The 142,972-nt window shown below is 44.6% G+C and overlaps 7 protein-coding genes and 3 pseudogenes across 7 annotated transcripts; 1 reads left to right on the top strand and 9 right to left on the bottom strand.

Moving 5' to 3' along the window:
- Positions 1 to 7,974: 7,974 nt before the first annotated feature.
- Positions 7,975 to 9,003, bottom strand: LOC138930651 (melanoma-associated antigen B4-like; annotated as a pseudogene).
- Positions 9,004 to 18,630: 9,627 nt separating this feature from the next.
- On the bottom strand, positions 18,631 to 19,529 carry LOC138930650 (melanoma-associated antigen B10-like). Its single transcript, XM_070291152.1, has 3 exons — positions 19,494 to 19,529; positions 19,269 to 19,403; positions 18,631 to 19,134 (listed from the first exon to the last, which is right to left on the bottom strand). The coding sequence occupies exons 1-3, from the start codon at positions 19,527 to 19,529 to the stop codon at positions 18,631 to 18,633; spliced, it is 675 nt and encodes a 224-aa protein (XP_070147253.1).
- A 10,604-nt stretch (positions 19,530 to 30,133) lies between these two features.
- Positions 30,134 to 48,523, bottom strand: LOC138930649 (melanoma-associated antigen B18-like). The gene is made up of 3 exons (XM_070291151.1): positions 47,540 to 48,523; positions 32,064 to 32,132; positions 30,134 to 31,027 (listed from the first exon to the last, which is right to left on the bottom strand). The coding sequence occupies exons 1-3, from the start codon at positions 48,521 to 48,523 to the stop codon at positions 30,134 to 30,136; spliced, it is 1,947 nt and encodes a 648-aa protein (XP_070147252.1).
- Positions 48,524 to 65,909: 17,386 nt separating this feature from the next.
- On the bottom strand, positions 65,910 to 66,629 carry LOC138930648 (melanoma-associated antigen B5-like; annotated as a pseudogene).
- A 4,717-nt stretch (positions 66,630 to 71,346) lies between these two features.
- Positions 71,347 to 72,378, bottom strand: LOC138930647 (melanoma-associated antigen B17-like). The gene has a single exon (XM_070291150.1). The coding sequence runs from the start codon at positions 72,376 to 72,378 to the stop codon at positions 71,347 to 71,349; it is 1,032 nt and encodes a 343-aa protein (XP_070147251.1).
- An 18,832-nt stretch (positions 72,379 to 91,210) lies between these two features.
- Positions 91,211 to 92,242, bottom strand: LOC138930646 (melanoma-associated antigen B4-like). Its single transcript, XM_070291149.1, has one exon. The coding sequence runs from the start codon at positions 92,240 to 92,242 to the stop codon at positions 91,211 to 91,213; it is 1,032 nt and encodes a 343-aa protein (XP_070147250.1).
- An 8,977-nt stretch (positions 92,243 to 101,219) lies between these two features.
- Positions 101,220 to 117,154, bottom strand: LOC138930645 (melanoma-associated antigen B5-like; annotated as a pseudogene).
- Positions 111,601 to 112,572, top strand: LOC138929878 (ribosome production factor 2 homolog). Its single transcript, XM_070289572.1, has one exon. It carries the CDS (start codon positions 111,643 to 111,645, stop codon positions 112,561 to 112,563), a length of 921 nt encoding a protein of 306 aa, XP_070145673.1. The 5' UTR covers positions 111,601 to 111,642; the 3' UTR covers positions 112,564 to 112,572.
- A 930-nt stretch (positions 117,155 to 118,084) lies between the features above and the next one.
- Positions 118,085 to 119,116, bottom strand: LOC138930644 (melanoma-associated antigen B4-like). The gene has a single exon (XM_070291148.1). It carries the CDS (start codon positions 119,114 to 119,116, stop codon positions 118,085 to 118,087), a length of 1,032 nt encoding a protein of 343 aa, XP_070147249.1.
- A 21,677-nt stretch (positions 119,117 to 140,793) lies between these two features.
- On the bottom strand, positions 140,794 to 141,828 carry LOC138930643 (melanoma-associated antigen B4-like). The gene has a single exon (XM_070291147.1). The coding sequence runs from the start codon at positions 141,826 to 141,828 to the stop codon at positions 140,794 to 140,796; it is 1,035 nt and encodes a 344-aa protein (XP_070147248.1).
- Between the last annotated feature and the right edge of the window lie 1,144 nt (positions 141,829 to 142,972).

The following is a 142,972-nucleotide window of genomic DNA, read 5'->3' as shown; positions in this document are numbered from 1 at the left end:
AGGGTGCACCATGCTTGGGGCTGGTGCATGGGGATAACCCAGAGAGATGTTGTGGGGAGGGAGGTGGGAGGGGGGTTCATGTTTGGGAACGCATGTAAGAATTAAAGATTTTAAAATTTAAAAAATAAAAAACTTAAAAAAAAAAAGGATTTAACAAAACCTAAAACTTACCAAAATTTACTTTTTCTTTTCTTTTTCACTTGACCTAAATTATTTTACCACAGATTCTCTTCAAATTTGCACAGAAAATCCCTCTTCCATTGCTGTGTTTTCTTGTTCTAGATCACACAGCAATGAAACGTTCCTAATTTTGCATTATAAAATATAAAAACTTTAATTGGAACCTGATAAACAGTAATACATATATGACCCATATTTTCACCAGTGGAATGCTGATTTCCTGATTTTGTCCCCACAAAGAGAAAGAATTCATTAGAGAAACAGAGCAGTTTTAAGTATCAGTATTATAAGGCAGAGCAAAATTACACTCCTGAGAAGGATGAGAGCAGGCTGTCTGGAAACCAGAAGCAGTCCTGCCATGGGGTAGGGTCATGTGTGTCCTGTGTCATTTGACTGACAAGTTGATGGACAGCTTTAGGTTATATAACTTTTCTCCTAGTGTGCAGGCAGTTACCCATGAGTACCCAAGCAAAATCCATGGAGTGGGAGGGAAGACAGAAACCACAGTGCTATTTTTATAAATATGGCATCATGAACCTTGGGTTAGTCACCTTTTAGGTCTTGTTGCACCAGTGCCACCCTGTGCTGGCACTTTGTCTTGCTTGGTCCTGACATGGCTGGAAACCTACTGGTGGTCATTGGGCAGAACCAGAGAGGCACCAGGGAGCCTTTCTGGGTGTGCTCTGACCACCAGTGTTCAGGTGGGGAAGAGGAAGACAAAAAATCCCTGGCTGCTAACCTGGCTCAAGTAGTACACTCCCAATTACATTCTGAACAGGGAATAGCCATCATTCCCATTGGAAATGGTTGGGAATTTGCCATGTGATAGCTGTCTCCCAGCTGAGTGCTGAATCTGTGTACAGTTGTACTTTCTGCCTGAGAGCATGTTTGAGCAACGATGATATAAATGTCCTTCTGTGTTAACTCAAAAGTCATAGATATCTAAACTTGTCTAGATATTTTGGGGGGTCATCTGAGAATTTTCCTTAATCTTGTTTTATCCAACTGAGAAGCATGGAGAGGGGATCTCGGATTCTAATGGAAGTCTGGTGGGCCCTATGACTTCATTAGTTGGTTAGAGTTTAAGGAGTTCTGGAGCCCCAGGTTAGAGGGCAAAGCATTGGTGATGGGGGCCAGGAGCAGTGGTGTTCAATGCTGAGTATAGTGAAGAAGAGGTCTGTGGTCCAAGAGGCTCCTTCTTTTGCCCAGAAAGAGTTCCTGTGAACAGGGCTCAGGGGCTGGCTCATGGTTAGTATCATCGGGAGAAGGTGGAGGGCTTTTATAAGAAAATTAAGCATTGCCAAGCCAGCAGAGTCTACCTGGCAAGTCTTTCAAAGTTCAGTGTTTTTCCTAAAGGCAAGGAAGATTTGGACATAAGGGACCTAGCTGGAATCCTAAGGGCAAGTCTTCAGCGATGGACAGTCAGTTATCCATCTGAAAAGGAAATGACAAATGCTCATAAGGGGCTTCAGGTGTCACTGAAGTCCCTTATGGCCTTTTCATGGCTGTGACATCCCTCACCTGTGAGCTTGCTGGGCAGAATGTGGCTCAGTTCTCGCCCCAGGGGCCATTGTGGCTTCCCTGAGTATTTTTTTTTTTAAGAAATTATTTATGTATTTAATTTTGGTTGTGCTGGCTCTTCATTGCTGGGTGTGTGTTCTCTAGTTTCGAGGAGCAGGGGCTACCCTTCATTGGGATGCACTGGCTTCTCATTGTGGTGGCTTCTCTTACTCTGGAGCACAGGCTCTAGGACGAATGGGCTTCACTAGTTGCAGCAAGGAGTGGTAAAGTAGAAGAAGTGTTAGGAGATTGCTGTTGTAGTTCAGTCTCTAAGTCATGTCTGAGTCATTGTGGCCCCATGGATTGTAGCCCTCCAGGATCCCCTGTCCATGGGATCCTCTGGGCAGGAATACTGGAGTGGGCTGCCATTCCCTTCTCCAGGGGAACTTCCCAATCCAGGGATTGAACCCGGGTCTCCTGCCATTTCAGGTAGATTCTTTACCATCTGAGGCACCAGGACACCCATATTTTGGAAGGTAGCCAGAAAATTTTTAGCTCAATTTCTTTTTCTTTCTTTATCCATTCTCTCCCTATCCTGTAGACACACTCAGCTTGAATTTTATAAACACAAGGTTGAGGCATTCATCGCATACAGTGTCTGGATTTGTCCACCCAAAGGCAAAGATATTGGGAGTCTAGGTGCAGAGAAATGCAGAAGGAAGTGACTTTCATTCTAGCCCTATGAGCCAGTTTAACAGGCCATAGTTTAAAATTTTCAAAGGGGTGGCATTGAGACCTCCTCTACCTGAAACCTATCACATCAGGTTTTGACTCAAATCCACATGGTCAGGACTCCAAACCCCCAAAAATCCAGTTTGGGACTTGACCACAGTCTTTTAATTAGAATCACTTACCTGGTACCTGGGCGTACTGTGGCTCAGGTTGTTTGTGTCTCAGCACAAAAGGAATTCAGCCAGAGGCAAAGTGTTAGGCAAGAAATAGATTTATTTATATAGGATGCATGTAAGAGATGCAAGCAGGCAGGTGACAGAGCTCAGCCTGGAGGATTAAGTCAAATACATCCTATAGTCAATGGAAAGTGGACGACTAGGAAAGACTGCCTTCTGTGAGTAGAGGTCAGGCTTACATCACTCCCTCCCAATTCATTTGGAGCAGGAGAGTGTCTGACATTATGAGGTCAAGCTTGGATTATTCTAGAAATTCTTCAAATGGATAGAAGGTCTGTGACATTCCTCTTTTACCTAAAGGCCTGGGGAACATCTCATGGATTATTTATGGCTTTATATTTAAACAAATCTGCCTTCCTCCACTACATTCTGATCCCTTTCTTGAACAATGTTAACTTACAATGGTCTACCAATGGTTCCTAGGTTTCTCTATCTCTATTCCCCTCCTAGACTTCTAGATCTACCTCTCTGTCTGTCTGTGCTCAGGCACTCATTCATGTCTACTCTTTGCAACCCCATGAACTGCAGCACTCCAAGCTCTCTGTCCATGGGATTCTCCAGGCAGGAATACTCGAATAGGTAGTGCTGGGAGTCAGCAAGAGAGATCCCACCCATGACAAGGTCATGCGGAGAGACCTGACGGGCACGGAGAGTCAGGTCTCAAGGGGTCCTCTGTCTGAGCATCTACCCCGAAACCAAAGTCTGTCTGTTTACTGTCTGCTATACTATTCTCTTCTGACATTACCACTTTTCTCTGGAAAGAGTTAACTCAGAGCTCCAGTTAACAGTCTCCTGCATATATAAAGAATATCTCAGTTGAAACCCCTTTGATGGTTTTCTAACTTACCTGACCAGTCTGCCTGGACTTTTACAACTTGTGAATTGTTTACAGCCCCCAATCGTAAGAAGCACGAAGCTTAAAACATCTTAAAGATATAGAGCCTTTTAGAGTTAAGAATTAGTTTGTGAAGAGTCTGTTGAGTTAATGATTACTGCCAGGCCTCCATATCCTTTATCTTTTAGGCACCTAGGAGGATATTAATCAATGTAATCGGGATGCAGAAATAGGAACAGTAGTTTTGATGTTAGCAACACTAGACTTTTGAGTTAATTAATTTCCTCTTTGTTATAAATGACTGTACTTCTCTTTCTTTGTTATAAATTGTTGTGTTCTTGCTATGTAAGAATGTAACTTTATATACTTACATTTAGTTTATTTAGTGCTTTCTGAGAGTGGCACCAGACTTTGCAAAGAACAACACTATTACCCTTATTAGAAAGGGCTGTAAAATGCTAATTAGCCTTCTGGCCAGATGATGATGTAGGTCACCTAAAACTTGTGTATACAACTAGGTATGCAGAGAGAAAGCTTGGTCTCAATAAGAGTCAGGGCGGCTGACGCTGCATAATTTGATATTATCCATTGATCTCTATGTAAAAATAAAGGTATAAAAAGCCTTTACGAACAATAAAGGTGGGGCTAGTCACTGGAATGACTGGTTTCCCCCGTGTCAATTCTCTCTCTCTCTTCCTCCCTCTCCCTTCTCTCCTTTTCAGGCTGAATTCCCATCTTGGGCGTGGAGGCTCTCCGAGTCTACTTACATGCCTTGGCTTCTAAGACCCGCACGAGAGGGAGCCTAAGGCGGGGCACCCTCCGCTATTCAAGTGGGTGCCGGTGGCCTCATGTAGATGGTGCAAGTTCCTTGTCTTGAAACTTTATAAGTTTTCCACATAAACCAAGTTACTCAGCCTCTTTTCTCCACTAATTTTCCTATTATACTGTTTCTTCCTAATCTCTTTTTATATTTCTAAATAAGTAAGTTTTTCCTTGCCTACTCCGTCCACCCCAGCAGGGTAGCCACTTCCTCCTCCAGGAGATGTTCCAGAACAGGGTTCAAACCTTCATCTCCTGCACTGCAGGTGGATTATTTTGCACAGAGTCACCTGTGACAGCTACCTGTATCCTATGCTATTCTATCCCTGTCATATGGAGCTGTCGTTTCTCTTGGTGGGAGCCTTCTAGATGAAGGTTTCCACCTTGGACTATTGTCTGGAATTTAGTGAGCAGTTTTCTTCCCAACAAGTGGAAGGGGCAGTCATGCATGTGCAGAAACATCAAAGGTAAACTTTCCTAGCAAGGACTTGAGAGGAGGGACATGCTACTTGGTTTGGGGTGTTCCTTCAATTCCCATTATCATGGAGGATTTGAAGGAAAAAACCCAGGGAAATCAGTCTGCACAGAGTAGCTGACCCACGTATGAAAGAACTATCCTCCCTGCCACATCAAGGGTTACCTGAAGCTCCTCTGGAGAAATGACCAGGTGTCCTCTGGGAACTGCTGGGAGGTCTTGCAGCTCCTATTTCTTTACCTGAGGACATGTGCTCAGAGTAAGGCCCACAACAGTCTGAGACCCAATAAAAGAGAGCAGAGGTTGCCCAGCTTACCACATATACCTGTGGTCTCTCAGGACAGAAAGCTGTGACCGGAAATTGAGGCCTTCTGATGGCTGGCTGCACCTGTCCTCAGTCAGGCTCCTAGGAAGACCTATATTTCCTCCCTCCTTTCACTATTACTGTCCTCTCTCCAGGTCCTCACACTGACTTCCCATCTCCTAATGAGACCTGTCCTCTCATGCTACAGCCTTAAATTCCCTGAGACCACCTTGGAGGATGTGAGGGCTGCCAACCTGTGGTCACTCATGGCTGACCCTAGGGGAGGGATTCTATAAAAGTGGTATAGTGTGAGTGGTTCCTTTAGTCCCCATGGTCCTCTACTTGACTCTTGGCATGACCTGGAGTTCCTCCTGAGGTTGACCCCTGAGCCCCAGCGCCTCACCTCCTGAGATGCTCTAAAAGGAAATGTGTGGGGTGCATCATGCCCATGTTCCCAAATTTGCAAGTGTGAGGTGTAGAGGGGCAGGGCTGTGTTCTAGGTGCAGTCCCTTTATCCTCATCTGGAGTCACTAGTTTCCACTCTGTACTGAAGTGAGGCTTCTCCCAGTAGACCAAGGCTCTCACCTCCCTGAGACCTGTCCAGCTGAAAGAGAAGCACTTCAGCCAGAAAGCTTTCTCCTGGGTGTCATAGGGCTGACATCAGGGGTGGGCCTCCACAGTCTCCCCTGTTCTGGGCTGAGTGGTCCACTTGACCCTCATTCAGGGATCTCATCCTCATTCCTGACCAGACCCAGACTGCAGCCTCTGCTCACCTAAGGCTATGCTCCTCGTCACAAAGGCATTACCTTCTTGGAAGTTCTGGGTTGGAAGACAGGGTGAACCAGAGGTGTGCAAAGCTATTGGGGCCTTCTGAGGAGAAGAACATTCTAGGGCTCCACTCTCTTCTGGAGTCAGTGGTCCCCCAGTCTTAGATCAGGTTTCTTACCTTGACTTTGGGTAGCATATCAGAATCCACCTAATGGCTGAATAAGCTGGCCTGTGGCCTAGATTTCACCTTCTTGAGATAAGAGAAGGGAAGCGGAGAGAGCTACTCCCTGGCTACCCTTGCCTGTTCCTCCGTGCCATCCCCCTTGCTGTGGGGGGGTGGTCCACTCATCAGCACCCAGTGTACTCACTGTAAATCCTATGATGGCCTGTTAGGATCTCCTAACAGAATTGGGCAGAATTGCAGCTGCTGCCGCAAGACGAAGATGCTCAACTCCCTGAGAACCCCTCCACCCTTGTGCTGCAGGAAAGGAAGGCTCACCTCAGACAGACTGCTCTCCCCATGGCCACACAAGGCAAGAAGCAGGATATAGTTTGTGGGACCCCTAGTGTTCTAAAATCTTCCCCTTGATAACTATCAGAGGCTGGGACTCTTCCATCCATTGACCTGAGGACACAGTGCTTAAGCTAAGGCTTTTATGTCCCTGAGAATCAGGAAGGATAAATGAGGGCATGTTGATCTTTTCAGGGTATCTGACATTGCATGTGTTCATGACCACCTTGTCCCTGAGTAGTTTTGTCTTCTTTCATACCATTCATTTATCAGCATTTTTAAAACTTTATTGCAAAACAGTTCTTTGGGACAGGGCCCCAGGTATCCAACAAGACAGATTTTTTGGAGTGTTTAGAGGAAAATTGAATGAAAAGACATGCTTTTTTGCTTAGGCTGGGAGAAGTGGCACATTGTGGGCTCTGCACTAATCCAGATTGGGGGACTAGTCCCAGGAAAGTCACTTCATCAGTTTGTGAACTTGAGAAATTGGCAAGTTATCCATCCCTAAATGCAGTCTGCTAAATCTGATCCTGCATGAATGCTGGAATGCATGTACTACATATAAAGCAGTGGCATACTGATGAAGAAGTATTGGTTTGTAATAAGTAGAAGGTATGATTACTGTGAACCCCTCAAATACCACTTTCCCATCTGAGTTTATTTTTAATCTAGAAGAGACCAGAGAATATGCAGTGAATTAGGAGAAAAGAAACAAATATTCTTAAATGAGCTAAATAAGTCAGAGTATTTTTTATTTTTACTAAAAGAATGTTTAAAAGAAATATGGTAAACCACAAGTTGAAGACGTTTTACTCTATTCTTTTCTCCATTTTGTTTTTGTTTCTCAATAGTTTCTGTGGTCTTCTTTCACAGTAGCATGAAAATCACTCTTGCAATGCTTTTTTACCTACTTGCAGATCAGAAAGACAATATAGATGGCTCTTGAATATCTTTTATGTCTACCAAAACTGTACCTTTAAAACGTTTAAAACAGCAGTGAATATAACAGCAGTGCCATTACCAAATTAATACTCTTAAGAAAAACAACCTCTTAGAAGTAAAAATATTTGAAATAAATGAAACATATAATATGTAGAAGTTACTCGTGTGAAACAGAGAAATATGATCGAAATAAATGTGATCTACCCCCTACTACCACACACTCTTTAGAAGCTGACTGCTCTTGAAGAAACATTATGTTCTAATGTCATGTTATCTTGTTTGCATTATGAACAATATATTCAGTACTTTCAGTGTGTGTTGCAAATACCCAAACTTTTAAAACATTAAAACAGCTACAAACTATGATTTATATAGTTCATACATTTGAATTCTGAAGCACAATAAAACTTATCCAAAGTAAGAACATTTGAAAATACTAAACACCTCTTTCACCTCTTCACCTTTCTACTTTAAATCCTCATTCACTATGTATCTCTCATATGGATAAAAGAAAACAGATATATATTCTGTTAAACTAGACCTAAACTCGCTTACCATTTAAAACCATAAGAAGATATGGGTTTTGTTCCCTCCACCACTACTGCTCTGCACTATTTAGGAGCTTGACTTCTCTCTTCCAACACAAAGGGAACAAAGTGCCCTGCCCCATCCCTAGATGTGGGAGGAGCTGCGGGACTTGGCCCTGGAAGGGGCACTAGCCTCAGCCATGGGTGGAGCCCTGGCAGCATCTCTCAGCCCTGCTCTCTCCGCCTGATCTCTCAGAGTCTCGTCATAGAGGTCTGGGAAAGAACTAGGGACCCTACCTTGGAACTTGGCTAGAACCTCCAGTACCTTCATCTTACTGGTCTCAGCACAAGCTCTCAGGCCCCACAGGAACTCATAGCGGGGAGGATCACTATTGGGCACCTGGCGGTAGTTCAGGTACTCCTTCTGCACCAGATCTTTGGTGATGAGCCTTCTGGGCTCCCCAAAGATCCAGTGCCTCCTCCCAGCATAGATCCCCAACATACTGAGGAATTCCCAGATCTGCTCGGTGGCGCAGTTACCATTCATGAAGATGACCCCGAAGAGCACCATGAGGAGACCGGACTTGGGAAGCTCCCCCTCACCACTCGGACAATCGTTTCCCCCGAGGTTGAGCTTGCTGATGAGGGTGTAGATGTTCCTGCTACGGTCGATTTCCTTCATCTCCAGGCCAAAGACCAGCTCCAGGCGCTCATGGGCTGTACTGAGGATCTCAGGGAAGTGCTGCCTGTACTTCCTGCTGACGATTTTCATCAGGGCCTTCTGCGTGATGGGCTCCTTCTTGGTTTACTTCTCCAGCAGGAACTCCACCAGTATCCTGGCCTTCCTGGCCAGAGGATCTTTGCGAGTGCTCTGAGTGGCAGGGGCTGCCTGGGAGGCACCTGCACTTTCCTCCTCTGGGCCCTGGGCACCTTCATCAGATCCTGCACAGGAAGGCCCTGCATCAGGATAGCTAGGGGCCATGGCTCCCTCAAGCTCCTGGTGATCACCAGCAGCAGGGGAGCTCAGGAGAGAACCCTTCTGGGCAGAAGATGGGGAGGAGGGGCACTCCTCCTTTGGGGCTGCAGCAGCACTGGCCTGGGCCTCCTGAGTGTCCCCCCGACCTGGTGGTTGTTTCCTACAGGCACGGGACTTGTTCTTGTGCCTGCAAGGCATGCTGACAGCAGGTTAGGTACCGGAGGTGGGAGTTCACACAGGAAAGCAGGCAAGGAGGGCACCTGGAGGGACATGCTCAGGGACATGCTCTGAGAACCTTCAGTGAGGAGAGTCCTCCCTGGCTTGAATGGAAGCCACTTCTGAGGGGTCCTCGAGGCCAGGGCTCTAAGACTCACAGGGTTCCTATTCTCCTGGTCAGCCTGTCCCCTGAGACTGCTGAGTAGCAAGGGAGAGTGAGCCCTGGGGTGCATCAGACAGTCCTGCCTGGGCGTTAGAAGGGGCTGGGCATTGGGGGCTGGCAAGGGAGGCAGGTCCTCTCAGCTTACATTCAGAGTCAGGATGAAAATTGTTGCAAGACTCCCCCATATTCAACGCCCCCTCTCTTGCACCCAGCCCGTTCCCTCTCTTGTCTGAAATTGATGCTGCCACCTTCCCTGTCACCAAAGATGAGGAGAGGAGGTCGTACTCAGCCTCCCATGGAGGGTCCCAGGACCTTCCCTTTTGCTGTCTCCTGGTTGCCCCTTCACAACCAGGCTCCAAGCTCCCCTCTCAGACCGCCGCCCACTTTCCCATGTTTGGCCAGGAGAAAGCGATGATCACAGGGGAGGGTAGAGACGCCCGTTTTTCAGGGAGGCTGGTCCTCATCGTGACTCTCCCCGAACCCTGACATCCTTTCTCTACTGACCAGCTGCCAGCCCCTCAGACCCAAGTCCCCTCTTCTGTGAGTGTTCCGTGTCCAAAGTCACAGTGAGGGAGCCCCTCAGCCTTTAGAGCAGCCCGGTGGATGCCCAGATAATCCACAGCCAAATCGTGGTGAGTTTACACATGGCTGCCGTTCTGCTGCATGGAAACCCTCAGTCCCCCTGAGGATCTCTTTTTCACTCTACAGGGCTCATGGCTCTCCCTCTACTGAGCAGAGCTGGGGTCCAGCAGAGCCTGACTGAGGCATTCTTTCCCGACACCCCCTAGGGGTTAGTGTATGGTCTTGGGGCCTAAGAGCTGGGCTGGATCCTCTGGTCTGAGTGCTAGGGGGGCCAGAGGCTGTGTGGCCCCCTCTTTTCAGATAGAAAAGGGATTCAGGGTGCAGAGACGTGTCCCTGCATTCGTAACTCACGTCACGTCCGATCTTGACGCACGGTGGCACTTGGGACTGATCCCTCTGGCCACCGTCAATGGCAGCTCTCAGAGATAGCGGCACTGTCAAGGATGGCATCGCTCCCCCAGCGTGCTTTGGAGGGCGTCACTTCCTGTCATGCGCATCTGGGCTCCAAGAGGACAGGAGGGGCTGAACCTGGACAGGCGGGGTTCCGGGGGAGCTTCTCCTGGGATTGGTACGTGGAATTTGCTTTGACTCTTAAGGGGTCCTGGGACGTCCCTGGCTCACCCCATGCCTCTCACTTGTCTCAGCACCCACAGCAGGAAGAATTGGGGAGCCTACGCCTAACAGCCGTCCTGGAGCCCATGAGACCAACAGCGAGGGCTCTCTGGGCTCCCTCTTCTGGAGTAAGTGATACTCTGTCATTCACCATGCCTTGCCTTAACCCCTGTAGATGCTGGGCTACGTCCCATCGGCTGATCCGAGGACAAGGCCTCATATCGAAAATGTGAACCCCCGAGTCTCCTGGTATGAAGTGCACATACGTCTCATCTCACCATTTCTACCCGAGGCTTCCTGGACATGGCCGCTACAGGTAAGATGAGCTGAGAGGCAAGGATGGGAGACTGTCTTCTGAGGTGTGGAACCCCTCACATCTCACTCAGAAACTTCATTCATATTGACTGCTGACAGGGCCTGGAAATCCTTCCCTTACTGGTATAAGTCCACCCCTGTCCCAAGCCATGCTCATACAATTCCAGAAGAGTAAGTGAAGGGGCTCCTTAGCCTGACAGTTGTCACTGTGGGCTCTCAGTCGACTGCAGGGTCATTGCTCAAAAGTTCTGAGATGAAGTTCTGTCGTTTTGTACAATTCCTGTGATAATAACTCTCCTCTTTTAGTCTCTGGGTGATAGTCTATTAAGGTGATCGTTTCAAAGGGCCAGTTCTCATCCCCTGAGTGACTGAACTGAACTGAACTGAGCATTACCTGGTGGCTCAGACAGTAAAGAATCTGCCTGCAGTGCGGGAGACCTAGGTTCAATCCGGGGGTTGGGAAGACCCCCTGGAGGAGGGCATGGCAACCCACTCTAGTGTACTGCCACATCCAAGTCAAGCTTTGGTGCCCCTTGGTCCTGGCATGGGCCCTCGTAGGTGCTGCCTCAGATTTCTTCAGTGAAGCAGTGGAGATTCATGATCCCAGGGCTCAAGTTTAAAGCCTTTTGCAGCTGATCCTGCTGTCTGCTTCCCTTGCAGGCTGCACATCTGTGCCAGTCTCTTAAGTACTCCCCCACCTGGGCACACATAGGGTCAAGTTCACTGGAGACTTACTGTCCATCAGGGATTATTTAATTTTATGTTTTCACTTTTGTTAATAGTTTTCTTCATTCCTTCCATAAGATTTCCATGGTTACTTCTGGGTACAAAAATCAGCAGACCCTGTTTCATTGTGGTCTCAGCTACTCTGAATGTGGTACTAAATCTGTAAGGAGTTACAGAAAATGGACAGTCTTACAATATCTGTTCGTCGTGAATATACAGAACATACTATTCTATTTGAGCCTTGTTTTTCCTAAGACTCCCAGGAAATTCTTCTTGTTGCCTCCACGAAGACCGTATATATTTCTCTAAAGTTTCTTTGTAGGTAAATTTTTTCTATGGTTGCTTTTGTTCATGGTGTATTTTCTATTACTTGGTGTAAGTAATTGTTGATTCTTCCAGACCAACTGGATGATTTTGCTGTCGTGATCTTTTTCTTCTTTCTAGATTTTTGAATTGTCTTATATGTTTGAATATTTCCTGTCCTGTTTTCTAAGATTTTTAATTTGAGAATCAGAATGTTATTGTGATCTTTTGCTTTTCATTTCTTCCGACTTTTATTTATTTGGCATTGTTGTATATAACTCTCGTGGCTACGTGGAATTCTCCAGATTTTTTTTCTAGTTTTTAAAATCATAGATTTTTTAGCAACTATTTTTAATTAGAAGATAATTAAATGGTGTGTCAGGTTCTTGTATGAAGCAGCTCACAGTATACATATATCCCCTCCTTCATGAAACTCCCTCCCACCCTCAACCTCACCCGTCGAGGTCTTCACAGAGCTGATCCTTGTGTCACCCAGCAACTTCCCCCACATGCCTGTTGTCCACATGGTAGTGCATATTTGTCCAGACACTCTCTCAATTCGTTTCACTGTCTGCTTCCCCCGATGTGTCCACATGCCCATTCTCTAGGTCTGTGTCTTGATTCTTGCCCTGCAAATAGATTTGTAACTACCCTTTTGTGGCCTTTCTTTCTCATTCTCTTAATAGTATATTTTGCAGATAGAAGTTTTTAATATTAACAAGTTTCCACTTATTATTTTCTTTCTTGGACTGTGCTTTTGGTGTTGTGCCTAAAATCTCATTACCAAACTCAAGTTTCATCCCCGAGTTATCTTCCAGATTTTTTTGCCTATTCTATATGGGATGTGGAATCCTAGTCCCTGACCAGCGATCAAACCTCTTCCCTGAGCAGTGGAAGTGTTGAGTCTTAAACAGTGGACTGCCAGGGATGTCACTGCAATTTTTTTCAAATTGTGAGTTTTTCATTTAGGTCTGTGATTCCTTTTGAGTTAATTATTTTGAAAGGTTTAGAGTTTGTATGTGGATTCATTTTTCTTAGTTATGGATGTCTAGTTATCCCAGGACTGTAAGTTTAAAAGACTGTCCTTTTCCATTAAATTGCCTTTGCGCCTTTGTTAAAGGTCAGTTGAGTGTTAGGGGTGTCTGTTTCTAGATTTTCTGTTCTGTGCCACTGATCTGTCTAGTATTCTGTTAATAGCATACAGTCTTGAGTATTGTAGCTTTAAAATAAGTTTTGAAATCCAGTAATATCAATTCTCTGACTTTGATCTTTCATATTGACTTCAGTGGGTATTATGGATCATTTCATTTTTGACATAAAATTTAAATTGTTGGCTGCTATCTATCTACAAGCTAACTTGCTGGAATTTTGAACAGAATTGCATTAAGTATCTAGGCTAAGTTGGAAATAAGTGAATCTCAACAATATAGCATCTGCCTATCGATGAACATGGCATGTCTATTTATTTAGATCTTTAAGTTTTTTCAATGCAGTTCATGAGTTTTTCTCATGTAAATCTTACACATATTTCTTAAAGAATTATTTCTAATATATTTTGGTGGTAATTTAAATGGTGTTTTTAATTGCAAGTTCCATCTGTTTATTGGAAAAGAGTTGACTATTATATATTAGCCTTATTAATAATAATTATATATTGATCCTATATTAACCTTGTTACCCTATACTCCTGGGTTATTAATGCCAGGAGTTTCTTATTGATGACTATAATTCCATTTTTCTCTTCCAAATATCTGTATCTTTTGCTTCCTTCTCTTATCTCATTGCATTGGTTAGGCCTTTCCGTACAGTGTTGAATAGGCATGGTGAGAAGAGATATCCTCACCTTGTTCCTCACCTTAGTATGACAGCATCTGTCTTCTCACTGTGAAGTATGATGTTTTACCTGTATTTCTTTTCAGATGTTGTATGTAAAGCCTAGGAAATGCCTGTCTGTATCCAGTTTGCTGAGAATTTTGATGATGAATGGGTGTTGTATTTTATCAGATGATTTTTTTCCTTTCATTTGTTCATCTGATCTTGTGATTATCTTCCTTAGAATATATGGTTATTATGATTTATGATCACTGAATTCCAAATGTTACACATCTGAAATGCATCCTACTTAGATATATTATGTAATTCCTTCTATGGATTGTTAGGTTTCTTTTCTTATATTTTGTTGGGGATTTTGCTTCTATGTTCATGAGAGGTATTTGTGTGCAATTTTTTTTTCTTTTAATTTCTTCATATGATGTAGATGTTTGAGTATAATACTCACCTCACAGAAAGGAATTAGGTGTTCCTTTTGCTTCTATTTTCTGGGAGAGATTGTAGAGAATTGTTATCATTTCTTCCTTAAATTGTTGATAGAATTCATCAGTGGAAACTTCTGGGTCTGTTACTGTCTTTATTGGAAGCTTATTAGCTATAGATTAAATTTCTTTAATAGATATGACCTATTCAGAGTATGTATTTTTCTTTGTGAAAGTGGTGCTAAGTTATCCCTTCAAGCAGTTTCTCAACTGAACCTTTCATTTTTGTAGGCACAGAGTTGTTTGTAATATTCACTCATTATCCTTTTAATGTCCATGGAATCAGTAGTAATAGCCCTTCCTTCAAATCTGCTATTAGTAATTTAATTTGTGTTTTCTCTCTTTTTCCTTGTTTAGCCTAGGGAGAATTTTATCTTCTTTTTATTTTGTATCTTTAAAGAAACTTCCTTGGGTTTTGTTCTTTTTCTGTATTACCTTCCTTTTTTCAGTGTCATTGGTTTCCGCTTTGATTTATTCTTCCTCTGCTTTTTCTTTTCTTTTACAAGTTTACTAATATAGAAGCTTAAGTTATTAATTGTAGGTTTTCTTTGTTATAGGCACTCAATGCTGTATATATCTCTTTACTGATTTTGCTGTATCACACAACTTCTGTTTTTGTTTTCTAAAATATTTTAAAATTTCTCATTAGAGTTTCTCTTTGGCCCATGTGTTATTTAGATGTTTATTGTTTAGTCTGCAAATAATCTTTAACTTTCCTGCTGTTTTTTGGTTATCAATTTCTAGTTTATTTTCGTCTCATTCTGAGAGCATTCTCTGTATTATTAGTATTATTTTAAATTTGATGATGTACATTTTATGGCTTAGACTGTGATCTGTCTTGATGTATGTTCCATGTGAACTTGAAAATAATGTGTTTCCCTGGTGTCATTCAATATTCTATAAATGTCATTTAGATCTCATTAATTGTTGTTAATACTGCCCATTTTTATTTCTGATTTTCTTGTACTGAATACTGCTTTACCAGAAAGAGTTTCAGTGAGTACAGTTTTTTTTTTTTACCACTCATATTAGCATCGTATAGTTTTCTCTGTCCTTTTACTTTTAATCTATTCATGTCTTTGAATTTAGAAGGGATTTCTTATAGATCCCATGTGCTTAGTCGCTCAGTCATGTCTGACTCTTTGCGAGCTCATGGACCATAGCCTGCCAGAATCCTCAGTCCATGGGGATTCTACAGGCAAGAGTACTGGAGTGGGCTGCCATGCTCTACTCCAGGGAATCTTCCCAACCCAGGTATCCAACCTTGGTCTCTTGCAATGCGTGTGGATTCTGTATGATCTGAGCCTCCAGGGAAGCCCAAAATAAAGATGGACAGCAAGGGCTAGGTATACTTTGTTGTTTCAATTTCTTTTCATAAATCTCTACTTTATATTTGTATATTTATACCATTCACATTAAAAGTGATTATGCAGAGTTTGTTTCAGTTCAGTTCAGTCACTCAGTCATGTCCGACTCTTTGTGACCCCATGAATCACAGCACGCCAGGCCTCCCTATCCATCACCAACTCCCGAAGTTCATTCAGACTCACATCCATCGAGTCAGTGATGCCATCTACCCGTCTCATCCTCTGTCGTCCCCTTCTCCTCCTGCTCCCAATCCCTCCCAGCATCAAAGTCTTTTCCAATGAGTCAACTCTTCGCATGAGGTGGCCAAAGTACTGGAGTTTCAGCTTTAGCATCATTCCTTCCAAAGAAATCACAGGGCTGATCTCCTTCAAAATGGATTGGTTGAATCTCCTTTTTTTTATTCATTGAATTTATTCTTTGTTGTTGTTATTGCTGTGTTAATATTCTGCTGTTTTCCTGCCTTGTCTACTTTTAAATGAAGATTTAACATTATTTCATTTTCTCTCCTCTTGGGAGATCAGTTATATGTTTAAATTTTTTTTGCTGTTTTTTGTAGAGTTTGCATGATACATTTGCAACTCATTCAAATTCTCTTTTAAATAACACCATCCTGCTTCATGGTTGGTGCAAGTATCTTGTTTCCCAGTTCCTCCTCTCCTGGCCTTGCAACCATTTCTGCCTTTTTTCTTTTATCCATAAGGTATAATCACTAGATGCACTGTTGGTTTTCTATTATTTTCAATAAATACTTATCTTTTGATCAATTGAAGGTAATACAAAGGTTTATTTTAACTTCATTTATTCTTTCTGTAACTCTGTTCCTTTCTTTACATAGACCAGAGTTCGGACCTATATAATTTTCCTTTTCCCATAAAAATTTCTTTTACCATTTCTTGCAGAGTAGTTCTGCTAGATTTCCATCAGTTTTTGTTTGTTATATAAAGTCTTTGTTTTTCATTATTTTTGAAGTATTTTCCCCACTTGCTTCTAAATTCTAGGTTGGTAGTAGTGTTGTTTTTTTTTAGTTTTTTTTTTCTTTCAATGAATTGAAACTTCAATTCTGGTCTTTTCTTGATAGCATGGTTCACGAAGAGAAATTTTAAGTAATTGTTAACCAGTCCATTCTGAAGGAGATCAACCCTGGGATTTCTTTGGAAGGAATGATGCTAAAGCTGAAACTCCAGTACTTTGGCCACCTCATGATAAGAGTTGACTCATTGGAAAAAACTCTGATGCCGGGAGAGATTTGGGGCAGGAGGAGAAGGGGACAACCGAGGATGAGATGACTGGATGGCATCACGGACTCGATGGACGTAATCTGAGTGAACACTGGGATATGGTGATGAACACGGAGGCCTGGTGTGCTGCGATTCATGTGGTCGCAAAGAGTTGGACACAACTGAGCGACCGAACTGAACTGTTACTCTTGTTTTTCTATAGCAAGTTCTTTTTTTTTTCTTCTCTTGTGTTCCACAAGAATTATGTTTCCTTTTGGTTTTCTGAAGTTTTGGGTGTGATATGCCAAAGTTTAGATTTTTTTTTTCTTTTGTGTTTATCCTGCTTGGTATTTTCTGAGCTTCCTAGATGCCATCCAACCATTTCATCCTCTGTCATCCCCTTCTCTTCATACGCTCAATCTTTGCCAGCCTCAGGGTCTTTTCAGAAAATTCAGTTCTTTGCATTAGGTATAGCCAAAGTATTGGAGTTTCAGCTTCAGCATCAGTCCTTCCAAGGAAATCCCAGGGCTGATCCTCAGAATGGACTGGTTGGATCTCCTTGCAGTCCAGGGGACTCTCAAGAGTCTTCTCCAACACCACAGTTCAAAAGCATCAATTCTTCGGTGCTCAGCTTTCTTTATACTCCAACTCTCACATCCACACATCACTAGTGGAAAAGGCATAGCCTTGACTAGATGGACCTTTGTTGGCAAAGTAACATCTCTGCTTTTTAATATGCTGTCTAGGTTGGTCATACCTTTTCTTCCAAGGAGTAAGCGTCTTTTAATTTCATGGCTGCAGTCACCATCTGCAGTGATTTTGGAGCCCCCCAAAATAAAGTTTGACACTGTTTCCACTGTTTCCCCATCTATTTGCCATGAAGTGATGGGACAGGATGCCATGATCTTAGTTTTCTGAATGTTGAGTTTTAAGCAAACTTATAACTCCAATGGTGCCTTCACCATTGGAAATTCTGTGTCTACCAGGCCTAAGGACAGTGTCAACTGCCACCCAAGTGTTCTTTGAGTATGCACAGCCTGAGCGTGCTCCTTGCAGCTCTTAATTGAGGGGAGCCATGACACAGTGAGCTGACCCAGATCTTGCCCTGTGGGTCATGGAACAGAAAAAAGCAGAGAGTGACAGCAATCAAGTGTTCATGGGAGAGAGAGAGAGCGAAAGTCAGGGGTCTCCAGCCAGCAGTTTGGGCAAGACCACTGGAGTTCACCATGGCAGCAATCCTAGTCACGGTACCAAATATGTCACTGGTGAAAAGAGATTTCCTCAGTTCTTGCCCTTGCAAAGAAAGGGAAGGACTCTGGACTACTGCACATCAGGGAACTTGTCTTATGAAGGTCACTTTATCAGTCTTGTGAACCTGAGAAAATTGCAAGTTATCCATCTATAAATGGAGTCTGCTAAATCCTATCCTGCATGAATGCTGAAATGCATGTAATACATATAAAGCAGAGTCATACTGATTAAGAAACACTGGTCTTTCATTTAATGGAAGTTATGATTCAATGTGTTTTACATATACCTAACGTGTGGCTTTCAAAACTTTAAAACAGCAAACAATGTGATTTATATGATTAATACACTTGTATTCTGAAGCACAATAAACCTTATGAAAAGTAATTAACACTTGAAAATACTAAATTCCTCCCTCATCTCCTTAATCTAATTTAAATCAACTTTCACTAGATATTTCTCCTATGGATAAAGGACAAAGATATATATTTTGTTAAAATGAGTTGTACCTAAACTCCCTTACTACATAAAACTGTAAAGAACATACAACTTTTGTTCCCTCCAAACTACTGCTCTCTACTATTTAGGAGCTTGACACCTCTGTTCCAACACAAAAGGGTAGAAAGTGTCAGGGCCGCCCTCCCTAGATGAGGAGGGAGCTATAGGACTTGGCCCTGGAAGGGGCACTGGCTTCAGCCATGGTTGGAGCCCTGGCCCTGCCTCTCAGCCCTGCTCTCTCCGCCTGATCTCTCAGAGCCTCGTCCTAGAGGTCTGGGAAGGAAGTCGGGACCATATCGTGGCTCTTGCCCAGCACCTCCAACACCTTCATCTTATTGGTCACAACACAAGCTCTCGGGCCCCACAGGAACTCGTAGTGCGGAGGACCACCATTGGGCACTTGTTGGTATTTCAAGTACTTCTTCTGCACCAGATCTTTGGTGATGAGCCTTCTGGGCTCCCCAAAGATCCAGTGCCTCGTCCCAGTATAGACCCCCAACACACTAAGGAATTCCCAGGCCTCCTCCCCAATGGTGAGTATACCCTTCCTGAAGATAATCCCTAGGAGCACAGTGAGAAAATGGTACTTGGGCAGACCCTTCTCATCACTCAGACCTTCATTGTCCTTGAGGTTAAGCTTCTTGATGAGGGCATAGATGTTCCTGCTACGGTTGACTTCCATCATCTCGAGGCCAAATACCAGCTCCATGTGCTTAGAGGCTCTCCTGAGGATCTCAGGGAAGTGCTGCCTATACTTCCTGCCAGTGACCTTCAGCAGGGCGTGGTGCGAGATGGGCTCCTTCTTGGTTTATATCTCTAGCAGGAACTCCACCAACATGCTGGCTTTCCTGGGCAGAGGATCTTTGTGAGGGCTCTGAGTGGCAGGGGCTGCCTTGGAGGCACCTGCACTTTCCTCCTCTGGGCCCTGGTCACCTTCATCAGATCCTGCACAGGAAAGCTGTGCATCAGGAGAGCTAGGGGTGATGGCTCCCTGAAGCTCCTGGTGATCTCCAGTAGCAGGGGACCTTTGGGAGAAACCTGAGGGACAGACGAGGGGGAGGAGGGGCACTCCTCTTTGGGGGCTGCAGAAGCACTGGTCTGGGCCTCCTGGGGATAGTGGAATCTCACATGGGCATGGTACTTGTTCTTGTGCCTCTGAGGCATGGTGACACAGGTTATGGATCACAAGCGCATGTGGGCAGGGTGGCAGGCAAGGAGGGCCCCTAGAGGAAGGACAAGCAGATGTTGTGAGCAACTGCAATGAGGAGATTCCTCCCTGGCTTGAACTCAGCTGCCTCTGAAGGGTCCTTGAGGCCAGTGCTCTAGGACCCATAAATCTCGTGTTCTCTTGGTGAGCTCTGTCCTTGAGACTGCTGAGTAAGAAGTGAGAGTGATTGCTGGGGCGCAGCCAGACAGCCCTGCCTGGGCGTTAGAAGGAGGCCTGTGGGAGCTGGCAGGGGAGGCAGGTCCTTTCAGTTCACATTTCAGAGTCATGATGAAAACTGGGGCAAGACTCCCTCATATCCCCCCTGCCCCCAAACCCACCCACCCTGTTCCCTCTCTTGCTTTGAAGTTGATGCTGCAACCTTTCCTGTCACCCCAGACAATGACATGAGGGAATGTTCAGGCCCCCAGTGAAGGGAGCAGGGACCTGCCCTTGTGCTGTCTCGATACTGCCCCTTCACAACCAAGCTGCAGCCTCCCCTGACAACCACCGCCCCTGGCCCTGTGTTTGGCTGGGAGGAAGTGCTGGTCACAGGGGAGGGTCCTGAGTTGGCCGTGTGATGCAGAGGATGTTCATTACCCTGACTCCTCCGGAGCCCTGACATCCTCCCTCTGCTGACCGGCTGCCAGACCTTCAGAACGAGGTCCCCACTTCCCCGATTATCCCGTGTTGGTGATCGCAGTCAGGGAGCCCCTCCGAATTTAGAACTGCCCAGATGCTGACCAGTTGCTCTCTGGCCAAGTCACGCTGGTTGAGGGGTTAGGCGTGGCCGCCAATCTGGGGTGTGGAGACACTCAGTCCCCACGCGGGTCCCTCCTGCATTCCACAGAATCCCAGACTTCCTCTACTGAACAGAGCCAGGATTCTCCAACCCCACACCCAGATCCACCACCTCTGGACCCAGGTTATGTCCCGAGAACCTGTGTGCGTAACCAATGGACATTGCACCTAAGAGCCAGGCCGGAGCTTCCAGGCGTAGAGTAGGTGCGGGTTTGCCGGGAAGGAGGGAGGGCCGGGGCGGGGGCGGGGGCGGGGGCAGGCTGTGAAGTTCCTCTTTGTAACTATCCAGTGCACTTGTGATTCATGTCACCTTCGACTTGGAATCCAGATGAGACCTCGGTCTCCTCCCTCTGGGGACAGCTACAGCAGCTCTCAAAGATAGCAGCCCTCTCAAAGATGGCATGGAACCCCAGGGTGGATAGGGGGCCGTCACTTCCTATCATGCGCATTTGGGCTCCAGGAGGACTGCAGGGGCGGGGCCTGGGTGGCCGGGATTCCCGGGGAGTTTCCGGCAAGAGCGGGGATGTGGTCCCTTCTTCGACTCATAGTGGGTTCTCGGATGTCTCTGTTGATCTCAGTCAACTGGCCTCACTCCTTGCCTCTCACTTCTCTCAGTAAACCAAGCAGGAAGAATTTGGGAGCCCAAGCCTGACAGCCTTCCTAAAGCTGCTGAGACAGACAGTGAGGGCACTCTGGGGCTCCTTCTTGTGTGCTGAGTGAGGCTCTCTGTCTACTGTCCCGTCTTCCCCTGACCGTAATGCTGTGTTACATGCCTTCTGCTGACCTGAGAGCCAAGGCCTCACCTGGAAGATGTCAAATCCCCAGACTCCTGGTGAGAAGCGCACTGGCATCTCATCTGATTGCTTCTGCCTAAGGCTTCCTGGAAATGGCTGCTGCAGGTAAGATAAGTGAGAGGGAAGGATGGGAGAATGGCTTCTGTGATGTGGAATCCCTCACATCTCACTCAGGATCTTTATATTGACTGTAGGCGAAGCCTGGAAACCCTTCCCTTTCTGGTATAAAATAACCCCTGTCCCCAACCACGCCCCACACAATCCCAGCAGGGAGAGTGAAGGGGCTCGTTAGCCTGACGGTTTTCACTGTGAGGTCTTAGTCGACTACAGGGGCATTGCTTGAACGTTCTGAGATGAATTCCTGTCCTTTTGTACAATTACTGTGATACAAGCTTTTCTCTTTTAGCCCATGTGTGACAGTCTCTTAAGCTGAGACCATTTACAAGGGCCAGTTGTCATCCACTAACAAAGCTTGTGCTGGTTATTGCATGACCTCTGGGCCATACTGTCATGTCCATCCCAAACTTTGGTGCCCCATGATCCTGGGATGGGGCTCTGAGATGCTGCCTCAGGTTCCTTCAGTGAAGCAGTAGAGGCTCATGGTCCTACAGCCCAGGGGAAGAATCAGCCACTCCAGTTTAAAGCCTTTTCCACCTGATCCTGTTGTCTATTTCCTCTGTGGCCTACACACCTGTGTCAGCCTCAGAGTACTCCTCCACGTGGGCACTCATAGGGTCAAGTTCAGTGGAGACGTATTGTTCCTCAGGGGTTATTTCTTTTGTGTTCTTGCTTTTGCTGCTAGTTGTCCTTATTCCTTGTATCAGTTTTCCATGGTTTGTTCTGGGTACAGGAAATCATCCGCCCACCTTTGATTGTGGTCTCAGCTACTCTGGATGTGGTACTAAATCTGTAAATGATTTAAGGAAAATCGACATTCTTAAAATATGTCCTGATGAATACACATAACATACTATTCTGTTTGAGACTTCTTTTTCCTAAGGGGCTCAGGAAATTCTTCTTGTTGCCTTCGTGTAGACTGCATACATTTTTCTAAGGTTTCTTTGCATTTACATTTTTCATATTGTTGCTTTTGTTTATGGTGTGTTTTATATTACATGGTCTGAATATTGTCGGTACTTCCAGATCAGCCTCTTCATTTTGCTGTGCTGATCTTTTTTATGCCAACTTTCTGAAGTTAGTCAATATTTTCTGTGCCTGTTTCCTAAGAATTTTAATTCGAGGATCAAATTCTTACCGTGAGAGTTTACTATTCATTTTTGCTGACGTTTATTCATTCTCAATTGGTACATGTAACTCTGTGCTGGCTTTGTGTTCTTATGATATTTTTTTCTAGTTTTTAAATTAGTAGACTTTTAAAAAGTTGTTTTAATCGACAGATACTTACTTTGTAATGTTGTGTTGTTTCTGCTATACAACAGGATGAATCAGTGCTATGTATGAATATTCCTCTTGCCTTTGAGACTGCCTCCAAGGCCCTCATCTCACCCCTCTAGGCTGGCACACAGCACCAGGCTGAGCTCCCTGTATTATATAGCAGTTTCCCGCCAGCTATCTTTTGTACACATGGGACTCTATATTTGTCAGTGCCACGCTCTCAGTTCGTCATATCCATGCCTTCCCTTGCTATGTCCACAGGTCCATTCTCTACATCTGTGTCATTATTCCCGCCCTTCAGATAGGTTCATGAGTACCATCCCTACCTTCCATGTATATGCATTAATATACGTTACTTTTCTAACTTACTTCGCTCTGTAAACAGGCCCTAGGTTCATCAACCTCACTACAAGTGACTTAAATTCGTTCCTTTTTATGGCTAATATTCCATTCTATGTGGCTACCACAACTTCACTATCCAGTCATCTGTCAGTTGAAGTCTACTTTGCTTCCATGTCCTCTCAATTTTAAGTAGTGCTGCAATGAACATTGGATACAGGTGTCTTTTCAATTCTTCTTTTCTCAGTGTAAATGCCCAGTATTTCTATTGCTGGGTCATATGGTAGTTTTAATCCTAGTTTTAGAGGAACCTCTCTAGTGTTCTCCATAGTGGCTATATCAACTTCCCTTCCCCCATTTTCTCTAAACGCTCCCCAGCATTTGATGCTTGTACAAATTTTGATGATGACTATTCTGACCTGTATGAGATGAAACCTCATTGTAATTTTGATGTGCATTTCTTTCATGATGAGCAATGTAGCTCCTCTTTTCATGTGTTTATGTGTTTGTTGCCCCTCTGTATTTCTTTTTTAAAAGAACAGACTTAGGATTGGAGAACATTCAGCAGATAGTATAGAGAGGTCTCATACAGCCACTCTCTTCCTCCACTTGGTATCTTCTATTATTAACATCTCGTATTGCATCAATGGATATAAGTTCGTTTTTTACAACTGACCCACTAATGTCAATGTGTCATTATTGCCTATTGTCCAGTGTTTACAATACATTTTACTTTTGTGTTTTACAGTTCTTTAGTGTTTGACAGATGCATGATATTATCAACTCAGCCAACACCGTGTCGTGCTGAGGAGTGTGAATGCCCTATGCATCTCCCATGCTCCATCTGTTCATCCCTCAAAACCTCACTTGGAACCCCTGACAACTACTCAACGTTTTACTCTTTCTACAGATTCGCATTTTCCAGAATGTAACATTGACAGAATCATACAGTATGTAGGCTTTTTATACTGGCTTCTTCTGCTAATCAATATACATTGAATTGTCTCTATATCTTTTTATGCTTTGAAATGTTTTCTTCCAGGACTGAATAGTATTCCATGAAGCTTACCATAGTTTGTTTCCCCACTCATCTACTGAAGGTTATCTTTGGTGATTTCAGTTTTTGGCAGCCATGACTTATTCCTCTATAAAAATTTGGTTGAAGGTTTTTGGATGGGCTTAAGGATTTGGCTCTTTTGAGAAAATACCTTAACGTTCATTTGTTAGATCATATGATAAGACTATATTTAGCTTAAAAGAATTTGCCAGACAGTTTGGAAAGTATCAGTATCACTGCATTCCCTTTAGCAATGAATTAATTTTCAGGTAGTTTGCCTGTTTCCTCTTCATTTATTTGGACTTCTGTGTTTCTGGTATGTTCTTTCATTTGTGTAGTATTTCTCTGCCTTTTTCTTTATTATTATTATTATTTTAATTATCGTGTTTGACGTCTCCTTTCCCCAGGCTTCAAGGTTGAATTCTTTCTTCCTTTTTGTTTCTGCCCTCTAAAGTTGTTCCAGTGGTTTGTGTAAGCTTCTTATAGGGTGAGATTTAGTTGTTCCAGTGGTTTGTGTAAGCTTCTTATAGGGTGAGATTTGTGCTGAGTTTTTGTTTCTTTGTTTGTTTTTTCCTCTGATGGGCAAGGCTGAGTAGGTGGTAATTCTGTCTGCTGATGATCAGGTTTGTACTTTTGTTTCCTTTGTGGTTTAGATGAGGCATCCTGCACAGGGGCTATCAGTGGTTTGGTGATGCCGGGTCTTGTATTCCAATGGTTTCCTTTGTGTTAGTTCTCACTGCTTGATATCCTAGGGTTAGTTCTCTGATAGCCTATGATCTTGGAGCCAGTGGACCCACTCTAAAGGCTCAGGGCTTGACCTTGGGTTTCATGTGGGTCTATATATGCTTTTCTGCTGGTCATGTACTCGTGTCCACTCTCAGCTGGTATTCTGCATGCACTTCTGTGTCTGAAGGTGTATTCCTGACGTATCCGTGGAGAGAGATGTATTCCACGTCCACCAAATCCTCTGCCATCTTGTTCCTCCTGGGCAAGATTCGTGAGAGTCCCTTGGAGTGCAGGGAGATCTAACCAGTCAATTCTAAAGGATATCAGTCCTGAATATGCATTGGAAGGACTCATGCTGAAGCTGAAACTCCAGTACTTTGGAGACCTGATGTGAAGAACTGACTCATTGGAAAAGATCCCATGCTGGGAAAGATTGAAGGCAGGAAGAGAAGGGAAGGGCAGAGGATGAAATCACTGGACAGCACCACCTACTCAATGGACATGAGTTTGACCAAGCTCTGGGAATTGGTGATGGACAGGGAAGCCTGGCATGCTGCAGTCCATGGGGTTGCAAAGAGTCAGACACGACCAAGAGACTGAACAGAAGAGGTGAGTCATAAAAATATTCTTGTCATTCCTATATTTTCTGGATGAGTTGAAGCCTTCCCTTGCTGCAAGGCTGATTCCCTTACAGTGGCAAAGAATGTGTGAAAAAATGTGTTCTCTGCTTGGTTTATCAAGTGTGATCCAGGCACACATTTCCCTGGGAAAATTATATAAGCTTTCACCAAAACCTTGCAGGCTTCTTGAAATTATCATTGTCCCTATGACCCACAAACTTCAGGGAGGATTGACAGAAACAATACAAAAACTTCACTCTGGCAATATAAGAATTAGGAACAAGGGCCTTTCAGTTCAGTCAGTCAGTCATGTCCAACTCTTTGTGGCACCATGAATTGCAGCATGCCACGCCTTCCTGTCCATCACCAACTCCCGGAGTTCACTCAGACTCACGACCATCGAGTCCATGATGCCATTCAGCCATCTCATCCTCTGTCGTCCCCTTCTCCTCCTGCCCCCAATCCCAGCATCAGAGTCTTTTCCAGTGAGTCAACTCTTCGCATGAGGTGGCCAAAGTACTTCAGCTTTAGCATCATTCCCTCCAAAGAAATCCCAGGGCTGATCTCATTCAGAATGGACTGGTTGGATCTCCTTGCAGTCCAAGGGACTCTCAAGAGTTATCTCCAACACCACAGTTCAAAAGCATCAATTCTTCGGTAATCAGCCTTCTTCACAGTCCAACTCTCACATCCATACATGACCACTGGAAAAACCATAGCCTTGACTAGACGGACCTTGGTTGGCAAACTCATGTCTCTGCTTTTCAATATGCTATCTTAGTTGCCCATAACTTTTCTTCCAGAGAGTAAGTGTCTTTTAATTTCATGGCTGAAGTCACCATCTGCAGTGATTTTGGATGACAAAATAATGAAGTCTGACACCGTTTCCAATGTTTCCCCATCTATTTCCCATGAAGTGATGGGACCAGATGCCATGATCTTCGTTTTCTGAATGTTGAGCTTTAAGCCAACTTTTTCACTCTCCACTTTCACTTTCATCAACAGGCTTTTTAGTTCCCCTTCACTTTCTGCCATAAGGGTGGTGTCATCTGCATATCTGAAGTTATTGATATTTCTCCCAGCAATCGTGATTCCAGCTTGTGCTTCTTTCAGCCCAGCGTTTTTCATGATGTACTCTGCATATAAATTAAATAAGCAAGGTGACAATATACAGCCTTGACGTACTCCTTTTCCTATTTGGAAACAGTCTGTTGTTCCATGTTCAATTCTAACTGTTGCTTCCTTACCTGCATATAGGTTTCTCAAGAGGCAGGTCAGGTGGTCTGGTGTTCCCATCTCTTTCAGAATTTTCCACAGTTTATTGTGATCCACACAGTCAAAGGCTTTGGCATAGTCAATAAAGCAGAAATAAATGTTTTTCTGGAACTCACTTGCTTTTCCTGTCCCTGCCTCTGGAGTCCTCAACACGAATTAAGAGTGCTTCCTTTGGTTCCCCATAGGGCCTGGTGTCCCCACCCTCTTCTTGGAATGGTATCTGCACCTTCATACTAAGGGTTTCACCTCTGACACACCTGATATAAGTAAATGTTGGTGGAACTTCAGCTTGATAGCTCTGCCCTGGTTCTTCAAGGGCTATAAGGAACAGGGCTGAATTCATTATCACTTCTTTTTCTTGGTAGATGATCCCTCAGTCCTTGCTTTGACCTCTGTTGTGGCCTGAAATTCTACTCTCCCTTCCCTTAAGGTCGGCCCCTTCTACTACTGTACTTTCTTATAGTAGGGCAAGCATCTCCGTGAGACCCCTAGGAGAAAGTAAGATTCTCCTCATCCGTCCATACCCGTCCCTGGTCTTCTGAGGCGCAGAGGATGAGATGAATCATACGGTTATGGGGTGTGTGGTTCCTTTCGTCTTCAGGGTATTCAGTTGGTTTCTGGAAAACCTGGAAATAATCCCACTGCTGGCCCTAGGCTATACCCCTTGGACCATGTCCCACCTGCCTTGTGACATCATAGAAGGAAATGGGCATGTCATGTCAACAATGAGCAGGTATCCAAGGGATGCCAGGAAGGACAGGGTTCTGTGCGGTTTCCTCAGCGTTCTGAGGTCAGGGGGTTTCATACATCCAAAGCTTGACTCCTGGCAGGGTGTGGGGCTCCTTTGTTTACATAAGGGAGCTCTCCTCAGACTGAGCTCCTCCCTCCCTGTGATGCCCGAGAGGGAAAGTCTGGGAATGCCACACGAGTCTGCTCCTACTTGTGCCTTTAAGGATGACATCAGGATTGAGGCTTCTTGGGGCCCTCTGTGTTCAGTGTAGGGGTATGACCTGACTCAGGTGCCTCACCTTGACTCCTGGGGGACTCTGGATTTCCACTTTCTTTCAGCCTGAGGTGACCCATGTAGAGCAAAGACCATGTCCTTGCAAGCCCTGAAGAGAAGTGAGGGAATGTGCAGCCTGGCAGCCCTGTCTTGGCCTTCTGAGAGCAGACACAGGCCAGTCTCTCTGTGACTTCAGTTCCTCATTCATCTGTCTTTACCTTGACTCCTGTCTCTTCTATGAAAGACTTCTTGGGAAATGCCACATCTTTGAAAAGTCTTAGTCTGCCTGCACCAAATCTCACAGAGAATGGGTTGAGACCCAGGAGTGATGGGGAAGCTGCAGTCCGGGAGGGGGCCCCAGCATAGGTGGTGTGCTATCAGAGAAAATGCGCTAATCTTCTCCTTCTCTTCACTGACCAGACACAGCCTCTTGTAGAACCTTCACTCTGACACATTTACTCTCTGAAAGGAAGGGGCTGAATTAAATGATTTTGTGCATCCCTGATCTTTTGTGATTTACTGATGTTTCCTTTGTAGATAAATTGTCACTGAATGCTGTCTCCATCTTTATTCATACTTCACTTTTATTTTCACATTTTTGTTACTTATTTCTGGGGCTTTTTATTCAAAAACCGTGTTTGGGTATGAAATTCTGCTATTTAGGATGTGAAGTACGTTTTTTGACTAATGTTAAGAAAGAGGAAGAGACCCAAGATTGGCCTCATCCTGGAGAAGTGGCACAGTGTGGGCTCTGGAGGAATTCAGTGCTGGGCTTCAGTCCAGCTCTTATGATTTATGAGCTTTTAATTTGACCTTCTTTATTCCAGCTTCTTTATCTGCAAATTCTGTTTGAAAAAGTTTATAGTGTAGGACCACAGACATGTGTGATGTATGTAAATCACCTGGCACAGTATGAGACAAGCTTTGGTATGTTGAATGAATGGCAGTAATTACGAAGGTGATTCTGACCTCGAATGATCACAAAATTCCATCACATAATTTTATTTCCAGGCTATATTAGAGAATATGCAACTCCAAACAATAATCAAATCCACATCAACACTAATGCTCCCAAGCGAGTAAAACTAAGCAGTATTTCCCTATTTGAGCACCTGTTTTAATATGTGTTTGGGGTTATCTTCTCCGCATGGATGCAAGTACAAGTTCATTTGTCTTAAGGACCAACAACGTCCCTCTCAGGTGCTGTTTTTTGTCCAAACCACCCCTAATTTAAGCCCACTGACAGTAAAAATTGAGCCCACCATTAAAGTTTGCCAAATTACACTAAACACAACCTAATTAAACTGCCCATTTAACAGAGCAAGTTCTGGTGCTCCCATCCCAGAATAAGACAGACAGTCTGGTGACGTCTTGGCATCTCGCTTCAATGGGTATCATCCTTGTTTCTCAGAAACTCTCTGGACAGCTTTGATGAAAAAACGTACGTAGTGTGAGTGTTCACTTGCCTGGCTCAAGTGCACAGGGCCCCTTCCATTCCCTATGTTGAGATTCCCTATGGTTTTCGGATATCCCCAAATAATGGTAAACATATAGTTGAGATATAGTCCAGGTTTACCGCCTCACCTCTGAGAACCATGGTATGAGTTCTGGCATCACCCCCATAGCTTCATCTAGCTCATCATGCATCTGGACTGAAAATGACCTCCCACCGAGGAACTAAACGTTTCCCAAGACCCAATGCTGCCTTAATCAGGTAACTTAGACGTGCTTGCTCTCAGCTGGAACCTCCTCTCCCAAACCTCCCCCATTTAAATGTATGATTTGTTTATTCCTTAGAGTTAGCTCACCACCTTCCGTATATGGTACCTGCTTCTAGACTCAAAATTCCATGGGCAGTGGCTTGGTCTTCATTTTCTTACCAACCCAGTACTATAAGAAAGCCTTCTAAACAGAAGATGGTCAATTCATTTGGCAGAAAACAAAAATAATGAGCAAAGACTCTATTTTATTATGATTTAAGTGTCATACAGTTTGAATAAGCTACACAAATCTAAGTCCATGTTATTAGCTTTTACAAGGAAAGAGGACAGATAAGACAAATGAAGAAGAAACCCGGGTTTACTCTGAAAGCTATCTGTTCGCAAATATTTCTAGGATTCTTACACATTTCCAAGTAAAATCCTATTCCAGTGCTATAGTACCTCATTCTGGACCATAAAGAAAATATTGAAGTCTTTTCAACTTGTTTACAAATAACGAACCTCTAGTCATAAACCTAGTAACAGTAAACATGACTCCATGACATTAATAAACCTAGATTCTGAAGCAAAATAAACCTTATGAAGAGCAGTAACATTGAAAATTATAAAACACCTCTACCTACCTACCGAAATCATCTATTTTTGACTAGATAGTATTCATATGTATAACAGGAAAACAAGCATATTTTGTCAAAACTGCACTTAAACTCCCATACTACCAAAAGCTGTCAAAACATATGGGTTTTGTTCCCCCCACCCCTACTACCCTGTGATATTTTGGAGGTGGACTGTTCTCTTCCAACTCAAAGGGAACAAAATGCGCTGACCCCTCCCTAGATGTGGGAGGAGCTGTAGGACTTGGCCCTGGAAGGGGCACTGGCCTCAGCCATGGCTGGAGAAATGGGAATGCCTCTCAGCCCTGCTCTAAACGCCTGATCTCTCAGAGCCTCGTCATAGAGGTCTGGGAAGGAACTCGGGACTGTATCCTGGATTTTGGCCAGAACGTCCAACACCTTCATCTTATTGGTCTCAGCATAAGATCTTGGGCCCCACAGGAACTCGTAGAGTGGAGGATCGCTATTGGGCACCTGGCGGTAGTTGAGGTACCCCTTCTGCACCAGATCTTTGGTGATGAGCTTTCTGGGCTCCCCAAAGATGGAGTGCTTCCTCCCAGCATAGATCCCCAACACATTGAGGAAATCCCAGACCTCCTCCTCGGTGGCATGGTTACCCTTCATAAAGATGATGCCCAGGAGCGCCATGAGGAGACCAGACTTGGGCAGCGCCTCCTCATCACTTGAACCTTCCTCAACCCCGAGAGTGAACTTGTTGACGAGGGCGTAGATGTTCCTGCTGCAGTCGACTTCCTTCAGCTCCAGGCCAAACACCAGCTCCACGCGCTCAGAGGCTCTGCTCAGGATCTCCGGGAAGTGCTCCTTGTACTTCCTTCCGATGACATTCAGCATGGCATTCTTTGTGATGGGCTCCTTCTTGGTGTACCTCTCCAGCAGGAAATCCATCACCATGCTGGCCTTCCTCATGAGAGGATCTTTGCGAATGCTCCGAGCGAGCAGGGCTGCTCGGGCGGCATCTGCACTATCCTCCTCGGGGCCCTGGGCACCTTGATCAGCTCCTGCACAGGAAGCCTCTGCATCAGGAGAGCTAGGGGCCATGGCTCCCTGAAGCTCCTGGCGATTGCCAGCAGCAGAGGAGCTCGGGGGAGAACCCTGAGGGACAGAAGAAGGGGAGGAAGGGCACTCCTCTCCTGGGGCTGCAGCAGCACTGGCCTGGGCCTCCTGAGTATCCTCCTGGACCTGGTGGTGTTTCCCGTGGGCATGATGCTTGTTTTTGTGCTTCCGAGGCATGATGACACAGGTCAAGGACCCCAGGCGGGCGTGCAGTTAGGAAGGCAGGCAACGAGGGCGCCTTGAGGAAGGACAAAGAACTGTTGTGAGCACCTTCACCAGGGAGAGTCGTCCCCGGCTTAAACCAAGTCCGCTTCACAAGGCCACTGCTCTAGGACCCACAAGTCTCCTGTTCTCCTAGTCAGCCTGTCCCCTGAGACGCCTGAGGAGGAAGTGAGAATGAGCCCTGGGGCGCATCCAGAGAGCCCTGCCTGGGCTTTAGATGGGGGCCTGTGGGTACTGGCATGGGAGGTATGTCCTTTCAGTTAACATTCAGAGTTAGGAAAAAAACGGGGAATGACCCCCTAGCACCCACCCCGATCCCTCTTCTGCTCTGAAGCTGACGCTGCCACCTTCCCTGTGACTCTGGAGAAGGAGAGGAGGGAGCGCTCAGCCTCCCACCGAAGGGTCCCAGGAGCCGCCGTTCTGTAAGCAAGCTCTAACCTCCCCACTCAGACCGCAGCCTCCCTTCCCCGTGTTTGGCCAGGAGGAAGCGCTGACCACAGGGGAGGGTCCTGACTGGCCCGTGTGTCGGGGAGGATGGTCCTCACCCTGGCTCCTCCTCAGACCTGACATCCTCCCTGTACTGAGCAGCTACCAACCCCTCGGACCGAGGTCCTCGCCTTACTCACTGTCCCACATCCGAGATAGCGATGAGGGTGCCCCTCAGCCGTTAGAGCTGCCCGGATCCTAATCGCATGCCTCGAGGCCAAATCGTGGGGGGTGGGGGTTTCACGTGGCCGCTGTTCTGGGGTGTGAGACCCTCAGTTCCCCCCCGCCCCCGAGGGTCCCTCCTTTTAGCTACAGGGCTCGGGGCTTTCCCTCTACTGAGCAGAACTGGAGTCCACCAGCCCCGGACCGAAGCCGTCCTCTCGGAGACCACCTGGGTGATGTGGCTGGACTTGGGGCTTAAGATGCAGGCCTGAATCTTCGAGGGGACAACAGGGGCAGGGTGGCCGGGGGTTGTCCAGCCCACCCTTTTCAGAGGGAAAGGCTTGGTCGTGCCGGACGTGTGTCCCCGCACTTGTAACTCACGTCACCTCACACTTGGACACCTAGTGAGACCTGGGAGTCCTCTGTCTGGGCACCCTACACGGCAGTTCTCTAAGACGACAGCAGCTCTCCAAGATGGCTTCACAGCCGCAGCGTGTGTGCGTGGTCGTCACTTCCTGTCATGTGCTTCTGTGTTCCAGGCGGACAGCAGAGGCGGGGCCAGGGTGGGCGGGGTTCCGGGGGAGCTTCCCAGAGGATTGGCATGTGCACCTTTCCTTGAATCACAGCAGATCCTGAGACCTTTCCTGTACTGAGCGGAGTCTACGGGCCTCCCTCTCAGGCTCTAGCTTCCGTCAGCACCCCAGCAGGAATTGTTTCTGGCCTGGCCGAACTGGCTTCCTGGAGCTCCTGAGAATGACAGTGAGGGCACTTTCGGGCCCCGTCTTCTGGGCTGAGTGATGCTCCGTCCAATCTCCGTGTCTTCCCTTGTCCCCTGTAGGTGGTGGGCTACTTGCCATCTGCTGACCTGAGGCCAAGGCCTCACATCGAAGACATCACGTCCCCAGACTCCTGGTGCGAAGTGCATGTACATCTTTGGACACTTCTGCCTGAGGCTTCCAGGAAATGGCTGCTGCAGGTAAGATGAGCTGAGAGGGAAGGATGGGAGACTGCCTTCTGTGGTGTGGAACCCCTCACATCTCACTCAGGATCTTCATATTGACTGCTGGCAGGGCCTGGAAATCCTTCCCTTTCTGGCATGAATCCACCTCTGTCCCCAACCATGCCCCACACAATCCCAGTAGAGAAGTGAAGGGGCTCCTTAGCCTGACGGTTCTCGCTGTGGGCTCTTAGTCGACTGCAGGGGCATTGCTCGAAAGTTCTGAGGTGAATTTCTGTCCTTTGGTACAACTTTTGTGGTACTACATTTTCTGTTTTAGTCCCTGTGTGATAGTCTATTAAGGTGATCACTTAAAAGGGCTAGTTGTCATCCACCAGCAAAGTTTGTTCTGGTTGTTCCATGACCTCTGGGCCATACTGCCACATCCAACTCAAACTTCTGTTCCCCATGGTCTTGGCATGGGAGCTCTGAGATGCTACCTCAGATTCCTTCAGTGAGGCTGTAGCGATTCATGGCCCCAGGGCACAGTGGAAGAATCAAGGGCTGAGCTTTAAAGCCTTTTCCAGCTGATCCTGTTGTCTTCTTCCCTTGTAGGCTGCACACCCCTTGTCAGTCTCCGAGTACTCCCTCACCTTGGCACTCATAGGGTCAAATTCATTAGAGACATACTTTGCCTCGGGGATTATGTAGTTTTGTGTTTTTGCTTCTGTTAATAGTTGTCTTTATTCCTTGTATAAGTGTTCCATGGTTTATTCTGGGTACAGGAAACAGCAGCCCATGTTTGATTGTGGTCTCAGCTGGTCTGACTGGAGTAGATCTGTACAGGAGTTAGGGAACATCGACAGTCTTAAAATATGTGCTCCTCAGGAATACACATAACATCCTATTCTGTTTGAGACTTCTTTCTCCTAAGGCTGTCAGGAAGTTCTTCTTGTTGCCTCTGTGTGGAATGTATACATTGCTCTGAGGTTGCTTTGTAGGTCCATTTTTTGTATGGTTGCTTTTATTTATGGTGTATTTTCTATTTCGTGACCTAAGTAATTGTTGATACTTCCAGGCCAGACTCTTGATTTTGCTATGGTGATCTATTTTATACCAGATACTTGAAGTTCTTTGTATGTTTGAATATTTCCTGTGCATGTTTCCTAAGATTTTTAATTTGAGGGTAAAGTCTTATGTTATCTTTTGGTTTTCATTGTTCTTATTCATTTGGCCTTGTTGTATACAACTCTGTACTGGCTATGTGTCCTTGTCCAGACTCTTTCTACATTTTAAATCAGTAGAGCGTTTATGAAAAATTTTAATTGCAGGATAATTGCTTTATAGTGTGTTAGTTTCTGTTGTACAACACTAAGAAGCAGCTATAAGTATACATATATCCCCCTCCATGAGCATCCCTCACGCCACCCCCATCTCAGTCCTCTAGGTTGTCACAGACAGCAGTCTGAGCTGCCTCTGTTCCAGAGCATCTCCCCACTAGCTATCTCTGGTACACATGGCAGTGCATATACGTCACAGCCTCTCTCAGTTTGTCCCTCGCTCTCCATCCCTTGCTGTGTCCACGTCTTTTCTCTGCATGTGTCTCTATTCCTACCCTGCAGATAGATACATCAGTGATATTTTCTAGATTCCATATAAATGCGTTAATACGCAATATTTTTGCTCTCTTTCTGGCTTACTTCACTCCGTGTAACAGACCCTAGGTGCATTCACCTCCCTACAACTGACTTAAATTTGTGACTTTTTATGGTTGAGTAATAGTCCATTTATATAGCTACCACAACTTCTGTATCTATTCATCTGTCAGTGGAAGTTGAGGTGGTTGCTTCCATGTCCTAGCTATTGTAAATAGTGCTGCAATAAACAGTGCAGTCCATGAATGTTTTCATGCATGGCTTTCTCAGTGTGTATGCCCAGTTGTGGGATTGCTGAGTCATAGGGTAGTTTTATTTCTAGATTTGAAAGGACTCTCCATACTGTTCTCCATAGTGGCTATATCAATTTACATTCCCCCTCAAAGTGCAAGAGGGTTCCCTTTTCTCCATGCCACTTCAGCACATATTGTTTCTAGATTTTTTTTTTTTAATGATATCCTTTCTGGCAGGTGTGAGGTGATGCATCATTGTGGCTTTGGTTTGCATTTCTTTCATAATGAGTGGTGAACATCTTATCTTGTGAGGCTCTGCATTTTTTTTAAAGAACAGTTTTAGGATTACAGAAAATTTAGCATATAGTCTACAGAGTTCCTATAGAGCCAGTCTCTTACTCCACTTAGCATCTTGTGTTATTAACATCTTGCATTGGTTCAACTGATACAAGTTCATTTGTTAAAACTGAGCAACTCTAATCTTTCCCATTTTGTTTTTTCGCTCTATTTCTTTGCATTGTTCACTTGAAAATGCTTTCTTATTACTCCTTGATGTTCTTTGGAAATCTGCATTCAGATTGGTGTATTTTTCCTTTGCCTTTTGCTTCTTCTCGTTCTCAGGTATTTGTAAGGCCTCCTCAGACAACCATTAAGCCTTTTTCATTTCTTTATCTTGTGGATGGTTTTGGTTACCACCTCCTATAACTTATTCGGAACCTCCATCTTTAGTTTTCAGGCAGTCTTCCTACCAGATCATATTCCTTGAAACTGTTCCTCACCTCCACTGTATAATCATAAGGAACTTGATTTAGGTCATATCTGAATGGCCTAGTGATTTTCTCTACTTTCTTCAACTTAAGTCTGTCTTTTGCAGTAAGGAGCTTATGATCTGAGCCAGAGTGAGCTCTCGGTCTTGTTTATGCAGACTGTGTAGAACTTCTCCATCTTCAGCTGCAAGTTATTCCTTTACTTCCTACATTTCCATTCCAGTCCCCTATTATGAAAAGGTAATTTTGGGGGGATATTAGTTCTAGACTATGATGTACATCTTCGTAGCACCACTGAACTCTAACTTCTTTGACATTAGTTTTTGGAGCATAGACTTGGATTACTGTGATGCTGAATGCTTTGCCTTGGAAATGAACCAAGATCATTCTGTCCTTGTGGAGATTGCACCCAGTACCTGCAGGTCACAGTCTTTTTCTTTTTTTGACTATGAGTCCACTCCATTTCTTCTAATGGACTTTTTCCCACAGATACAATGGTAATCTCAATTAAATTCACCTATTCATGTCCATGTTAGTTGTCTGATTTCTAAAACGTTGACAGTCACTCTTGCCATCTCCTGCTTGACCAATTTCTATTGATTCATGGACCTAACATTCAAGGTTTCTTGTAGGACTGTTCTTTACAGCACCGGACTTTACTTTTACCACCAGACACATCCACAGCTAAGCATCATTTTGACTTTGGCCCAGTCTCTTCATTCTTTCTGGAGCTATTTCTGGGCTCTTCCCCAATAGCATATTAGACACCTGCTGACCTGGGGGGCTCAGGTGTCTCCCCCGGTATGATCTCCTGGTGTCATTTCTTTTTCCTTTTCCTGATGTTCATGGGGTTCTCGAGGCAAGGATACTGAAGTGGTTTGCTATTCTCCTCTCCAGTGGACCGCATTTTGTTAGAATTCTCCACCATGATCCGTCCGCCTTGGGTGGCCCTGCAAAGCCTGGCCCGTAGCTTTTGATTTACATAAAGGTGTAATCAACATGATCGTTTAGGTTAGCTTTGTATGATTGTGGTTTTCGTTCTAGAGGATAGGGCATTGTAGGTCTTCTGTCTGCCCTCTGAAGAATGAGTTTAAGAGGGTTGTGGAAGCTTGTTGATGGGAGGGACTGGCTGTGAGGAAACCTGTCTCATGCTCTATTGGGCAGGGTAATGCTCAGTAAATAAATAAATGAAAATTAGAAAAACATAAAGAAATATGTTCTTATATCACTATGAGTAAAATCATTTATGACATTCATAGCCGTTAGTTTGTTACTGGATACGTCATTAAGGATTTTGAACACAGAAAGAAATCTGTGAGATGTAGCTAATATGCAGGAGGATGAAATTTCCCTCTGCCCTTCTAGGTTTTTTGTGGGTGGTCGAAGAATTAAATTGATGTGAGAAAGATTAATAGGATAAAATAAAAGTATAATAACACATAGACATGAGAGAGACCCAGGAAAACTGAATAACTCATCAACATGGCCAAAGCCCAGAGCAATATACAAAAGGAAATGTTAATGGCAGTTGTTTGGGGACTTGAAAGGATAGGAAGGCAGTTCACATGGAGAAGGGGAAAGGAATGTTGGTAAGTGAATGTTTTCTGTGCCAGGCAGAGACCCCGGGCCACAGAGTGGACTCTCATCTCTAGGCCCTGCCAAGATTTCGCCACCACCCCTTGCCCATAATCTTTGCAGCTATCTCTGGTCATAGTTCTCTTCAGGGAACAGGACCTGTGTCTAAGTACTTTCAGGTAGTTAGGCCCAAAGTCAAGTTCATTTTCTGAATCTTTTGGCCTTGATTGTTTTCTGTTAGAATAACCTATGTATCAAAAGAGACATTTTGAGATGGCATGTTTTGCTCTCCCATACTAACTAGGAAAGTAAAAACAATTACAGTAAAGAAGAGAAATTTACAAAGTCATTAATCCTAGTTTCCTTTGTATGACATTTACATTTTGAAAGGTACATGTTAACATGTAAAAACACTGTGTTAAATAATAGCCTATGAAGGAAAAATCTGATTTACTTTGCATTGTTCTTTGGAAAATCAAGGAGTGTTTAAATAAAAGTACATTTACAGTCACTGTTTAGAGTCAATGGCAGCAAAGACAAAAGAATGTATTTGTCTTACTCTATTATTTTTTTTAATATTTCTTGCAGTATGTTGCTTTACAATGTCGTGTTAGCTTCTATTCCATACTAAAAGTAATCAGATATACATATACATATACTCTCTCACTTTGGATTTCCCCTGCATTGAGGACATCCCTGTGAATTAAGGAGAGTTCTCTGTGCTATACAGTATATTCCCAACAGTTGTCTATTTTACACATAGTATCAGTAGTGTGTATGTGTCAATCCCAATATTCTAATTCCTCCCACCCTAACCCTTTCCCCCTTGGCACCATACATTTGGTCTCTATATCACTGTCTTCATTTCTGCTTTGCAAATAGGGTCCCCTGTGCCATTCTTCTCAATCCCACACGTATACATTAATATTCAATCCTTGTTTTTCTCTTTCTAACTTCCTTCTCTGTATGTCCCTCTCTAGGTCCATCCACCTCTCTAACAATGACACAATTTTGTTCATTTTTGTGACTGAGTAATATTCCACTGGGTTACCCTGGTGGGTCAATGGTAAAAAATCTGCCTGCCAATGCAGGAGCCATGGGTTCAATCTCTGGGTCAGGAAGATACCCAGAAGAAGGAAGTGGCAACACACCCCAGTATTCTTACATGGAAAATCCCAAGGACAGAGCATTCTGGTGAGCTACAGTCCTTGGGGTCTCAGAAGAGTCAGATACAACTTAGCAACAAAATAACAAGAACAATATTCCATCGCATATACCTTCCACTACCTCTCTACTTGCATCGGTCAGTGGACATCTACATTTCTTCCATGTGCTGGTTATTGTAAGCAGTCCTGCAGTGAACATTAGAGTGCTTGTCTGTTTCTGAATTATGGGTCTGTGGTCTCTATTGCAGAGTTAATGCTGACCTGTAAGAAGGCTTACGCCAAGGAGGACCACTAGGACTGCTTCTGCCAGTGCCCCCATCCCTGTGGTGAGCCCCAGCTGACCCATGCCTCCACAGGACACTGTTGAACACTTGGAGGTAGGTCTGATTCAGTCTCCTGTGGAGTAAATGCTCCTTTTCTCTGGGTCTTGGTGCATGCAAGACTTTGTTTGTGCCCTCCAAGACTGGTATGTCTGTTTCCCCTACTTCTGTGGGAGTCCTGAAACCAAATCCATCTGCCCTTCAAGGTCAGATGACCAGGGAATTACAAGTCCCTTTGTCAGAACCGCAGGCTGGGTTCCTTGATGTGAGGTGCAGAACTTTCACAATCGTGGGAGAACTTCTTTGGTATTTTTGTTCTCCAGTTACCCACCCAGTGGGTATTGGATTTGAATTCATTGTGATTGTACCCCTCCTATTATCTTGTTGCGACTTTCAGTTTTTATTTGAACTTGGGGTATCATTTTCGGTGTGTTCCAGCGTCCTCCGGTTGATAGTTGTCCAACAGCTAGTTGCAGTTATGGTGCAGGAGGAGGCAAACAAACATCCTGCTACACCGCCAGCTTGAAACAGAAGCCTCTGAAATACATTTTGGAGTAGTGAGATGACAGGAGAACTGGAAGACACTAGGTCTGCCTCAGGCTGGGAGGAGTGGAACAGTGTGGCCTCTCAACATATGCAGACCAAATGTCTATTTCCAGCTCTGTCACAAGTCTTGTGAACTTGAGAATACTACCAAATTCATAATCTGCAAAGTGAGTCTTCTAAACCCTATTTTGTAGAACTAGTGTAATATATGTGATATTTATAAAGCTCCTGCAATAATAGATTTCAAAGAATGACATTTATTCCTCTGATAATTATGACCATAGTATCAACTGTTGGAGAATTTTTTTTTTACTTGCATGAGATATCAGAAATATGTGGCAATTCTGGAGTGAACAAAGTTCTGTTTAAATATTAAAACTATATAAAATTTCCTCATTTGTAATTATGTCATTTGAATGTAGAGAAATCTCTCCTGCCTGGATGCTACTCAGAACTTCTAGAATTTGTGTCAAGGACGAAGATCTTCCCTTCCAGCTGCGTTTTCATCTATACCACTACCCCCCATTTTCATTAATTTCACCAGCACCAAAAGTGCAGCCTTCATTTGAAGTTCCCCAAATTATGCTTAAAATAGGCACTAGGACATTTCTGTAACATAATGGCCTCTGACCGCAGTGTGGAGAGTGCTGTTACAGTGGGTATGAGATATCTCAGTTCAAGGAAATACCATCCTTCTTTCTGCCAAACACCCTGGAGGCAGTGGGGTTAAATCCCCAGTTTGTGCACTGTGTTTCCCTATACTGGGGCAGGAGCACAGAACCCATTGTATTCCTGTCCCAGGTGGAGAGTGTCTGTTTACCCAGTCTCAAAGTAAAAATCAAGGGTAATCTTCCATTCTGTTCTTCAGCTTCTCAAGTTAAACGCCCCATTTCTGGGTCACCCCCCGCCCTCAACTCACTCAGCCTCATTTACCCACCTACATACCTAACTTCAAGTTACATCCTCAAGGGAACTGCAGTGTTCCAAAGCGCCCACATTCCTCGCCTCAAAGTATTTACTTTTGACTGCTCTCATCTGAAACCTCCTCTCATTCTCATCCCTTGTTTCAAGTTGTCACATATTTAGGTCTCAAAGGGTACCTCACCATCTGCTTGATATGGCGGCAACTTATAGACACTGAACTTCTATGGACAGTCGCTCAGGCTTCTTTTTATTACCATCCCCAGTTCTGCCATGGAGCATTCCAAGGAGTAGATACTCAATTAGTACTTGGAAATAGGAGTGACAATGGTAACGTTGTCTACTTTATTTCTATTTAATTTCTCCCACCATCTTGAATAAACTAAGGACATACTTTTACTAACAAGGATTATTAAAAGAATTTAACAAAACTAAAAACTTACCAAAACTTACTTTTTCGTTTCTTTTTTACTTGACCTAAGTTATTTTACCACAGAGTCTCTTCAAATTTGCATGAAAATCCCTCTCCCATTGCTGTGTTTTCTTGTTCTAGATCACAGAGCAATGAAAAGTTTCTAAATTTGCATTATAAAATATAAAAACTTTAACTGGAACCTGATAAACAGTAATACATATGTGACCCATATTTTCACCAGCAGAACGCTGATTTCCTGATTTTGTCCCCACAAAGAGAAAGAATTCATTAGAGAAACAGAGCAGTTTTAAGTATCAGTATTATAAGGCGGAGCAAAATTACACTCCTGAGAAGGATGAGAGCAGGCTGTCTGGAAACCAGAAGCAGTCCTGCCATGGGGTAGGGTCATGTGTGTCCTGTGTCATTTGACTGACAAGTTGATGGACAGCTTTAGGTTATATAACTTTTCTCCTAGTGTGCAGGCAGTTACCCATGAGTACCCAAGCAAAATCCATGGAGTGGGAGGGAAGACAGAAACCACAGTGCTATTTTTATAAATACGGCATCGTGAACCCTGGGTTACATTAGTCACCTTTTAGGTCTTGGTGCACCTGTGCCACCCCGTGCTGGCACTTTGTCTTGCTTGGTCCTGACATGGCTGGAAACCTACTGGTGGTCATTGGGCAGAACAAGGAGCCTCTCTGGGTGTGCTCTGACCACCAGTGTTCAGGTGGGGAAGAGGAAGACAGAGCATCCCTGGCTGCTAACCTGGCTCAAGTATTATACTCCCAATTAGTTTCTGAACAGGGAACAGCCATCGTTTCCATGGGAAATGTTGGGAGTTTGCCATGTGATAGCTGTCTCCCAGCTGAGTGCTGACTCTGTATACAGTTGTCCTTCTTCCTGAGAGAATGTCTGAGCAAGGATGATATAAATGTCCTTCTGGGTTAACTCAAAAGTCATAGATGTCTAAACTTGTCTAGATATTTTTTGGAGTCATCTGAGAATTTTCGTTAATCTTGTTTTATCCAACTGAGATCCTGCAAGGAGAGGGGAACTCATATTCTTATGGAAGTCTGGTGGGCCCTATGACATCTTGAGGTGGGTAGAGCTTAAGGAATGCTGGAGCCCGAGGTTAGAGAGCCAAGCACTGTTGATGGGGCTGGGAGCAGTGGTGTTCAATGCTGAGTATAATGAAGAAGAGGTCTCTGGTCCAAGAGGCTCCTTCTTTTGCCCAGAAAGAGTTCCTGTGAACAGGGCTCAGGGGCTGGCTCATGGTTAGTATCATCGGGAGAAGGTGGAGGGCTTTTATAGGCAAATTAAGCATTGCCAAGCCAGCAGAGTCTACCTGGCAAGTCTTTCAAAGTTCAGAATTTTTCCTAAAGGCAAGGAAGATTTGGACATAAGGGACTTAGCTGGAATCCTACAGGCAAGTCTTCAGCGATGGACAGTCAGTTATCCATCTGAAAAGGAAATGACAAATGCTCATAAGGGCCTTCAGGTGTCACTGAAGTCCCTTATGGCCTTTTCATGGCTGTGACATCCCTCACCTGTGAGCTTGCTTGGCAGAATGTGGTTCAGTTCTCGCCCCAGGGGCCATTGTGGCTTCCCTGCATATTTTTTTTAAGAAATTATTTGTGTATTTAATTTTGTTTGTGCTGGCTCTTCATTGCTGGGTGTGTGTTCTCTAGTTTCGAGGAGCAGGGGCTACCCTTCATTGGGATGCACTGGCTTCTCATTGTGGTGGCTTCTCTTACTCTGGAGCACAGGCTCTAGGACGAATGGGCTTCACTAGTTGCAGCAAGGAGTGGTAAAGTAGAAGAAGTGTTAGGAGATTGCTGTTGTAGTTCAGTCTCTAAGTCATGTCTGAGTCATTGTGGCCCCATGGATTGTAGCCCTCCAGGATCCCCTGTCCATGGGATCCTCTGGGCAGGAATACTGGAGTGGGCTGCCATTCCCTTCTCCAGGGGAACTTCCCAATCCAGGGATTGAACCCGGGTCTCCTGCCATTTCAGGTAGATTCTTTACCATCTGAGGCACCAGGACAGCCATATTTTGGAAGGTAGCCAGAAAATTTTTAGCTCAATTTCTTTTTCTTTCTTTATCCATTCTCTCCCTATCCTGTAGACACACTCAGCTTGAATTTTATAAACACAAGGTTGAGGCATTCATCGCATACAGTGTCTGGATTTGTCCACCCAAAGGCAAAGATACTGGGAGTCTAGGTGCAGAGAAATGCAGAAGAATGTGCATTCTTTCACTTTCATTCAGCCCTATGAGCCAGATTAACAGGCCATGGTTTAAAATTTTCGATGGGGTAGCATGAAGAGCTCCTCTACCTGAAACCTATCACATCAGGTTTTGACTCAAATCCACATGGCCAGGACTTAAACTTCAAAAAATCCAGTCTGGGACTTGAACCATGGTCTTTTAATTAGAATCACTCACCTGATACCTGGACGTAGGGTGGCTCAGGTTGTTTGTGTCTCAGCACAGAAGGAATTCAGCAAGAGGCAAAGTGTTAGGCAAGAAATAGATTTATTTATATAGGATGCTTGTAAGAGATGCAAGCAAGCAGGTGACAGAGCTCTGCCTGGAGGATTAAGTGGAATATATTCTATAGTCAATGGAAAGTGGAGGACTAGGAAAGACTGCCTTCTTTGAGTAGAGGTCAGGCTTACATCTGCTAAGCTGCTAAGTCACTTCAGTCGTGTCCGACTCTATGCCACCCAGGAGATGGCAGCCCACCAGGGTCCCCCATCCCTGGGATTCTCCAGACAAGAACACAGGAGTGGGTTGCCATTTCCTTCTCCAATGCATGAAAGTAAAAAGTGAAAGGGAAGTCGCTCAGTCGTGTCTGACCCTTAGCATGGACTGCAGCCCACCAGGCTCCTCCATCCAAGGGATTTTCCAGGCAAGAGTACTGGAGTGGGGTGCCACTGCTTTCCCGCCCAGTTCATTTGGAGCAGGAGAGTGTCTGACCTTATGAGGTCAAACTTGGATTACTGTAGAACTTCAAATGGATAGAAGGGTTGTGACATTCCTGTTTTACCTAAAGGCCTGGGGAACATCTCATGGATTATTTATGGCTTTATATTTAAACAAACCTGCCTACTTCCACTACATTCTGATACCTTTCTTGAACAATGTTAACTTACAATGGTCTACCAACGGTTCCTAGGTTTCTCTATCTCTATTCCCCTCCTAGACTTCTAGATTTACCTCTCTGTCTGTCTGTCTGTGCTCAGGCCCTCACTTATTTCTGACTCTTCGCAACCACATGAACTGCAGCACTCCAGGCTCTCTGTCCATAGGATTCTCAGGGCAGGAATACTCGAATGAGTAGCCACTTCCTCCTCCAGGAGATGTTCCAGAACAGGGATCAAACCTTTATCTCCTGCATTGCAGTTGGATTCTTTTCCACAGAGTCACCTCGGACAGCTACCTGTATCCTATGCTATTCTATCCCTGTCATATGGAGGCAGGCTCCCCCAGCCAAGAGCTGGCGATTCTCTTGGTGGGAGCCTTCTAAATGAAGGGCTCCAGCTTGGACTATTGTCTGGAATTTAGTGAGCAGTTTTCTTCCCAACAGGTGGAAGGGGTAGTCATGCATGTGCAGAAACATCAAAGGTAAACTTTCCTAGCAAGGACTTGAGGGGAGGGGCATGCCACTTGGTTTGGGGCCTTCCTTCAATTCCCTTTATCATGGAGCATTGGAAGGACAAAGGCCCAGGGAAATCAGTCTGCACAGAGTAGCTAACACATGTATGAAAGAATTCTCCTCCCTGCCACATCAAGGGTTACCTGAAGCTCCTCTGGTGAAATGACCAGGTGTCCTCTGGGAACTGCTGGGAGGTCTTGGAGCTCCTGTCTCTTTTCCTGAGGGTATGTGCTCAGAGTAAGGCCCACAACAGTCTGAGACCCAATAGAAGAAAGCGGAGGTTGCCTAACTTAGCACATCTACCTGTGGTCTCTGAGGACAGAAAGCTGTGACCGGAAATTGAGGCCTTCTGATGGCTGGATGCACCTGTCCTCAGTCAGGCTCCTAGGAAGACCTATATTTCCTCCCTCCTTTCACTATTACTGTCCTCTCTCCAGGTCCTCTCACTGACTTCCCATCTTCTAATGAGACCTGTCCTCTCATGCTACAGCCTTAAATTCCCTGAGACCACCTCAGAGGATGTGAGGGCTGCCAACCTGTGGTCACTCATGGCTGACCCTAGGGGAGGGATTCTATAAAAGTGGTATAGTGTGAGTGGTTCCTTTAGTCCCCATGGTCCTCTACTTGACTCTTGGCATGACCTGGAGTTCCTCCTGAGGTTGACCCCTGAGCCCCAGCACCTCACCTCCTGAGATGCTCTAAAAGGAAATGTGTGGGGTGCATCATGCCCACGTTCCCAAATTTGCCAGTGCGAGGTGTAGATGGGCAGGGCTGTGTTCTAGGTGCAGTCCCTTTATTCTATTTGCAGTCACTAGTTTCCACTCTGTACTGAAGTGAGGCTTCTCCCAGTAGACCAAGGCTCTCACCTACCTGAGACCTCTCCACCAGAAAGAGAAGCAGTTCAGCCACAAAGCTTTCTCGTGGGTGTCATAGGGCTGACATCAGGGGTGGGCCTCCACAGTCTCCCCTGTTCTGGGCTGAGTGGTCCTCTTGCCCCTGCTTCTAGGACCTCATCCTCACTCCTAACAAGACCCGGACTGCACCCTCCACTCACCTGAGGCTGTGCTCCTCAGAACAAAGGCATTACTTTCTTGGAATTTCTTGATTGGAAGACAAGGTGAACACGAGGTGTGCAAAGCTATTGGGGCCTTCTGAGGAGAAGAACATTCTAGGGCTCCACTCTCTTCTGGAGTCAGTGGTCGGTCCCCCAGTCTTAGATCAGGTTTCTTACCTTGACTTCCGGTAGCATATGGGAATCCATCCTCTGCAGTGGCTGAGTCAGCTGGCCTGTGGCCAAGGCTTTTGCCTTCTTGAGACAACAGAAGGGGAGGGGACAGAGCCACTCCCTGGCTACCCTTGCCTGTTCCTCCGTGCCATCCCCCTTGCTGTGGGGAGGGGGGGTCCACTCATCAGCACCCAGTGTCCTCACTGTAAATCCAATGAAGGCCTGTTAGGATCTCCTACTTGGGCAGAATTGGAGCTTCTGCTGCAAGACCAAGGTGCTCAGCTCCCTGAGAACCCCTCCACCCTTGCGCTGCAGGAAAGGAAGGCTCACCTCAGACAGACTGCTCTCCCCATAGCTACACAAGGCAAGCACCAGGATATAGTTTGTGGGACCCCTAGTTTTCTAAAACCTTCCCCTTGATAACTATCAGAGGCTGGGACTCTTCCATCCATTGACCTGAGGACACAGCACTTAAGCTAAGGCTTTTATGTCCCTGAGAATCAGGAAGGATAAATGAGGGCATATTGATCTTTTCAGGGTATTTGACATTGCATGTGTTCATGACCACGTTGTCCCTGAGTAGTTTTGTCTTCTTTCATACCATTCATTTATCAGCATTTTTTAAACTTTATTCTAAAACAATTCTTTGGAACAGGGCCCTATGTATCCAATGAGACACATTTTTTTGGAGTATTTAGAGGAAAGTTGAATGAAAAGACATGATGTCTGGCTTAGCCTGGGAGAAGTGGACACTGTGGGATGTCCACTAATCCAGATCGGGGGACTAGTCCCAGGAAGGTCACTTCATCAGTTTGTGAACTTGAGAAATTGGCAAGTTATCCATCCAGAAAGGGAGTCTGCTAAATCCAATCCTGCATGAATGCTGGAATGCATGTACTACATATAAAGCAGTGGCATACTGATGAAGAAGTATTGGTTTGTAATAAGTGGAAGGTATGATTACTATAAACCCCTCAAATACGACCTTCCCATCTGAGTTTATTTTTAATCCAGGAGAGAGCAGAGAATATGCAGTGAATTAGGACAAAAGAAACAAATATTCTTAAATGAGCTAAATAAGTCAGAGTATTTTTTATTTTTACTAAAAGGGAGTTTAAAAGAAATAAGTAAAACCACAAGGTAAAGAAGGCAATGGCACCCCACTCCAGTACTCTTGCCTGGAAAATCCCATGGACGGAGGACCCTGGTGGGCTGCAGTCCATCAACTGAGTGACTTCACTTTCTCTTTTCACTTTCATGCATTGGAGAAGGAAATGGCAACCCACTGCAGTGTTCTTGCCTGGAGAATCCCAAGTACGGGGGAGCCTGGTGGGATGCCATCTCTGGGGTCACACAGATTCGGACATGACTGAAGCTACTCAGCAGCAGCAGCAGACTTTCTACTCTACTCTTTTCTCCATTTTCTTTTTGTTTCTCAATAGTTTCTGTGGTCTTCCTTCACATTAGCATGAAAATCACTCTTGCAGTGCTATGTTACCTACTTGCAGATCAGAAACACAATACAGATGGCTCCTGAATGTCTTTTATCTCTACCAAAACTGTACCTTTAAAACTTTTAAAACAGCAGTGAATATAACATCAGTACCATTACCAAATTAATACTCGGAAGTAAAACAACCTCTTAGAAGTAAAAAATTTTGAAAAAAAAGAAACAAATAATATGTAGAAGTTACTCGCGTGAAAGAGAGAGAAATATGATCGAAATAAATGTGATCTACCCACTACTACCACGCACTCTTTAGAAGCTTGACTGTTCTTGAAGGAACATTCTCTTCTAATGTCATGTTATCTTGTTTGCATTGTGAACAATATATTCAGTACTTTCAGTGTGTGTTGCAAATACCCAAACTTTTAAAACATTAGAACAGCTAGAAGCTACGACTTATATAATTCATACATTTGAATTCTGAAGCACAATAAACCTTATCCAAAGTAAGAACATTTGAAAATACTAAACACTTCTTTCACCTCTTTACCTCTCTAATTTAAATGATCGTTCATTAGGTATTTCTCATATGGATACAAGAAAACAGATGTATATTTTGTTAAACAAACTAGATCTAAACTTGCTTACCATTTTAAACTGTAAGAAGATATGGATTTTGTTCCCTCCACCCCTACTACTCTGCAGTATTTAGGACCCTGACTGCTCTCTTCCAACACAAAGGGAACAAAGTGCCCTGCCCCCTCCCTAGATGTGGGAGGAGCTGCGGGACTTGGCCCTGGAAGGGGCACTAGCCTCAGCCATGGGTGGAGCCCTGGCAGCATCTCTCAGCCCTGCTCTCTCCGCCTGATCTCTCAGAGCCTCGTCATAGAGGTCTGGGAAGGAACTAGGGACCCTACCGTGGAACTTGGCTAGAACCTCCAGTACCTTCATCTTACTGGTCTCAGCACAAGCTCTCGGGCCCCACAGGAACTCATAGCGCGGAGGATCACTATTGGGCACCTGGCGGTAGTTCAGGTACTCCTTCTGCACCAGATCTTTGGTGATGAGCCTTCTGGGCTCCCCAAAGATCCAGTGCCTCCTCCCAGCATAGATCCCCAACATACTGAGGAATTCCCAGATCTCCTCCTCGGTGGCGCTGTTACCATTCATGAAGATGACCCCCAAGAGCACCATGAGGAGACCAGACTTGGGCAGCCCCCCCTCACCACTCGGACAATCGTTCCCCCCGAGGTTGAGCTTGCTGATGAGGGTGTAGATGTTCCTGCTACGGTCGACTTCTTTCATCTCCAGGCCAAAGACCAGCTCCAGGCACTCAAGGGCTGCACTGAGGATCTCAGGGAAGTGCTGCCTGTACTTCCTGCTGACGATTTTCATCAGGGCGTTCCGCATGATGGGCTCCTTCTTGATGTACTTCTCCAGCAGGAATTCCACCAGTATCCTGGCCTTCCTGGCCAGAGGATCTTTGCGAGTGCTCTGAGTGGCAGGGGCTGCCTGGGAGGCACCTGCACTTTCCTCCTCTGGGCCCTGGGCACCTTCATCAGATCCTGCACAGGAAGGCCCTGCATCAGGAGAGCTAGGGGCCATGGCTCCCTCAAGCTCCTGGTGATCTTCAGTAGCAGGGGAGCTTGGGGGAGAACCCTGAGGGGCAGAAGAGGGGGAGGAGGGGCACTCCTCCTTTGGCGCTGCATCAGCACTCGCCTGGGCCACCTGAGTGTTCCCCCGGACCTGGTGGCGTTTCCCCCAGGCATGGGACTTGTTCTTGTGCCTCCGAGGCATGCTGACAGCAGGTCAGGGACTACAGGTGGGAGTGCGGTCAGGAAAGCAGGCAAGGAGGGCACCTGGAGGAGGGACAAGGACATGCTCTGAGAACCTTCAGCAAGGAGAGTCCTCCCTGGCTTGAAAAGAAGCCGCCTCTGAGGGGTCCTCGAGGCCAGTGCTCTAAGACCCACAGGGCTCCTGTTCTCCTGGTCAGCCTGTCCCAAGACCGGTGATTAGCAAGGGAGAGTGAGCCCTGGGCGCAGCAGATAGTCCTGCCTGGGCATTAGAAGACAGGGTTGGGGGGGCGCAGTGGGGGCTGTCAGGGGAGGCAGGTCCTCTCAGCTGAGATTCAGAGTCAGGATGAAAATTGGTGCGAGACACCCCCATATCCAACGCCCCATCTCCCACACCTGTCTGTTTCCCTCTCCTGTCTGAAATTGATGCTGCCACCTTCCCTGTCACCCCAGACGAGGAGAGGAGGTCATACACAGCCTACCATGGAGGGTCCCAGGACCTTCCCTTCTGTTGTCTGGTGGTTGCCCCTTCACAACCAGGCTCCAAGCTCCCGTTTCAGACCGCAGTCCCCCTTCCCGATATTTGGCTGGGAAGAAGCACTGAGCACAGGGGAGGGTCCTGAGTCGTCCGTTTGTCGGGGAGGATGGTCCTCATTCTGACTCTTCCCGAACCCTGATATCCTCCCTCTACTGACCAGCTGCCAGCCCCTCAGACCCAAGTCCCCTCTTCTCTGAGTGTCCCATGTCCGAGGTCACAGTGAGGGAGCCCCTCAGCCTTTACAGCTGCCCGGCGGCTGCCCAGATGATCCGCAGCCAAATCACTGTGAGTCGGGGGTTAACCATGGCTGCCATTCTGCTGCATGGAGACCCTCAGTCCCCCGAGGGTCCCTCCTTCACTCCACAGGGCTCGTGGCTCTCCCTCTACTGAGCAGAGCAGGGATTCAGCTGAGCCTGACTGAGGCATTCTTTCCCGAGACCCCCTAGTGGTTAGTGGACGGTCTTGGGGCCTAAGAGCTAGGCTGGATCCTCTGGTCTGAGTGCAGGGCTAGGGTGGCTGGAGGCTGTGTGGCCACCTGTTTTCAGATAGAAAAGGGATTCAGGGTGCAGAGACGTGTCCCTGCACTCGTAACTCACGTCACGTCCGATCTTGACACCCGATGATACTTGGGACTGCTCCCGCTGGCCACCGTCAATGGCAGCTCTCAGAGATAGCGGCACTGTCAAGGATGGCGTCTCTCCCAGCGTGCTTAGGAGGACGTCACTTCCTGTCCTGCGCATCTGGGCTCCAGGAGGGCAGCAGGGGCGGGACCTGGACAGGCGGGGTTCCGGGGGAGCTTCTCCCGGGATTGGCACGTGGACTTTGCCTTGACTCTTAAGGGGTCCTGGGACGTCCCTGTCCTGAACTGTCAGCTGGCTCACTCCATGCCTCTCACTTGTGTCAGCACCCGCAGCAGGAAGAATTGGGGAGCCCAAGCCTAACAGCCGTCCTGGAGCCCATGAGACCAACAGCGAGGGCTCTCTGGGCTCCCTCTTCTGGAGTAAGCGATGCTCTGTCATTCTCCATGCCTTGCCTTAACCCCTGTAGATGCTGGGCTACGTCCCATCTGCTGATCCGAGGACAAGGCCTCATACTGAAGATGTGAACTCCGAGTCTCCTGGTATGAAGTGCACATACGTCTCATCTCACCATTTCTACCTGAGGCTTCCTGGACATGGCTGCTACAGGTAAGATGAGCTGAGAGGCAAGGATGGGAGACTGTCTTCTGAGGTGTGGAACCCCTCACATCTCACTCAGAAACTTCATTCATATTGACTGCTGACAGGGCCTGGAAATCCTTCCCTTTCTGGTATAAGTCCACCCCTGTCCCCAGCCATGCTCATACAATTTCAGAAGAGTAAGTGAAGGGGCTCCTTAGCCTGAAAGATCTCACTGTGGGCTCTCAGTCGACTGCAGGGTCATTGCTCAAAAGTTCTGAGATGAAGTTCTGTCGTTTTGGACAATTCCTGTGATACTAACTTTTCTCTTTTAGTCCCTGGGTGATAGTCTATTACGGTGATCATTTCAAAGGGCCAGTTCTTATCCACTAGCATTCCCTGGTGACTCAAACAGTAAATAATCTGCCTGTGGTGCGGGAGACCTGGGTTCAGTCCGTGGGATAGGAAGACCCCCTGGAGGAGGGCATGGCAACCCACTCTAGTATTCTTGCCTGGAGTTTCCCCTTGGACAGAGGAGCCTGGTGGGCTACAGTCCATGGGGTCGCAAAGAGTCGGACACAACTCAGTGACTAAGCACACACAAAACAAACTTTGTGCTGGTGATTTCATGATCTGGGCTGTACTGCCACAACTTTGGTGCCCCATGGTCCTGGCATGGGGCCTCGGAGGTGCTGCCTCAGATTCCTTCAGTGAAGCAGTGGAGATTCATGATGCCAGGGCAGAGTGGAAGAATCCAGGGCTCAAGTTTAAAGCCTCTTCCAGCTGATCCTGTTGTCTGCTTCCCTTGCAGGCTGCACATTTGTGCAGTCTCTTAAGTACTCCCGCACCTGGGCACACATAGGGTCAAGTTCACTGGAGACTTACTGCTCATCAGGGATTATTTACTTTTACACATAGGGTCAAGTTCAGTGGAGACTGACTGTCCATCAGGAATTATCTACTTTATGTTTTCACTTTTGTTAATAGTTTTTTTCATTGTTTCCATAAGATTTCCGTGGTTACTTCAGGGTACAAAAATCAGCAGACCATGTTTCATTGTGGTCTCAGCTACTCTGAATGTGGTACTAACTCTGTAAAGGAGTTACAGAAAATTGACAGTCTTACAATATCTGTTCATCGTGATTATACATAACATACTATTCTGTTTGAGCCTTCTTTTTCCTAAGACTCTCAGGAAATTCTTCTTGTTGCCTCCATGAAGACTATATACTTTTTTCTAAAGTTTCTTTGTAGGTAAATTTTTCCTATGGTTCCTTTTGTTTATGGTGTATTTTCTGTTACTTGGTGTAAGTAATTGTTGATTCTTCCAGACCAACTGGATGATTTTGCTGTTGTGATCTTTTTTTTATTCCAGATTTTTGAAGTCTCGTATATGTTTGAATATTTCCTTTCCTGTTTTCTAAGAATTTTAATTTGAGAATCAAATTGTTACTGTGATCTTTTGCTTTTCATTACTTCTGACTTTTATTCATTTGGCATTGTTGTATGTAACTCTAGTGGCTATGTGTACTTCCCTAGATTTTTTTCCTAGTTTTTAAATTCTTAGATTTTTTTAACAATTGTTTAAATTAGAAGATAATTAAATGGTGTGTCAGCTTCTCTTGTATGAACAGCGATCAGTATACATATATCCCCTCCCTCATGAACCTCCCTCCCACCCCAACCTCACCCCTCGAGGTCATCACAGAGCTGATCCTTGTGTCACCCAGCAACTTCCCCCACATGCCTGTTGTCCACATGGTAGTGCATACTTGTCCATGCCACTCTATTCGTCTCACTGTCTGCTTCCCCCGATGTGTCCACACGTCTGTTCTCTAGGTCTGTGTCTCCATTCTTGCCCTGCAAATAGGTTTGTAACTACCCTTTTGTGGCCTTTCTTTCTCATTCGCCTAATAGTGTATTTTGTAGATAGAAGTTTTTAATATTAACAAGGTTCTGCTTATTATTTTCTTTCATAGACTGTGCTTTTGGTGTTGTGCCTAAAATCTCATTACCAAACTCAAGTTTTGCCCCCGTGTTATCTTCTAGATTTTTTTGCCTATTCCATATGGCATGTGAAATCCTAGTCCCTGTCCAGCAATCGAACCTCTTCCCCCCGCAGTGGAATTGTTGAGTCTTAAACACTGGACTGCCAGGGATGTCCCTGCAATTTTTTTTTTACTTGTGAGTTTTTCATTTAGGTCTGTGATTCCTTTTCAGTTAATTATTTTGAAAGGTTTAGAGTTAGTATGTGGATTCATTTTTCTTAGAGATGGATGTCTAGTTATCCCAGGACTGTAAGTTTAAAAGACTGTCCTTTTCCATTGAATTGCCTTTGCACCTTTGTTAAAGGTCAGTTGAGTGTTCAGGGTGTCTGTTTCTAGATTTTCTGTTCTGTGCCATTGATCTGTCTATTATTCTGTTAATAGCATACAGTCTTGAGTATTGTAGCTTAAAGGAAATTTTGAAATCCAGTAATATGAATTGTCTGGCTTTGGTCTTTAATATTGACTTCAGTGGGTATTATGGATCATTTCATTTTTGACATAAAATTTAAATTGTTGGCTGCTATCTACAAGCTAACTTGCTGGAATTTTGAACAGAATTGTATTAAGTATTAAGTTGGAAATAAGTGACATCTCAACAATATAGCATCTTTCTATCTAACAACATGGCATGTCTATTTATTTAGAGCTTCTTTAATTTTTTTCAGTGCAGTTTATGAGTTTTTCTCATGTAAATCTTATACATAATTTTTAAAGAATTATTTCTAATATATTTTGGTGGTAATGTAAATGGTGTTAAGTTTTTAATTGCGAGTTCCATCTGTTTATTGGAAAAGAATTGACTCTTATGTATTAACTTTATAAACTGGAGCTGATTTACAGAGTGAAGTAAGCCAGAAAGAAAAACACCAATACAGTATACTAACACATATATATGGAATTTAGAAAGATGGCAATGATGACCCTGTATGCAAGACAGCAAAAAAGACAGATGTGTATAGCGGACTTTTGGACTCAGAGAGGGAGAGGGTGGTATGATTTGGGAGAATGGCATTGAAACATGTATACTATCATGTAAGAATCGAATCACCAGTCTATGTCCGATGCAGAATACAGCATGCTTGGGGCTGGTGCATGGGGATGACCCAGAGGGATGTTGTGGGGAGGGAGGTGGGGGGGGGGGGTTCATGTTTGGGATCACATGTACACCCGTGGTGGATTCATGTCAATGTATGGCAAAACTAATACAGTATTGTAAAGTAAAATAAAGTAAAAATAAAAATTTAAAGTATAAAAAAATAAATAAATAAAAATAAAATTTTAAAAAAAGTTATATATTGATAATAACCTTATTAACTTATATTCCTGGCTTATTAATACCAGGTGTTTTCTTGTTGTTGATGATTATAATTCTGTTTTTCTCTTCCAAATATCTGTATCTTTTGCTTCCTTCTCTTATCTCATTGCATTGGCTAGGCCTTTCAGTACAGTGTTGAATAGGCATGGTGAGAAGGGATATCCTCGCCTTGTTCCTCACCTTAGTGTGACAGCATCTGTCTTCTCACTCTGAAGTATGATGTTTTACCTGCATTTCTTTTCAGATGTTGTATATGAAGCTGAGGAAATGCCTGTCTGTATCTAGTTTGCTGAGAATTTTGATGATTAATGGTTGTTGAATTTTATCAGATGATTTTTTTTCCTTCACCTGTTGATCTGATCTTGTGATTATCTTCCTTAGACTATTTTTATTATGATTTATGGTTACTGATTTTCAAATGTTACACCTCTGAAACGCATCCTACTTAGATACAGTATGTAGTTTCTTCTATGGATTGTTAGGCTTCTTTTCTTATATTTTGTTGGGGATTTTGCTTCTATGTTCATGAGAGGTATTTGTGTGCAATTTTTTTCTCTTAATTTCTTCATCTGATTTTGATATTCGAGTGTAATACTCACCTCACAGAAAGGAAATAGGAGGTGTTCCTTTTGCTTCTATTTTCTGGGAGAGATTGTAGAGAATTGTTATCATTTTTTCCTTTAATTTTTGTTAGAATTCATCAGTGGAAACCTCTGGGTCTGTTACTATCTTTATTGGAAGCTTATTAGTTATAGATTAAATTTCTTTAATAGATACAGAGAGTATCTATTTTTCTTTGTGAAAGTGGTGCTAAGTTATACCTTCAAGCAGTTTCTCAATTGAACCTTTCTTTTTTTTTTTAATTTTTAGTTTTTTATTTTTTAAATTTTAAAATCTTTAATTCTTACATGCATTCCCAAACATGAACCTCCCTCCCACCTCCCTCCCCAGAACATCTTTCTGGGTCATCCCCATGCACCAGCCCCAAGCATGCTGCATCCTGCGTCAGACATAGACTGGCGATTCAATTCACATGATAGTATACATGTTAGAATGTCATTCTCCCAAATCATCCCACCCTCTCCCTCTCCCTCTGAGTCCAAAAGTCCGTTATACACATCTGTGTCTCTTTCCCTGTCTTGCATACAGGGTCGTCATTGCCATCTTCCTAAATTCCATATATATGTGTTAGTATACTGTATTGGTGTTTTTCTTTCTGGCTTACTTCACTCTGTATAATCGGCTCCAGTTTCATCCATCTCATCAGAACTGATTCAAATGAATTCTTTTTAACGGCTGAGTAATACTCCATTGTGTATATGTACCACAGCTTTCTTATCCATTCATCTGCTGATGGACATCTAGGTTGTTTCCATGTCCTGGCTATTATAAACAGTGCTGCAATGAACATTGGGGTACATGTGTCTCTTTCAATTCTGGTTTCCTCGGTGTGTATGCCCAGAAGTGGGATTGCTGGGTCATAAGGTAGTTCTATTTGCAATTTTTTAAGGAATCTCCACACTGTTCTCCATAGTGGCTGTACTAGTTTGCATTCCCACCAACAGTGTAGGAGGGTTCCCTTTTCTCCACACCCTCTCCAGCATTTATTGCTTGCAGATTTTTGGATCGCAGCCATTCTGACTGGTGTGAAGTGGTACCTCATTGTGGTTTTGATTTGCATTTCTCTAATAATGAGTGATGTTGAGCATCTTTTCATGTGTTTGTTAGCCATCCGTATGTCTTCTTTGGAGAAATGTCTATTTAGTTCTTTGGCCCATTTTTTGATTGGGTCGTTTATTTTTCTGGAGTTGAGCTGCATAAGTTGCTTGTATATTTTTGAGATTAGTTGTTTGTCAGTTGCTTCATTTGCTATTATTTTCTCCCATTCAGATGGCTGTCTTTTCACCTTGCTTATATTTTCCTTTGTTGTGCAGAAGCTTTTAATTTTAATTAGATCCCATTTGTTTATTTTTGCTTTTATTTCCAGCATTCTGGGAGGTGGATCATAGTAGGCACAGAATTGTTTAAAATATTCACTCATTATCCTTTTAATGTCCATGGAATCAGTAGTGTTGGACCTTCCTTCATTTCTACTATTAGTAATTTAATTTGTGTTTCCTCCCTTTGTTCTTGTTTAGTCTGGGGAGAATTTTATCTTCTTTTTATTTTGTACCTTTAAAGAAACTTCTTTGGATTTTGTTCTTTTTCTGCATTACCTTCCTTTTTTCAGTGTCATTTGTTTCTGCTTTGATTTATTCTTCCGCTGCTTTTTCTTTTCCTTTACAAGTTTACTAATATAGAAGCTTATGTTATTAATTGTAGGGTTTTTTTGTTATAGGCACTGAATGTTGTGTAGACCTCTTTACTGATTTTGCTGTATCACATAACTTCTGATAAGTTGTAATTTTGTTTTCATTTGTAAAAGTATTTTAAAATTACTCATTAGATTTTCCTTTGGCCCATGTGTTATTTAGATGTTTATTGTTTACTCTGTGAATAATCTTTAACTTTCCTGCTCTCCTTTTGTTATCAATTTATAGTTTATTGGTCACACATTTCTTGTAATTGTGAGGGCTTTTTTTTTTTTTTTGGTCTTTGTTTTAAATAGACACTGTCAGTAAAGGAAGATGAGGGGCTTATGTCAGATATTGGGTGGAACAGATCCTTTGGTAGCCTTGAATTTTTCTAAACAGGAACTCCGGGGTAACCAAGTTGTCCTAGAATGTGGCCTTAGGTTGCTGCTACAAACCATGCTAGAGGTCAGTCAAGGTTCTTAATGCAGACGTTTGGACAGAGTTGTTCATGCCAATAGTTTTTGCAGTTCTCTGTTCCTAGCCTCAGCTTGCAGTTCCATAACACATTGCCCTTTTTATGGGTAACGTCTGCTTGAGATCCACAGAAGGGAGGGGATCGCCCACAGTGTAAGGTCGTGGTGTGGTGAGGTATGCCAAAAATCTAGAGAAGGATGCAGAGTCCCCCAGTTTTGGCCCCTGATGCAGTTCTGGTCCTGGAAACACACTCAGATTAAGAACGTGTAGGGAGGGAATTGGACTCGAGAACTTACAGAGAAGAAACTCACCCAATCAAGTCCCTGATTATTTATTTGGTCTTAATTTGAATGTCATGCAGTTTTCTCAGTTAAACTTCTCACATCAGAATGGATAGGGCCATAGAGGAAATGACAAAGATGAGAGGAGAAAAGTCTTGGCCTCAATGGGCGCCTTCACCATTGGAAATTCTGTGTCTACCAGGCCTAAGGACAGTGTCAACTGCCACCCAAGCGTTCTTTGGGGATGCACAGCCTGGGCGTCCTCCTTGCAGCTCTTAACTGAGGGGAGCCATGACACAGTGAGCTGACCCAGAACTTGCCCTGTGGGTCATGGAAAGAGAACCAAGCAGAGAGTGACAGGAAGCAAGTGTTCATGGGAGAGATAGGGTGAACGTCAAGAGTCTTCAGCCAGCAGTTTGGGTAAGGCCACTGAGGTCACCATGGCAGCAATCCTAGCACAGTACCAAATATGTCACTGGTGAAAAGAGATTTCCTCAGTTCTTGCTCTTGCAAAGAAAGGGAAGGACTCTGAACTAGTGCACATCAGAGGACTTGTCTGATAAAGGTCACTTTACCAGTCTTGTGAACTTGAGACAATCGCAAGTTATCCATCTATAAATGGAGTCTGCTAAATCCTATCCTGCATGGATGCTGGAATGCATGTACTACATATAAAGCAGAGACATACTGATTAAGAAACACTGGTCTTTAATTTAATGCAAGTTATGATTATTATGCACCTCCAAAATACCACCTTCCTATCTGAGGTTTTTTTATCCAGTAGAGAGCAAAGACTATGCAGTGCACTGGTACAAAAGAAATAAATACTCTTAAATGAGCTAAATTAAGGCAAAGGATATTTTATTTTTACCAAAAAAAAGGGTTAGAGGAAATAAGGCAAACTGCAAATTAAAAGCTTTTTCCTTTATATTTGCTTAATTGTTTTTTGGTTTCTCAATATTTTCTGTGGTCATGTTTCACATTACCATGAAAATCTCTCTTTCAGCAACATATTACCTACTTCCAGATCATAAAGACATACAGATGGTTCATGAATTTCTTTTACATCTACCAAAACTGTAACTTTAAAAGCCTAAAACAGCAATAAATAAAACTGGAATATCATTACCAAACCAATATTCTGAAGAAAAGGAATCTGCTAGAACTAAAAATATTCGATAAAAATGAAATAGATAATATGCAGAAGTTACTAGTTTAAATCAGGAAGAAAATAGAGATCTAAATTTGGTTTGCTCGACCCCTGCTAACCTGCACGATCTAGCAGCTTAACTACTCTTTGAGAAAATTCTATTCCATTGTCATCTCACCTTGTGTAGATGGTGAACAACATATTCAATACGTTCAATGTGTTTTACATATACCAAACCTGTGGCTTTCAAAACTTTAAAAGAACAAACCATGTGACTTATATGATTAATCCATTTGTATTCTGAAGCACAATAAACCTTATGAAAAGTAATTAACATTTGAAAATACTAAACTGCTCCCTCATCTCCTTAATCTAATTTAAATCAACTTTCACTAGATATTTCTGCTATGGATAAAGGAAAAAAGATACATATTTTTTAAAAAATGAGTTGCACCTAAACTCGTTTTGTGTTCTTGCATTTGTTAGTAGTTTCCTTATATAAGGAAAATCGACAGTCTTAAAATGTGTCCTCATGAATACACATAACATACTATTCTATTTGAGATTTCTTTTTCCTAAGGTGCTCAGGAAATTCTTCTTGTTGCCTTGGTGTAGACTGCATACATTTTTCTAAGGTTTCTTTGTAGCTACGTTTCCATATTGTTGCTTTTGTTTATGGTGTGTTTTCTATTACATGGTCTGAGTATTGTTGATTCTTCCAGACCAGTGTCTTGATTTTGCTGTGTTGATCATTTTTATGCCAGCTTTCTGAAGGTAGTTATATGTGTCAATATTTTCTGTGCCTGTTTCCTAAGAATTTTAATTCGAGAATCAAATTCTTACCGTGATAGTTTGCTTTTCATTATTGCTGACTTTTATTCATTTTGCATTGGTGCATGTAACTCTGTACTGGCTTTGTGTTCTTATGATATTTTTTCTAGTTTTAAATTAGTAGACTTTTAAAAGATTGTTTTAATTGACAGATACTTGCTTTATAATGTTGTGTTGTTTCTGCTATACAACAGGATGAATCAGTGCTATGAATACATATTCCTCCTCCCTGATGAGACTTCCCCCCACACCCTCATCTCACCCCTCTAGGCTGGCACACAGTGCTAGGCTGAGCTCCCTGTATTATATAGCAGATTCCCGCCAGCTATCTTTTGTATACATGGGACTCTATATTTGTCAGTGCCAAGCTCTCAGTTCATCCTACCGACGCCTTCCCTTGCTGTGTCCACAGGTCCATTCTCCACATCCGTGTCACTATTCCCGCCCTTCAGATAGGTTTGTGAGTACCGTTCCTACTTTCCACGTATATGCGTTAATGTACGTTACATTTCTGTTTCTAACTTTCTTCGCTCTGTAAACAGGCTCTAGGTGCATCCACCTCACTACAAGTGACTTAAATTTGCTTCTTTTTATGGCTAATATTCCATTGTATGTGGCTACCACAACTTCACTATCCAGTCATCTGTCAGTTGAAGCCTACTTTGCTTCCATGCCCTGTCTATTGGAAGTAGTGCTGCAATGAACATTGGATACAGGTGTCTTTTCAATTCTTCTTTTCTCAGTGTATATGCCCAGTATTTCTATTGCTGGATCATAGGTAGTTTTAATCCTAGTTTTTAAAGGAACCTCCCTAGTGTTCTCCATAGTGGCTATATCAATTTCCCTTCCCCCGTTTTCTCTAAACTCTCCCCAGCATTTACTGCTTGTACAAATTTTGATGATGACCATTCTGACCTGTATGAGGTGACACCTCATTGTAATTTTGATCTGCATTTCTTTCATGATGAGCGATGTAGCTCCTCTTTTCAACTGTTTATGTGTTTGTTGCCCCTCTGTATTTCTTTTTTAAAAGAACAGATTTAGGATTGGAGAAAATTCAGCAGATAGTATAGAGAGGTCCCATACAGCCACTCTCTTCCTCCACTTGGTATCTTCTATTATTAACATCTTGTAGTGGTTCAATGGATACAAGTTCAGTTTTTACAACTGACCCACTAATATCAATATGTTTCATTTACTATTGTCCATTATTTACAATACATTTCACTTTTGTGTTTTACAGTTCTTTAGTGTTTGACAGATGCATGATATTATCAACTCAGCCAACAAGGTGTCATGCAGAGGAGTGTGAATGCCCTATCGATCTCCCATGCTCCATCTGTCCATCCCTCAAAACATCACTTGGAACCCCTGACAACTACTGAACGTTTTACTCTTTCTAAAGATTTGCATTTTCCAAAATGTAACGTTGATGGAATCATGCAGTATGTAGGCTTTTTATTGTCTCTATATCTTTTTATGGTTTGAAATGTTTTCTTCCAGGACTGAATAGCATTCCATGAAGCTTACCATAATTCGTTTCCCCACTCATCTACTGAAGGTTATCTTTGGTGATTTTGGTTTTTGGCAGCTATGACTTATTCTGCTATTAAAATTTGGTTGAAGGTTTTTGGATGGGCTTATGGTTTTGACTCTTTTGAGTAAATACCTTATTGTTCATTTGCTAGATCATATGATAAGACTATATTTAGCTTAAAAGAATTTGCCAGACACTTTCCAAAGTATTGGTATCACTCAATTCCCTTTAGCAATGAATTCACTTTCAGGTAGTTTGCCTGTTTCCTCTTCATTTATTTGGACTTCTGTGTTTTTGGCTTGTTCGTTCATTTATGTAGTATTTCTCTTCCTTTTTCATTATTATTATTATTATTTTAGTTATCGTGTTTGAGGTCTCCTTTCCCCAGGCTTCAAGGTTGAATTCCTTCTTCCTTTTTTGTTTCTGCTGTCTAAGATGGGTCCAGCGGTTTGTGTAAATTCTAATAGGGTGAGATTTGTGCTGAGTGTTTGTTTGTTTGTTTGTTTTTTCCTCTGATGGAAAAGGCTGATTAAGGTGGTAATTCTGTTTGCTGATGGTTGGGTTTGTATTTTCCTTTTCTTTGTGGTTTAGATGAGGCGTCCTGCACAAGGTGCTATCAGTGGTTTGGTAATGCTGGGTCTTGTATTCCAGTGGTTTCCTTTGTGTCAGTTCTCACTATTTGATATCCTAGGGTTAGTTCTCTGGTAGTCTAGGATCTTGGAGCCAGTGGACCCACTCTAAAGGCTCAGGGCTTGACCTTGAATTATGCATGGGTCTGTAAATACTTTTCTGCTGGTCATGTACTCCTGTCCACTCTCAGCTGGTATTCTGCATGCACTTCTGTGTCTGAAGGTGTATTCCTGAGGTATCCATGGATAAAGATGTATTCCACGACCACCAACTCCTCTTGCCATCTTGTTCCTCCTGGGCAAGATTCGTGAGAGTCCCTTGGAGTGCAAGGAGATCTAACCAGTCAATTCTAAAGGATATCAGTCCTGAATATGCATTGGAAGGACTGATGCTAAAGCTGAAGGTCCAGTACTTTGGCGACCTGATGTGAAGAACTGACTCATTGGAAAAGACCCCATGCTGGGAAAGATTGAAGGCAGGAAGAGAAGGGAAGGGCAGAGGATGAACTGGTTGGGCGGCATCACCTACTCAATGGACATGAGTTTGAGTAAGCTCTGGGAATTGGTGATGGACAGGGAAGCCTGGCATGCTGCAGTCCATGGGGTTGCAAAGAGTCAGACACGACCAAGAGACTGAACAGAAGAGATGAGTCATCAAAATATTCTTGTCATTGCTATATTTTCTGGATGAGTTGAAGCCTTCCCTTGCTGCAAGGCTGATTCCCTTACAGTGGCAAAGAACGTGTGAGAAAATGTGTTCTCTGCTTGGTTTATCAAGTGTGATCCAGGCATGCATTTCCCTGGGCAAATTATATAAGCTTTAACCAAAACCTTGCAGGCTTCTTGAAATTATCGTTGCCCCTATGACCCACAAACTTCAGGGAGGATTGACAGAAACAACAAAAATGCACTCTAGCAATATAAGAATTAGGAACTTGGAGCTTAATGAATTAAAAATACGATAATTTTCCTGATTTTTGAAAGATTACTGTCTTTTAAAATCTTTCATTTTCTAGATATAAGGAAATTTCTTAAACAGCAATTTGGTAAATTGTACCTTTGTCATTAGAATTGAAACATTAATTTTTCTCTCCGTACAATATCACTCCAGATTAGAAACTCTCAGTGTTCTCATTTTCTTAGGAAAATAGTTATTTTTCAAAAGTTCAGTAAGAATCTGTTCTTATATCGAGACAAGTGGAAGCATTGATTACACTACCAAGACTTTGATTGGAATGTCATATTTGACAGACACAGGTAGACTTGGATAACACCAGATAACTTGAGGAAACTAAGGTTAACCATCAGTTCAGTTCAGTTCAGTCGCTCAGTTGTGTCCAACTCTTTGCGACCACATCAATTGCAGCACACCAGGCCTCCCTGTCCATCATCACCTCCCAGAGTTCACTGAAACTCAGGTCCATCGAGTCAGTGATGCTATCCAGCCAACTCATCCTGTGTCGTCCCCTTCTCCTGCCCTCAATCCCTCCCAGCATCAGAGTCTTTTCCAATGAGTCAACTCTTCACATGAGGTGGCCAAAGTATTGGAGTTTCAGCTTTAGCATCAGTCCTTCCAAGAACACCCAGGAAGGATCTCCTTTAGAATGGACTGGTTGGATCTCCTTGCAGTCCAAGGCACTCTCAAGAGTCTTCTCCAACACCACAGTTCAAAAGCATCAATTCTTTGGCACTCAGCTTTCTTCACATTCCAACTCACACATCCATACATGACCACTGGAAAAACGATAGCCTTGACTAGACGGACCTTTGTTGGCAAAGTAATATCTCTGGTTTTGAATATGCTGTCTAGGTTGGTCATAACTTTCCTTCCAGGGAGTAAGCATCTTTTAATTGCATGGCTGCAATCACCGTCTGCAGTGATTTTGGAGCCCCCCAAAATAAAGTCTAACACTGTTTCCACTATTTCCCCATCTATTTCCAATGAAGTGATGGGACCAGCTGCCATGATCTTAGTTTTGTGAATGTTGAGCTTTAAACCAGCTTTTTCACTCTCCTCTTTCACTTTCATCAAGAAGCTTCATCAAGAAGCTTTTTAGCTCCTCTTCGCTTTCTGCCATTAAGGGTGGCATCATCTGCATATCTTAGGTTATTGATATTTCTCCCGGCAACCTTGATTTCATTTTGTGCTTCTTCCAGCCCAGCATTTCTCATGATGTACTCTGCATATAAGTTAAATGAGCAGGGTGACAATATACAGCCTTGATGTACTTCTTTTCCTATTTGGAACCACTCTGTTGTTCCATGATCAGTTCTAACTATTGCTTCCTGACCTGCATATAGGTTTCTCAACAGGCAGATCAGGTGGTCTGGTATTCCCATCTCTTTCAGAATTTTCCAGTTTATTATGATCCAAACAGTCAAAGGCTTTGGGATAGTCAATAAAGCAGAAATAGATGTTTTTCTGGAACTCTCTTACCTTTTCCATAAAGCGATAAAAAACTTTTGGAAAAACAGCCTGGGACCTTGCTGACAGAATTCCCATCAGCCTTACCAGGTGAGTAAGGAAGATCACTTCTGGGAGGCACAGGAACGTTCAGATGTTTTGGAGACTTCAGGAAGCGAGGAATTCATCCAGATCTCTAGGTTTGACAACAAGTCTTTGCTGTGGCTTCCTAACTTCAACAGGCTGTTAAAATTTCCTTCTGGAGGCTCCTTATGAACTGTTCCAGCAAAGTGGATTTAAAAGCACCTATATGGCAAATCATTATTCCTACTGTACTTAGATAAATAATCAGGCCAAGTTAATTGAATGTAGACTTCCTTGGCAAACAAATTAACTCTCAGTTTTCCTGTCTTCAGTAGAAATGAGGGAGATGATAGAAAAAAATGGTTCAATAGAAAGTGTACTATACATGTGTGGGTATTAGGTTCTAGTGGTATTACGTTTCCTTGAAGTATTATTATTTACCTGCGAGCTGGGTTGGATCCTGAATTTTTCTAGTGTCCACCCGTATCTAGCTACAAATTTCATACTAAAATTCCCAATTTCTCCGATCCTTTTGGTGTGTCTGTGGGGAGACAGTGAGCTCCGAGCGATACACCTCTGTCATCTTGATCCGCTCACTCTCCCATTCTTTTGACTTGAATCACTGAGAACTAACATTGCCATTTTCCTGAAGTCCTGCAATGTGAAGCTAGATGACTTGATGCAAAGGTCAGAGAAATTGTTATGACAGCTCACGTTCAAATAGACTTCATGCCTGTTGCTGTACGAGCCACTTAGAAAGTGAACCTGATCACCCAGAGATATTACTAACTGTGATAGAGACATTTCAAACTGCAATAGTTGCTTTGATCCTGACACCTAGAAATCTTGACTGACTACACCCTGGGCTCAGAAACTGGTTTATAACCAGCTCCAATCATTAACATCTGCTTTTCTTTGGTTTCTATAGAAATGTCTCTTATTAATAACTACCTGATACTGCTTGTACCCTAGACCTAGCATTGGGAGTGCACTTGCATCACCACCTATTGAAATGAGATACCACTGTTTAAATGAACTGACCTGTTCTCAGAATTATGCAACTGCTGCCATGAAATGGAGGACTCCACTAGTCCATTCTCTCTCTCCACAGTGACCAGATCAGCTTTTACCATATGAGACTTGCAGGCAAGTTTCAGAAGAGGGACCTGTCAAGGCTTAGGACACTCTGCCCCCAAATATACCACAGTGGCATTGATTATTTTGAATTCAAGTTACTTAAACAGCCAACAGAGGAGGGACATTCTGCCGCCCCCCAATTTCTGCCTCCCTGAGAGCAGGAAATACATCTCATATGAAGGATATACTGCCTGCATCTGGAGGCAGAGGGAAACCCTTCCAACCAGAAATAGGCAGTTCAAGCAGAGAAGCCTGTATACACAAACCTTGTTAAGTCTTTAATTTACTACCCTGGGTACAGATTCTGTTTAGATTCCTTACTAGTTGAGTACCTTACACCTAAGTGGATTTGTCCTGTCAATTCCTCACAAATTGTTTTGTTGTCTACTAAATAAAGAAGCTGCCTGCTTTGCCCACTTCTTAGGTCCCATTTCTATGACACTTCTTGTGCACATGAATTGCAATGTCTCTTGTTCTCCTGTTACCCTGTCTTGTGTCAAGTTTACTAGTAGTCTAACTATAAGAATTCAAAAGGGATACAGGGAGGAATGTCTTTCTTCCCTACAGACCTCAAGGGAGTTCACCCTTACATCTCAGAAACTCCCTGGAGACGATGTGCATAGAATACCAGTCTGTGCACGGGAATCTCCTGCATTGAGATAAGAGCAGAGACACCTTAGATTTCTGTCTGTTAGGGGCCAAATTGTATCCCCTCCACAAATGCATATTGAAGGCATAACTCGGAGTACTTCAGAATGCAACTGTAGTTAGAAATAAGGTCTTTAAAGAGATGGCTGAGTTAAAATGAAGTCATTAGAGTGGGTCATAACCCAGTGTGACTATCAGAAGAATTGAGACACAAAAGGAGGCACCAGGGATATATGCACTCAAAAGGAATGCCAGTGAAGAGGGTAGCCACCTGGCAGCCAAGGGGAGAGGCCTCAGGGTAAACCAGCCCTCACCTTGGACTTGCAGCCTTTAGAACTCTGAGAAAATAAATTTCCATTGTTTCAGCCACCCATTTTGTGGTGTTTTGTTGGGGAGAGCCTAACAGATCTGTACGTTACCGCAGGTAGAGATTTCTTCCTGGATAGTCTTTTTACTTTCCTATCATTCCTAAAGGCTATCTCAAGATCTTGCTTATATGATTGCAGCTCCTTCTATCTAAAGTTGTATGGGGATAGGCTAGATCTTGATCATAACCTCACTAGAACTAGCATAGAGCCTTTCGAAGAGCAGGTGCTCAAAAAATAAATGAAGACAGTAAGAGGTCTAACTTGGTAAGGTTTAATACCTCCTGCATTTTTCAAGAAGGATATCGAGGTATAAATTATTTAGTTTTACAAAACAGAAGACCGAAAAGATGGAGAACAATCAAGGTTGATCATGTTTTCAAACTTGTTTCATTTTATTTTTTCATTCCATTGTCCCAGCAGTGATATTGTGGGACTGCATCCCATTTCGGCAAAAGTCCCTATTTTGATGTCACATTTTCTTATCTGGATGATCTTTTAAAAGTCTTCATCTTCGGTAGGGGTGGGAGAAGCTGCTGGACGTGGCAGTGGATCATGCCTGGAAGGGACAGTGGTGCCAGGCCTGGCTAGAACTGTGGCTCGAGCTCTCTCCTCCTCATCTTACAAAGCTTCTTCATATTGTGATGAGAAGGCACTGGGGACTGTATCATTGACTTTTGCCAAAAATTCCAGGACTTTCATTTTGCTGGTTTCAGCATGGGCTCGTGGGCCCCACAGGAACTCGTAACGTGGAGGATCGCTGTGGGCAACCTGGCGGTACTCCAAGTACTTCATCGTCACTAAGTCTCTGGTGCTGAGCTTCCTGTGCTCTCTGTAGATGAAGTGTTTTCTCCCAGCATATACTCGCATCATATTCAAGAATTTCCAGATGTCTTCTTCAGCAGCACAGCCGCCCTTCACAAACATCACACCCAGAACTGTCATCAAGAGACCAGTCTTAGGTAAGCCCCTACCAACCCACACCCTCCCATAGCTGGGCAAGTTCAGTTTGCTGACGAGGTCATAGGAGTGGATGGTTGAGTCAACTTCCTTCAAGTCAACTGCAAAGACAGCCTCGATGTGTTCAGAGGCTCTCTTGAGAATCTCGGCAAATCGGTCGTGGTATCTTGGGTGGATAATCTTCAGCATGTCTTCCTTCATGATGGGCTGCTTCATGTTATACTTACACAGAAGGAACTGCTCCAACAAACTTGTCATGCTGTTCAGAGTATCACGGTAGGTGTTTTCGGTAGAAGATGAGGAACGTGAATCTTCCTCATCTTGACTGGTATCTTCTTCATCAGATGTTGGGTCAGCAGTAGTTGAAAAAGTGCTGGTAGTAGATGGGGTTCCAAACACCCTTGGGAAGTGCTGTTTGACCCAGTAGCTGATGAGCTCTGTGACTTATCTTCTAAAAGAGAAGAGGTAGAGGGAAGCTCTTCCATTACTGCAGTGGGCTGAACTCCCTTGTGACTCTGGGGCTCATATCGGGCCTGGTGGCATTTCTCACAGATGCAGAGCTTATGAGACTGACCCCAAAGCATGATGACTGCTCTGGGGGACAATGATTAGAAGTGTGAGTAGGAGGGCAGGTGATAAGGGCCCACAGGATGACGAAGGTTGAGTGTGTAGCTGCAGCAGGGGAATACCACCTTGATTATCAAGAAGGCTACATTTGTGGTTTTCTTGAGGGCACTGTTCCGAAAACCCCCAGGGTTCCTATTCTCTTAATCAGCCTGTCCTTTGGGAAACATATTGAAGGAAATTAGAGTGATCTTTAGGCTGCATCCTGCTACCCCTGCCTCAGGCATGCTGGGGTGACAGAAGGGGCTGGTAGTCTCCTACACAGAGGCATCTGTTATTTCACATTCAAGACCACCAACCCAACTAGTGGCCAGTCCTAGGACCTATTCCCTCTGCTGTTCTGTAGTTGGCATCACAAAGCTCCCTGGGATCTCTGAGAAGTGAAGAGGTCCTCACTGCATCACCTCAGTCAGTAGTTATCACGCAGTACTGAGTGCACACTGGGAAGTTTTCTGTCCCTGCCTCTGGAGTCCTCAACACGAATTAAGAGTGCTTCCTTTGATTCCCCATAGGGCCTGGTGTCCCCACCCCTTTCTTGGAATGGTGTCTACACCTTCATACTAAGGGTTTCACCTCCAACACACCTGATACAAATAAATGTTGGTGGAACTTCAGCTTGATAGCTCTGTCCTGGTTCTTCAAGGGCTATAAGGAACAGGGCTGGATTCATTATCACTTCTTTTTATTGGTAGATGATCCCTCAGTCCATGCTTTGACCTCTGTTGTGGCCGGAAATTCTACCCTCCCTTCCCCTTAGGTCCGCCCCTTCTACTACTATACTTTTCTTATAGTAGGGCAAGCATCTCCATGAGACCCCTAGGAGAAAGTAAGATTCTCCTCATCCGTCCATACCCGTCCCTGGTCTTCTGAGGCGCAGAGCATGAGATGAATCATATGGTTATGGGGTGTGTGGTTCCCTTCGTCTTCAGGGTATTCAGTTGGTTTCTGGAAAACCTGGAAATAATCCCACTGCTGGCCCTAGGCTATACCACTTGGACCATGTCCCACCTGCCTTGTGACATCATAGAAGGAAATGGGCATGTCATGTCAACAATGAGCAGGTATCCAAGGGATGCCAGGAAGGGCAGGGTTCTGTGTGGTTTCCTCAGCGTTCTGAGGTCAGGGGGTTTCATACATCCAAAGCTTGACTCCTGGCAGGGTGTGGGGCTCCTTTGTTTACGTAAGGGAGCTCTCCTCAGACTAAGCTCCTCCCTCCCTGGCATGCCCGAGAGGGAAAGTCTGGGAATGCCACACGAGTCTGCTCCTACTTGTGCCTTCAGGGAAGACAACAGGATTCAGGCTTCTTGGGGCACTCTGTGTTCAGTGTAGGGGTATGAGCTGACTCAGGTGCCTCACCTTGACTCCTGGGGGACTCTGGATTTCCACTTTCTTTCAGCCTGAGGTGATCCATGTAGAGCAAAGACCATGTCCTTGCAAGCCCTGAAGAGAAGTGAGGGAATGTGCAGTCTGGCAGCCCTGTCTTGGCCTTCTGAGAGCAGACACAGGCCAGTCTCTCTGTGACTTCAGTTCCTCATTCATCTGTCTTTACCTTGACTCCTGTCTCTTCTATGAAAGACTTCTTGGGAAATGCCACATCTTTGAGAAGTCTTAGTCTGCCTGCACCAAATCTCACAGAGAATGGGTTGAGACCCAGGAGTGATGGGGAAGCTGCAGTCCGGGAGGGGGCCCCAGCATAGGTGGTGTCCTATCAGAGAAAACACGCTGATCTCTTCCTCCTCTTCACTGACCAGACACAGCCTGTTGTAGAACCTTTACTCTAACAGATTTACTCTCTGAAAGGAAGGGGCTGAATTAAATGATTTTGTGCATCCCTTATCTTTTGTGGTTTACTGACATTTCCTTGGTAAATTGTCACTGAATGGTGTCTCCATCTTTATTCATACTTCACCTTTATTTTCATATTTTTGTTACTAATTTCTGGGGCTTTTTATTCCAAAACTGTGTTTGGGGTATGAAATTCTGCTATTTAACATGTGAAATACCTTTTGGACTAATATTCAGAAAGCGAAGTGTCCCAAGGTTGGCCTCATCCTGGAGGAGTGGCACAGTGTGGGCTCTGGAGGAATTCAGTGCTGGGGTTCAGTCCAGCTCCTATCATTTATGAGCTTTGAATTTGAGCTTCTTTATTCCAGCTTCTTTATCTGCAAATTGTGTTTGAAAAAGTCTAGTTTCATCCATCTCATCAGAACTGATTCAAATGTATTCCTTTTAACGGCTGAGTAATACTTCATTGTGTATATGTACCACAGCTTTTTTATCCGGGTTCATGTTTGGGAACACATGTACTGCAATGGTGGATTCATGTCAATGTATGGCAAAACCAATACAGTATTGTAAAGTAAAATAAAGTAAAAATAAAAATTAAAAGAAAAAAAAAAGTCTATAGCGTAGGACCACAGACATGTGTGATGTATGTAAATCACCTGGCACAGTATGAGACAAGCTTTGGTACGTTGGATGAATGGCAGTTATTACGAAGGTGATTTTGACCCCGAATGATCACAAACTTCCATCACATAATTTTCTTTCCAGCCTATATTAGAGAATATGCAACTCCAAACAATAATCAAATCTATATCAGCACTAATGCTCCCCAGAAAGTAAAACCAAGCAGTATTTTCCCTATTTGAGCACATTTAATGTGTTTGGGGTTATCTTCTCCACATGGATGAAAGTACAAGTTCATGTGTCTCAAGGACCAGCAACTTCCCTCTCAGGTGTTTTTTTTCCCCAAACCACCCCTAATTTAATACCACTGACTGCAAAAATTGAGCCCTCCCTTAGTTTGCCAAGTTACACTAAACATAACCTATTTAAACTGCCCATTTACAGAGCAAGTTCTGGTGCTCCCATCCCAGAAAAAGAGAGACAGTCCAGGGACATTGTGGCATCTCGCTTCAATGGGTATCATCCTTATTTCTCAGAAACACTCTGGACAGCTTTTGATGAAAACACATAGTGTGAGTGTTCACTTGCCCTGGCTCAAGTGCACAGGGCCCCTTCCATTCCCTATGTTGAGATTCCCTATGGTTTTTAGATATCCCCAAATAATGGTAAATAAACAGCATCCCACTCCAGTACCCTTGCCTGAAAATCCCATGGACGGAGGAGCCTGGTAGGCTGCAGTCCATGGGGACGCTGAGGGTCAGACACAACCAAGTGACTTCACTTTCCCTTTTCACTTTCATGCATTGGAAAGGAAATGCCAACCCACTCATGTTCTTCCCTGGAGAATCCCAGGGACGGGGGAGCCTGGTGGGCTGCCATCTACGGGGTTGCACAGAAATCAGACACAAGTGAGGTGACTTACCAGTAGCAGTATATGGTTGAGATATATTCTAGGTTTGCGCCTCACCTCTGAGAAGCATGATATGAGTTCTGGCATCACTCCCACAGCTTCCTCTAGCCCATCATGGATCTGGACTGAAAATGACCTCCCACCGAGGAACTAGACGTTTCCCAAGACCCAATGCTCCCTTAATCAGGTAACTTAGATGTGCTTGCTCTCAGCTGGAACCTCCTCTTCCAGACCTCCCCCATTTAAATTTATGATCTGTTTATTCCTTAGAGTTAGCTCACCACCTTCCGTATGTGGTATCTGCTGCTAGACTCAAAATTCCATGGGCAGTGGCTTGGTCTCCATGTTCTTACCAACCCAGTACTATAAGAAAGCCTTCTAAACAGAAGATGGTCAATTAATTTGGCAGAAAACAGAAATAATGAGCAAAGACTCTGTTTTATTATGATTTAAGTGTCATACAGTTTGAATAAGCTACACAAATGTGAGTCCATGTTATTAGCTTTTACAAGGAAAGAGGACAGATAAGACAAATGAAGAAGAAACCCGTGTTTACTCCGAAAGCTTTCTGATCCCAAATATTTATCTCTAGGATTCTTACAAATTTCCTAGTAAAATCTTATTCCAATGCTATATTACCTCATTCTGGACCATAAGGAAAATGCTGAAGTCTTTTCAACTTGTTTACAAATAACAAACTCCTAGTCATAAACCTAATAGCAGTAAACATGACTCCATGACATTAATAAACCTAGATTCTGAAGCAAAAGAAACCTTATGAAGAGCAGTAACATTGAAAATTATAAAACACCTCTACCTACCTACTGAGATCATCTACTTTTACCTAGACAGTATTCATATGTATAACAGGAAAACATGCATATTTTGTTAAAACTGTACTTAAACTCCCATACTACTTAAAACTGTGAAGAAGATATGAGTTTTGCTCCCCCCACCCATACTACCTTGTGCTATTTTGGAGATGGACTATTCTCATCCAACTCAAAGGGAACAAAATGCCCTGACCCCTCCCTAGATGTGGGAGGAGCTGTAGGACTTGGCCCTGGAAGGGGCAGTGGCCTCAGCCATAGCTGGAGAAATGGGAATGCCTCTCAGCCCTGCTCTAAACGCCTGATCTCTCAGAGCCTCGTCATAGAGGTCTGGGAAGGAACTCGGGACCGTATCCTGGATCTTGGCCAGAACTTCCAACACCTTCATCTTATTGGTCTCAGCATAAGATCTCGGGCCCCACAGGAACTCGTAGAGTGGAGGATCGCTATTGGGCACCTGGCGGTAGTTGAGGTACCCCTTCTGCACCAGATCTTTGGTGATGAGCTTTCTGGGCTCCCCAAAGATGGAGTGCTTCCTCCCAGCATAGATCCCCAACACATTGAGGAAATCCCAGACCTCCTCCTCGGTGGCACGGTTACCCTTCATAAAGATGATGCCCAGGAGCGCCATGAGGAGACCAGACTTGGGCAGCGCCTCCTCATCACTTGAACCTTCCTCAACCCCGAGAGTGAACTTGTTGACGAGGGCGTAGATGTTCCTGCTGCAGTCGACTTCCTTCAGCTCCAGGCCAAACACCAGCTCCACGCGCTCAGAGGCTCTGCTCAGGATCTCCGGGAAGTGCTGCTTGTACTTCCTTCCGATGACATTCAGCATGGCATTCTTTGTGATGGGCTCCTTCTTGATGTACCTCTCCAGCAGGAAATCCATCACCATGCTGGCCTTCCTCATGAGAGGATCTTTGCGAATGCTCCGAGCGAGCAGGGCTGCTCGGGCGGCATCTGCACTTTCATCCTCGGGGCCCTGGGCACCTTGATCAGCTCCTGCACAGGAAGCCTCTGCATCAGGAGAGCTAGGGGCCATGGCTCCCTGAAGCTCCTGGCGATCGTCAGCAGCAGAGGAGCTTGCGGGAGAACCCTGAGGGACAGAAGAGGGGGAGGAGGGGCACTCCTCTCCTGGGGCTGCAGCAGCACTGGCTTGGGCCTCCTGAGTATCCCTCTGGACCTGGTGACATTTCCCGTGGGCATGATGCTTGTTTTTGTGCTTCCGAGGCATGATGACACAGGTCAAGGACCGCAGGCGGGCGTGCAGTTAGGAAGGCAGGCAACGAGGGCGCCTTGAGGAAGGACAAAGAACTGTTGTGAGCAGCATCACCAGGGAGAGTCGTCCCCGGCTTAAACCAAGTCCGCTTCGCAAGGCCACTGCTCTAGGACCCAAAAGTCTCCTGTTCTCCTAGTTAACCAGACCCCTGTGGAGGAAGTGAGAGTGAGACCTGGTGCACAGCCAGATAGCCCTGCCTGGGCGTTAGACGGGGACCTGTGGAGGCTGGCAGGAGAGGCATGTCCTTTCATTTCACATTCAGAGTTAGGATGAAAATCTGGGAATGACCTCCTAGCACCCGCCCCGATCCCTCTTCTGCTCTGAAGCTGATGCTGCCACCTTCCCTGTGACTCTGGAGAAAGAGAGGAGGGAGCGCTCAGCCTCCCACCGAAGGTTCCCAGGACCCGCCCTTCTGTAAGCAAGCTCTAACCTCCCCACTCAGACCGCAGCCTCCCTTCTCCGTGTTTGGCCAGGAGGAAGCGCTGACCACAGGGGAGGGTCCTGATTGGCCCATGTGTCGGGGAGGATGGTCCTCACCCTGGCTCCTCCTGAGCCCTGACATCTTCCCTGTACTGACCAACCCTTGGGACCGAGGTCCCCGCCTTACTCACTGTCCCACATCCGAGATAGCAATGAGGGTGCCCCTCAGCCGTTAGAGCTGCCCGGATCCTCCCCGCATGCTCTGAGGCCAAGTTGCGGGGGGTAGGGGTTTCACGTGGCCGCTGTTCTGGGGTGTGAGACCCTCAGTCCCCCCCCCCCTCCCCGAGGGTCCCTCCTTTTAGCTACAGGGCTCGGGGCTTTCCCTCTACTGAGCAGAACTGGAGTCCACCAGTCCCGGACTGAAGCCTTCCTCTCGGAGACCACCTGCGTGACGTGGCTGGACTTGGGGCTTAAGATGCAGGCCCAAATCTTCGAGGGGACAACAGGGGCACGGTGGCCGGGGGTTTTCCGGCCTCCCCTTTTCAGAGGGAAAGGCTTGGTTGTGCCGGACGTGTGTTCCCGCACTTGTAACTCACGTCACCTCACACTTGGACACCTTGTGATACCTGGGAGTCCTCCGTCTGGGCACCCTACACGGCAGTTCTCTAAGACGACAGCAGCTCTCCAAGATGGCTTCGCAGCCGCAGCGTGTGTGCGTGGTCGTCACTTCCTGTCATGTGCTTCTGTGTTCCAGGCGGACAGCAGAGGCGGGGCCAGGGTGGGCGGGGTTTCGGGGGAGCTTCCCAGAGGATTGGCATGTGCACCTTTCCTTGAATCACAGCAGATCCTGAGACCTTCCCTGTACTGAGCGGAGTCTACAGGCCTCCCTCTCAGGCTCTAGCTTCCGTCAGCACCCCAGCAGGAATTGTTTCTGGCCTGGCTGAACTGGTTCCTGGAGCTCCTGAGAATGACAGTGAGGGCACTTTCGGGCCCCATCTTCTGGGCTGAGTGATGCTCCGTCCAATCTCTCTCTCTTCCCTTGTCCCCTGTATGTGGTGGGCTACGTGCCATCTGCTGACCTGAGGCCAAGGCCTCACATCGAAGACATCACGTCCCGAGACTCCTGGTGAGGAGTGCAAGTACATCCTCTTGGACACTTCTGCCTGAGGCTTCCAGGAAATGGCTGCTGCAGGTAAGATGAGCTGAGAGGGAAGGATGGGAGACTGCCTTCTGTGGTGTGGAACCCCTCACATCTCACTCAGGATCTTCACATTGACTGCTGGCAGGGCCTGGATATCCTTCCCTTTCTGGTATGAATCCTCCTCTGTCCCCAACCGTGCCCCACACAATCCCAGTAGAGAAGTGAAGGAGCTCCTTAGCCTGAAGGTTCTCGCTGTGGGCTCTTAGTCGAGTGAAGGGGCATTGCTCGAAAGTTCTGAGGTGAATTTCTGTTCTTTGGTACAACTTTTGTGGTACTACATTTTCTCTTATTCCCTGTGTGATAGTCTATTAAGGTGATCACTCAAAAGGGCCAATTGTCATCCACCAGCAACTTTGTGCTGGTTATTTCACGACCTCTGGGCCATACTGCCACATCCAACTCAAACTTCTGTTCCCCATGGTCTTGGCATGGGAGCTCTGAGATGCTACCTCAGATTCCTTCAGTGAGGCTGTAGCGATTCACGGCCCCAGGGCACAATGGAAGAATCAAGGGCTGAACTTTAAAGCCTTTTCCAGCTGATCCTGTTGTCTTCTTCCCTTGTAGGCTGCACACCCTTTGTCAGTCTCCGAGTACTCCCTCACCTTGGCACTCATAGGGTCAAGTTCATTAGAGACATACTTTGCCTCGGGGATTATTTAGTTCTGTGTTTTTGCTTCTGTTAATAGTTGTCTTTATTCCTTGTATAAGTGTTCCATGGTTTATTCTGGGTACAGGAAACAGCAGCCCATGTTTGATTGTGGTCTCAGCTGGTCTGACTGGAGTAGATCTGTACAGGAGTTAAGGAACATTGACAGTCTTACAATATGTGCTCCTCAGGAATACACATAACATACTATTCTGTTTGAGACTTCCTTCTCCTAAGGCTGTCAGGAAGTTCTTCTTGTTGCCTCTATGTGGAATGTATACACTGTTCTGAGGTTTCCTTGTAGGTCCATTTTTTGTATGGTTGCTTTTATTTATGGTGTATTTTCTATTTCGTGACCTAAGTAATTGTTGATACTTCCAGGCCAGACTCTTGATTTTGCTATGGTGATCTATTTTACATGAGATAGCTGAAGTTCCTTATATGTTTGAATATTTCCTGTGCGTGTTTCCTAAGAGTTTTAATTCGAGGATAAAATATTATGTTATCTTTTGGTTTTCATTGTTCTTATTCATTTGGCATTGTTGTATATAACTCTGTACTGGCTATGTGTCCTTGTCCAGACTCTTTCTACATTTTAAATCAGTAGAGCGTTTATGAAAAATTTTAATTGGAGGATAATTGCTTTATAGTGTGTTAGTTTCTGTTGTACAACACTATGAAGCAGCTATAATTATACATATATCCCCCTCCATGAGCATCCCTCATGCCACCCCCATCTCAGTCCTCTAGGTTGTCACAGACAGCAGTCTGAGCTGCCTCTGTTCCAGAGCATCTCCCCACTAGCTATCTCTGGTACACATGGCCGTGCATATACGTCACAGCCTGTCTCAGTTTGTCCCTCTCTCCATCCCTTGCTGTGTCCACGTCTTTTCTCTGCATGTGTCTCTGTACCTACCCTGCAGATAAATCCGTCAATGACATTTTCTAGATTCCATATAAATGCGTTAATACGCAATACATTTTGCTCTCTTTCTGGCTTACTTTACTCCGTGTAACAGACTCTAGGTGCATTCACCTCACTACAACTGACTTAAATTTGTGACTTTTTATGGTTGAGTAATAGTCCATTTATATAGCTACCACAACTTCTGTAACTATTGATCTGTCAGTGGAAGTTGAGGTGGTTGCTCGCATGTCCTAGCTATTGTAAATAGTGCTGCAATAAACAGTGAGGTCCATGAATGTTTTCATGCATGGCTTTCTCAGTGTGTATGCCCAATAGTGGGATTGCTGAGTCATAGGGTAGTTTTATTTCTAGATTTGAAAGGACTCTCCATACTGTCCTCCATAGTGGCTATATCAATTTACATTCCCCCTCAAAGTGCAAGAGGGTTCCCTTCTCTCCATGCCACTGCAGCACTTATTGTTTCTAGATTTTTTTATGATAGCCTTTCTGGCAAGTATGAGGTGATGCATCATTGTAGCTTTGGTTTGCATTTTTTCCTAATGAGTGGTGAACATCTTATCTTGTGAGCATCTGTAATTTTTTAAAGAACAGATTTAGGATTACAGAAAATTTAGCAGGTAGTGTACAGAGTTCCTATAGAATCAGTCTCTTCCTCCACTTAGCATCTTCTGTTATTAACATCTTGCATTGGTTCAACTGATACAAGTTGATTTGTTAAAACTGAGCAACTCATATCAATATGGTGTTATTAACTTTTGTCCATTGCTTAAAATATATTTTACTTTCTCTGGTTTGCAGTTCTGTGTTGTTGCTTTTCTTCGGTTTCTCAGTCATCTCTGACTCTGACCCCATGATCCGTAGCACACCAGGCTCCCTATGCTTCACCATCTCCTGGAGTTGGCTCAGACTCATGTCCATCCAATCAGTGATGCCATCCAAACATCTCATCCTCTGCTGCCTCCTTTTCTTTTTCCCTTCCATCTTTCCCAACATCAGGGTCTTAACCAATGAGTCAGCTCTTCCCATCAGGTGGCCAAAAGTTTGGAGCTTCAACTTCAGCATCAGATATTCCCATGAATATTCAGGGTTGATTCCCTTCAGGAATGACTGGTTTGATCTCCTTTCTATCCAGGAGACTCTCAAGAGTCTTCTCCAGCACCACAATTCTACAGCATCAATTTTTCAGTGTTCCGCCTCCTTTACAGTCCAGCGCTCACATCCACACATGACCCCTGGGAAGATCATAGCTTTGACTAGACAAACCTCGTTTGTCAATGTGATATCTCTGCTTTTTATTATGTGATCTAGGTTTGTCATAGCTTTTCTTGCAAGGAATTAACGTCTTTTAATTTCATGGTGTCTTTTAATTTGGGGCTTCCCTCATAGCTCAGTTGGTAAAGAATCTGCCTGCAATGCAGTAGATCCACGGTCAATTCCTGGGTCAGGAAGATCCCCTGAAGAAGGAAATGGGAACCCAATTCAGTATTCATGCCTGGAGAATCCCAGGGACAGAGGAGATTTGGCGGCTACAGCCCATGGAGTCGCAAGAGTGGGACACGACTTAGTGACTAAACCACCACCACCACCGCCATGGCTGCTTTCACCATCCACAGTGATTTTGGAGAAGAAATTTAAATCTTCCATTGTTTCTACTTTTTCTCCATCTGTTTGCCATGAAGTGTTGGGACCAGATGCCATGATTTTAGTTTCTTGAATGTTGAGTTTTAAGCCAGGTTTTTCATTCTCTTCTTTCACACTCATCAAGAGTCTCTTTAGTTCCACTTCACTTTCTGCCATAAGGGTGGTATCATATGCATATCTGAAGGTATTGATATTTCTCCTGGCAATTTGATTCCAGCTTGGGTTCATCCATCCGGGAATTTTCATGATGTACTGTGCAGATAACTTAAATAATCAAGGTGACAATATGCAGCCTTGATGTACCTGTGTCCCAATTTTGAACCTGTCTATTGTTCCTTGTCCACTTCTAACTGTTGCTTCTTGACCTGTATAACAGTTTCTCAGAAAGCAGGTAAAGTGGTCTGGTATTCCCGTCATTTAAGAATTTTGCAGTTTCCTGTGATACACACAGGCAATGGCTTTTGCATAGTCAAACAAGTAGAAGTTTCCTGGAATTCTCTTGCTTTGTCTATGACCCAATGGAGATTACCAATTTGATATCTGATTCCTCTGCCTTTTCTGAACCCAGCTTGTACATATTGAAGTTCGCTTTTCAGATACTGTTGAAGCGTACCTTGAAGCATTTTGAGCATTCCCTAGCTTGCATGTGAAATGAGCACAATTATATGATAGTTTGAACATTCATTGGCATTGCACATCTTTGGGATTGGAATGAAAGCTTACCTTTTCCAGTCCTGTGTCCTCTGCTGAGTGGTCCAAATTTGCTGGCATATTGAGTGCAGTACATTAGCAACATCATCTTTTAGGGTTTGAAATAGCTCAGCTGAAATTTCATCACCTCCACTAGCTTTGTTCTTAGGAATGCTTCCTTAGGCCCACTTGACTTCACACTCCAGGATGTCTGGCTCTATGTGAGTGATGACATCATCGCTGTTATCTGGGTCATAAAGACCTTTGTTGAACAGTTCTTCTGTATCTCCTTGCCACCTATTCTTAAAATCTTTTGCTTCTGTTCTGTCCCTATAGTTTCTGTCCTTTATTGTGCCCATCTTTGCATGAAATGTTCCCTTGGTGTCTCTAATTTTCTTGAAGAGAACTCTAGTCTTTCCACCTCTATTTTCTCCCTCTATTTCTTTGCATTGTTCACTTGAAAATGCTTTCTTATTATTCCTTGCTGTTCTTTGGAAATCTGCATTCAGATTGGTATATCTTTCCTTTGCCTTTTGCTTCTCTTCTTTCTTAGGAATTTGTAAGGCCTCCTCAGACAACTATTTAGCGTTTTTCATTTCTTTTTCTTGTGGATGGTTTTGGTTACCACCTCCTATACCTTGTTCTGAACCTCCATCTTTAGTTTTTCAGGCAGTCTTCCTACCAGATCATATCCCTTGAAAGTATTCCTCACCTCCACTGTATAATCATAAGGAAGTTGATTTAGGTCATATCTAAATGGCCTAATGATTTTCTCTACTTTCTTCAGCTTAAGTCTGTCTTTTGCAGTAAGGAGCTTATGATCTGAGCCAGAGTGAGCTCCGGGTCTTGTTTATGCAGGCTGTGTAGAGCTTCTCCATCTTCAGCTGCAAGTTATTCTTTTACTTCCTACTTTTCCATTCCAGTCCCCAATTATGAAAAGGACATTGTGGAGGGATGTTAGTTCTAGGCTGTGATGTACATCTTCATAGCACCACTGGACTCTAGCTTCTTTGGCATAAGTTTTTGGAGCATAGACTTGGATTACTGTGATGCTGAATGCTTTGCCTTCGAAATGAACCAAAATCATTCTGTCCTTGTGGACACTGCACCCAGTACCTGCAGTTCGCAGTCTTTTTTTGACTATGAGACTGCTCCATTTCTTCTAATGGATTTTTGCCCACAGATACAATGGTAATCTCAATTAAATTCACCCATTCCTGTCCATGTTAGTTGTCTGATTTCTAAAATGTTGACGGTCACTCTTGCCATCTCCTGCTTGACCAATTTCTATTGATTCATGGAGCTAACATTCAAGGTTCCTATGTAGTACTGTTCTTTACAGCATCAGCGTTTACTTTCACCACCAGACACATCTATAACTAAGTGTCGTTTTGTCTTTGGCCCAGTCTCTTCATTCTTTCTGAAGCTATTTCTGGGCTCTTCCCCAATAACGTATTAGACACCTACTGACCTGGTTGGCTCAGGTGTCTCCCGCTGGTATGATTTCCTGGTATCATAACTTTTTGCCTTTTCATGATGTTCATGAGTTTCTCGAGGCAAGGATACTGAAGTGGTTTGCTATTCTCCTCTCCAGTGGACCGGATTTTGTTAGAATTCTCCACCATGACCCGTCCACCTTGGGTGGCCCTGCAAAGCCTGGCCCGTAGCTTTTGAGTTACACAAAGGTGTGATCCACGGGATCATTTAGGTTAGCTTTGTGTGATTGTGGTTTTCATTCTAGAGAATAGGGCATTGTAGGTTTTCTGTTTGCCCTCTGAAGAATGAGTTTAAGAGGCTTGTGGAAGCTTGTTGATGGGAAGGACTGGCTATGAGGAAACCTGGCTCTTGCTCTATTGGGTCGGGTAATGCTCAGTAAATAAATAAATAAAAGTTCAGTTCAGTTCAGTTCAGTCACTCAGTCGTGTCTGACTCTTTGCGACCCCATGAATTGCAGCACGCCAGGCCTCCCTGTCCATCACCAACTCCCGGAGTTCACTCAGATTCACGTCCATTGAGTCAGTGATGCCATCCAGCCATCTCATCCTCTGTCGTCCCCTTCTCCTCCTGCCCCCAATCCCTCCCAACATCACAGTCTTTTCCAATGAGTCAACTCTTCACATGAGATGGCCAAAGTACTGGAGTTTCAGCTTTAGCATCACTCCTTCCAAAGAAATCCCAGGGCTGATCTCCTTCAGAATGGACTGGTTGGATCTCCTTGCAGTCCAAGGAACTCTCAAGAGTCTTCTCCAACACCACAGTTCAAAAGCATCAATTCTTTGGCGCTCAACCTTCTTCACAGTCCAACTCTCACATCCATACATGACTACTGGAAAAACCATATCCTTGGCTAGACGGACCTTAGTCGGCAAAGTATAAAAATTAGAAAAGCGTAACGAAATATGTAATTATTTCAATATGAGTAAAATGATTAATGACATTCTAGCTGTTAGTTTGTTACTGAATAGCTCATTAAGAAGGATATTGAACACAGAAAGAAATATGCGAGATGTAGCTAATATGGAGGAGCATGAAATTCCCCTTTGCCCTTCTGGTTTTTTGTGGGTGGTTGAAGAATTAAATTGATGTGAGACAGATTAATAGGATAAAATAAAAGTACAATAACACATAGACATGACAGGGACCCAGGAAAACTGAATAACTCATCAACATGGCCAAAGCCCAGAGCCAAAGAGAGAAGAAAATTTTAATGGTAGTTATTTCAAACTTGAAAGCATAGGCAGGCAGTTCACAGGGAGATGGAAAAGGGAATGTTGGTATACGAATGTTTTCTGTGCCAGTCAGAGATTCCCGGCCACAGAGTGGACTCTCATCCCTAGGCCCTGCCAAGATTTTGCCACCACACCTTGCCCATAATCTATGCAGCTATCTCTGGTCATAGTTCTCTTCAGGGAACAGGAGCTTTGTCTAAGTTCTTTCAGGCAGTTAGGCCAAAGGTCAAGTTCCTTACTGAATCTTTTGGCCTTGATTGTTTTCAGTTAGAATGACCTGTGTATCAAAAGAGACAGTTTGAGATGGCATGTTTTGCTCCCCCATACTAACTAGGAAAGTAAAAACAAATACAGTAAAGAAGAGAAATTTATAAAGTCATTAATCCTAGTTTCCTTTGTATGACATTTACATTTTGAAAGATACATGTTAACATAAAAAAACACTGTGTTAAATAACAGCCTATGAAGGAAAATCTGATTTGCTTTGCATTGTTCTTTGGAAAATCAAGGAATGTTTAAGTAAAGTACATTTACAGTCACTGTTTAGAGTCAATGGCAGCAAAGACAAAAGAATGTATTTGTCTTTCTCTATTATTTTTTTTAATATTTCTTGCAGTATGTTGCTTTACAATGTTGTGTTTGCTTCTATTCCATACTAAAAGTAATCAGACATACATATACATATATCCTCTCACTTTGGATTTCCCCTGCATTGAGGACACCCCAGTGAATTAAGGAGAGTTCCCTGTGCTATACAGTATATTCCCAACAGGTGTCTATTTTACACATAGTATCAATAGTGTGCATGTGTCAATCCCAATATTCTAATTTCTGACACCCTAACCCTTTCCCCCTTGGCACCATACGTTTGGTCTCTATATCACTGTCTTCATTTCTGCTTTGCAAATAGGGTCACCTGTGCCATTCTTCTCGATCCCACACATATACATTAATAGTCAATCTTTGTTTTTCTCTTTCTGACTTCCTTCTCTGTATAACACTCAATAGGTTCATCCGCCTCTCTAACAATGACAAAATTTTGTTCATTTTTATGACTGAGAAATATTCCATTGGGTTACCCTGTGGGTCAGCCTACCAACGCAAGAACGGTGATTTCAAACTCTGGTTCTGGAAGATACCCCAAAGAAGGAATTGGCAACACACCCCAGTATTGTTACCTGGGAAATCCCACGGACAGAGCATTCTGGCGAGCTACAGTCCTTGGGGTCTCAGAAGAGTCAGATACAACTTAGCAACAAAATAACAAGAACAATATTCCATCACGTATACCTTCCACTACTTCCCTATACTTACATCTGTCAATAGACATCTACGTTTCTTCCATGTGCTAGTTATTGTAAGCAGTCCTGCAGTGAACATTAGAGTGCTTGTCTGTTTCTGAATTATGGGTCTGTGGTCTCTATTGCAGAGTTAATGCTGACCTGTAAGAAGGCTTACGCCAAGGAGGACCACTAGGACTGCTTCTGCCAGTGCCCCCATCCCTGTGGTGAGCCCCAGCTGACCCATGCCTCCACAGGACACTGTTGAACACTTGGAGGTAGGTTTGATTCAGTCTCCTGTGGAGTAAATGCTCCTTTTCTCTGAGTCTTGGTGCATGCGAGACTTTGTTTGTGCCCTCCAAGACTGGTGTGTCTGTTTCCCCTACTTCTGTGGGAGTCCTGAAACCAAATCCATCTGCCTTTCAAGGTCAGATGACCAGGGAATTCCATGTCCCTTTGTCAGCACCGCAGGCTGGGTTCCTTGATGTCAGGTGCAGAACTTTCACAATCGTGGGAGAACTTCTTTGGTATTTTTGTCCTCCAGTTACCCACCCAGTGGGTATTGGATTTGAATTCATTGTGATTGTACCCCTCCTATTATCTTGTTGCGACTTCCACTTTTTCTTTGAACGTGGGATATCAATTTCAGTGTGTTCCAGCGTCCTCCGGTTGATAGTTGTCCAACAGCTAGTTGCAGTTATGGTGCAGGAGGAGGCAAACAGACATCCTGCTACACCGCCAGCTTGAAACAGAAGCCTCTGAAATACAGTTTGGAGTAGTGAGATGACAGGAGAACTGGAGGACACTAGGTCTGCCTCAGGCTGGGAGGAGTGGAACAGTGTGGCCTCTCGACATATGCAGACCAAATGTCTATTTCCAGCTCTGTCACAAGTCTTGTGAACTTGAGAATATTACCAAATTCATAATCTGCAAAGTGAGTCTTCTAAACCCTGTTTTGTAGAACTAGTGTAATATATGTGATATTTATAAAGCTCCTGCAATAATAGATTTCAAAGAATGACATTTATTCCTCTGGTAATTATGACCATAGTATCAACTATTGGAGAATTTTTCTTTTTACTTGCATGAGATATCAGAAATATGTGGCACTTCTGGAGTGAACAAAGTCCTGCTTAAATATTAAAACTATATAAAATTTCCCCATTTGTAATTATGTCTTCTGAATGTAGAGGAATCTCTCCTGCCTGGATGCTACTCAGAACTTCTAGAATTGTGTCAAGGACGAAGATCTTCCCTTCCAGCTGCGTTTTCATCCATACCACCACCCCTCATTTTCATTAATTTCACCAGCACCAAAAGTGCAGCCTTCATTTGAAGTTCCCCAAATTATGCTTAAAATAAGCAGTAGGGCGTTTCTGTAACATAGTGGCCTCTGACCCCAGTGTGGAAAGTGCTGTTACAGTGGGTATTAGATATCTCAGTTCAAGGAATTACTATCCTTCTTTCTGCCAAACACCCTGGAGGCAGTGGGGTTAAATCCCCAGTTTGTGCACTGTTTCCCTATACTGGGGAAGGAGCACAGAACCCATTGTATTCCGGTCCCAGGTGGAGAGTGTCTGTTTTACCCACAGTCTTGAAGTAAAAATCAAGGGTAATCTTCCATTCCGTTATTCAGCTTCTCAAGTTAAACCCCCCATTTCAGGGTCACCCCCCGCCCTCAATTCACTCAGCTTCATTTAGGCCACCAACCCACCTAACTTCAAGTTACATCCTCAAGGGAACTGCAGTGTTCCAAAGCGCCCACATTCCTCGCCTCAAAGCATTCACTTTTGACTGCTCTCATCTGAAACCTCCTCTCATTCTCATTCCTTGTTTCAACTTGTCACATGTTTAGGTCTCAAAGGGTACCTCACCATCTGCTTGATATGGTGGCAACTTGTAGACACTGAACTTCTATGGACAGTCGCTCAGGCTTCTGTTTATTACCATCCCCAGTTCTGCTATGGAGCATTCCAAGGATAGATGCTCAATTAGTGGTTGGAAATAGGAGTGACAATGATAAAGTTGTCTACTTTATTACTATTTAAATTCTACCACAATCTTGAATAATCTAAGGATATACTTTTACTAAAAAGGAGTATTAAAGAATTTAACAAAACCAGAAAGTTACCAAAATTTACTTTTTGTTTTCTTTTTCACTTGACCTAAGTTATTTGAAACTCCAGTACTTTGGCCACCTCATGCGAAGAGTTGACTCACTGGAAAAGACTCTGATGCTGGGAGGGATTGGGGACAGGAGGAAAAGGGGACAACAGAGGATGAGATGGCTGGATGGCATCACGGACTCGATGGACATGAGTTTGAGTGAACTCCCGAAGTTGGTGATTGACAGGGAGGCCTGGCATGTTGCAATGGGGTCACAAAGCATCAGACACGACTGAGTGACTGAACTGAACTGAACTGAGTGAAGTTATATTACCACAGAGTCTCTTCAAATTTGCACGAAAATCCCTCTTCCATTGCTGTGTTTTCTTGTTCTAGATCACACAGCAATGAAAAGTTTCTATATTTGCATTATAAAATATAAAAACTTTAACTGGAACCTGATAAACAGTAATAAACATGTGATCCATATTTTCACCAGCAGAACACTGATTTCCTGTTTTTGTCCTCCCAACGATAAAGAATTTATTGGAGAAACAGAACAGTTTTAAGTATCCGTTTTATGAAGCAGAGCAAAATTACACTCCTGAGAAGGATGAGAGCAGGCTGTCTGGAAACCAGAAGCAGTCCTGCCGGGGGGTAGGTCATGTGTATCCTGTGTCATTTGACTGAGAAGCTGATGGACAGCTTTAGGTTATATAACTTTTCTCCTAGTGTGCAGGCAGTTACCCATGAGTACACAAGCAAAATCCATGGAGTGGGAGGGAAGACAGAAACCACGGTGCTATTTTTATAAATATGGCATCGTGAACCCTGGGTTACATTAGTCACCTTTTAGGTCTTGGTGCACCTGTGCCACCCCGTGCTGGCATTTTGTCTTGCTTGGTCCTGACATGGCTGGAAACCTACTGGTGGTCATTGGGCAGAACAGGGAGCCTCATGTGTGTGCTCTGACCACCAGTGTTCAGGTGGGGAAGTGGAAGACAAAGCATCCCTGGCTGCTAACCTGGCTCAAGTAGTATACTCCCAATTAGATTGTGAACAGGGAACAGCCATCGTTCCCATGGGAAATGTTTGGGAGTTTGCCACGTGATAGCTGTCTCAGAGCTGAGGGCTGACTCTGTATATAGTTGTCCTTTCCTCCTGAGGGAATGTTTGAGGAACGATGATATAAATGTCCTTCTGGGTTAACTCAAAAGTCATAGATGTCTAAACTTGTCTAGATATTTTTTGGGGTCATCTGAGAATTTTCCTTAATCTTGTTTTATCCAGCTGAGATCCTGCATGGGGAGGGGAACTCGGATTCTTATGGAAATCTAGTGGGCCCTCTGACTTCCTGAGGTGGGTAGAGCTTAAGGAGCTCTGGAGCCTGAGGTTAGAGAGCCAAGCATTGTTGATGGGGCCGGGTGCAGTGATGTTCAATGCTGAGTATAGTGAAGAAGAGGTCTCTGGTCCAAGAGGCTCCTTTTTTGCCCAGAAAGAGTTCCTGTGAACAGGGCTCAGGGCCTGGCTGATGGTTAGTATCATCGGGAGAAGGGGAAGGGCTTCTGTAGGCAAATTAAGCATTGTCAAGCCAGACGAGTCTATCTGGCAAGTCTTTCAAAGTTCAGAGATTTTCCTTAAGGCACAGAAGACTTGGACATAAGGAACCTTGCTGGAAACCTAAGGGCAACTCTTCAGCGATGGACAGTCAGTTATCCATTAGAAAAGGAAATGACAAATGCTCATAAGGGGTTTAGGTATCACTGAAGTCCCTTATGGCCTTTTCATGGCTGTGACATCCCTCACCTGTGAGCTTGCTGGGCAGAATGTGCTTCAGTTCTCTCCCCAGGGCCCATTGTGGATTCCCTGAGTATTTTTTTTTTAAGAAATTATTTGTGTATTTAATTTTGGTTGTGCTGGCTCTTCATTGCTGGGTGTGTGTTCTCTAGTTTCGAGGAGCAGGGGCTACCCTTCATTGGGATGCACTGGCTTCTCATTGTGGTGGCTTCTCTTACTCTGGAGCACAGGCTCTAGGACGAATGGGCTTCACTAGTTGCAGCAAGGAGTGGTAAAGAAGAAGTGTTAGGAGATTGCTGTTGTAGTTCAGTCTCTAAATCCTGTCTGAGTCATTGTGGCCCCATGGAATGTAGCCCTCCAGGATCCCCTGTCCATGGGATCCTCTGGGCAGGAATACTGGAGTGGGCTGCCGTTCCCTTCTCCAGGGGAACTTCCCAATCCAGGGATTGAACCTGGGTCTCCTGCCATTTCAGGTAGATTCTTTACCATCTGAGGCACCAGGACAGCCATATTTTGGAAGGTAGCCAGAAAATTTTTAGCAAAATATCTTTTTCTTTCTTTATCCATTCTCTCCCTATCCTGTAGACACACTCAGCTTGAATTTTATAAACACAAAGTAGAGGCTTTCATGCCATACAGTGTCTGGATTTGTCCACCCAAAAGCAAAGATATTGGGAGTCTAGGCGCAGAGAAATGCAGAAGAAAGTGACTTTCATTCTAGCCCTATGAGCCAGTTTAACAGGCCACAGTTTAAAATTTTCGATGGGGTAGCATGGAGACCTCTGTAACTGAAACCTATCACATCAGGTTTTGACTCAAATCCACATGGCCAGGACTCTAACCACACCCCAAATTCCAGTTTGGGACTTAAACCATGGTCTTTTAATTAGAATCACTCACCTGATACCTGGACGTAGGGTGGCTCAGGTGGTTTGTGTCTCAGCACAGAAGGAATTCAGCAAGAGGCAAAGTGTTAGGCAAGAAATAGATTTATTTATATAGGATGCTTGTAAGAGATGCAAGCAGGCGGGTGACGGAGCTCTACCTGGAGGATTCAGTGGAATACACTCTATAGTCAATGGAAAGTGGAGGACTAGGAAAGACTGCCTTCTTTGAGTAGAGGTCAGGCTTACATCTGCTAAGCTGCTAAGTCACTTCAGTCATGTCCGACTCTGTGCAACCCCAGAGACGGCAGCCCACCAGGCTCCCCCGTCCCTGGGATTCTCCAGGCAAGAACACTAGAGTGGGTTGCCATTTCCTTCTCCAATGCATGCAAGTGAAAAGTGAAAGGGAAGTCGCTCAGTCGTGTCTGACCCTTAGCATGGACTGCAGCCCACCAGGCTCCTCCAACCAAGGGATTTTCCAGGCAAGAGTACTGGAGTGGGGTGCCACTGCCTTCCCGCCCAATTCATTTGGAGCAGGAGAGTGTCTGACTTTATAAGGTCAAAGTTGGATTATTGTAGAACTACTTCAAATGGATAGAAGGGTTGTGACATTCCTCTTTTACTTAAAAGCCTGGGAAACATATCTTGTATTATTTATGGCTTTATATTTAAACAAACCTGCCTTCTTCCACTACATTCTGATACCTTTCTTGAACAATGCTAACTTACAACAGTCTACCAATGGTTCCTAGGTTTCTCTATCTCTATTCCCCTTCTGGACTTCTAGATCTACCAGTCTGTGTGTCTGTGCTCAGGCCCTCATTCATGTCTACTCTTTGCAACCCCATGAACTGCAGCACTCCAGGCTCTCTGTCCATGGGTTTCTCAGGGCAGGAATACTGGAATGAGTAGCCACCTTCTCCTCCAGGAGATGTTCCAGAACAGGGATCAAACCTTCATCTCCTGCATTGCAGGTAGATTCTTTTCCACAGAGTCACCTGGGACAGCTACCTGTATCCTATGCTATTCCATCCCTGTTGTATGGAGGCAGGCTCGCCCAGCCAAGAGCTGGCGTTTCTCTTGGTGGGAGCCTTCTAAATGAAGGTCTCCAGCTTAGACTATTGTCTGGAATTTAGTGAGCATTTTTCTTCCCAACAAGTGGAAGAAGCAGTCATGCATGTGCAGAAACAGCAAGGGTAAACTGTCCTAGCAAGGACTTGAGGGGAGGGGCACAAAACTTAGTTTGGGGCCTTCCTTCAATTCCCTTTATCATGGAGTATTGGAAGGACAAAGGCCCAGGGAAATCAGTCTGCACAGAGTAGCTGACCCACGTATGAAAGAATTCTCCTCCCTGCCACATCAAGGGTTGCCTGAAGCTCCTCTAGTGAAATGACCAGGTGTCCTCTGGGAACTGCTGGGAGGTCTTGGAGCTCCTGTCTCTTTACCTGAGGACATGTGCTCAGAGTAAGGCCCACAACAGTCTGAGACCCAATAGAAGAAAGCGGAGGTTGCCTAACTTAGCACATCTACATGTGGTCTCTCAGGACAGAAAGCTGGGACTGGAAATTGAGGCCTTCAGATGACTGGCTGCACCTGTCCTCATTCGGGCTCCTAGGAAGACCTGTATTTCCTCCCTCCTTTCACTATTACTGTCCTCTCTCCAGGTCCTCACACTGACTTCCCATCTCCTAATGAGACCTGTCCTCTCATGCTACAGCCTTAAATTCCCTGAGACCACCTTGGAGGATGTGAGGGCTGCCAACCTGTGGTCACTCATGGCTGACCCTAGGGGAGGGATTCTATAAAAGTGGTATAGTGTGAGTGGTTCCTTTAGTCCTCATGGTCCTCTGCTTGACTCTTGGCATGACCTGGAGTTCCTCCTGAATTTGACCCCTGAGTCCCAGTGCCTCACCTCCTGAGATGCTCTAAAAGGAAATGTGTGGAGTGCATCATGCCCATGTTCCCAGATTTGCCAGTGCGAGGTGTAGATGGGCAGGGCTGTGTTCTAGGTGCAGTCCCGTTATTCTCATCTGGAGTCACTAGTTTCCACTCTGTACTGAAGTGAGGCTTCTCCCAGTAGACCAAGGCTCTCACCTCTCTGAGACCTCTCCAGCAGAAAGAGAAGCACTTCAGCCAGAAAGCTTTCTCCCGGGTCTCATAAGGCTGACATCAGGGGTTCGCTTCCAAAGTCTCCCCTGTTCTGGGCTGAGTGGTCCTCTTGCCCCTCATCTGGGACCTCATCCTCACTCCTGACGAGACCGAGACTACACCCTCCACTCACCTCAGGCTGTGCACCTCAGCACAAAGGAAGTTCTTGATTGGAAGACAAGGTGAACCCGAGGTGTGCAAAGCTATTGGGGCCTTCTGAGGAGGAGAACATTCAAGGGCTCCACTCTCTTCAGGAGTCAGTGGTCCCCCAGGCTTAGATCAGATTTCTTACCTTGATTTCTGGTAGCATATGGGAATCCACCCTTTCTACTGGCTGATTCAGCTGGCCTGTGGCCAAGGCTTTCACCTTCTTGAGAGAACAGAAGGGGAGGGGAGAGAGCCACTCCCTGGCTACCCTTGCCTGTTCCTCCGTGCCATCCCCCTTGCTATGGGGGTCCACTCATCAGCACCCAGTGTCCTCACTGTAAATCCAATGAAGGCCTGTTAGGATCTCCTACTTGAGCAGAATTGGAGCTTCTGCTGCAAGACCAAGGTGCAAGAACCTCTCCAACGTTGCCTTGCAGTAAAGGAAGGCTCACCTCAGACAGACTGCTCTCCCCATGACCACACAAGGCAAGAAGCAGGATATAGTTTGTGGGACCCCTAGTGTTCTAAAATCTTCCCCTTGATAACTATCAGAGGCTGAGACTCTTCCATCCATTGACCTGGGGACACAGCGCTTAAGCTAAGGCTTTTATGTCCCTGAGAATCAGGAAGGATAAATGAGGGCATATTGATCTTTTCAGGGTATCTGACATTGCATGTGTTCATGACCACGTTGTCCCTGAGTAGTTTTGTCTTCTTTCATACCATTCATTGGTTCATGTTTGGGAATGCATGTAAGAATTAAAGATTTTAAAATTTAAAAAATAAAAAACTAAAAATAAAAAAAATTTAAAAAATAAAAAACTAAAAATTAAAAACAAAATTTTTTTAAAACTTTATTTCAAAACAGTTCTTTGGGACAGGACCCTATGTATCAAACGAGACACATTTTTTGGAGTGTTTAGAGGAAAAATGAATGAAAAGACATGATGTCTGGCTTAGGCTGGGAGAAGTGGCAAAATTGTGGGCTCTGCACTAATCCAAACCGGGGGATTAGTCCTTGGAAGGTCACTTCATCAGTTTGTGAACTTGAGAAATTGGCAAGTTATCCATCCACAAATGGAGTCTGCTCAATCCAATCCTGCATGAATGCTGGAATGCATGTACTACATATAAAGCAGTGGCATACTGATGAAGAAGTATTGGTTTGTAATAAGTGGAAGGTATGATTACTATGAACCCCTCAAATACCACTTTCCCATCTGAGTTTATTTTTCATCTAGAAGAGACCAGAGAATAAATATGTGGTGAATTAGGAGAAAAGAAACAAATATTCTTAAATGAGCTAAATAAGTCAGAGTATTTTTTATTTTTACTAAAAGAATGTTTAAAAGAAATAAGGTAAACCACAAGTTGAAGACTTTTTACTCTATTCTTTTCTCCATTTTCTTTTTGTTTCTCAATAGTTTCTCTGGTCTTCTTTCACAGTAGCATGAAAATCACTCTTGCAGATCAGAAAGACAGTATAGATGGCTCTTGAATTTCTTTTATGTCTACCAAAACTGTACCTTTAAAACTTTAAAAACAGTAGTGAATATAACAGCAGTACCATTACCAAATTAATACTCGGAAGTAAAACAACCTCTTAGAAGTAAAATATTTGGAAAAAAAGAGAAACAAATAATATGTAGAAGTTACTCGTGTGAAAGAGAGAATGTGACGAAATAAATGTGATCTACCCACTACTACCACACACTCTTTAGAAGCTTGACTGCTCTTGAAGAAACATTCTCTTCTAATGTCATGTTAACTGTTTGCATTGTGAACAATATATTCAGTACTTTCAGTGTGTGTTACAAACACCCAAACTTTTAAAACATTAGAACAGCTAGAAGCTAAGATTTATATAATTCATACATTTGAATTCTGAAGCACAATAAACCTTATCCAAAGTAAGAACATTTGAAAATACTAAACACCTCCTTCACCTCTTTACCTTTCCAATTTAAATCATCGTTCATTAGGTATTTCTCATATGAATACAAGAAAACAGATGTATATTTTGTTAAACAAACTAGATCTAAACTCCCTTACCATTTGAAACTGTAAGAAGATATGGATTTTGTTCCCTCCACTCCTACTACTCTGCACTATTTAGGAGCCTGACTGCTCTCTTCCCACACAAAGGGAACAGAGTGCCCTGCCCCGCTCCCTAGATGTGGGAGGAGCTGCGGGACTTGGCCCTGGAAGGGGCACTAGCCTCAGCCATGGGTGGAGCCCTGGCCGCACCTCTCAGCCCTGCTCTCTCTGCCTGATCTCTCAGAACCTCATCATAGAGGACTGGGAAGGAACTAGGGACCCTACCATGGAACTTGGCTAGAACCTCCAGTACCTTCATCTTACTGGTCTCAGCACAAGCTCTCGGGCCCCACAGGAACTCATAGCGCGGAGGATCACTATTGGGCACCTGGCAGTAGTTCAGGTACTCCTTCTGCACCAGATCTTTGGTGATGAGCCTTCTGGGCTCCCCAAAGATCCAGTGCCTCCTCCCAGCATAGATCCCCAACATACTGAGGAATTCCCAGATCTCCTCCTCAGTGGCGTGGTTACCATTCATGAAGATGACCCCCAGGAGCACCATGAGGAGACCAGACTTGGGCAGCCCCCCCTCACCACTCGGACAATCGTTTCCCCCAAGGTTGAGCTTGCTGATGAGGGTGTAGATGTTCCTGCTACGGTCGACTTCCTTCATCTCCAGGCCAAAGACAAGCTCCACGCGCTCAAGGGCTGTACTGAGGATCTCAGGGAAGTGCTGCCTGTACTTCCTGCTGACGATTTTCATCAGGGCATTCTGCGTGATGGGCTCCTTCTTGGTGTACTTCTCCAACAGGAACTCCACCAGTATCCTAGCCTTCCTGGCCAGAGGATCTTTGCGAGTGCTCTGAGTGGCAGGGGCTGCCTGGGAGGCACCTGCACTTTCCACCTCTGGGCCCTGGGCACCTTCATCAGATCCTGCACAGGAAGGCCCTGCATCAGGAGAGCTAGGGGCCATGGCTCCCTGAAGCTCCTGGCGATCACCAGCAGTAGGGGAGCTCAAGGGAGAAGCCTGAGGGGCAGAAGAGGGGGAGGAGGGGCACTCCTCCTTTGGGGCTGCAGCAGCACTGGCCTGGGCCTCCTGAGTGTCGCTGCGGACCAGGTGGCATTTCCCGCGTGGGTGCAACTTGTTCTTGTGCCTCCGAGGCATGCTGACAGCAGGTCAGGGGCCGCAGGTAGGAGTGCAGGCAGGAAAGCAGACAAGGAGGGCACCTGGAGGAGGGACAAGGACATGCTCTAAGAACCTTCAGCGAGGAGAGTCCTCCCTGGCTTGCATGGAAGCCGCCTCTGAAGGGTCCTCGAGGCCAGAGCTCTAGGACCCACAGGGCTCCTTTTCTCCTGGTCAGCCTGTCCCCTGAGACTGCTGAGTAGCAAGGGAGAGTGAGCCCTGGGGTGCATCAGACTGTCCTGCCTGGGCGTTAGAAGGGGCAGGGCAGTGGGGGCTGTCAGGGGAGGAAGGTCCTCTCAGCTGACATACAGAGTCAGATGAAAATTGGTGTGAGACACCCTCATATCCAACGCCCCCAATCCCGCCACTCAGCCCATTCCCTCTCCTGTCTGAAACTGACGCTGCCACCTTCCCTGTCACCCCAGACGAGGACAGGAGGGCGTACTCAGCCCCCCAGTGAAGGGTCCCAACACCTTCCTTCTGCTGTCTTGTGCCTGTCCCTTCACAACCAGGCGCCAAGTCCCCTCTCAGACCACAACCCACCTTCCTGATGTTTGGCCGGGAGGAAGCGCTGACCACAGGGGAGGTTCCTGAGGCACCCGTTTGTCACGGAGGATGGTCCTCATCCTTACTCTTCCCGAACCCTGACATCGTCACTCTACTGACCAGCTGCCAGCCCCTCAGACCCAAGTCCCCTCTTCTCCGAGTGTTCTGTGTCCGAGGTCTCAGTGAGGGACCCCTCAGCCTTTAGATCTGTTTGGCGGCTGCCCACTGATCCACAGCCAAATCGGGGTGAGTCGGGGGTTACACATGGCTGCCGTTCTGCTGCATGGAGACACTCATTCCCCCGAGGGTCCCTCCTTCACTCCACAGGGCTCATGACTCTCCCTCTACTGAGCAGAGCTGGGGTCCAGCAGTGCCTGACTGAGGCATTCTTTCCCGAGACCCCATAGGGTTTAGTGGACGGTCTTGGGGCCTAAGAGCTAGGCTGGATCCTCTGGTCTGAGTGCAGGGCTAGGGTAGCCGGAGGCTGTGCGGCCCCCTCTTCTCAGAGGGAAAAGGGATTCGGGGGGCAGAGACGTGTCCCTGCACTCGTAACTCACGTCACGTCCGATCTTGACACCCGATGACACTTGGGACTGCTCCCACTGGCCACCATCAATGGCAGCTCTCAGAGATAGCGGCACTGTCAAGGATGGTGTCGCTCCCCCAGCGTGCTTAGGAGGACGTCACTTCCTGTCCTGCGCATCTGGGCTCCAGGAGTACAGCAGGGGCGGGACCTGGACAGGCGGGGTTCCGGGGGAGCTTCTCCCGGGATTGGCACGTGGACTTTGCCTTGACTCTTAAGGGGTCCTGGGACGTCCCTGTCCTGAACTGTGAGCTGGCTCACTCCATGCCTCTTACTTGTGTCAGCACCCGCAGCAGGAAAAATTGGGGAGCCCAACTCAACTGCCGACCTGGAGCCCAAGAGACCAACAGCGAGGGCTCTCTGGGCTCCCTCTTCTGGAGTAAGCGATGCTCTGTCATTCTCCATGCCTTGCCTTAACCCCTGTAGATGCTGGGCTACGACCCATCTGCTGATCCGACGACAAGGCCTCATAATGAAAATGTGAACCCCCGAGTCTCCTGGTATGAAGTGCAGATACGTCTCATCTCACCATTTCTACCCGAGGCTTCCTGGACATGGCTGGTACAGGTAAGATGAGCTGAGAGGCAAGGATGGGAGACTGTCTTCTGAGATGTGGAACCCCTCACATCTCACTCAGAAACTTCATTCATATTGACTGCTGACAGGGCCTGGAAATCCTTCCCTTACTGGTATAAGTCCACCCCTGTCCCCAGCCATGCTCATACAATTCCAGAAGAGTAAGTGAAGGGGCTCCTTATCCTGACAGTTGTCACTGTGGGCTCTCAGTCGACTGCAGGGTCATTGCTCAAAAGTTCTAAGATGAAGTTCTGTCGTGTTGGACAAGTCCTGTGATACTAACTTTTCTCTTTTAGTCCCTGGGTGATAGTCTATTAAGGTGATCATTTCAAAGGGCCAGTTTTCATCACATAGCATTCCCTGGTGGCTCAGGTAATAATGAACCTGCCTGTGGTGTGGGAGACCGTGGTTCAATCCAGAGGTTGGGAAGACCCCCTGGAGGAAGGCATGGCAACCCACTCTAGTATTCTTGCCTGGACAATTCCCTCGAACAGAGGAGCCTGATGGGCTATGGTCCATGGGGTCACGAAGAGTTGGACACAACTCAGTGACTAAGTGCACACACAACAAACTTTGTGCTGGTTATTTCATGATCTGGGCTGTACTGCCACATCCAAGTCAAGTTTGGTGCCCCATGATCCTGGCATGGGCCCTCAGAAGTGCTGCCTCAGATTCCTTCAGTGAAGCAGTGGAGATTCATGATCCCAGGGCAGAGTGGAAGAATCCAGGGCTCAAGTTTAAAGCCTCTTCCAGCTGATCCTGCTGTCTTCTTTCCTTGCAGGCTGCACATCTGTGCCAGTCTCTTAAGTACCCCCGCATCTGGGCACACATAGAGTCAAGTTCAGTGGAGACTTACTGTCCATCAGAGATTATTTACTTTTACACATAGGGTCAAGTTCAGTGGAGACTTACTGTCCATCAGGGATTATTTAATTTTATGTTTTCACTTTTGTTAATAGTTTTCTTCATTCCTTCCATAAGATTTCCGTGGTTACTTCAGGGTACAAAAATCAGCAGACCGTGTTTCATTGTGGTCTCAGCTACTCTGAATGTGGTACTAACTCTGTAAAGGAGTTACAGAAAATTGACAGTCTTACAATATCTGTTCATTGTGAATATACAGAACATACTATTCTGTTTGAGCCTTCATTTTCCTAAGACTCTCAGGAAATTCTTCTTGTTGCCTCTTGAAGAGTGTATACTTTTTTCTAAAGTTTCTTTGTAGGTAAGTTTTCTCTATGGTTGCTTTTGTTTATGGTGTATTTTCTGTTACTTGGTGTAAGTAATTGTTGATTCTTCCAGACCAACTGGATGATTTTGCTGTTGTGATCTTTTTTTTATTCCAGATTTTTGAATTGTCTTATATGTTTGAATATTTCTCGCCTGTTTTCTAAGAATTTTAATTTGAGAATCAAATTGTTACTATGATCTTTTGCTTTTCATTACTTCTGACTTTTATTCATTTGGCATTGTTGTATATAACTCTAATGGCCATGTGTACTTCCCTAGAGTTTTTTTCCTAGTTTTTAAATTCATAGATTTTTTAACAATTATTTAAATTAGAAGGTAATTAAATGGTGTGTTAGTTTCTCTTGTATGAAGCAGCTATCAGTATACATATATCCCCTCCCTCCCTCATGATCCTCCCTCCCACCCCCGACCTCACCCCTCAAGGTCGTCAGAGAGCTGATCCTTGTGTCACCCAGCAACTTCCCCCACATGCCTGTTGTCCACATGGTAGTGCACATTTGTCCATGCCACTCTCTCAATTCGTCTCACTGTCTGCTTCCCCCGATGTGTCCACACGCCCGTTCTCTAGGTCTGTGTCTCCATTCTTGCCCTGCAAACAGATGTGTAACGACCATTTTGTGGCCTTTGTTTCTCATTCTCTTAATAGTATATTTTGCAGATAGAAGTTTTTAATATTAACAAGGTTCTGCTTATTATTTTCTTTCATGGACTGTGCTTTTGGTGTTGTGCCTAAACTCTCATTACCATACTCAAGTTTTGCCCCTGTGTTATCTTCTAGATTTTCTTGCCTATTCGATATGGCATGTGAAATCCTAGTCCCTGTCCAGTGATCGAATCTCTTCCCCTAGCAGTGGAAGTGTTGAGTCTTAAACACTGGACTGCCAGGGATGTCCCTGCAAGTTTTTCTTTACTTGTGAGTTTTCATTTAGGTCTGTGATTCCTTTTGAGTTAATTATTTTGAAAAGTTTAGAGTTAGTATGTGGATTCATTTTTCTGGGATATGGATGTCTAGTTATCCCAGGACTGTAAGTTTAAAAGACTGTCCTTTTCTATTGAATTGCCTTTGCGCCTTTGTTAAAAGTCGGTTGAGTGGAGTGTCTCTTTCTAGATTTTCTGTTCTGTGCCATTGATCTGTCTAGTATTCTGTTAATAGCATTCAGTCTTGAGTATTGTAGCTTTAAAGTAACTTTTGAAATCCAGTAATATCAATTCTCTGACTTTGATCTTTAATATTGACTTCAGTGGGTATTACGGATCATTTCATTTTTGACATAAAATGTTAATTGTTGGCTGCTATCTACAAGCTAACTTGCTGGAATTTTGAACAGAATTGCATTAAGTATCTAGTCTAAGTTGGAAATAAGTGACATCTCAACAATATAGCATCTTTCTATCTATCAACATGGCATGTCTGTTTATTTAGATCTTCTTTAATTTTTTTCAGTGCAGTTTACGAGTTTTTCTCATGTAAATCTTATACATATTTTTCAAAGAATTATTTCTAATATATTTTGGTGGTAATGTAAATCATGTTAAGTTTTTAATTGCAAGTTCCATCTCTTATTGGAAAAGAATTGACTATTATGTATTAACCTTATTAATATATTAATTATATAATAGTTATATAGTGATAATATAGTAACCTTATTAACATATACTCCTGCTTATTAATGCCAGGTGTTTCCTGTTTTTGATGATTATAATTCCATTTTTCTCTTCCAAATATCTGTATATTTTGCTTCCTTCTCTTATCTCATTGCATTGGCTAGGCCTTTCAGTACAGTGTTGAATAGGCATGGTTAGAAGGGATATCCTCACCTTGTTCCTCACCTTAGTGTGACAGCATCTGTCTTCTCACTCTGAAGTATGATGTTTTACCTGTATTTCTTTTCAGATGTTGTATATGAAGCTGAGGAAATGCCTGTCTGTATCTAGTTTGCTGAGAATTTTGATGATGAATGGGTGTTGGATTTTATCAGATGATTTTTTTTCCTTCATCTGTTGATCTGATCTTGTGATTATCTTCCTTAGACTATTGTTATTATGATTTATGATTACTAATTTTCAAATGTCACACCTCTGAAATGCATCCTACTTAGATATTGTATGTAATTCCTTCTACGGATTGTTAGGTTTCTTTTCTTATATTTTGTTGGGGATTTTGCTTCTATGATTATGGGAGGTATTTGTGTTCAATTTTTTTCTCTTAATTTCTTCATCTGATTTTGATGTTCGAGTATAATACTCACCTCACAGAAAGGAATTAGGAGGTGTTTCTTTTGCTTCTATTTTCTGGGAGAGATTGTAGAGAATTGTTATCATTCTTCCTTAAATTTTTGTTAGAATTCATCAGTGGAAACCTCTGGGTCTGTTACTGTCTTTATTGGAAGCTTATTAGTTATAGATTAAATTTCTTTAATAGATACAGACCTATTCAGAGTATGTATTTTTCTTTCTGAACATGGTGCTAAGTTATCCCTTCAAGCAGTTTCTCAATTGAACCTTTCATTTTTGTAGGTACAGGGTTGTTTATAATATTCACTCATTATCCTTTTAATGTCCATGGAATCAGTAGTAATGGCCCTTCCTTCATTTCTACTATTAGTAATTTAATTTGTGTTTTCTCCCTTTGTTCTTATTTAGCCTGGGGAGAATTTTGTCTTCTTTTTATTTTGTATCTTTAAAGAAACTTCTTTGGATTTTGTTCTTTTTCTGCATTACCTTCCTTTTTTCAGTGTCATTTGTTTCTGCTTTGACTTATTCTTCCTCTGCTTTTTCTTTTCCAAGTTTACTAATATAGAAGCTTAAGTTATTAATTGTAGGGTTTTTGTTGTTGTTGTTGTTATAGGCACTCAATGTTGTGTATACCTCTTTCTGATTTTGCTATATCACATAACTTTGGATAAGTTATAATTTTGTTTTCATTCTGTAAAAATATTTTAAAATTTCTCATTAGATTTTCCTTTGGCCCATGTGTTATTTAGATTTTTATTGTTTACTCTGCAAATAATCTTTAACTTTCCTGCTGTCTTTTTGTTATCAATTTCTAGTTTATTTTTCACACTTTTCTTGTAATTGTGAAGGGTTTTTTTTTTGGTCTTTGTTTTAAATAGACACTCTCAATAAAGGAAGATGAGGGGCTTATGTCAGATATTGGGTAAAACAGATTCCTTTGGTAGCCTTGAAATTTTCTAAACAGGAACTCCGGGGTAGCCAAGTTGTCCTATAATGTGGCCTTAGGTTGCTGCTACAAACCATGCTAGAGGTCAGTCAAGGTTCTCTAATGCAGATGTTTGGACAGAACTGTTCTTGCCAATAGATTTGCAGTTCTCTGTTCCTAGTCCCAGCTTGCAATTCCATGACACATTGCCCTTTTTATAGGTAACGTCTTCTTGAGATCCACTGAAGGGAAGGGATCACCCACAGTGTAAGGTTGTGGTGTGGTGAGGTATGCCAAAAATCTAGAGAAGGATGCAGAGTCCCCCAGTTTTGGCCCCTGATGCAGTTCTGGTCCTGGAAACACACTCATATTAAGAACGTGTAGGGAGGGAATTGGACTCGAGAACTTACAGAGAAGAAACTCACCCAATCAAGTCCCTGATTATTTATTTGGTCTTAATTTGAATGTCATGCAGTTTTCTCAGTTAAACTTCTCACATCAGAATGGATAGAGCCATAGAGGAAATGACAAAGATGAGAGGAGAAAAGTCTTGGCCTCAGTGGGCACTTTCACCATTGGAAATTCTGTGTCTACCAGGCCCAAAGACAGTGTCAACTGCCACCCAAGCGTTCTTTGGGTAGGCACAGCCTAGGCCTTCTCCTTGCAGCTCTTAATTGAGGGGAGCCATGACACAGTGAGCTGACCCAGATCTTGCCCTGTGGGTCATGGAAAGAGAACAAAGCAGAGAGTGACAGGAAGCAAATGTTCATGGGAGAGAGAGAGCGAAAGTCAGGGGTCTCCAGCCAGCAGTTTGGCCAAGACCACTGGAGCTCACCGTGGCAGCAATCCTAGTCATGGTACCAAATATGTCACTGGTGAAAAGAGATTTCCTCAGTTCTTGCCCTTGGAAAGAAAGGGAAGGACTCTGGACTACTGCACATCAGGGGACTTGTCTGATGAAGGTCACTTTATCAGTCTTGTGAACTTGAGAAAATTGCAAGTTATCCATCTATAAATGGAGTCTGCTAAATCCTATCCTGTATGAATGCTGGAATGCATGTACTACATATAAAGCAGAGTCATACTGATTGAGAAACACTGGTCTTTAACTTAATGCAAGTTATGATTATTATGCACCTCCAAAATACCATCTTCCTATCTGAGGTTTTTTTATCCAGTAGATAGCAGAGAGTACGTAATGCACTGGTACAAAAGAAATAAATACTCTTAAATGAGCTAAATTAAGGCAAAGTATATTTTATTTTTCCAGAAAAAAAGGGTTAGCGGAAATAAGGCAAACTACAAATTAAAAGCTTTTTCCTTTATGTTTGCTTAATTGTTTTTTGGTTTCTCAATATTTTCTGTGGTCATGTTTCACATTACCATGAAAATCTCTCTTTCAGCAACATATTACCTACTTCCAGATCATAAAGACATACAGATGGTTCATGAATTTCTTTTACATCTACCAAAACTGTAACTTTAAAATCCTAAAACAGCAATAAATAAAACTGGAATATCATTACCAAACCAATATTCTGAAGAAAAGGAATCTGCTAGAACTAAAAATATTTGATAAAAATGAAATAGATAATATGCAGAAGTTACTCATTTAAATGAGGAAGAAAATAGAAATCTAAACTTGGTTTGCTCGACCCCTACTAACCTGCACTATCTAGCAGCTTGACTATTCTTTGAGAAAATTCTGTTCCATTGTCATCTCACCTTGTGTAGATGGTGAACAACATATTCAATACCTTCAATGTGTTTTACATATACCCAACCTATGGCTTTCAAATCTTTAAAACAACAAACAATGTGATTTATATGATTAATCCATTAGTATTCTGAAGCACAATAAACCTTATGAAAAGTAATTTACATTTGAAAATACTAAACTACTCCCTCATCTCCTCAATCTAATTTAAATCAATTTTCACTAGATATTTCTCCTATGGATAAAGGAAAAAAAGATATATATTTTTTAAAAAATGAGTTGTACCTAAACTCCCTTACTACATAAAACAGTAAAGAACATACAAGTTTTGTTCCCTCCACCCTACTACTCTCTACTATTTAGGAGCTTGACAGCTCTGTTCCAACACAAAAGGGAAGTAAGTGTCCTCCCTAGATGTGTGAGGAGCTGTAGGACCTGGCCCTGGAAGGGGCACTGCCTTCATCCATTGTTGGAGCCCTGGCTGTGCCTCTCAGCCCTGCTCTCTCTGCCTGATCTCTCAGAGCCTCGTCCTAGAGGTCTGGGAAGGAAGTCGGGACGGTATCGTGGATCTTGGCCACCACCTCCAACACCTACATCTTATTGGTCTCAAAGAAGCTCTCGGGCCCCACAGGAACTCGTAGTGCGGAGGATCACCACTGGGCACTGTTTGGTAGTTCAGGTACTCCTTCTGCACCAGATCTTTGGTGATGAGCCTTCTGGGCTCACCAAAGTTCCAGTGCCTCCTCCCAGTATAGACCCCCAACTCACTGAGGAATTCTCAGATTTCCTCCCCAGTGGTGAGTTTACCCTTCATGAAGATAATGCCCAGGAGCACTATGAGGAAACCTGACTTGGGCAGATCCCCGCTCATCACTCAGACCTTCATCGTCGCCAAGGTTGAACTTGTTGATGAGGGTGTAGATGATCCTGCTACGGTAGACTTCCATCAGCTGCAGGCCAAATACCAGCTCCATGTGCTTAGAGGGTCTCCTGAGGATCTCAGGGAAGTGCTGCCTATACTTCCTGCCAATGACCTTCAGCAGGGCGTGCTGCGAGATGGGCTCCTTCTTGGTGTCATTCTCCAGCAGGAACTCCACCAGCATGCTGGCCTTCCTTGTCAAAGGATCTATGAGAGGGCTCTGAGTGGCAGGGCTGCCTTGGAGGCACCTGCACTTTCCTTCTCTGGGCCCTGGGCACCTTCATCAGATCCGGTGCAGGAATGCCCTGCATCAGGAGAGCTAGGGGCCATGGCTCCCTGAAGCTCCTGGTGATCTCCAGTAGCAGGGGAGCTCAGGAAGAACCCTGAGGGACAGACGAGGGGGAAGAGGGGCACTCCTCTTTGGGGACTGCAGCAGCACTGGTCTTAGCCTCCTGGGGTCACTGAGTTTCCCCCTGGACCTGGTGGAATTTCACATGGGCATGGTACTTGTTCTTGTGCCTCTGAGGCATGGTGACACTGGTTATGGATCACAGGCACATGCAGGCAGGGTGGCAGGGAAGGAGGGCCCCTAGAGGAAGGACAAGCAGATATTGTGAGCAACTGCAGTGAGGAGAGTCCTCCCTGGCTTAAACCCAAGCCGCCTCTGAGGGGTCCTTGAGGCCAGTGCTCTAGGACCCACAAGTCTCGTGTTCTCCTGGTGAGCCCCTCCCTTGAGACCGCTGAGTAGGAAGTGAGAGTGATCACTGGGGCACAGCCAGACAGCCCTGCCTGGGCATTAGAGGGATGCCTATAGGGGCTGGCAGGGGAGGCAGTTCCTTTCAGTTCACACTTCTGAGTCATGATGAAAACTGTGGCAAGACTCGCTCATATCCCCCCGCTCCCAAACCCACCCACCCTGTTCCCTCTCTTGCTTTGAAGTTGACACTGCCACCTTCCCTGTTACCCCAGATGATGAGAGAAGGGAATGTTCAGGCCCCCAATGAAGGGAGCTGGGATCCGCCCTTCTGCTGTCTCCTGGCTGCCCCTTCACAACCAAGCTGCAACCTCCCCTGACAGACCACCAAACCGCCCCGTGTTTGGCTGGGAAGAAGTGCTTGCCACAGGGGAGGGTCCTGAGTCAGCCGTGTGATGTGGAGGATGGTCATTACTCTGACTCCTCCGGAGCGGTGACATCCTCCCTCTGCTGACGGGCTGCCAGCCCTTAGGAACGAGGTCCCTTCTTCCTGAGTGTCCCGTGTTGGAGATCGCAGTCAGGGAACCCCTCAGCCTTTAGAACTGTCGAGATGCTGACTGGTTGCTGTCTGGCCAAGTCATGCTAGGTAAGGGGTTAGGCGTGGCCTCTAATCTGGGATGTGGAGACACTCAGTCCCCCCGTGGGTCCCTCCTTCCAGAATCCCGGACTTTCCTCCACTGAACAGAGCTAGGGTCGAGCAAAGCACACCCAGATCCACCACCCCTGGACCCAGGTTATGTCATGAGAACCCACATGTGTAGCCTATGGACATTGCACCTAAGAGCCAGGCCCGAGCCTCCAGGCGTAGAACAGGTATGGGGTTGCCGGGGGGCTGTGATGTCCCCCGGAAAAGTTGTGGGAGTGCCAGGGCATATCTTTGTAACTATCCAGTGCACTTGTAACTCATGTCACCTTCGACTTGGAACCCTGATGAGACCTCGGACTCCTCCCTCTGGTCATAGCTCCAGCAGCTCTCAAAGATAGCAGCCCTCTCAAAGATGACATCGCACCCCAGCGTGGATAGGGGGCCGTCACTTCCTGTCATGCGCATCTGGGCTCCAGGAGGACAGCAGGGGCAGGGCCTGGGTGGGCGGGGTTCCGGAGGAGGTTCCAGCAAGAGGGGGGATGTGGTTCCTTCTTCGACTCATAGTGGGTCTTGGGATGTCCCTGCTGATCTCAGTCAACTGGCCTCACTCCTTGCCTCTCACTTCTCTCAGTAAACCAAGCAGGAAGAATTTGGGAGCCCAAGCCTGACAGCCTTCCTGGAGCTGCTGAGACAGACAGTGAGGGCACTCTGGGGCTCCTTCTTGTGTGCTGAGTGAGGCTCTCTGTCCACTATCCCTGTCTTCCCCTGACCGTAATGCTGTGTTACGTGTCATCTGCTGACCTGAGGGCAAGGCCTCACCTGGAAGATGTCAAATCCCCAGACTCCTGGTGAGAAGCGCACTGGCATCTCCTCTGATTGCTTCAGCCTAAGGCTTCCTGGAAATGGCTGCTGCAGGTAAGATAAGCGAGAGGGAAGGATGGGAGAATGGCTTCTGTGAAGTGGAACCCCTCACATCTCACTCAGGATCTTCATATTGACTGCAGATGGAGCCTGGAAACCCTTCCCTTTCTGGTATAAAACCACCCCTGTCCCCAACCATGCTCCACACAATCCCAGCAGAGAAAGTGAAGGGGCTCCTTAGCCTGACAGTTCTCACTGTGAGCTTTTTGTCGACTGCAGGGGCATTGGACAAAAGTTCTGAGATGAATTTCTGTCCTTTTGTACAATTACGGTGATACAAGCTTTGCTCTTTTAGTCCATGTGTGACAGTCTCTTAAGCTGACCATTTACAAGGGCCAGTTGTCATCCGCTAACAAAGCTTGTGCTGGTTATTGCATGACCTCTGGGCCATACTGCCATGTCCATCCCAAACTTTGGTGCCCCATGATCCTGGGATGGGGCTCTGAGATGCTGCCTCAGGTTCCTTCAGTGAAGCAGTAGAGGCTCATGGTCCCATGGCCCAGGGGAAGAACCAACCATTCCAGTTTAAAGACTTTTCCAGCTGATCCTGTTGTCTATTTCCTTTGTGGCCTGCACACCTGTGTCAGCCTCAGAGTACTCCCCCACCTGGGCACTCATAGGGTCAAGTTCAATGGAGACTTATTGTTCCTCAGGGATTATTTCTTTTGTGTTCTTCCTTTTGTTAGTAGTTGTCTTTATTCCTTATATAAGGAAAATCGACAGTCTTAAAATGTGTCCTCATGAATACACATAACATACTATTCTGTTTGAGATTTCTTTTTCCTAAGGCGCTCAGTAAATTCTTCTTGTTGCCTTCATGTAGACTGTATACAGTTTTCTAAGGTTTCTTTGTAGCTACGTTTTTCATATTGTTGCTTTTGTTTATGGTGTGTTTTCTATTACATGGTCTGAGTATTGTTGATTCTTCCAGACCAGTGTCTTGATTTTGCTGTGTTGATCTTTTTTTATGCCAGATTTCTGAAGTTAGTTATATATGTTAATAGTTTCTGTGCCTGTTTCCTAAGAATTTTAATTTGAGGGTCAAATTCTTACCGTGATAGTTTGCTTTTCATTAATGCTGACTTTTATTCATTTTGCATTGGTGCATGTAACTCTGTACTGGCTATGTGTTCTTATGATATTTTTTCTAGTTTTTAAATTAGTAGACTTTTAAAAGGTTGTTTTAATAGACAGATACTTGCTTTGTAATGTTGTGTTGTTTCTGCTATACAACAGGATGCATCAGCGCTACGTATACATAGTCCTGCCTGATGAGACTTCCTCCCACACCCTCATCTCACCCCTCTAGCCTGGCACACAGTACCAGGCTGAGCTCCCTGTATTATATGGCAGTTTCCCGCCAGCTATCTTTCATGTACACATGAAACTCTATATTTGTCAGTTCCACACTCTCAGTTCGTCCTACCGACGCCTTCCCTTGCTGTGTCCACAGGTCCATTCTCCACATCCATGTCACTATTCCTGCCCTTCAGATAGGTTCGTGAGTACCGTTCCTACTTTCCATGTATATGCGTTAATGTACATTACTTTTCTGTTTCTAACTTTCTTCGCTCTGTAAACAGGCTCTAGGTGCATCCACCTCACTACAAGTGACTTAAATTTGCTCCTTTTTATGGCTAATATTCCATTGTATGTGGCTACCACAACTTCACTATCCAGTCATCTGTCAGTTGAAGTCTACTTTGCTTCCATGTCATGTCTATTGGAAGTAGTGCTGCAATGAACATTGGATACAGGTGTCTTTTCAATTCTTCTTTTATCGGTGCATATGCCCAGTATTTCTATTGCTGGGACATATGGTAGTTTTAATCCTAGTTTTTAAAGGAACCTCCCTAGTGTTCTCCATAGTGGCTATATCAATTTCCATTCGCTCCTTTTCTCTAAACTCTCCCCAGCATTTACTGCTTGTACAAATTTTGATGATGACCATTCTGACCTGTATGAGGCGACACCTCATTGTAATTTTGATCTGCATTTCTTTCATGATGAGCAGTGTAGCTGCTCTTTTCATGTGTTTATATTTTTGTTGCCCTTTGTATTTCTTTTTTAAAAGAACAGATTTAAGTTTGGAGAAAATTCAGCAGATAGTATACAGAGGTCCCATACAGCCACTCTCTTCCTCCACTTGGTATCTTCTATTATTAACATCTTGTATTGGATCAATGAATATAAGTTCGTTTTTTACTATTGACCAATTAATGTCAATAGGTCATTATTACCTATTGTCCATCGTTTACAACACATTTTACTTTTGTGTTTTACAGTTCTTTAGTGTTTGACAGATGCATGATATTATCAACTCAGCCAACACGGTGTCGTGCAGAGGAGTGTGAATGCCCTATGCATCTCCCATGCTCCATCTGTCCATCCCTCAAAACCTCACTTGGAACCCCTGACAACTACTGAACGTTTTACTCTTTCTAAAGATTTGCATTTTCCAGACGGCAACATTGATGGAATCATACAGTATGTAGGCTTTTTATACTGGCTTCTTCTGCTAATCAATATACATTGAATTGTCTCTATATCTTTTTATGCTTTGAAATGTTTTCTTCCAGGACTGAATGGCATTCCATGGAGCTTACCATAGTTTGTTTCCCCACTCATCTACTGAAGGTTATCTTTGGTGATTTTGGTTTTTGGCAGCTATGACTTATTCTATTAAAATTTGGTTGAAGGTTTTTGGATGGGCTTAAGGATTTGGCTTAGATCATATGATAAGACTATATTTAGCTTAAAAGAATTTGCCAGACAGTTTGGAAACTATCAGTATCACTGCATTCCCTTTAGCAATGAATTCATTTCCGGTAGTTTGCCTGTTTCCTCTTCATTTATTTGGACTTCTGTGTTTCTGGTTTGTTCTTTCATTTGTGTAGTATTTCTCTGCCTTTTCCATTATTATTATTATTTTAATTATCGTGTTTGAGGTCTCCTTTTCCCAGGCTTCAAGGTTGAATTCTTTCTTCCTTTTTGTTTCTGCCCTCTAAGTTTGTTCAAGTGGTTTGTGTAAGCTTCTTATAGGGTGAGATTTGTGCTGAGTTTTTTTCTTTGTTTGTTTTTTCCTCTGATGGGCAAGGCTGAGTAGGTGATAATTCTGTCTGCTAATGATCAGGTTTGTATTTTTCTTTTCTTTGTGTGGTTTAGATGAGGTGTCCTGCACAGGGGCTATCAGTGGTTTGGTGATGCCAGGTCTTGAATTCCAATGGTTTCCTTTAAGTCAGTTCTTGCTATTTGATATCCTCGAGTTAGTTCCCTGGTAGTCTATGATCTTGGAGCCAGTGGACCCACTCTAAAGGCTCAGGGCTTGACCTCGAGTTTTGCGTGGGTCTATATATTCTTTTCTGCTGGTCATGTACTCCTGTCCACTCTCAGCTGGTATTCTGCATGCACGTCTGTTCTGAAGTTGTATTCCTGATGTGTCGGTAGAGAGAGATGTATTCCACGTCCACCAACTCCTCTTGCAATCTTGTTCCTCCTGGGCAAGATTCGTGAGAGTCCCTTGGACTGCAAGGAGATCTAACCAGTCAATTCTAAAGGATATTATTCCTGAATATGCAATGGAAGGACTGAGGCTGAAGCTGAAGCTCCAGTACTTTGGAGACCTGATGTGAAGAACTGCCTCATTGGAAAAGACCCCCATGCTGGGAAAGATTGAAGGCAGGAAGAGAAGGGAAGGGCAGAGGATGAACTGGTTGGACGGCATCACCTACTCAATGGACATGAGTTTGACCAAGCTCTGGGTGTTGGTGATGGACAGGGAAGCCTGGCATGCTGCCATCCATGGGGTTGCAAAGAGTCAGACACGACCAAGAGACTGAACAGAAGAGATGAGTCATCAAAATATTCTTGTCATTCCTACATTTTCTGGATGAGTTGAAGCTTCCCTTGCTGCAAGGCTGATTCTCTTACACTGGCAAAGAAAGTATGAGAAAATGTGTTCTCTACTTGGTTTATCAAGTGTGATCCAGGCATACATTTCCCTGGGCAAATTATACAAGCTTTAACCAAACCTTGCAGGCTTCTTGAAATTATCATTGCCCCTATGACCCACAAACTTCAGAGAGGATTGACAGAAACAATTAAAAAAAAAACTGCACTCCAGCAATATAAGAATTAGGAACATGGGGCTTTCAGTTCAGTCACTCAGTTGTGTCCAACTCTTTGCGACACCATGAATCGTAGCATGCCACGCCTTCCTGTCCATCACCAACTCCCGGAGTTCAACCAGACTTACGTCCATCGAGTCAGTGATGCCATCTAGCCATCTCATTCTCAGTCGTCCCCTTCTCCTCCTGCCCCCAATCCCAGCATCAGAGTCTTTTGCAACAAGTCAACTCTTCGCATGAGGTGGCCAAAGTACTGGAGTTTCAGCTTTAGCATCATTCCTTCGAACGGAATCCCAGGGCTGATCTCCTTCAGAATGGACTGGTTGGATCTCCTTGCAGTCCAAGGGACTCTCAAGAGTCTTCTCCAACACCACAGTTCAAAAGCATCAATTCTTTGGCCCTCAGCTTTCTTCACAGTCCAACTCTCACATCCATACATGACCACTGGAAAAACCATAGCCTTGACTAGACGGACCTTTGTGGGCAAACTCATGTCTCTGCTTTTCAACATGCTATCTTAGTTGCCAATACCTGTTCTTCCAAGGAGTAAGCGTCTTTTAATTTCATGGCTGAAGTCACCATCTGCAGTGATTTTGGAGCCCAAAATAATAAAGTCTGACACCATTTCCCTATTTCCCATGAAGTGATGGGATCAGATGCCATGATCTTCATTTTCTGAATGTTGAGCTTTAAGCCAACTTTTTCACTCTCCTCTTTCACTTTCATCAGGAGGCTTTTTAGTTCCCCTTCACTTTCTGCCATAAGGGTGGTGTCATCTGCATATCTGTGGTTATTGATATTTCTCCCAGCAATCTTGATTCCAGCTTGTGCTTCTTTCAGCCCAGCGTTCCTCATGATGGACTCTGCATATAAGTTAAATAAGCAGGGTGAAAATATACAGCCTTGACATACTCCTTTTCTTATTGGAATCAGTCTGTTGTTCCATGTCCAGTTTTAACTGTTGCTTCCTTACCTGCATATAGGTTTCTCAAGAGGCAGGTCAGGTGGTCTGGTGTTCCCATCTGTTTCAGAATTTTCCACAGTTTATTGTCATCCAAATAGTCAAAGGCTTTGGCATAGTCATAAACAGAAATAGATGTTTTTCTGGAACTCTCTTGCTTTTTCCATGGAGCCATAAAAACCCATTGGAAAACAGCTTGGGAACTTGCTGACAGAATTCCCATCAGCCTTACCTAGTGTGTAACGAAGATCATTTCTGGCAGTCACAGGAACTTTAGGATGTTTTGGTGACTTCAGGAAGAGAGGAATTCATCCAGATCTCTAAGTTTGACAACAAGTCTTTGCTGTGGCTTCCTAGCCTCAAGAGGCTATTAAAATTTCCTTCTGGACACTCCTTATAAACCGTTCCAGCAAAGCAGATTTAAAAGCGCCTATATGGCAAATCGTTATTCTTACTGTACTTAAATAGTCAGGCCAAGTTAATTGAATGTAGACTTCCTTTGCAAACAAATTAGGTCTTAGTTTTCCTGTCTTCGGTAGAAATGAGGGAGATGATAGACAGCAAAAAAATGGTTCCATAGAAAGTATATTACACATGTGTGGATATTAGCTTCTAGTGGTATTACATTTCCTTGAATTATTATTGTTTACCTGCAAACTGGGTTGGATCCTGAATTTTTCTAGTGTCCACCCATATCCAGCTTCAACTTTCTTACTAAAATTCCCAATTTCTCCCATCCTTTTGATGTGTCTGTGGGGAGACAGTGAGCTCTGAGTGATACACCTCTGCCATCTTGATCCACTCACTCTCCCATTCTTTTGACTTGAATCACTGAGAACTAACATTGGCATTTTCCTGAAGTCCTGCAAGGTGAAGCTACATGACTTGATGCAAAGATCAGAGGAATTGTCACAACAGCTCATGTTTCAATAGACTTCATGCCTGTTGCTGTACGAGCCACTCAGAAAGTGAACCTGATCCCCCAGAGATATTACTAACTGTGATAGTATTTCAAACTGCAATAGTTGCTTTGATCCTGACACCTAGAAATCTTGACTGACTACCCCCTGGGCTCAGAAACAGGTTTATAACCAGCTCCAATCATTTACGTCTGCTTTTCTTTTGTTTCCATAGAAATGCCTCTTATTAATAACTACATGATACTACTTGCACCCTAGACCTAGCTTTGGGAGCCCACCCGCTTCACCACCTATTGAAATGAGATACCACTCTTTAAATGAACTGACCTGTTCCCAGAATTATGCAACTGCTGCCATGAAATGGAGGACTCCACTAGTCCGTTCTGTCTCTCCACTTTGACCAGATCAGGTTTTATCATGTGAGACTTGCAGGCAAGTTTCAGAGGAGGAACCTGTCAAGGCTTAGGGCACTCTGCCCCCAAATATACCACAGTGGCGTATTGATTATTTTGAATTCAAGTTACATAACAAAGAGCCAACAAAGGAGGGACATTCTGCCGCCCCCCAAATTCTGCCTCCCTGAGAGCAGGAAACTCTTCTCATATGAAGGATGTACGGCCTGCATCTGGAGGCAGAGGGAAACCCTTCTAACCAGAAATAGGCAGTTCAAGCAGAGAGCCTTGTATACACAAACCATATTAAGTCTTTAATTTACTACCTTGGGTACAGATTCTGTTTAGATTCCTTACTAGTTGAGTACCTAAGCCCTAAGTTGGTTTGTCCTGTCGATTCCCCACAAATTGTTTTGTTGTCTACTAAATAAAGAAGCTGCCTGCTTTGCCCACTTCTTAGGTCCCATTTCTATGACATTTCTTGTGCACATGAATTGCAATTTGTCTCTTTGTCTCCTGAAACCCTGTCTTGTGTCAAGTTTACTAGTTGTCTAACCACAAGAATTCAAAAGGGATACAGGGAGGAATGTCGTTCCTCCCTACACACCTCAAGGGAGTTCACCCTTACATCTCAGAAACTCCCTGGAGACGATGTGCATAGAATACCAGTCTGGGCACAGGATTCTCCTGCATTGAGATAAGAGCAGAGACACCTGAGATTTCTGTCTGTTAGGGGCCAAATTGTATCCCCTCCACAAATGCATATTGAAGGCATAACTCGGAGTACTTCAGAATGCAACTGTAGTTAGAAATAAGGTCTTTAAAGAGATGGTTGAGTTAAAATGAAGTCATTAGGGTGGGTCATAACCCAGTGTGACTATAAGAACAAATTGAGACACTAAAGGAGGCACTCAAAAGGAATGCCAAGTGAAGAGGTTAGCCACCTGGCAGCCAAGGGGAGAGGCCTCAGGGTAAACCAGCCCTCACCTTGGACTTGCAGTCTCTAGAACTCTGAGAAAATAAATTTCCGTTGTTTCAGCCACCCATTCTGTGGGGTTTTTTTGTGGAGAACCTAACAGATCTGTATGTTACCCCAGGTAGAGATTTCTTCCTGGATAGTCTTTTTACTTTCCTGTCATTCCTAAAGGCTATCTCAAGATCTTGCTTATGTGATTGCAGCTCCTTTTTCTAAAGTTGTAATGGGATAGGCTAGGTTTTGACCTTAGTCTCATCAGAACTAGCATAGAGCCTTTCAAAGAGCAGGTGCTCAAAAAATAAATGAAGACAGTAAGAGGTCTAACTTGGTAAGGTTTAATACCTCCTGCATTTTTTCAAGAAGCATATCGAGGTATAAATTATTTAGTTTTACAAAACAGAAGACTGAAAAGATGGAGAACAATCAAGGTTGATCATGTTTTGAAACTTTTTTCATTTTTTCATTCCATTGTCCCAGCAGTTTCATTGCGGGATTGCTTTCCATTTCGGCAAAAGTCCCAATTTTGATGTCACATTTTCTTATCTGGATGATCTTTTAAAACTCTTGGTCTTTGGTAGGGGTGGGAGAAGCTGCTGGACATGGCTGTGGATCATGCCTGGAAGGGACAATGCTGCCTGGCTTGGCTGGAACTGTGGCTCGAGCTCTCTCCTCCTCATCTAGCAAAGCTTCTTCATATTGTGATGAGAAGGCACTGGGGACCGCATCATTGACTTTTGCCAAAAATTCCAGGACTTTCATTTTGCTGGTTTCAGCATGGGCTCGTGGGCCCCACAGGAACTCGTAACTGGAGGATCGCTGTGGGCAACCTGGCGGTACTCCAGGTACTTCATCGTCACTAAGTCTCTGGTGATGAGATTCCTGGGCTCTCCGTAGATGAAGTGTTTTCTCCCAGCATATACTCGCATCATATTCAAGAATTTCTAGGTAAGCTGGCGGTACACGTGCGTTCACCCGGTTCCCCCTGAGGTAGCGATGGACGCTTTGGATAGAGTTGTAAAACCCAAAACAAAAAGAGCCAAGAGATTCCTTGAGAAGAGAGAACCAAAACTCAGTGAAAATATCAAAAATGCTATGTTGATTAAAGGGGGAAATGCAAATTCAACAGTAACACAAGTGCTTAGAGATGTGTATGCACTGAAGAAACCGTATGGCATTCTGTATAAAAAGAAAAACATTACAAGGCCATTTGAGGATCAGACATCATTGGAATTTTTTTCAAAGAAGTCAGATTGTTCTTTATTCATGTTTGGCTCCCATAATAAGAAGCGGCCAAATAATCTAGTAATAGGTCGTATGTATGACTACCATGTGCTGGATATGATTGAATTAGGTATTGAGAAGTTTGTCTCCCTTAAAGATATTAAGAATAGTAAATGTCCTGAGGGAACAAAACCCATGTTAATATTTGCAGGTGATGATTTTGATGTAACAGAAGACTACAGAAGACTAAAAAGTCTTCTTATTGATTTCTTCAGAGGCCCCACAGTATCAAATATCCACCTGGCTGGTTTAGAGTACGTTCTACACTTCACTGCCCTGAATGGGAAGATTTACTTTAGAAGCTATAAGTTGCTGTTGAAGAAATCTGGCTGTAGAACACCACGGATTGAATTGGAAGAGATGGGACCCTCGTTGGATTTGGTTCTGAGGCGGACACACCTAGCATCAGATGACCTTTATAAATTATCTATGAAAATGCCCAAAGCCCTGAAGCCAAAGAAGAAGAAAAATATCTCTCATGATACTTTTGGTACAACTTATGGAAGAATTCATATGCAAAAGCAAGACCTAAGCAAACTACAAACCAGGAAAATGAAGGGGCTGAAGAAGCGACCTGCAGAAAGGAAAGCAGAAGATGAGGAGAACAAATCAAAGAGAATTAAAAAGAATTGATGGAATTTAGCCAATAGCTGCATTTTTATTGTAGTTATGAAGCATCCATTGTTTCAGAGTTTCTTATAAGATGTTATTATATATTTTTATAACGATAATTTACCTAAACTATATATATTATGTACATTATGAACAGTAACATACTAGTATTAGGTTGAAAGTTATACTCTTACTGGAGATATTATACCCAGGTATGCCATTTTCTTTCTGTGATGTGACATTACCCTCTGCCCACGCCCTACAATGTCCCCTGTCTCATTGGGTGGATAAGTGAGGAAGGATCCCCAGAACAACCAGTGGTATTTTAGAGAATTTTGAGTTAAGCCTTAGATTAAGGGAAGAAGTCATGGAAAGTGTAAATGTTCCAAAGTAACTGTATACATGCTTAGTGTGAGCTGCCTGGAAACGTGACCCCATCTCCCAGCATATACCTACAACCTGACTTTCCTGTTGTTCTGCCTAAAATTCGACCAGAGATTCATTTTGAGATTTTAAGCTTTATGTCTTAGAACATAAATCTCTGAGATGTCTACTACCCGACATATTGCCTTACTACTGATTATTTTAATTTCAAGAGATTCTACTACTAAATGAAGCCTTATCCATCTTCTCAGAGAGAAAAGAAGTTTTGCTAAGGGTCGAAGTGAGAAAAGAGGAATGGTAAATTAAGGCAGAGGACATTTGAGGGTACCAGGTAGCCCTAGGTAAAGGGCACACGAAGGCCCTGGGTGTTTACATACTGAGTAGGAGTAAGTCAAAGCCAAACAGCTTGTTTTGAAATTTTCTTGAAGACTGGCCCTGTGCCTAGAAAAATGGCAAAAGGCTTTCTACTCCCTATTCCTAGTATTGCAAACTTGTTTTCCCTAAATGTAAATTTTGGTTTCCTTGATTGAGTCCCTGGCAAAAAGGCTCCTTTACACAACCCAATTATGCTGTATAAGAACAAACATACATAAACCATGGTGTGTTATATGAAAAAAAAAAAAAAAGAATTTCTAGATGTCTTCCTCAGCGGCACAGCCGCCCTTCACGAAGATCACACCCAGAACTGTCATCAAGAGACCAGTCTTAGGTAAGCCCCTACCATCCCACACCCTCCCATTGTTGAGCATGTTCAGTTTGCTGACGAGGCCATAGGAGTGGATGGTTGAGTCAACTTTCTTCAAGTCAACTGCAAAGACAGCCTCAATGTGTTCAGAGGCTCTCTTGAGAATCTCGGCAAATCGGTCATGGTATCTTGGGTGGATAATCTTCAGCATGTCTTGCTTCATGATGGGCTGCTTCATTTTATACTTACACAGAAGAAACTGCTCCAACAAACTTGTCATGCTGTTCAGAGTATCACGGTAGGTGTTTTCGGTAGAAGATGAGGAACATGAATCTTCCTCATCTTGACTGGTATCTTCTTCATCAGATGTTGGGTCAGCAGTAGTTGAAAATGTGCTGGTAGTAGATGGGGTTACAAAGACCCCTGGGAAGTGCTATTTGACCCAGTAGCTGATGAGCTCTGTGACTTATCTTCTAAAAGAGAAGAGGTAGAGGGAAGCTCTTCCATTACTGCAGTGGGCTGAACTCCCTTGTGACTCTGGGGCTCATATCGGGCCTGGTGGGGTTTCTCACGGATGCAGAGCTTATGAGTCTGACCCCGAGGCATGATGACTGCTCTGGGGGACAATGATTAGAAGTGTGAGTAGGAGGGCAGGTGATAAGGGCCCACAGGATGACGAAGGTTGAGTGTGCAGCCGCAGCAGGGGAATACCACCTTGGTTATCAGGAAGGCTACATTTGTGGTTTTCTTGAGGGCACTGTTCCGAAAACCCCCAGGGTTCCTATTCTCTTAATCAGCCTGTCCTTTGGGAAACATATTGAAGGAAATTAGAGTGATCTTTAGGCTGCATCCTGCTACCCCTGCCTCAGGCATGCTGGGGTGACAGAAGGGGCTGGTAGTCTCCTACACAGAGGCATCTGTTATTTCACATTCAAGACCACCAACCCAACTAGTGGCCAGTCCTAGGACCTATTCCCTCTGCTGTTCTGTAGTTGGCATCACAAAGCTCCCTGGGATTTCTGAGAAGTGAAGAGGTCCTCACCGCATCACCTCAGTCAGTAGTTATCACCAGTACTGAGTGCGCACTGGGAAGTTTTCTGTCCCTGCCACTGAAGTCCTCAACACGAATTAAGAGGGCTTCCTTTGGTTCCCCATAGGGCCTGGTTTCCCCACCCCTTTCTTGGAATGGTGTCTACACCTTCATACTAAGGGTTTCACCTCCGACACACCTGATACAAATGAATGTTGGTGGAACTTCAGCTTGATAGCTCTGTCCTGGTTCTTCAAGGGCTATAAGGAACAGAGCTGGATTCATTATCACTTCTTTTTATTGGTAGATGATCCCTCAGTCCTTGCTTTGACCTCTGTTGTGGCCTGAAATTCTACCCTCCCTTCCCCTTAGGCCCACCCCTTCTACTACTGTACTTTATTACAGTAGGGCAAACATCTCCATGAGACCCCGAGGAGAAAGAAAGATTCTCCTCATCGTTCCATACCCGTCCTTGGTCTTCTGAGGCGCAGACGATGAATCATACGGTAATGGGGTGTGTGGTTCCCTTCGTCTTCAGGGTATTCAGTTGGTTTCTGGAAAACCTGGAAATAATCCCACTGCTGGCCCTAGGCTACACCCCTGGGACCATGTCCCAACCCCCCTTGTGACATCATAGAAGGAAATGGGCATGTCATGTCAACAATGAGCAGGTATCCAAGGGATGCCAGGAAGGGCAGGGTTCTGTGCGATTTCCTCAGTTCTAAGGTCAGGGGGTTTCATACATCCAAAGCTTGACTCCTGGCAGGGTGTGGGGCTCCTTTGCTTACATAAGGGAGCTCTCCTCAGACTAAGCTCCTCCCTCCCTGTGATGCCCAAGAGGGAAAGTCTGGGAATGCCACACGAGTCTGCTCCTACCTGTGCCTTCAGGGATGACATCAGGATTGAGGCTTCTTGGGGCCCTCTGTGTTCAGTGTAGGGGTATGACCTGACTCAGGTGCCTCACCTTGACTCCTGGGGGACTCTGGATTTCCACTTTCAGCCTGAGGTGACCCATGTAGAGCAAAGACCATGTCCTTGCAAGCCCTGAAGAGAAGTGAGGGAATGTGCAGCCTGGCAGCCCTGTCTTGGCCTTCTGCGAGCAGACACAGGCCAGTCTCTCTGTGACTTCAGTTCCTCATTCATCTGTCTTTACCTTGACTCCTGTCTCTTCTATGAAAGACTTCTTGGGAAATGCCACATCTTTGAGAAGTCTTAGTCTGCCTGCACCAAATCTCACAGACAATGAGTTGAGACCCAGGAGTGATGGGGAAGCTGCAGTCCGGGAGGGGGCCCCAGCATAGGTGGTGTGCTATCAGAGAAAACACGCTGATCTCTTCCTTCTCTTCACTGACCAGACACAGCCTGTTGTAGAACCTTTACTCTAACAGATTTACTCTCTGAAGGGAAGGGGCTGAATTAAATGATTTTGTGCATCCCTTATCTTTTGTGGTTTACTGATGCTTCCTTTTGTCACTAAATGCTGTCTCCTTCTTTATTGTACTCCACTTTAATATTTTTGTTACTTATTTCTGGGGCTTTTTATTCCAAAACCATGTTTGGGGTATGAAATTCTGCTATTTAGGGTGTGAAATACCTTTTTTGACTAATGTTCAGAAAGAGGAAGTGCCCCAAGGTTGGCCTCATCCTGGAGGAGTGGCACAGTATGGGCTGTATAGGAATTCAGTGCCGGGGTTCAGTCCAGCTCCTATCATTTATGAGCTTTGATTTTGAGCTTCTTTATTCCAGCTTCTTTATCTGCAAATTGTGTTTGAAAAAGTCTATAGTGTAGGACCACAGACATGTGTGATGTATGTAAATCACCTGGCACAGTATGAGACAAGCTTTGGTACGTTGAATGAATGGCAGTTATTACGAAGGTGATTCTGACCTCCAATGATCACAAACTTCCATCACATAATTTTATTTCCAGGCTATATTAGAGAATATGCAACTCCAAACAATAATCAAATCCACATCAGCACTAATGCTCCCAAGCAAGCAAAACTAAGCGGTATTTCCCTATTTGAGCACCTGTTTTAATATGTGTTTGGGGTTATCTTCTCCACATGGATGCAAGTACAAGTTTATTTGTCTCAAGGACCAACAACGTCCCTCTCAGGTGCTGTTTTTTGTCTAAACCACCCCTAAATTAAGCCCACTGACAGTAAAAATTGAGCCCACCCTTAAAGTTTGCCAAATTACACTAAACACAACCTAATTAAACTGCCCATTTAACAGAGCAAGTTCTGGTGCTCCCATCCCAGAATAAGAGAGACAGTCCAGTGACGTCTTGGCATCTCGCTTCAATGGGTATCACCCTTATTTCTCAGAAACTCTCTGGACAGCTTTTGAGGAAAACACGTAGTGTGAGTGTTCACTTGCCTGGCTCAAGTGCACAGGGCCCCTTCCATTCCCTATGTTGAGATTCCCTATAGTTTTCGGATATCCCCAAATAATGGTAAACATATGGTTGAGATATATTCCAGGTTTACAGCCTCACCTCTGAGAACCATGATATGAGTTCTGGCATCACTCCCACAGCTTCATCTAGCCCATCATGCATGTGGACTGAAAATGACCTCCCACCAAGGAACTAAACTTTTCCCAAGACCCAATGCCACCTTAACCAGGTAAATTAGACGTGCTTGCTCTCAGCTGGAACCTCCTCTTCCACACCTCCCCCATTTAAATTTATGATTTGTTGATTCCTTAGAGTTAGCTCACCACCTTCCGTAGATGGTACCTGCTGCTAGACTCAAAATTCCATGGGCAGTGGCTTGGTCTTCATTTTCCTACAAACCCAGTACTATAAGAAAGCCTTCTAAACAGAAGATGGTCAATTCATTTGGCAGGAAACACAAATAATGAGTATAGACTCTATTTTATTACGATTTAAGTGTCATACAGTTTGAATAAGCTACGCAAATCTAAGTCCATGTTATTAGCTTTTACAAGGAAAGAGGACAGATAAGACAAATGAAGAAGAAACCCGCGTTTACTCTGAAAGTTTTCTGATCCCAAATATTTATCTCTAGGATTCTTACACATTTCCAAGTAAAATCCTATTCCAATGCTATATTGCCTCATTCTGGACCATAAGGAAAGTATTCAAGTCTTTTCAGGTTGTTTACAAAACATGAACTCCTAGTCATAAACCTAATAGCAGTAAACATGACTCCATGACATTAAAACCTAGATTCTGAAGCAAAATAAACCTTATGAAGAGTAGTAACATTTAAAAATTGTATAAAACACCTCTACCTACCTACTGAGATCATCTACTTTTGACTAGATAGTATTCACGTGGATAAGAGGAAAACATGCATATTTTGTTAAAACTGCACCTAAACTCCCATACTACTTAAAACAGTGAAGATATGGCTTTTCTTCCCCCCACCCCTTCTACCATGCGCTCAAAGAGAGCAAAGTGCCCTGACCCCTCCCTAGATGTGGGAAGAGCTGGAGGACTTGGCCCTGGAAGGGGCACTGGCCTCAGCCATAGCTGGAGAAATGGGAATGCCTCTCAGCCCTGCTCTAAACGCCTGATCTCTCAGAGCCTCGTCATAGAGGTCTGGGAAGGAACTCGGGACTGTATCCTGGATCTTGGCCAGAACTTCCAACACCTTCATCTTATTGGTCTCAGCATAAGATCTCGGGCCCCACAGGAACTCGTAGAGTGGAGGATCGCTATTGGGCACCTGGCGGTAGTTGAGGTACCCCTTCTGCACCAGATCTTTGGTGATGAGCTTTCTGGGCTCCCCAAAGATGGAGTGCTTCCTCCCAGCATAGATCCCCAACACATTGAGGAAATCCCAGACCTCCTCCTCGGAGGCACGGTTACCCTTCATAAAGATGATGCCCAGGAGCGCCATGAGGAGACCAGACTTGGGCAGCTCCTCCTCATCACTTGAACCTTCCTCAACCCCGAGAGTGAACTTGTTGACGAGGGCGTAGATGTTCCTGCTGCAGTCGACTTCCTTCAGCTCCAGGCCAAACACCAGCTCCACGCGCTCAGAGGCTCTGCTCAGGATCTCCGGGAAGTGCTCCTTGTACTTCCTTCCGATGACATTCAGCATGGCATTCTTTGTGATGGGCTCCTTCTTGGTGTACCTCTCCAGCAGGAAATCCATCACCATGCTGGCCTTCCGCATGAGAGGATCTTTGCGAATGCTCCGAGCGAGCAGGGCTGCTCGGGCGGCATCTGCACTATCCTCCTCGGGGCCCTGGGCACCTTGATCAGCTCCTGCACAGGAAGCCTCTGCATCAGGAGAGCTAGGGGCCATGGCTCCCTGAAGCTCCTGGCAATCGCCAGCAGCAGAGGAGCTCGGGGGAGAACCCTGAGGGACAGAAGAGGGGGAGGAGGGGCACTCCTCTCCAGGGGCTGCAGCAGCACTGGCCTGGGCCTCCTCAGTGTTCCCCTGGACCTGGTGGCGTTTCACGTGGGCATGATGCTTGTTTTTGTGCTTCCGAGGCATGATGACACAGGTCAAGACCCGCAGGCGGGTGCGCAGTTAGGAAGGCAGGCAACGAGGGCACCTTGAGGAAACACAAAGAAATGTTGTGAGCAGCATCACCAGGGAGAGTCGTCCCCGGCTTAAACCAAGTCCGCTTCGCAAGACCACTGCTCTAGGACCCACAAGTTTCCTGTTCTCCTTGTCAGCCTGTCCCCTGAGTCCCCTGAGGAAGAAGTGAGAGTGAGACCTGGGGCGCAGCCAGACAGCCCTGCCTTAGAGTTAGACAGGGGCCTGTGGGGGCTGGCAGGGGAGGCATGTCCTTTCAGTTCACATTCAGAGTTAGGATGAAAAACGGGGAATGACCCCCTAGCACCCGCCCCGATCCCTCTTCTGCTCTGAGGCTGATGCTGCCTCCTTCCCTGTGACTCTGGAGGAGGAGAGGAGGGAGCGCTCAGCCTCCCACCTAAGGGTCCCGGGACCCGCCCTTCTGTAAGCAAGCTCTAACCTCCCCACTCAGACCGCAGCCTCCCATCCCCGTTTTGGCCAGGAGGAAGCGCTGAGTACAGGGGAGGGTCCTGATTGGCCCATGTGTCGGGGAGGATGGTCCTCACCCTGGCTCCTCCTGAGCCCTGACATCCTGCCTGTACTGACCAGCTACCAAGCCCTCGGACCGAGGTCCCCTCCTCCCTCACTGTCCCGCATTCGAGATAGCAGTGAGGGTGCCCCGCAGCCATTAGAGCTGCCCCAATCCTAACCACATACTCCGAGGCCAAGTCGCGGGGGGTGGGGGTTTCACGTGGCTGCGTTTCTGGGGTGTGGAGACCCTCTGTGCCCCCCGAGGGTCCCTCAATTAGCTACAGGGCTAGGTGTTTTCCCTCTACTGAGCAGAACTGGAGTCCACCAGCCCCGGACCGAAGCCGTCCTCTAGGAGACCACCTGGGTGACATGGCTGGACTTGGGGCTTAAGATGCAGGCCCGAATCTTCCAGGGGAGAGCAGGGGCAGGGTGGCCAGGGGTTGTTCAACCCCCCTTTTCAGAGGGAAAGGCTTGGTCGTGCCAGACATGTGTCCCCGCACTTGTAACTTACGTCACCTCACTCTTGGACACCTTATGAGACCTGGGAATCCTCCGTCTGGGCACCCTACACGGCAGTTCTCTAAGACGACAGCAGCTCTCCAAGATGGCTTCACAGCCGCAGCGTGTGTGCGTGGTCGTCACTTCCTGTCATGTGCTTCTGTGTTCCAGGCGGACAGCAGAGGCGGGGCCAGGGTGGGCGGGGTTCCGGGGGAGCTTCCCAGAGGATTGACATGTGCACCTTTCCTTGAATCACAGCAGATCCTGAGACCTTCCCTGTACTGAGCGGAGTCTACAGGCCTCCCTCCCAGGCTCTAGCTTCCGTCAGCACCCTAGCAGGAATTGTTTCTGGCCTGGTCGAACTGGCTTCCTGGAGCTCCTGAGAATGACAGTGAGGGCACTTTCGGGCCCCGTCTTCTGGGCTGAGTGATGCTCCATCTAATCTCCATGTCTACCCTTGTCCCCTGTATGTGGTGGGCTGCGTGCCATCTGCTGACCTGAGGCCAAGGCCTCACATCGAAGACATCACATCCCGAGACTCCTCGAGAGAAATGCACATACATCTCCTCTGGACACTTCTGCCTGAGGCTTCTAGGAAATGGCTGCTGCCGGTAAGATGAGCTGAGAGGGAAGGATGGGAGACTGCCTTCTGTGGTGTGGAACCCCTCACATCTCACTCAGGATCTTCATATTGACTGCTGGCAGGGCCTGGAAATCCTTCTCTTTCTGGTATGAATCCACCTCTGTCCCCAACCGTGCCCCACACAATCCCAGTAGAGAAGTGAAGGGGCTCCTTAGCCTGACGGTTCTCACTGTGGGCTCTTAGTCGGCTGCAGGGGCATTGCTCGAAAGTTCTGAGGTGAATTTCTGTCCTTGGTACAACTTTTGTGGTACTACATTTTCTCTTTTAGTCCCTGTGTGATAGTCCATTAAGGTGATCACTTAAAAGGGCCAGTTGTCATCCATTAGCAAAGCTTGTGCTGGTTATTTCATGACCTCTGGGCCATATGCCACATCCAACTCAAACTTCTGTTCCCCATGGTCTTGGCATGGGAGCTCTGAGATGCTACCTCAGATTCCTTCAGTGAGGCTGTAGCGATTCATGGCCCCAGGGCACAGTGGAAGAATCAAGGGCTGAACTTTAAAGCCTTTTCCAGCTGATCCTGTTGTCTTCTTCCCTTGTAGGCTGCACACACCTTGTCAGTGTCAATGTACTCCCTCACCTTGACGCTCATAGGGTCAAGTTCATTAGAGACATACTTTGCCTTGGGGAATATTTAGTTTTGTGTTTTTGCTTCTGTTAATAGTTGTCTTTATTCCTTGTATAAGTGTTCCATGGTTTCTTCTGGGTACAGGAAACAGCAGCCCACGTTTGATTGTGGTCTCAGCTGGTCTCACTGGAGTAGATCTGTCCAGGAGTTAAGGAACATCGACAGTCTTACAATATGTGCTCCTCAGGAATACACATAACATCCTATTCTGTTTGAGACTTCCTTCTCTTAAGGCTGTCAGGAAAGTCTTCTTGTTGCCTCTGTGTGGAATGTATACATTGTTCTGAGGTTGCTTTGTAGGTCCATTTTTTGTATGGTTGCTTTTATTTATGGTGTATTTTCTATTTCATGACCTAAGTAATTGTTGATTTTTCCAGGCCAGACTCTTGATTTTGCTATGGTGATCTATTTTATATGAGATAGCTGAAGTTCTTCATATGTTTGAATATCTCCTGCGTGTGTTTCCTAAGATTTTTAATTCGAGGATAAATTCTTATGTTATCTTTTGGTTTTCATTGTTCTTATTCATTTGGCCTTGTTGTATATAACTCTGTACTGGCTATGTGTCCTTGTCCAGATTTTTTCTACATTTTAAATCAGTAGAGCGTGTATGGAAAATTTTAATTGGAGGCTAATTTCTTTATAGTGTGTTAGTTTCTGTTGTACAACACTATGAAGCTGCTATAAGTATACATATATCCCCCTCCATGAGCATCCCTCATGCCACCCCCATCTCAGTCCTCTAGGTTGTCACAGACAGCAGTCTGAGCTGCCTCTGTTCCAGAGCATCTCCCCACTAGCTATCTCTGGTACACATGGCAGTGCATATACGTCACAGCCTCTCTCAGTTTGTCCCTCTCTCTCCATCCCTTGCTGTGTCCACTCTTTTCTCTGCATGTGTCTCTATTCTTACCTTGCAGATAGATTCATCAGTGACATTTTCTAGATTCCATATAAATGCGTTAATACGCAATATTTTTGCTCTCTTTCTGGCTTACTTCACTCCGTGTAACAGACCCTAGGTGCATTCACCTCCCTACAACTGACTTAAATTTGTGACTTTTTATGGTTGAGTAATAGTCCATTTATATAGCTACCACAACTTCTGTAACTATTGATCTGTCAGTGGAAGTTGAGGTGGTTGCTCGCATGTCCTAGCTATTGTAAATATTGTTGCAGTAAACAGTGCAGTCCATGAATGTTTTCATGCATGGCTTTCTCAGTGTGTATGCCCAGTTGTGGGATTGCTGAGTCATAGGGTAGTTTTATATCTAGTTTTGAAAGGACTCTCCATACTGTTCTCCGTAGTGGCTATATCAATTTACATTCCCCCTCAAAGTGCAAGAGGGTTCCCTTTTCTCCATGCCACTTCAGCAATTATTGTTTCCAGATTTTTTTATGATATCCTTTCTAGCAGGTGTGAGGTGATGCATCATTGTGGCTTTGGTTTGCATTTCTTTCATGATGAGTGGTGAACATCTTCTCTTGTGAGCATCTGCATTTTTTTAAAGAACAGTTTTTGGATTACAGAAAATTTAGCAGATAGTATACAGAGTTCCTATTGAGCCAGTCTCTTCCTCCACTTAGCATCTTCTGTTATTAATATCTTGCATTGGTTCAACTGATACAAGTTCATTTGTTAAAACTGAGCAACTGATATCAATATGGTATTATTAACTGTTGTCCATTGCTTAAAATATATTTTACTTTTGTTGTTTTGCAGTTCTGTGTTGTTGTTTTTGTTCAATTGCTCAGTCATCTCTGACTGTGACCCCACGATCTGTAGCACGCCAGGCTCCCTATGCTTCACCATCTCCTGGAGTTGGCTCAGACTCATGTCCATCCAATCAGTGATGCCATCCAAACATCTCATCCTCTGCTGCCTCCTTTTCTTTTTTCCTTCCATCTTTCCCAACATCAGGGTCTTTACCAATGAGTCAGCTCTTCCCATCAGGTGGCCAAAAGTTTGGAGCTTCAACTTCAGCATCAGATATCCCCATGAATATTCAGGGTTGATTCCCTTCAGGAATGACTGATTTGATCACCTTTCTGTCCAGGGCACTCTCAAGAGTCTTTTCCAGCACCACAATTCAACAGCATCAGTTTTTCAGTGCTCAGCCTTCTTTACAGTCTAGCGCTCACATCCACACATGACCCCTGGGAAGATCATAGCTTTTACTAAGCACACTTCTTTTGGCAATGTGATGTCTCTGATTTTTATTATGTGATCTAGGTTTTTCATAACTTTTCTTGCAAGGAATTTGTGTCTATTAATTTCATGGCCTCTTTTAATTTGGGGCTTCCCTCATAGCTCAGTTGATAAAAGAATCTGCCTGCAGTGCAGGAAATCCACGGTCCATTCCTGGGTCAGGTAGATCCCCTGGAGAAAGAAGTGGGAACCCAATTCAGTATTCATGCCTGGAGAATCCCAGGGACAGAGGAGATTTGGCGGCTACAGCCCATGGGGTCGCAAGAGTGGGACATGACTTAGTGACTAAACCACCACCACCACTGCCATGGCTGCTTTCACCATCCACAGTGATTTTGAAGAAGTAAATTAAATCTTCCATTGTTTCTACTTTTTCCCCATCTGTTTGCCATGGAGTGTTGGGACCAGATGCCATGATCTTAGTTTCTTGAATGTTGAGTTTTAAGCCAGGTTTTTCATTCTCTTCTTTCACGCTCATCAAGAGTCTCTTTAGTTCCACTTCACTTTCTGCCATAAGGGTGGTATCATATGCATATCTGAAGGTATTGATATTTCTCCCAGCAATTTGATTCCAGTTTGTTTTTATCCGTCTGGGAATTTTCATGATGTACTGTGCATAGACCTTAAATAATCAAGGTGACCATATGCAGCCTCCGTTACTCATTTCACAATTTTGAACCTGTCTGTTGTTTCTTGTCCACTTCTAACTGTTGCTTCTTGACCTGTATACCAGTTTCTCAGAAGGCAGGTAAGGCGGTCTGGTATTCCCATCATTTAAGAATTTTGCAGTTTCCTGTGATACACACAGGCATAGGCTTTTTCATAGTCAAACAAGTACAAGTATTTTCTGGAATTCTCTTGCTTTGTCTGTGACCCAATGGAAATTACCATTTTGATATCTGATTCCACTGCCTTTTCTGAACCCAGCTTGTACATACTGAAGTTCTCTTTTCAGATACTGTTGAAATGTAACTTGTAGCATTTTGAGTATTCCCTTGTTAGCATGTGAAATGAGCGCAATTATATGATAGTCTGAACATTCGTTGGCATTGCACATCTTTGGGATTGGAATGAAAGCTTACCTTTTCCCGTCCTGTGTCCTCTGCTGAGTGGTCCAAATTTGCTGGCCTATTGAGTGCAGTACTTTAACAACATCATCATTTAGGGTTTGGAATATCTCAGCTGAAATTTCATCACCTCCACTAGCTTTGTTCTTAGGAATGCTTCCTAAGGCCCACTTGACTTGACACTCCTGGATGTCTGGCTCTACCTGAGTGATCACATCATCACTGTTATCTGGGTCATAAAGACCTTTGTTGAACAGTTCTTCTGTATCTCCTTGCCACCTCTTCTTAAAATCTTTTGCTTCTGTTCTGTCTCTATAGATTCTTTCCTTTATTGTGCCCATCTTTGCATGAAAAGTTCCCTTGGTATCTCTAATTTTCTTGAAGAGAACTCTAGTCTTTCCCATTCTGTTTTTTCCCTCTATGTCTTTGCATTGTTCACTTGAAAATGCTTTCTTATTACTCCTTGATGTTCTTCGGAAATCTGCATTCAGATTGGTATATTGTTCCTTTGCCTTTTGCTTCCCTTCGTTCTCAGGTATTTGTAAGGCCTCCTCAGACAACCATTTAGCCTTTTTCTTTTCTTTTTCCTGTGAATGGTTTTGGTTACCACTTCCTAGACCTTGTTCTGAGCCTCCATCTTTAGTTTTTCAGGCAGTCTTCCTACCAGATCATATTCCTTGAAACTATTCATCATCTACACTGTATAATCATAAGGAACTTGATTTAGGTCATATCTGAATGGCCTAGTGATTTTCTCTACTTTCTTCAACTTAAGTCTGTCTTTTGCAGTAAGGAGCTTACGATCTGAGCTAGAGTGAGCTCCGGGTCTTGTTTATGCAGACTGTGTAGAGCTTCTCCATCTTCAGCTGCAAGTTATTCCTTTACTTCCTACATTTCCATTCCAGTCCCCTATTACAAAAAGGACAATTTGGGGGATGTTAGTTCTAGGCTGTGATGTACATCTTCGTAGCACCACTGAACTCTAACTTCTTTGACATCAGTTTTTAGCACATAGACTTGGATTACTGTGATGCTGAATGCTTTTCCTTGGAAATGAACCAAGATCATTCTGTCCTTGTGGACATTGCACTCAGTACCTGCAGTTCACAGTCTATTTTTTTGACTATGAGACTGCTCTATTTCTTCTAATGGATTTTTTCCCACAGATACAGTGCTAATCTCAATTAAAATCACCCATTTCTGTCCATGTTAGTTGTCTGATTTCTAAAATGTTGACGGTCACTCTTGCCATCTCCTGCTTGATCAATTTCTATTGATTCATGGAGCTAACATTCAAGGTTCCTATGTAGGACTGTTCTTACAGCACTGGACTTTACTTTAACCACCAGACACATCCACAGCTAAGCGTCGTTTTGACTTTGGCCCAGACTCTTCATTCTTTCTGGAGCTATTTCTGGGCTCTTCCCCAATAGCATATTAGACACCTACTGACCTGGGGGGGCTCAAGTATCTCTCTCTCGTATGATCCCCTGCTATCATTTCTTTTTCCTTTTCCTGATGTTCATGGGGTTCTCGAGGCAAGGATACTGAAGTGGTTTGCTATTCTCCTCTTCAGTGGACCGCATTTTGTTAGAATTCTCCGCCATGACCCGTCTGCCTTGGGTGGCCCTTCAAAGCCTGGCCTGTAGCTTTTGAGTTACACAGAGATGTGATCCATGGGATCATTTATGTTAGCTTTGTGTGATTGTGGTTTTCATTCTAGAGGATAGGGCATTGTGGTTCTTCTCTCTGCCCTCTGAAGAATGAGTTTAAGAGGGTTGTGGAAGCTTGTTGATGGGAGGGACTGGCTATGAGGAAACCTGACTCTTCCTCTATTGGGTTGGGTAACGTTCAGTAAATAAATAAATGAAAATTAGAAAAACATAAATATGTTCTTATATCAATATGACTAAAATCATTAATGACATTCATAGCCATTAGTTTGTTATTGAATACTTCATTAAGGATTTTGAACACAGAAAGAAATATGTGAGATGTAGCTAATATGCAGGAGGATGAAATTTCCCTGTGCCCTTCTAGGTTTTTGTGGGTGGTCGAAGAATAAATTGATGTGAGACAGATGAATAGGATAAAATAAAAGTATGATAACACATAGACATGAGAGAGGAAAACTGAATAACTCATCAACATGGCCAAAGCACAGAGCCAAAGAGAGAAGAATATGTTAATGGTAGTTGTTTGGAACTTGAAAGGATAGGCAGGCAGTTCACAGGGAGATGGAAAAGGGAATGTTGGTAAAGGAGTGTTTTTTCTGTCAGGCAGATACCCCTGGCCACAGAGTGGACTCTCATCTCTAGGCCCTGCCAAAATTTCGCCACCACACCTTGCCATAATCCTTGTAGCTATCTTTGGTCACAGTTCTCTTCAGGGAACAGTACCTTTGTCTAAGTTCTTTCAGGCAGTCAGCCACAAGTTCAAGTTCCTTTCTGAGTCTTTTGGTCTTGATTGTTTTCAGTTAGAATAACCTATGTATCAAAAGAGGCATTTTGAGATGGCATGTTTTGCTCTCCCATACTAACTAGGAAAGTAAAAACAATTACAGTGAAGAAGAGAAATTTACAAAGTCATTAATCCTAGTTTCCTTTGTATGACAGTTACATTTTGAAAGGTACATGTTAACATGTAAAACACTGTGTTAAATAACAGCCTATGAAGGAAAAATCTGATTTACTTTGCATTGTTCTTTGGAAAATCAAGGAATGTTTATATAAAAGTACACTTACAGTCACTGTTTAGAGTCAATGGCAGCAAAGACAAAAGAATGTATTTGTCTTACTCTATTACTTTTTTTAATATTTCTTGCAGTATGTTGCTTTACAATGTTGTGTTAGCATCTATTCCATACTAAAAGTAATCAGATATACATATACATATATCCTCTCACTTTGGCTTTCCCTCACATTGAGGATATCCCAATGAATTGAGGAGAGTTCCCTGTGGTATACAGTATATTCCCAACAGTTGTCTATTTTATACATAGTATCAGTAGTGTGTATGTGTCAATCCCAATATTCTAATTCCTCCCACCCTAACCCTTTCCCCCTTGGCATCATACAGTTGGTCTCTATATCACTGTCTTCATTTCTGCTTTGCAAATAGGGTCACCTGTGCCATTCTTCTCAATCCCACACATATACATTAATATTCAATCTTTGTTTTTCTCTTTCTGACTTCCTTCTCTGTATGTCACTCTCTAGGTCCATCCACCTCTCTAACAATGACACAATTTTGTTCATTTTTATGACTGAGTAATATTCCACTTTTTGGGTGTTAGTTCTACAAGGTCTTGTAGGTCTTCATAGAACCGTTCAACTTCAGCTTCTGGTTGGGGCATAGACTTGGATTACTGTGATATTGAATGGTTTGCCTTGGAAACGAACAGAGATCATTCTGTCGTTTTTGAGATTGCATCCAAGTACTGCATTTTGGACTCTTTTGTTAACCATGATGGCTACTCCATTTCTTCTGAGGGATTCCTGCCCACAGTAGTAGATATAATGGTCATCTGAGTTAAATTCACCCATTCCAGTCCATTTTGGTTCGCTGATTCCTAGAATGTCGGTGTTCACTCTTGCCATCTCTTGTTTGACCACTTCCAATTTGCCTTGATTCATGGACCTGACATTCCAAGTTCCTATGCAATATTGCTCTTTACAGCATCAGACCTTTTTTCTATCACCAGTCACATCTACAGCTGGGTATTGTTTTTGTTTTGATTCCTTCCCTTCATTCTTTCTGGAGTTATTTCTCCACTGATCTCCAGTAGCATGTTGGGCACCTACTGACCTGGGGAGTTCCTTGTTCAGTATCCTATTATTTTGCCTTTTCATACTGTTCATGGGGTTCTCAAGGCAAGAAAACTGAAGTTGTTTGTCATTCCCTTCTCCAGTGGACCACATTCTGTCAGACCTCTCCACCATGACCTGCCCGTCTTGGGTTGCCCCAGGGGCATGGCTTAGTTTCATTGAGTTAGACAAGACTATGGTTCTAGTGTGATTAAATTGACTAGTTTTCTGTGAGTATGGTTTCAGTGTGTCTGCCCTCTGATGCCCTCTTGCAACACCTACAAGCTTACTTGGGTTTCGCTTACCTTGGGCGTGGGGCATCTCTTCCCGGCTGCTCCAGCAAAGCGCAGCTGCTGCTCCTTACCTTGGATGAAGGGTATCTCCTCACCGCAGCCCTTCCTGACCTTCAACATGGGATAGCTCCTCTAGGCCCTCCTGCGCCAGCGCAGCCACTGCTCCTTGGATGGGGGTTGCTCTTCCCAGCTGCCGCCCCTGGCCTCGGGCACAGGGTGGCTTCTCCAGGCCGCCTACCCTGGCCTTGGACACAGAGTGGCTCCTCCCGGCCGCTGACCCTGGTCTCGTATGTGGGGTGGCTCCTCCAGACCGTCGCACCTGACCTTGGACGCGGAGAGGCTCATCCTGGCCAGTGCCCCTGACCTTGGATGTGGCGTGGCTTCTCTCGGCCGTTCCTGTGCCATCGCAGCCTGGCAGTCTTGGCCACTGCCCCTGACCTCGGATGTGGGGTAGCTCCTTTCGGCCACGGTGAGTGCGCTGGCTGGTGCAGCCGCTTACGCTTAGTCCTCTTCATTATAGGGGACTGGAATGCAAAAGTAGGAAGTCAAGAAACACCTGGAGTAACAGGCAAATTTGGCCTTGGAATGCGGAATGAAGCAGGGCAAAGACTAACAGAGTTTTGCCAAGAAAATGCACTGGTCATAGCAAGCACCCTCTTCCACCAACACGAGAGAAGACTCTACACATGGACATCACCAGATGGTCAACACCGAAATCACATTGATTATATTCTTTGCAGCCAAAGATGGAGAAGCTCTATATAGTCAGAAAAAAACAAGACCAGGAGCTGACTGTGGCTCAGATCATGAACTCCTTATTGCCAAATTAAGACTTAAATTGAAGAAAGTAGGGAAAACCGCTAAACCATTCAGGTATGACCTAAGTCAAATCCCTTATGCTTATACAGTGGAAGTGAGAAATAGATTTAAGGGCCTAGATCTGATAGACAGAGTGCCTGATGAACTATGGAATGAGGTTCGTGACATTGTACAGGAGACAGGAATCAAGACCATCCTCATGGAAACGAAATGCAAAAAAGCAAAATGGCTGTCTGAGGACGCCTTACAAATGCCTGTGAAGAGAAGAGAAGTGAAAAGCAAAGGAGAAAAGGAAAGATATAAGCACCTGAATGCAGAGTTCCAAAGAATAGCAAGAAGACATAAGAAAGCCTTCTTCAGTGATCAATGCAAAGAAAGAGAGGAAAACAACAGAATAGGAAAGACTAGAGGCATCTTCAATAAAATTAGAGATACCAAGGGAATATTTCATGCAAAGATGGGCTCGATAAAGGACAGAAATGGTATGGACCTAACAGAAGCAGAAGATATTAAGAAGAGGTGGCAAGAATACACAGAAGAACTGTACAAAAAAGATCTTCATGACCACGATAATCAGGATGGTGTGATCACTCATCTAGAGACAAACATCCTGAAATGAGAAGTCAAGTGTGCCTTAGAAAGCATCACTACAAACAAAGCTAGTGGAGGTGATGGAATTCCAGTGAAGCTGTTTAAAATCCTGGAAGATGATGCTGTGAAAGTGTTGTACTCAATATGCCAGCAAATTTGGAAAACTCAGAAGTGGCCACAGGACTGGAAAAGGTCAGTTTTCATTCCAATCCCAAAGAAAGGCAATGCCAAAGAATGCTCAAACTACTACACAATTGCACTCATCTCACATGCTAGTAAAGTAATGCTCAAAATTCTCCAAGCCAGACTTCAGCAATACCTGAACCGTGAACTCCCTGATGTTCAAGCTGGTTTTAGAAAAGGCAGAGGAACCAGAGATCAAACTGCCAACATCTGCTGGATCATGGAAAAAGCAAGAGAGTTCCAGAAAAACATCTATTTCTGCTTTATTGACTATGCCAAAGCCTTTGACTGTGTGGATCACAATAAACTGTGGAAAATTCTGAAAGAGATGGGAATACCAGACCACCTGACCTGCCTCTTCAGAAATCTGTATGCAGGTCAGGAAGCAACAGTTAGACCTGGACATGGAACAACAGACTGGTTCCAAATAGGAAAAGGAGTACGTCAAGGCTATATATTGTCACCCTGCTTATTTAACTTATACGCAGAGTACATCATGAGAAACACTGGACTGGAAGAAACACAAGCTGGAATCAAGATTGCCGGGAGAAATATCAATAACCTCAGATATGCAGATGAGACCGACACCACCCTTATGGCAGAAAGTGAAGAGGAACTAAAAAGCCTCTTGATGAAAGTGAAAGAGGAGAGTGAAAGAGTTGGCTTAAAGCTCAACATTCAGAAAACTAAGATCGTGTTATCTGGTCCCATCACTTCATGGGAAGTAGATGGGGAAACAGTGTCAGACTTTATTTTGGGGGGCTCCAGAATCACTGCAGATGGTGACTGCAGCCATGAAATTAAAAGACGCTTACTCCCTGGAAGGAAAGTTATCACCAACCTAGATAGCATATTCAAAAGCAGAGACATTACTTTGCCGACTAAGGTCCATCTAGTCGAGGCTATGGTTTTTCCTGTGGTCATGTATGGATGTGAGATTTGGACTGTGAAGAAGGCTGAGTGCCGAAGTATTGATGCTTTTGAACTGTGGTGTTGGAGAAGACTCTTGAGAGTCCCTTGGACTGCAAGGAGATCTAACCAGTCCATTCTGAAGGAGATCAGCCCTGGGATTTCTTTGGAAGGAATGATGCTAAAGCTGAAACTCCAGTACTTTGGCCAACTCATGCGAAGAGTTGACTCTTTGGAAAAGACTATGATGCTGGGAGGGGTTGGGGGCAGGAGGAGAAGGGGCCGACAGAGGATGAGACGGGTGGATGACATTACGGACTCGATGGACGTGAGTCTGAGTGAACTCCGGGAGTTGGTGATGGACAGGGAGGCCTGGCGTGCTGCAATTCATGTGATTGTAAAGATTCAGACACGACTGAGCGACTGAACTGAACTGAACTGAATATTCCCTTGAGTTACCCTGGTGGGTCAATGTTAAAAAATCTGCCTACCAAGGCAGGAGCTGTGGGTTCAATCTCTGGGTCAGGAAGATACCCAGAAGAAGGAAGTGGCAACACACCCCAGTATTCTTACCTGGGAAATCCCAAGGACAGAGGATTCTGGGGAGCTAAATTCCTTGGGGTCTCATAAGCGTCAGATACAACTTAGCGACAAATTAACAAGAACAATATTCCATCGCATATACATTCCATAGCATCTCTTTTCTAAAATTTAAATTTATTCATTTTAATTGGAGGCTAATTACTTTCCAATATTGTATTGGTTTTGCCATACATCAACATGAATCTGCCATGGGTATACACGTGTTCCCAATCATGAACCCCCCTCCCACCTCCCTTACAGCTTCTTTATACTTGTATCTGTCAGTGGACATCTACATTTCTTCCATGTGCTGGTTGTTGTAAAGAGTCCTACAGTGAACATTAGAGTGCTTGTCTCTTTTTGAATTATGGGTCTGTGGTCTCTATGGCAGAGTTAATGCTGACCTGTAAGAAGGCTTGCGCCAAGGAGGACCTCTAGGACTGCTTCTGCCAGTACCCCCATCCCTGTGGTGAGCCCCAGCTGACCCATGCCTCCACAGGAGACTGTCGAACACTTGGAGGTAGGTCTGAATCAGTCTCCTGTGGAGTAAATGCTCCTTTTCTCTGGGTCTTGGTGCATGCAAGACTTTGTTTGTGCCCTCCAAGACTGGTGTGTCTGTTTCCCCTACTGTTTCCTGTAATCAAACCCCACTGCTCTTCAAGGTCAGATGACCAGGGAATTCCAAGTCCCTTTGTCAGAACCGCAGGCTGGGTTCCTTGATGTCAGGTGCAGAACTTTCACAATCGTGGGAGAACTTCTTTGGTATTTTTGTTCTCCAGTTACCCACCCAGTGGGTATGGAATTTGAATTCATTGTGATTGTACCCCTCCTATTATCTTGTTGCGACTTCCACTTTTTCTTTGAACGTGGGGTATCAATTTCAGTGTGTTCCAGGGTCCTCCGGTTGATAGTTGTCCAACAGCTAGTTGCAGTTATGGTGCAGGAGGAGGCAAACAAACATCCTGCTACACCGCCAGCTTGAAACAGAAGCCTCTGAAATACAGTTTGGAATAATGAGATGACAGGAGAACTGAAGGACACTAGGTCTGCCTCAGGCTGGGAGGAGTGGAACAGTGTGGCCTCTCAACATATGCAGACCAAATGTCTATTTCCAGCTCTGTCACAAGTCTTGTGAACTTGAGAATATTACCAAATTCATAATCTGCAAAGTGAGTCTTCTAAACCCTGTTTTGTAGAACTAGTGTAATATATGTGATATTTATAAAGCTCTTGCAATAATGGATTTCAAAGAATGACATTTATTCCTCTGATAATTATGACCACAGACCATGGTATCAACTGTTGGTGATTTCTTTTTTTTTAACTTGCATGAGATATCAGCAATATGTGGCAGTTTCACAATGAACAGTGTTCTGCTTAGTAAAACTAAATAAAATTTCCCCATGTGTAAATTTATCATTTGAATGTAGAGGAATCTCTGCTCCCTGGATGCTACTCAAAACTTCTAGAATTTGTGTCAAGGATGAAGATCTTCCCTTCCAGCTGTATTTTCATCCATACTACCACCCCCCATCTTCATTAATTTCACCAGCACCAAAAGTGTAGCCTTCATTTGAAGTTCCCCAAATTATGCTTAAAATAGGCAGTAGAACATCTCTATAACATAGTGCCCTCTGAGCCCAGTGTGGAGAGTGCTGTTACAGTGGATATTAGATATCTCAGTTCAAAGAAATACCATCCTTCATTCTGCCAAACACCCTGGAGGCAGTGGGGTTAAATCCCCAGTTTGTGCACTGTGTTTCCCTATACTGGGGCAGGAGCACAGAACCCATTGTATTCCTGTTCCAGGTGGAGATTCTCTCTGTTTTACCCACAGTCTCAAAGTAAAAATCAAGGGTAATCTTCCATTCGGTTCTTCAGCTTCTCAACTTAATCCCCCTATTTCAGGGTCACCTTCCACCCTCAATTCACTCAGCCTCGTTTAGCCCACCAACCCACCTAACTTCAAATTACATCCTCAAGGGAACTGCAGTGTTCAAAGCGCCCACATTCCTCGCCTCAAAGCATTTACTTTTGACTACTCTCTTCTGAAACCTCCTCTCGTTCTCATCCCTTGTTTCAACTTGTCACATGTTTAGGTCTCAAAGGGTACCTCACCGTCTGCTTGATATGGTGGCAACTTTTAGACACTTAACTTCTATGGACACTGGCTCAGGCTTCTTTTTATTATCATCCCCAGTTCTGCCATGGAGCATTCCAAGGAGTAGATACTCAATTAGTACTTGGAAATAGGAGTGACAATGATGGTGTTGTCTGCTTTATTACTATTTAATTTCTCCCACCATCTTGAATGAACTAAGGACATACTTTTACTAACAAGGAGTATTAAAAGAATTTAACAAAACTAAAAACTTAACAAAATTTGCTTTTTCTTTGCTTTTTTACTTGACCTAAGTCATTTTGCCACAGAGTCTCTTCAAATTTGCATGAAAATCCCTCTTCCATTGCTGTGTTTTCTTGTTCTAGATCACACAGCAATGAAAAGTTTCTAAATTTGCATTATAAAATATAAAAACTTTAACTGGAACCTGATAAACAGTAATACATATGTGACCCATATTTTCACCAGCAGAACGCTGATTTCCTGTTTTAGTCATAGCAAAGAAAAATAATTTATTGGAGAAACAGAGCAGTTTTAAGTATCAGTTTTATGAGGCAGAGCAAAATTACACTCCTGAAAAGGATGAGAGCAGGCTGTCTGGAAACCAGAAGCAGTCCTGCCATGGGGTAGGGTCATGTGTGTCCTGTGTCATTTGACTGACAAGTTGATAGACAGCTTTAGGTTATATAACTTTTCTCCTAGTGTGCAGGCAGTTACCCATAAGTACTCAAGCAACATCCATGGAGTGGGAGGGAAGACAGAAACCACAGTGCTATTTTTATAAATATGGCATCGTGAACCCTGGGTTGCATTAGTCACCTTTTAGGTCTTGGTGCACCAGTGCCACCCCGTGCTGGCACTTTGTCTTGCTTGGTCCTGACATGGCTGGAAACCTACTGGTGGTCATTGGGCAGAACAGGGAGCCTCTCTGTGTGTGCTCTGACCACCAGTGCTCAGGTGGGGAAGAGGAAGACAAAGCATCCCTGGCTGCTAACCTGGCTCAAGTAGTATACTCCCAATGAGTTTCTGAACAGGGAACAGCCATTGTTCCCATGGGAAATGGTTGGGAGTTTGCCATGTGATAGCTGTCTACCAGCTGAGGGCTGAATCTGTATATAGTTGTCTTTTCTTCCTGAGCAAATGTTTGAGCAAGGATGATATAAATGTCCTTTTGGTTTAACTCAAAAGTCATAGATGTCTAAACTTGTCTAGATATTTTTTGGGGTCATCTGAGAATTTTCCTTAATCTTGTTTTATCCAACTGAGATCCTGCATGGGGAGGGGAACTCGGATTCTTATGGAAGTCTGGTGGGCCCTATGACTTCCTGAGGTGGTGAGAGTTTAAGGAGGTCTGGAGCCCCAGTTTAGAGGGCAAAACATTGGTGATGGGGGCCAGGAGCAGTGGTGTTCAATGCTGAGTATAGTGAAGAAGAGGTCTGTGATCCAAGAGGCTCCTTCTTTTGCCCAGAAAGAGTTCCTGTGAACAGGGCTCAGGGGCTGGCTCATGGTTAATATCATCTGGAGAAGGGGAAGGGCTTTTCTAGGCAAATTAAGCATTGCCAAGCCAGACGAGTCTACCTGGCAAGTCTTTCAAAGTTCAGAGTTTTTCCTAAAGGCAAGGAAGATTTGGACATAAGGGACCTAGCTGGAATCTTAAGGGCAAGTCTTCAGCGATGGACAGTCAGTTATCCATTGGAAAAGGAAATGACAAATGCTCATAAGGGCCTTCAGGTGTCACTGAAGTCCCTTATGGCCTTTTCCTGGCTGTGACATCCCTCACCTGTGAGCTTGCTGGGCAGAATGTGGTTCAGTTCTCGCCCCAGGGGCCATTATGGATTCCCTGCATATTTTTTTTAAGAAATTATTTATGTATTTAATTTTGGTTGTGCTGGCTCTTCATTGCTGGGTGTGTGTTCTCTAGTTTCAAGGAGCAGGGGCTACCCTTCATTGGGATGCACTGGCTTCTCATTGTGGTGGCTTCTCTTACTCTGGAGCACAGGCTCTAGGACGAATGGGCTTCACTAGTTGCAGCAAGGAGTGGTAAAGTAGAAGAAGTGTTAGGAGATTGCTGTTGTAGTTCAGTCTCTAAGTCATGTCTGAGTCATTGTGGCCCCATGGATTGTAGCCCTCCAGGATCCCCTGTCCATGGGATCCTCTGGGCAGGAATACTGGAGTGGGCTGCCATTCCCTTCTCCAGGGGAACTTCCCAATCCAGGGATTGAACCTGGGTCTCCTGCCATTTCAGGTAGATTCTTTACCATCTGAGGCACTAGGGCAGCCATATTTCAGAAGGTAGCCAGAAATTTTTTAGCTCAATTTCTTTTCTTTTCTTTCTTTGTCCATGCTCTCCCTATCCTGTAGACACACTCAGCTTTAATTTTATAAACACAAAGTGGAGGCCTTCATGGCATTCACTGTCTGGGTTTGTCCACCCAAAGGCAAAGATACTGGGAGTCTAGGTGCAGAGAAATGCAGAAGAAAGTAACTTTCATTCTAGCCTTATTAGCCAGTTTAACATGCCATAGTTTAAAATTTTCAAAGGGGTGGTATTGAGACCTCCTCTACCTGAAACCTATCACATCAGGTTTTGACTCAAATCCACATGGCCAGGACTGCAAACCCCCAAAAATGCAGTTTGGGACTTGAACCATGGTCTTTTAGCTAGAATCACTCACCTGGTACCTGGACTTAGGGCAGCTCAGGTTGTTTGTGTTCCAGTCCAGAAGGGAGTGGGACTCCCTCAGCAAGAGTGAAAGTGTTAGGCAAGAAATAGATTTATTTATATAGGATGCATGTAAAAGATGCAAGGAGGCAGGTGACAGAGCTCTGCCTGGAAGATTAAGTGGAATATATTCTATAGTCAATGGAAAGTGGAGGACTAGCAAAGACTGCCTTCTTTGAGTAGAGGTCAGGTTTACAGGTCCCTCCCAATTCATTTGGAACAGGAGAGTGTCTGACCTTATGAGGTCAAACTTGGGTTATTGTAGAACTTCTTCAAATGGACAGAATGGTCGTGACATTCCTCTTTTACCTAAAGGCCTGGGGAACATCTCATGGATTATTTATGGCTTTATATTTAAACAAACCTGCCTTCCTCCACTACATTCTGATACCTTTCTTGAGCAATGTTAACTTACAGTGGTCTACCAATGGTTCCTAGGTTTCTCTATCTCTATTCCCCTCCTAGACTTCTAGATCTACCTCTTTGTGTGTCTGTGCTCAGGCACTTATTCATGTCTGACTCTTTGTAACTCCATGAACTGCAGCACTCTAGGCTCTCTGTCCATGGGATTCTCAGGGCAGGAATAGTCGAATGAGTCGCCACTTCCTCCTCCAGGAGATGTTCCAGAACAGGGATCAAACCTTCATCTCCTGCATTGCAGGTGGATTCTTTTCCACAGAGTCACCTGGGACAGCTACCTGTATCCTATGTTATTCTATCCCTGTCATATGGAGGCAGGCTTCTCCAGTGAAGAGCTGTCATTTCTCTTGGTGGGAGCCTTCTAAATGAAGGGCTCTAGCTTGGACTATTGTATGGAATTTAGTGAGCAGTTTTCTTCCCAACAGGTGGTAGGGGCAGTCATGCATGTGCAGAAACATCAAAGGTAAACTTTCCTAGCAAGGACTTGAGGGGAGGGGCACGCCACTTGGTTTGGGGCCTTCCTTCAATTCCCTTTATCATGGAGCATTGGAAGGACAAAGGCCCAGTGAAATCAGTCTGCACAGAGTAGCTAACACATGTATGAAAGAATTCTCCTCCCTGCCACATCAAGGGTTACCTGAAGCTCCTCTGGTGAAATGACCAGGTGTCCTCTGGGAACTGCTGGGAGGTCTTGGAGCTCCTGTCTCTTTTCCTGAGGAGATGTGCTCAGAGTACGGCCCACAACTCTCTGAGACCCAATAGAAGAAAGCGGAGGTTGCCTAACTTACCACATCTACCTGTGGTCTCTCAGGACAGAAAGCTGTGACCGGAAATTGAGGCCTTCTGATGGCTGGCTGCACCTGTCCTCAGTCGGGCTCCTAGGAAGACCTGTATTTCCTCCCTCTCTTCACTATTACTGTCCTCTCTCCAGGTCCTCTCACTGACTTCCCTCTCCTAATGAGACCTGTCCTCTCATGCTACAGCCTTAAATTCCCTGAGACCACCTTGGAGGATGTGAGGGCTGCCAACCTGTGGTCACTCATGGCTGACCCTAGGGGAGGGATTCTATAAAAGTGGTATAGTGTGAGTGGTTCCTTTAGTCCCCATGGTCCTCTACTTGACTCTTGGCATGACCTGGAGTTCCTCCTGAGGTTGACCCCTGAGCCCCAGCGCCTCACCTCCTGAGATGCTCTAAAAGGAAATGTGTGGGGTGCATCATGTCTGCATTCCCAAATTTGCCAGTGCGAGGTGTAGACGGGCAGGTCTAGATTCTAGGTGCAGTCGCTTTATTCTCATTTGGAGTCACTAGTTTTCCACTCTGTACTGAATTGAGGCTTCTCCCAGTAGACCAAGGCGCTCACCTCCCTGAGATCACTCCAGCAGAAAGAGAAGCACTTCAGCCACAAAGCTTTTTCGTGGGTCTCGTAGGGCTGACATCAGGGGTGGGCCTCCACAGTCTCCCCTGTTCTGGGCTGAGCGGTCCTCTTGCCCCTCGTTCAAGGACCTCATCCTCACTCCTGACCAGACCCAGACTGCAGCCTCTGCTCACCTGAGGCTGTGCTCCTCAGAACAAAGGCATTACTTTCTTGGAAGTTCTGGATTGGAAGACAGGGTGAACCAGATGTGTGCAAAGCTATTGGGGCCTTCTGAGGAGGAGAACATTCTAGGGCTCCACTCTCTTCAGGAGTCAGTGGTCCCCCAGTTTTAGCTCAGGTTTCTTACCTTGACTTCTCGTAGCATATAGGAATCCACTGTCTCTACTGGCTAAATCAGCTGGCCTGTGGCCAAGTCTTTCGTGTTCTTCAGACAACAGACAGGGAGGTGAGAGTGCTACTCCCTGTCTACCCTTGCCTGTTCTTCCGTGCCGTACCCCTTGCTATGGGGGAATCCACTCATCAGCACCCAGTATGCTCACTGTAAATCCTGGACCTCAAGACCAAGGAGCTAAACTCCATGAGAACCGCTCCACCCTTCCCTGCAGGAAAGGAAGGCCCACCTAAGACAGACTGCTCTCCCCATGACCACACCAGGCAAGAAGCAGGATATAGTTTGTGGGACCCCTAGTGTTCTAAAATCTTCCCCTTGATAACTATCAGAGGCTGGGACTCTTCCATCCATTGACCTGAGGACACAGCACTTAAGCTAAGGCTTTTATGTCCCTGAGAATCAGGAAGGATAAATGAGGGCATATTGATCTTTTCAGGGTATCTGACATTGCATGTGTTCATGACCACCTTGTCCCTGAGTAGTGTTATCTTCTTTCATACCATTCATTTATCAGCATTTTTTAAACTTTATTCCAAAACAGTTCTTTGGGACAGAGCCCCAAGTATCCAACGAGACACATTTTTTGGAGTGCTTAGAGGAAAAATGAATGAAAAGACATGATGTCTGGCTTAGGCTGGGAGAAGTGGCACATTGTGGGCTCTGCACTACTCCAGATCGGGGTACTAGTCCCAGGAAGGTCACTTCATCAGTTTGTGAACTTGAGAAATTGGCAAGTTATCCATCCACAAATGGAGTCTGCTAAATCCGATCCTGCATGAATGCTGGAATGCATGTACTACATATAAAGCAGTGGCATACTGATGAAGAAGTATTGGTTTGTAATAAGTGGAAGGTATGATTACTATGAACCCCTCAAATACCACCTTCCCATCTGGGTTTATTTTTAATCCAGGAGAGAGCAGAGAATATGCAATGAATTAGGACAAAAGAAAAATATTCTTAAATGAGCTACATAAGTCAGTATTTTTTATTTTTACTAAAAGAATGTTTAAAAGAAATAAGGTACACCACAAGTTAAAGGCTTTTTACTCTATTCTTTTCTCCATTTTCTTTTTGTTTCTTAATAGTTTCTGTGGTCTTCTTTCACAGTAGCATGAAAATCACTCTTGCAGTGCTATGTTACCTACTTGCAGATCAGAAAGACAGTATACATGGCTCTTGAATTTCTTTTATGTCTACCAAAATTGTACGTTTAAAATTTTTAAAAAAGCAGTGAATATAACAGCAGTACCATTATCAAATTAATACTCTGAAGAAAAACAACCTCTTAGAAGTAAAAATATTTGGGGAGAAAAAAGAAACAAATAATATGTAAAAGTTACTCGTGTGAAACAGAGAGAGAAATGTGATTGAAATAAATGTGATCAACCCCTACTACCATGCACTCTTTAGAAGCTTAAATGCTCTTGAAGAAACATTCTCTTCTAATGTCATGTTATCTTGTTTGCATTGTGAACAATATATTCAGTACTTTCAGTGTGTGTTACAAATCCCCAAACTTTTAAAACATTAAAACAGCTGGAAACTATGATTTATATGATTGATACATTTGAATTCTGAAACACAATAAACCTTATCCAAAGTAAGAACATTTGAAAATACTAAACACCTCCTTCACCTCTTTACCTTTCTAATTTAAATCATCGTTCATTAGGCATTTCTCATATGGATAAAAGAAAACAGATGTTTATTTTATTAAAACAAACTAGACCTAAACTCACTTACGGTGTAAAACTGTAAGGAGATATGGGTTTTCTTCCCTCCACCCCTACTACTCTGCACTATTTAGGAGCCTGACTGCTCTCTTCCAAGACAAAGGGAACAAAGTGCCCTGACCCCTCCCTAGAGGTGGAAGGAGCTGCGGGACTTGGCCTTGGAAGGGGCACTAGCCTCAGCCATGGTTGGAGCCCTGGCCGCACCTCTCAGCCCTGCTCTCTCTGCCTGCTCTCTCAGAGCCTCCTCATAGAGGTCTGGGAAGGAACTAGGGACCCTACCGTGGAACTTGGCTAGAACCTCCAGTACCTTCATCTTACTGGTCTCAGCACAAGCTCTCGGGCCCCACAGGAACTCATAGCGCGGAGGATCACTATTGGGCACCTGGCGGTAGTTCAGGTACTCCTTCTGCACCAGATCTTTGGTGATGAGCCTTCTGGGCTCCCCAAAGATCCAGTGCCTCCTCCCAGCATAGATCCCCAACATACTGAGGAATTCCCAGATCTCCTCCTCGGTGGCGTGGTTACCATTCATGAAGATGACCCCCAAGAGCACGATGAGGAGACCGGACTTGGGCAGCGCCCCCCCCTCACCACTGGGACAATCGTTCCCCCCGAGGTTGAGCTTGCTGATGAGGGTGTAGATGTTCCTGCTACGGTCGACTTCCTTCATCCCCAGGCCAAAGACCAGCTCCAGGCGCTCACAGGCTGTACTGAGGATCTCAGGGAAGTGCTGCCTGTACTTCCTGCTGACAATTTTCATCAGGGCATTCTGCGTGATGGCCTCCTTCTTGGTGTACTTCTCCAGCAAGAACTCCACCAGTATCCTGGCCTTCCTGGCCAGAGGATCTTTGCAAGTGCTCTGAGTGGCAGGGGCTGCCTGGGAGGCACCTGCACTTTCCTCCTCTGGGCCCTGGGCACCTTCATCAGATCCTGCACAGGAAGGCCCTGCATCAGGAGAGATAGGGGCCATGGCTCCCTCAAGCTCCTGGTGATCTTCAGTAGCAGGGGAGCCTGGGGGAGAACCATGAGGGGCAGAAGAGGGGGAGGAGGGGCACTCCTCCTTTGGCGCTGCAGCAGCACTGGCCTGGGCCACCTGAGTGTTCCCCCGGACCTGGTGGCGTTTCCCCCGGGCATGGGACTTGTTCTTGTGCCTCCGAGGCATGCTGACAGCAGGTCAGGGACTACAGGTGGGAGTGCAGGCAGGAAAGCAGGCAAGGAGGGCACCTGGAGGAGGGACAAGGACATGCTCTGAGAACCTTCAGCAAGGAGAGTCCTCCCTGGCTTGAATGGAAGCCGCCTCTGAGGGGTCCTCGAGACCAGTGCTCTAAGACCCACAGGGCTCCTGTTCTCCTGGTCAGCCTGTCCCAAGACCGGTGATTAGCAAGGGAGAGTGAGCCCTGGGCGCAGCAGATAGTCCTGCCTGGGCATTAGAAGACAGGGTTGGGGGGGCGCAGTGGGGGCTGTCAGGGGATGCAGGTCCTCTCAGCTGAGATTCAGAGTCAGGATGAAAATTGGTGCGAGACACCCCCATATCCAACGCCCCATCTCCCACACCTGTTTCCCTCTCCTGTCTGAAATTGATGCTGCCACCTTCCCTGTCACCCCAGACGAGGAGAGGAGGTCATACACAGCCTACCATGGAGGGTCCCAGGACCTTCCCTTCTGTTGTCTGGTGGCTGCCCCTTCACAACCAGGCTCCAAGCTCCCGTTTCAGACCGCAGTCCCCCTTCCCGATATTTGGCTGGGAAGAAGCACTGAGCACAGGGGAGGGTCCTGAGTCGTCCGTTTGTCGGGGAGGATGGTCCTCATTCTGACTCTTCCCGAACCCTGATATCCTCCCGCTACGGACCAGCTGCCAGCCCCTCAAACCCAAGTCCCCTCTTCTCTAAGTGTCCCATGTCCGAGGTCACAGTGAGGGAGCCCCTCAGCCTTTACAGCTGCCCGGCGGCTGCCCAGATGATCCGCAGCCAAATCACTGCGAGTCGGGGGTTAACCATGGCTGCCATTCTGCTGCATGGAGACCCTCAGTCCCCCGAGGGTCCCTCCTTCACTCCACAGGGCTCATGGCTCCTCCTCTACTGAGCAGAGCAGGGATCCAGCAGAGCCTGACTGAGGCATTCTTTCCCGAGACCCCCTAGTGGTTAGTGGACGGTCTTGGGGCCTAAGAGCTAGGCTGGATCCTCTGGTCTGAGTGCAGGGCTAGGGTAGCCGGAGGCTGTATGGCCACCTGTTTTCAGATAGAAAAGGGATTCGGGGTGCAGAGACGTGTCCCTGCACTCGTAACTCACGTCACGTCCGATCTTGAC

This window comes from Ovis canadensis, chromosome X, assembly GCF_042477335.2.
Source record: "Ovis canadensis isolate MfBH-ARS-UI-01 breed Bighorn chromosome X, ARS-UI_OviCan_v2, whole genome shotgun sequence".
NCBI lineage: Eukaryota > Metazoa > Chordata > Mammalia > Artiodactyla > Bovidae > Ovis > Ovis canadensis.
The sequence above is the reverse complement of the archived record's forward strand: the minus strand, read 5'-3'. Positions and strand labels throughout refer to the sequence as shown.

Coding starts and splice junctions, on each gene's coding strand:
- LOC138930644 (XM_070291148.1), bottom strand. CDS start 119,116: ATGCCTCGGAAGCACAAAAACAAGCATCATGCCCACGTGAAACGCCAC.
- LOC138930647 (XM_070291150.1), bottom strand. CDS start 72,378: ATGCCTCGGAAGCACAAAAACAAGCATCATGCCCACGGGAAATGTCAC.
- LOC138930643 (XM_070291147.1), bottom strand. CDS start 141,828: ATGCCTCGGAGGCACAAGAACAAGTCCCATGCCCGGGGGAAACGCCAC.
- LOC138930646 (XM_070291149.1), bottom strand. CDS start 92,242: ATGCCTCGGAGGCACAAGAACAAGTTGCACCCACGCGGGAAATGCCAC.
- LOC138929878 (XM_070289572.1), top strand. CDS start 111,643: ATGGACGCTTTGGATAGAGTTGTAAAACCCAAAACAAAAAGAGCCAAG.
- LOC138930650 (XM_070291152.1), bottom strand. CDS start 19,529: ATGCCTCAGAGGCACAAGAACAAGTACCATGCCCAT. Junction 19,404..19,493: donor AGAACAAGTACCATGCCCAT/GTGAGATTCCAC, acceptor TCTGTCCCTCAG/GTTTCTCCCAAAGGTCCCCT. Junction 19,135..19,268: donor CCCAGAGGAGGAAAGTGCAG/GTGCCTCCAAGG, acceptor GCCCTGCTGAAG/GTCACTGGCAGGAAGTATAG.
- LOC138930649 (XM_070291151.1), bottom strand. CDS start 48,523: ATGCCTCGGAGGCACAAGAACAAGTCCCATGCCTGGGGGAAACGCCAC. Junction 32,133..47,539: donor GGGCTCCACCCATGGCTGAG/GCTAGTGCCCCT, acceptor GTCCCCTCGAAG/ATTCAGGCCTGCATCTTAAG. Junction 31,028..32,063: donor TCTCCGAGAGGACGGCTTCG/GTCCGGGGCTGG, acceptor TCTGTCCCTCAG/GGTTCTCCCCCGAGCTCCTC.